The sequence below is a fragment of the Coptis chinensis genome, chromosome 9 (assembly GCF_015680905.1).
Source record: "Coptis chinensis isolate HL-2020 chromosome 9, ASM1568090v1, whole genome shotgun sequence".
NCBI classification, from domain to species: Eukaryota; Viridiplantae; Streptophyta; class Magnoliopsida; order Ranunculales; family Ranunculaceae; genus Coptis; species Coptis chinensis.
In genome coordinates this window covers 17,247,264-17,391,442 of record NC_141464.1, presented here as the reverse complement: position 1 = coordinate 17,391,442, position 144,179 = coordinate 17,247,264, and the positions used below count along the sequence as shown (strand labels likewise).

The window sequence follows — 144,179 nt, the reverse complement described above, 5'->3', positions numbered from 1 at the left end:
CAACAATGACTCCTTGGACGTAGATGAAATCAAGGAATATTTCCTTCAACTCTTTTGCAACTATTCTTTGCCACCTGACAAGTCCCCCCTATCAACATCCATTCATCCCTTAACGCCATGACAGAAGAAGAATTTTTCATCCGCTATCCCAGTGATTCTTCCAAACCACCTATTGAGGAATGTCTTGCATATCTCAAAACTTATGATGATCTAGCTGAGCACTATTTACCCACCTCACATCATCCTGTCACTCATTCACCTTCCATCAATGTTCCCCGCCCTCCACCTTTTCAAAGGAACCTTGAGTTTGCACTTGACCCTCTTGCTTCTCCTGTGCTTCACGATTTTCTAAACCCTCATAGTAAGAAAATACTACCCAAGGACAAGCCACCTGACCCTTTCATTTTCAGATATGTAATTATATCAACCCACGCCACCAATGAGTTTTGTGCTAAACCCATATTCTCATTTTTTCCATTCCTTCCTTCTAAAACTTATCTATATCCCACATATCTTCCACAACATCCATTTTTTCATGATCATTCACTTGGCCACCCTTTCGTTAGAGAAAAAAGAAGAAATTGCATGCTAGGTTAGGTTATAGATCTATCAGTATTCACTCTCATTCTGCTACGCCATGTCATAGGAAATCTTGGTGCCTAATTCTATTTGGGTTTGCAGTCTGTGTTAATTATTTATGGACAGACCCGCAACTCTTTAGATTGTTGATATATGGTAAACTACATATTCATACATGTTTTAAATAAAGTCTTGAGTATCTGACTATAAAAGACTCATTTTATTCTTCTGTGTACTCCATTCCAATCTTATATTTTGGGAGTGCACCATTAAGGTAATCGGGCCCTCCTTTTGGAGTGTGTGGCTGTAAGTACCGGATTCTAAGTCCACTTTTAATGTAATTCACACTTTCCACTCTTGCATATTTTCTCGTTTTTTGAGTTGTGTTTCTCTATAGAGTGAATTACGTCCTTATTGCTTTATTGTTTTCTATTATATTAAACCTTATTCATAAAAAGTAAAAAATAAATAAATAAATCTGATAAACATTAGTCTAGTAAGTCTTGGGAATCTAACTTTAAAAGACCCACGTTTTAAAACAAATTTTGTAAACCCTATTTTCAAAAATTTGTTTGGGGGTGGGGTGTTTGGTCTTTCCATTCTTGATCACTCAACTTCCTATTCTTATCCCTTCCTCATCTCGTGGCTAGTTCCTTTGTATTATTTTTAAGAATATTTCCCTGTTTTAGTAGAATTATTATTCCCAGTTGTTAGTTTAAGTAGTTAATATTGGATTATGTAAGTTGATTGTTATTTGAATTTCAAGTTGGTTTACTTTTCTACGCATGCTATCTATTATTCCGACTTGTTTGGGGGTGGTTTGCTTAGCACTGTATTTTACCATATCCACATGTTTTTGGAATTAATACTGCAATTAAGGAATATAGTTTATGTCACACCCCGAATTTCGACAGAATTCGGAAAAACAATATTTGTTCCCGACTCTTCGATCTTCGAGGTGTGACGCACTCTCAACTTCTAAAAAACCCATAAACAGTTTAAATATGCGGATAATTAAAAACCAATAAAAATTTTAGAATTAAACAAAAGTCCTCTTCATTACAAAAATTCACAAATAAGCTTAGGTTACAAATCTCTTTTCAATAACTCTTTATTTAAAATTACAAATGAAAATACAAATAACATTGTCTCAACTGAAAATCTATATCACCTCAAGGGAAAACAAAACCTATCTTGAAATGCGACTAACTTAACGCAGACCTGGCAAACAACCAGCTTTCTTCAACACTAAATCTGTCAAGACTTATCAACTATGTTCATTTAATGAACACACCCGATAAGCAAACATGCAAATCGGGTCAGCATTATAAACAATGCTGGTGTGAGTAGCCCTAAAATACAAATTATACTTATACAAATATATACACAATCCATAAGGCAGTTAGTTCCTCCACCGAGGCGCCTTAACTTTCAACGACTAATACAACATCCTTAAGTACAATAATTAAGGCAGGTAGTTCCTCCACTGAGGCGCCTTTACTTTCCACTAACCACACAACAAACTATACGCATAATAAATAAGGCATGTAGTTCCTCCATCGATGCGCCTTAAGTTCTAACTAAACAAATAACCAGCCAAGCATATTCTATACTTACCGCACTTCATGCTCAATTACAGAGTGGGTCATCTCTGCACAAGTAATTAGTTTGACCCACCCTTCTATAAAACTATATACAATCATCTATCTAAAGATATATCATTAACCAACATATTACCATAATTATATTAATTAAGGCTTTCTTTGCGTGTCCCTAAAATCACGTCATATATATGTCTTACCTAGTTTCCCTGGCTACCACAATCGCTTCCCAACGCCGAACATGTACATCCACATGCCTCCCTTCACATAATGAACCACTCCGTGCGTAGCTACCCTAAGCGGGATATCGCATACCAGGTAACCCTCACACGGAAGCCATTATGTGAGTATTGCCATTATACGACATAAAATATCGCGCATCTTGTTCTAATTTTGCGAATGAAATAATCAAGCCACTATTCGGCTACGCTAGAAGGGCCATTAAGATTCCCTGAAACGCCAGAAGGGCCAATCACATTACTTACGCTCGAAGGGCCATTCAAATTCACTGAAATGCCAAAAAGGCCAATCATATCACATACGCCCATCACTATGGCCAAATCACATGAGTTGTGGTAGCTAGGTTCTAGGATTTTCGTTACGTAATTTATTCAAGTGTCATACCTTAGTATCTCATAACCATTTTACTCTATCACGTGCCAAATAAATTATTGCACTAAGCCACCATATTTGGAAATATCTCAATAATAATTCTTGTTCTATCTCATGTCAGTATTCTTAATTGTACTGAAGCTCAACGTTTCTCGTTATAATACAATCCACAATATCACGTGCCAATACTATTCATTGCACGATATCCAAGCATCTCTATCTTAAAACTCAAATATATTTTTATTTCACGTGCCAATCATATATTGCACTACCCCATATGGAATATCTCCAGCATTCGTAAATACTACAATTCATTTAAGTAGCAGCTCATAATAGTAATCAATGCTGTAACGTATTCGTTCAATATATTTATGTGAACTCAATTCACCATCAAAGGAACGCATTATTTCCATTTGTGCACAATATAAATAGTATATAAATAATCAAAATATAAGTCCATTCCACCAAATATCAAAATGAAATGACTTTAAAAAGAAAGAACAACTCAAGTCCAAATATCACGCAAAATTATTCGAGTCCAAATTACAAGTCTTATAAGAATTCCCCTCTTGTTACGTGCCAATATTTATATTCTTTACATACTACTCACGTCAAATCTTAATTAGATAATGACAAACAAAGTTATACAATTTTCGACAATATTTTATTATTACGTTTGTCCATATTCTTAAATATGTGAAAATCTGGAAAAAGTCAACATTCCACAGTCAACGGTCAAAGTCAAACTGTCATTTCCATGTTCAACAGGTTCCGGGTCATAGCCATGGTTCACGGCTAAGGGCAAAGGTGCATGGCTCATGGGCTCATGACTAAGGTCATGGTTCGGACCTAACCAGCCAAGCCCATAACTCAACCAAATATCAAATAATGTTAGCCGGATCCAAATAACAATAATGAACTAGCCCACCAAAAATAAAAGAAAACCGGCCCATGTATACAAAAATTAGAACTGGCCCCAACAAAAACTAATAGAACTGAATCCGGCCCAACAACTAACATTAGAATACGACCCAACAACTTAGACTAGCTAAGGCCCAAGGCCCAAGCGAATTAGAGTTAGAATAGGTGAGACTGGGAGCACCGGATCTAAATCTCGGTCATCCCCTCCACCAGACCACCAAAATCGACCACCACAACCTCCACACACCACCCTACACAAACCCACCGATTTTAATCCTCATAGAAACCCCTACAACTTTAACAAAACCAAAAACTCTAATTCTTACATTCCAAATTCTTCAACCAAACTAGATCTGGAAGTTTCTCGCCGCCATTAACGGCTTCTACAAGCTTCGACAGCTCCCATTTACAGCCCTCACACACACTACACGAGCTACCCCATCACCAACAACCCATTCAAGTCAATTAAATCAACTACAGTCTAATTGGTATCGAACCTTTCCTCCACCGCGCTGCCATTAGCGCCTGTCGAAGCTTCAAGCTTCGATAGAACCCGTTCTCTAGCACCAAATCATCCCCAATACAAAATAACCGTTCAACCTACAACATCAACACCACCACAGTACAGTATCGCAGGGTCGTCCCTGGATCCGACCGCCATTGTCGCGTCCTTGAAGCTTTCAATCAACACCCAAACTCCCCACTACCACCGACAGTTCAACCACCCATTTCAATCTCGACAGCCCCAACCAACCTCAACAACCAAACCTCAAACTATAAACACAACTATATACAAGTTCAATCCATAATGTACAGGGGCTTTAGCCGCCATTAACAGGGCCCAAACAAGGTTCGACAGTTCAACGTCGATTTTCGAGTTTCGAGTTTAATCTAATAATACGACACGACGCCGAAAATAACCAGAGAATGAGCAGTAACAATGGACGAAAACATTTGACAGACAAAAATGTCTGTATACACGTAAAACTAAAATATAGGTTCGATGAAAAAAATAACAACATAACTACTCACCTTAATTAATAGCTCGACGAATCCCTCCTAATCCGAATCGTCGCGCTCCAACGCTCTAGCCAACGAGCTTTTATCTCCACCTCCATTTTTTTTTATCTCAAAACCCTATTCTCTAGAAAAACATGATTATATATTTGGGTTTGAAACCTAAGCCCAACACAGACTCGGGCCCAGAAATCAGGCCCACATATCCCAAATCCAATCCAGCAAATTTTAAATAAATAAATAAATTAATTAATACGTATTTTAAATACGGGCGTTACAGTTTATGTGAGCATCCTGCTAATATAATGTAGATAGAATTAGCTACTATTGTTTGGTGCAACCTCAAGGGTTAGAAACATTGAGATTGCTATTTTGATTCCATGTTTAAAACCATATAGATTTGGTGCTGGAGTTTGCTCTCGGCTGTTTCTATTTTGGTTTTAGAAGCCTTTTTTCTTATTCCATCTCTTTCCTTATCAATTTGGGAACCTTGGGAACCTTTGTTTAAGAAACTAGTGCTCTATAAATACATGGCATGCCATGTACTTCACTTTGCACCTCTCAAATTCATATCACATGTCTTGCTCAGAGCGCGCATGCCCTTATATTGCATTAACACAAAGCGCACCCGCGATGTAATTTCAGTATCGTAGAATTTTCTTTTGTCAGAGGAGAGCGTGCTTGCCCTCTGACATAGGCCATTCTGAGCGCGCCCGCGCCCTTACTTTAACATACATCCAGCACTATTTTTTTTTTGTTTTTATGCAGTAAATTCTAGGAGTTCAGTAGTGTTTTTGTTTGCTATGAAATCTCCTTAAATCATACTGGAGCAGTCCTTTGAAGAATTGCTCGAGAGTGACACCTATGGGTTCTGGTTTTGCAACATGATTGTGCAGTTAGGATGGCAGCCTCTAATGGTAAGTGCTGATGAATCTTATTCTCCTGCACTTACTGCTTATTTCTATAATAATTGTAGGTTCTTTTATCGATCAGATAGGGAACAAATGTTCTCTATCACCATTGATGATGAAACAATGGATTTAAGCAAGTTTTTCTTAGCCTATGCTATTGGACTTTCTATGCCTGCTGCCCAAAACTCATGGGGCTATATGGTTGATAATATATACATCTACAACTATGAGTATTTCCATGAGACCTATGGGGCGGGGATTTCTCGTGTAGAGGACCAAGGGCAATATAACGTAGCCCTTGGTAGCTTGTCCCTTAACTTAGGCACTATTATGCTGAATATTTTAGGGGAATGACATTTTTATTCTGTGAATAACGCCACTTGTGACGTCTTCCTTGCTCTAGCTGAGGGACGAATGCTGTGTGACCTTCCCTAGACCTTAGTGTCTAGTTTAGCACGAGCCCATAGTTTGAAGCATAAGTATCTTCTTATGCCTGTTTTGGTTTGCCGCATAATGTTATATTTCTTTCCTGAGTTATGTACCCATTTCACGGATTGGGTTGGGGTTGACATTATGCGACCCACCAATTGCATTGTACGCTCTTTTCGTGTTATGATTTGGCCGGGTGGCGGCTACAACCTAATTGGGTTGGGGCCTACACCCCATCCGACCAAGTGGCGCTTAACAGGTTAAAAAAGGTAGATGATAAATGGTGTGAGGCCTGGCAGATTATAAGTGGCGCTTAACAGGTTAAAAAAGGAACCTCACTTCTTTATAGGAGGGGAGGACAACGCTTAGTGCTGGATATAAGGTAAGGTTTACTTTCTGTTAGTGTCTGTTTATGTCCCAAGCAATTTAATTCTTGTTATTCCCATAACGGGTGGAACTCATATAGGAGTTACATCTGTTTTTCTTTACATATATTATTATGTTCTAAATTTGTTTTGCAGATGCTCTAAAAATTTCATGTGTTTCCATGGTATTTTCTATCCTTCTTATTTCTATACTTTTAGGACAAAACATGTTTTTGTTTAGGGGTGGCATAGAAACACGCATAATTTAAGGCACCTATATATATATATATGTGTGTGTGTGTGTGTGTGTGTGTGTGTGTGTGTGTGTGTGTGTGTGTGTGTGTGTGTGTGTGTGTGTGTGCGTGTGTGTGTATAATATGCACTTTGCTTTCTAGTAAAAAATTAAAAAGTTTATAAAAATATAAATAAAAAGTATTTATACTATGCACTTAGGAATATTGGTATTATTTCTTTTTATGTGACGATAGTAGTCTAGAAGTTTCACGTTAGCTCTTAAATTGGAATAGTTTTTAGAAACTTAGGTTAATATGTAGGTAATAGTCATTGCATCTTTCCATAAATATATTGCATGAGCATCTATGTTTGTATTAGCAGTAAGTTTCTGAAATCTAGGCTAGAATACTTATTCTACAAATCCTATGAGAATATAGCTTAAAAGCCTTATATGAGTGAAATATCTGAGTAATGACACAAGGGAGAAGTAAATTCCGAATAGAGAAATCACACGTCTACTTGCTTGATCACTATACCATATCCTAAGAGAGAATTTAGGCCCTTTTTGGATCGGTATAGCCAAAAATTCAAACCTATATGAAATTATTTTCCACTAGTCGCCCATTTGAGCCTTTCTTTAGCCTTTTCATAAATCACAAATCCTTTACCCTTTTATATAAAAACAAAAGGAAAAATTGGCATATTTCACCCTCGAACTTGTCAAGTTTTACCACTTACCCCCCTAAAGTTCATTTTAGGCAATTTTAACCCTGTACTTGTAAAACGTATCTAGCTCCATTTTTTCAGTTCATTTCTGGCACTGGAAGACTGACGTAGATTAATTTTTTTCTTATGTGGAATTTCTAATTTTGAGATGTATCAAATTCTTGCACACTCAGCATAGTCAGCACACTCTCGGTCAAGTCAAGTCAACAAAAACACGAGAAAACCACGTGACCTACCAACAAAACCACCTCACGCGTGCACAAAAAATCATTCCCTCTCGTATTTTCTATCCCCAAATACCTAATTTGAAACCCTAATTCGCAAATATTCAAATTTCTACAAGGAAAATCTAAATTGAAACCCTAGTTCACTGTTGTTGCTCAAACTCTTCATTTCTGATCAAACTCTTCATTGTTGCTACTCAAATTCTAGATGTCTATGTCTAATTCTACCACATCTATGAACTCTCGAGGCAACTCCCGATTCCGAACTGATTGCTATTGTGGACTTGAACCATAGTTATGGATTTCTCAGACGCCAACGAACACCAGAAGAAGATTTGTTGGGTGTAGAAAGTTTCCACACCCAGAAAGGTGTTTATTCTTTGTCTGGGTTGATCCACTAGTGGGGAATGATCCTAAAGTGATTATTGCAGAACTGAGAGCTAAAATTGCAGAACTGAAGAAGAAGAATGAGAAGAAGAAATGGATTATAGTGTTTGTTTTTGCTTACTTGTTGTTGTCCTGGTTGAAGTGAATTGTATCGACTTTAAAGACTTTAATGGAGTTTGAATATATTGACTGTAATTTTTTATTTTTGAGTTTAATGGAGTTTGATGTTTGAATGTATATGAAGTAAGCAATTTTTTATTTTTGAATGTATTGTCAGTATCCTGAAGTATGTTTTACGCAAACCTTACTCATTGAGTTTTTAGATGATATGTGAATGTGAACCATTGCAGAGTAGAATTCCTACTGACATAATTCCTACTGATAGTTGATGATATCTGAGCTTCAATTTGTTCTGAATGAAACAAACCAAATTTGAGCCTCCTGCTGACAGAATTCCATCCTTATGACCTCAACTGAGAAATCCCAAGATTACATACTGTCGGACTCATATGCATGGTGCAAAATGCGGCAGAATATTGAAATCTAAAAATTGAATGGTATAATATTTTCCAAAGCAACATAACTTAAAGGGCACCTAACTTAAAAGTACTGACAAAACATAGCTACATAGCAACATAGCTTAAACAGAGCAACAAAGCAACACAACACATAACCAAAATACTGACAATGCCTACTGACAATTGTTCCAACATAACTTAAAGTAAATGTCAAAATACATAACCAAAATACTGACAATGCCTACTGACAATTGTTCCAAGATTTTAACAAAAAAAGCTGGCACATTTCTGTCCACAAATTAAATAGAGGTGTTATATCCTCTAATTGGTCTTGGTCTTGGTCTTATAGCCCGTACCCTGAGGCTTAATACCCAAAGTCTTATTTGATCTTATATTATTGGATGGATGTGAATCAAGAATCACAGCTGGAGTTGATGCATCTTTTCTGGTAGGTGTTTTAGGTGCAGCTAATGCTTCTGTCCTTGTAAGTGTAGCTGATGTTTTTATGGCAGAGGCTTTAGGGGCTTTAGGTGCAGTCTTGGCTGGACTTGTATCCAAAATTACATCTTTGCCTTTAATAGCTCTAGGTACAGCTGATGCTTGTGTCTCAGTAGGTGCAACTCCAGTAGGTGCAGCTGATGACCTTGTATTCTTAGCTGGACTTGTAGTAAGAATCATAGCTTTGCCTTTAAGAACTTTAGGTGCAACTGATGCTTGTGTCTCAGTAAGAGTAGTTGATGACCTTGTATTCTTGGCAGGACTTGTAGCAAGAATCACAGCTTTGCCTTTAGGTTGTTTACCTCTGGGTGTAGATGATGCAGATTGTGAAGCAACAACTGGATTTGATGGTTCTGTCATAGTTGGGACCTACAGATATGACATGTGTGTATATGTATAAAGTATACAAATAAAAAACAAACCCAATAAAAAATTAAGGATTTAAACAGAACAATACCATACCATATTTACCAAGAAACATTGATAGTTATTCTTTCAGAGAGAAATAGTATAGTTTCTTTTCTGTAGTTTCTCAAATTGTTAAGTAAATGGTACCACATTCACTTATACTTTTAAGTCTCTTATAAATGTAGTGTTATCAGCTTTCATTTTTAAAAGCTCCAAGCCTCTTTTAAGTTTCTGCTTTCTCTTAAACAAGTTATGAATTTCTGATTTCTCATTACATCTTTAGTTCAGAAGCTATTCTATCAAACTTTAATTTTCTTCACATAGCAAGTTAGGCTATATATGACAGTACACAGTGAAGGGTTCAACTCAGGAATGGCAAGACATACTAAGAAGTTGTAAAGGAGATGAAGAAGCGTACTCAGAGACAAATAAAGGAAGTACATGATACTACTAGAAATAGAGCAATACCATATCATTTTTGGATCTACTTTTTGGCTTTGTTTTACTTCGAGGTGGAGCTATTGTACTTGGAGGTGCATTACTTGGAGGTGTTGTACTTGTAGGGGCACTTGGAGTTGCATTACTTGGAGATGCAGTACTTGGAGCTGCTGTACTCGTGGGGGCTCTTGGAGGTGGAGTTGTTGTACTTGGAGTTGATGTACTTGTGGGGGCACTTGGAGCTGCATTACTTGGAGATGCAGTACTTGGAGCTGCAGTACCTGGGGCCTACAAAAAAGGCATTATTGACCCAAAAGTAAACAAACATCATATGTTTAAAGATAAGAATGACATTATTGATACCTATTTCTTCTTTGATCTCTTTTGTGTTGGTGCACTTGTGTTCCCATCTTTGTTTTTTCTTTTCACCTTCGAGTAGATATAAATAATGTGAACAACCCAAACAACAATATAAGTCAATAATGTAAATATCCAAAATAAAAATAGAAATAGTAAAATGACCACTTACAGTCAATTTGGGTTGCCATTGAGTTGGTGCAATAGGTTCTATGCATCCTTTCTTGTTATGTCCCATCTCCTTACAGTTAGAGCACCTCATATGTTTCCCTCTCCTTGAAATTTGTGGTCCCTTCTTTGGTGACTCATGTGGGTCCTTCCTCCTATTTCTTTTGGGTCTACCAGGCATTCTCTTTGCCTTTGGAGGCAACAAATTTACACATTTGGTCTTCACCCATTGTACTTCTCCATTCAAAGGTTTTATATGTTCCTCATAAGAATGCTTAACTGTCTTAACCTTATACCATTACTGCACAAAATTGTCCACCCTCTTGGTAGCTTTAAAGATGGCAGAAATTGCATGACAACATGGAATCCCAGTAAGAATCCACTCTCTGCAGCTGCAAATCCTATTTCTTAGGTCAACTGAATATCCATCATTCTCATTATTAACTTGAAAATCTTCAGCCCCATGGTATATGCACAACCAGTCTCTACTTGCCATCTTGTTTTCTTCAATGGTTTTCCTAATTCTTGGAGCAAACACATTAGTCCACTTCTGCATTGTTTCCCTTTTTTTTTGCATCCTGTTTACTATATAAATCCTGATGTCCTCCAACATATGAATTAAGGGCTTGAACCTTGCTCTAATAATACAACTATTAAAACACTCGCTTATATTGTTCTCAACTACATCACAAAAAGATGTATCCAACTGAAAAGCTTTACACCACTGTTCTGGATTTTGTTTGGTCCTCAAGTACTTTGCTGCATCAGCTGACACTAATTCAATCCTTTTCATGTTCCTCTCATAAACTGGAGGGGTGGTACTTCTAGCGGTCATCCAAAAAAGTCCTTTCAACATAGAACCATTAAATCTCTTCCTAAAATTGGCATATACATGCCTTGCACAACACTTATGTTCTGCCAATGGCAAAAGTATGTGCACTGCATCAGTCAACCCCTTCTGTTTGTCTGATATAATAGTCCACCCAAACTCATCTGCCACACCAATGTCATGAACCAACAAATTCACAAACCAGAACCAAGAATCTTTGTTTTCACCCTCAACTACAGCCTATGCAATTGGATACATTTGATTATTCCTATCCCTACCCATAGCTGTCAACAATTCACCCTTTATATAACCCTTCAAAAAAACAACCATCCAACCCTATCACAGGTCTACAATGCATCCATCCCTTTTTCAGAGCATCTAGGCATACATAAAACCTTCTAAAATATTTTGGTGAATTAGGCTCATTTGTAACACTTTCACCCTGCACTCTAACAGTGCTACCTGGATTACTTGTCAACAACTCATGAGCATAATCATAAACCTTGGCATAGTGATCTATCATAACTGAATCCCTCTCCCCCAATGCAAACTTCTTAGCACTGGAACATTGATTCACTAAAACATTGATTGCATATGTATGCAAAACAAAAGCTACAAAGTCCTCTAGCTTCCACCTAGGGTTGGCAAGGATTTGAGTCTTATACTTCTTAGAAAGTCATCTAGCATTGCAAAATTTGGCATTGAAATCCCTATTACATTCATGCAAATCATTTAGTGATTTAATCTGCCAGCTACACTCAACTTGCATTTGACTGGCATGACATCTCCATTCACATCCTTCACCACAAATAGCAGTTACCCTATTTGATTCATTCTTTATAAATTTAATTGGGTAACCATTTGCCACTCCATAATCTCTTAGACAATCCTTGAACTCATCTTTAATTGTAAACCTCATACACAAAACAGGTTCAATTGCAAACATATTTGTCTTTATATTAAATGTGGGCCAACTCTTCTTTTTCTTTCTACAAACCTCTGGTTCTACTGCTTCATCTTCTTCATCACTCTCTACTGGGCTGTAATATCCATCTTCTCCATACTCATTGTCATACCTAGTGTGATATGTTTCTTCAGAAAATACCACATCAGGAGGAGCACTAGTCCCTTCACCATTTATATCATCTGCAGTAGTTTGACTAGCCCCTTCACCATTTTCATCTATGTTCTGCTTACACTTCTTCATTTCAACCCTTATATGCCTAACCTCAAGTAACTCTTCATCACTTACATTGTCTATACTACCAACTTCACTTTCAGCATCACTTTGAGAAGCATTATCATCACTAGTATCACTATCATGTTCATCAGATTGCTTGTGTACAACATAAACTTCTATGTTCCCAAATACATCAACCTCTTTCACCATTGAGCTTACATCACTATCAGCCCTAAGTGGCCTTAACCCATTTTCTAATTCCACCCCAGGAGTGTTAAATAAAATTTCAGCGATACTTCTAGGAGGATAACCAAAATCCTTTACCATATTTCTGAGATAAAGGTATGTCATTTTAGCATTCATATCTTTATAAGAACAATTCATTTCTCCCCCATCATACTGCAAATTGGGGCTACGCACAAAAGTCCCACCATGATGTATACTTAAGATAAAAAAAAAGAAGATATACTGCATTTAAATAATGAAATTAACATCAGAAAATGCACAATTAACATTTATATAACGCAAATTACTATGCACATATAATAGAATCGAATTCATAATGAACTTACTTACTTCAGGTCGTATTCAACAAATCAATCTAGAATTTGAGCAGCAACAATGAAGAGTTTGATCAGAAATGAAGAGTTTGAGCAACAACTTCAATTTAGATTTTCCTTGTAGAAATTTGAACATTTGTGAATTAGGGTTTCAAATTAGGTATTTGGGGATAGAAAATACGAGAGGGAATGATTTTTTGTGCGTGCGTGAAGTGGTTTTGTTGGTAGGTCACGTAGTTTTCTCGTGGTTTTGTTGACTTGACTTGACCGTGAGTGGACTATGTTGAGTGTGCAAGAATTTGATACATCTCAAAATTAGAAATTCCACGTAAGAAAAAAATTAATCCACGTCAGTCTTCCAGTGCCGGAAATGAACCAGAAAAATGGAGCTGGATACGTTTTACAAGTACATGGTTAAAATTGCCTAAACTGAACTTTAGTGGGGTAAGTGGTAAAACTTGACAAGTTCGAGGGTGAAATATGCCAATTTGCCATAAAAATAAAATTAGCCTACCCATTTTTGAATGAGTCCGAGAAGTAGGATGAAATGAAGAAAAGAAAAGAGAAAGACCTGTGGAAAACCAAGAATTTGTTAGTTGCTTCAAAAAAGAAAAGAAAGTTTCCATTCAAAGAAAAGAAAATAAATAAATAAATAAATAAAATAAAAAGTTAGAACTCCAAAAACAGAATCAAAGAAGTCAAAAGCCAAAAGATAAAGAAAAAAAAGGCTAAGGATGGAAACAAAGTGTAGAAGCAAAGTAAGAACAAGATTTTCTCTAGTTATATATTTTGAAGATCCTATTATCTCAGACTTGTCCTTTTTAATCTCAATTTCCTTCCTTCTTAAACCATCACCTAATCCCCACAACACCTAATAAAGACCTCTAGCTTAATTAGGAATAGATTGGTATGATAGTAAGTGGCCGATGTGTTTGATCGACCTCGGCTCTCTTGTACGTCATTGAGATTGTGAGGAAAAGTGTGCCCACTACACATTGGAGTGAACAAAAATTGAGTGGAAAAATCAGAATATTTTTGTCTTGACATATTTGTGAGGACCTACTTAAGGACGTTATTCCAAAGTTTCAGAAACGGATCTGTTATTGCATTTCATAGCATAGTTCATTATATATATATTCTGATTTATTGCATTTCATTTATGCACGCATTAGATTAGGTTTCGAATTGATTATTCTTTTTTCATTGCTAGTGAGATGTATAGATATCTGATAATAAATAAGGAAACATTAATTTTATTTCTTAGTCGTTGTAGTATAAATGAAGTTTTTGAGTATCTTCTCTGTAAAACTCTTACGAGGCTATAACTCGTCCACTAGAGAATTCCTAGTGGTTTAAGGCCTTATTGCATATGGTCAATGCAATCACACTTAGCAAAACGAGATTAGTTAGAACTTCATTTTTGGCCACTTATTTTAATTTCTCATATTTGCTTGAGGATAATCAAAATGCTGTTTGGGGGTGGTTTGATAAGAGCCCAAAACTGTAGTTTTAACTCATTAATAATATTACATTTAGACCAATTATGTTTATAATAAATAAAAGTCAGTACTGTTTACGTACTTTTGTGTATTTCAGGTCTTGGAGTCAACTATGTGAAGAAATATATCACTTTTGCAAGAGAAAGGAGCAAAGGTTTTTTTTTTTTTTTTTAAACAAATAAGCTCGGGTTAGGCAGACCCCCACCTGTATTAAACTCAATGTTTCCTTACATAGATTTTTCCATTTGCATCCTCATTTACAATGGTTTGTAATTCATAATCTAAGGGACTAGCAAAATGGATCCGAGACAACTCATGATTATGTACAAGTCATGCAATATAGTCAGCTACCTTATTCACTTCTTTAAAGACATGTGAAAAAGTAATATAGCTAAACCTCTCTTTCTTCCTCTCAATAGCTGCCACCACATCTCTACAGTACCATGGAGGTTTCTCTAACTTGTTAATGGCATTTGTGGCTCTCATGGAATCAGACTCTACCTCTACCTCAGTAAAACCTTCTAATATACATCTCTCCATACAGACCTCAATAGCCTTAAGTTCTTAGAAAATAACTGAATGATGTTCTCCGGTCCCACTAAACGCTGTAACAACTCTACCTTCCTTGTCCATCATCACGCCTCCGTGACTTGGACCATTCTTGTTTAGTGCTCCATCTGTGTTAGCTTTAATCATGTTGCCCATTGGATGATTCAATACACAATTAATATTCACCTGTTGCTTGAACTGGGTGGTGGTGTTTAACCTAAGGCAGAGATTTCGAGCCTTAACAGTATATTTGACATCAGGTCGCAAGACTTGTATATAATTCCTCAAATCTTGAACCAACTTGTTGAACAGTGTCTCTGGAGGCTTGGAGGTTTGCTGGAACTGTCTGTCATTCCTTTCTTTCCAGATACTATTCACCGATGCACAAATGAATATTTTGTACATCTCCCCTACTTCTGCGTCTCTACTCAATCTAAGAAGTAAAGGTTGGTTGCTAAGAAGTTCTATGGTTAAAGCCCAAGTTTCAAGGAGAAAAAACATTTTTAAAGCCCAGTCAAAGCTGAAAAATCAAAGTCAACGCGGGCATAAATAGAGCATAAAAGTTAACAGAACTTCTGCAGATCGCATTTTTGGACTCAGACTTCGGAATTGGGCCTATTATATGTCAAAACAACCGACTCGGAAAAGGCTTTTTAATGGTCTAGGCCTTGATCCAATCAGAGGAGCAAAAGTGGATGAAAAAGCTGTTGCAGTAATTTCCAGAAGAGAAACCCATTTTAGACTTAAGTAATTAGGTTTTGGGCTTGATTTAATGGCCCAAAACATAGCTCCAAAGCCCATGCACGAAATTGTAAACCTAGCCCTCTCCTATATAAAGAGGACTAAGGCAAAACTCTAACTCTCTCCCACTTAGTTTTAGTCTAATTAGGGTTTAATATTAGCTCTCTCCTACCTCTTCTCTTTAGTTTAAACCTAGTTTATGTTTTATTAGCCTAGCCACCATTAATACAATTCAAGTTATTTTCAATACAAGTATTCATTTAATTATGTCTTCTTCTTCTTATTATTTATTCCATGAAAGTCTAATGAACCATAGCTAAACCTCCATTATAGGGGTTTGATTGAAGCTTTGATGAAGACTTGATGTGTTAGTATAGAATAATTGTATTTAAGAGCTTCAAGACTAGTGGGTAGTTCATTCACTATGAGAATGGGTTTCAACTTCCTCTCATGCTAATTATTAGTTGGCTAGAGATACCATAAATAATTAGGGATAAAAAGACCTAACATTTATATTGAACCTTGTGTGAAAACATAAAGATTAGAGTTGCAACAAACTCTATACTAGCATGTTAGAGATTAATCAAGGTGGATTTCAAATCTCCCTAATTTCTTCTTCATATTCACATCTTATTATTTAATTGTCATAGTTTAATTTAGAATATATTCAATATTAGTTTTCACCATATTAGAATCATTACTCTCATGCTATTGATTGTTAATCATTAAGTGAATTAGTTATTTTCTAAGCAACTAGGAGTGGAACGAATTCTTACTATAGTTTTATTACATGATAATCGAGAGTAAAATTTTGATCAAAAGACATGCAAATTATAGTTTACTTCTTCCTAGTATAATTAGCTAAGTACGAATAAAAACGTAATTTTAATTCTATCATAATGCCAGATCATCAAAGCACCTCATACAAAGTCATTACCGAAAACACAAGTAAAATACATACATACGAGTCCCATAGCTATTGAAAGGTCTACACCCTTAACAAATGATATTTACAATGTATACATATACCATATTTCCTAAAGTTTCCATTGATTATAAATTCAGTGTTTGCTTTATTGTTGAGTTAGTAATGACTAATCTTATATCCATACTTAAATGAAATCCATTTCGACGCCTAGATCCAAATTCATAACGAGTTCATCTTGTACTATTCTCATTTCTCCTAATACCAAAAGATTGAACAATATACCTAACTATTGACAAAACTGAAGATTAACAACTAAATTGTTCTAACGTACACCTTAGCGGCTACTTGGACTCCTTAACAAGCTAGCTAGCTAGCTACCATGGCTAGCTCAAAAAATTAATTAGAAAACAATTCTAATTAATATAAACCAATAAAGCCCAGATAATACCTTTCACAAATAACCGTGATGATCTATTGGATAAATTGGCCAATATGAAAGGATAACTTGAATTTTAATTTTTTTATTCTAATGAACCATTATTAACAATCAAAATAAATTATACATCATACCTCTCTGACAGGATGCACCGTTAAATGAGTACATCCATTGGAAGAAAATAGGACCACAAAGCTCAACCTCTCAGACAAGATGCACCGTTAAATGAATCATAATGTCAAAGAATGATGGTGGAAAATACTTTTCCAACAAGCATAATGTGATCACTATATCATTTTGGATTTCAGGCAACCTTTCCACGTCTATTACTTTCGCACAAATAGCTTTGAAAAAGGAACACAACCTCAAAATGGCATATCTCACATGTTTTGGCAACACAGACCGTATTGCAACAAGAAGCAATTGTTGCATCAACAAGTGACAATCATGCAACTTGAGACCGTGCAATTTTAGGTCTTGCATTGAAACAAGTGGCTTAAAATTTGAAGAGTATCCTTCTGGGACTTTCAGCTCGTGTAATGTTTTGCATAATCTCACTTTCTCAGCTCTAGATAATGTGTAGCACGCTGGTGGTAAGAACTTCCTCTTCTCCCCAATCTTTGGAGCCAATTCCTTCCTTAAACCCATCTCCTCCATATCAAGACGACTATTAAGATTGTCTTTTGTTTTATTTGGTACGTTTAGCAAAGTGCTAATGATGCTATCACAAACATTTTTCTCGTTGTGCATGACATCTAAGTTATGGAATAAAAGCAAATATGGCCAATAATCAAGATAAAAAAATTTTGACTTTTTATTCCAACATTTGGCGACATTGCTTTCACCATCTTCTTCCAATGACTTCTTTAATGTTCCCACTAATTTTTTATGTTTTCCCCATGTGAAATTGATCCCTTCAACTTTGCTTTTGATTTCCTCACCAGATAATATTTTAGGTTCCATCTGAAGCTCTTTCTCACTGTTGAACGCCTTTTGTTGTCTATGATAAAGATGATACCGTGGAAGAAATCTTCTAGTGCCTTGGTATACATGTTTCCTTGAGTGTTTCAGCCTATAAGAAGATATGTCTTCGCCGCACCTTGGACATGCGTAATAGCCTTTAGTAATGCACCCTGAAAGATTGCCAAGTGCTGGAAAATCGCTAATTGTCCATAGCAATACAGCTTTCAACAAAAAGGGTTCTCGCTTGTAGGCATCATAAAGCATAACTCCTTCCCTCCACAAGGTAGCTAAGTCCTCAATCAAGGGTTCCAAGTATACATATATCTTTCCCAGGTTGTTTCAGACCAAGAATCAACATTGTCAACATCATAAACTTTCGCTTCATGCACAACCAAGGTGGGAGGTTGTATGTGACTAACATTACTGGCCACAAACTATATCTACTACTGAGAGAGTTGAATGAGTTGACCCCATCACCTGAAAGTGCTAGACGAAGGCTCCTTGACTCACTTGCAAACTCTGTCCACCTATTATCTACCTCCTTCCATGCTTTAGTCAGCTGGGTGACACAATTTACCATCGATTACTTTTTCATTGGCATGCCATGTTAGTGACTTTGTTGTCTCGTCGGACTTGAACATTCTTTCAAATCTTGCAATTGGTGGAAAGTACCACATAACTTTTGCCGGTACACCACTACATTGGTCTGTCTTACTTTAATTTTTTTTCCTTGTATCTTGACACTCTGTAAGTAGGGCACTCAATTAGGTTCTTGAAATCATCACCTCTGTAAAGTATACAATCGTTGGGACATGCATGTATTTTCTGGTATTTCATACCATAAACTGATAATGTCTTCCTAACTTCACGCATGTTTGAAGGAAACATATTATCTTTCAAAGGAAACATCTCCCATAACACTTTCAACAAATTCGTAAAACTTGTGTCGGACCAATCACACTTTGCTTTTAGATTAAACAATGTAATCACTGCTGATAGCTTTGTAAATTTTGGATTGTCTTCGTACAGAGGTGTCTCTGCGTCTTCAAGCACTCTTTAAACTTCTCAGGATTAGTCTCGAATTGTTCTTCTGCAGTACGTACCATTCGTTTCATGGGTACCGCATCATCTGGAGTCTCCATCTCATGATATTGGTTGTCATTGGCATATGTAGGAACACTGGGCTCAGCAAAATTAGAAGATCTTTCCCCGTGAAATCTCCATGTCGTATAAGTTGTGCCAATACCATGATGGACAAGATGAGATCTGACTTCTCTCTTTGTTAACTCATAGAGATTTCTACAACTTTTGCATGGGCAGCGTAAGAAACTATCCTCGTCCTTTGCAGTACGTACTGATCAAAGTTTCTACCCCATTATTGTATTCCCTAGTGAGCTTGTCCTTTAACATCCAAGAATTATCCATTTTGAAAGGCAATAAATAATTTTGCGAAACAATGGAAAAGTAATACTCTACTGCAACAATCTAAAACTCAACTTCCCAAAACAAAATAAGGCTACTTAACATGCCCAATCTAGAACTCAACTTCCCAAAACAAAATAAACCATCAATTGCAAGTTAAACAAAATGAGGTTATTCATAAAAAAAATTAAAAAAATAATAATAATTAACCTTTAACAACAAGGCTGAGAGTCTGGAAGATGAAAGCTTGATTTTTTAGCAAAGATGAGAGATGTCGAAGACGAGAAGACATAATGAAGGAGTAGCATGAAGAAATGAGAGGAGAGGAAGATGAAAGTTTGAGTTTTTTTTTTTTTTTTTTTAAGTGGAAATTTTATTTATAATGATAACGAATTTTACAAATAATTAGTTTGAGTATATATATATATATATATATATATATATATATATATATATATATATATATATAATGATAATGAATTTTATTGATAATGAAAACTTGAGTTTTTTTTTTTTTTTTGAAAGAAACGGCGGGGAGATGAGAGAGAGTCTGTTCTTTTTAAGTTTTTGGGCTTCTTTTTGGGGTTGAAAATTTTCACTAAAGTGCAAAATGTTGATGTGTCGGTCTGATGAAGTTAAGAAAACACTATACCCAAAGTTTTAACCCAAGCGACACAACAGCTTGCGCTATACTGTCGGTTTTAGTAGAACTGACACAATTGAAAAACTTGTTGTGTCTTTTTTCGATGAAGTGACACAACAAACCTGATCCTAAGGCAAACAAACCTCAAAACGACACAACAAGTTTTTTGTGTCGGTTTCCCACATCACTGACACACCAAAAACCGACACAACAAGCATTTTTTTTAGTAGTGGTTCATAGCTAAAGACTATGAGCAATCATTTTTCATAGTCCAATTGTGGTATGAATAAAATTTACCTGATGATCAATTTCTCTATCAAAGAGAAGATCTTCAACTAAAACACCTTGAACTTGTAAAATTCCATTTGACCAAGCGACAGCTCTTCAAAAACCATAAGAAAATAACCATTAGTCAACAAAGATATTTACTCAAAATATCATTTTTTGGTATCCTAAACTTACCCACTGTCCGCAATTTTGAAAAAAGTGTTAATGACTTCTCGATGGCTTTCTTCCAATCCCACATATATAGTATGGACACGTCTTAGGGTCAAGCAGAGGACGACTATTAGTGTCATCAAATCCCTTCTCTTCATCAAGAGTTTGTTTGCTAGTGTCACATTTCTTTCTTTTTTTCCTCCTATTATCGGTGAAATCCTCGCCAATCATCTTAGTTTTCCTTTCTTTATTTTCCTTCACTCGCTTTACTAGTGAACAAGGTTTCTCTGCTCCCTCAACATCCTTCTCCTCATCTTTATCTTCACCTCCAACATCCTCCTCCTCAGCTTTATCTTCACCTCCAACATCCTCCTCCTTAGCTTTATCTTTATCCCCCTCATTGTCTGGAGGTGACAAGGTAAGACGTAGATCAAATGATAGACCTTCAAAGGGTTCTGCGACATACTGCCTCTGTTGAACTTCATCCGCGACTTCAGTTGTGACTTCATCAGAATGCCACTGATGCACTTCAGCCGGGTGGACTGCATCCATGACTTCATTAGGATGCCCCTGCTGCACTTCTTTAGGTGGGTGGACTTCATCCGTTACTTCATCAGGTTGCAATTCAACTTCATCAAACATATCCCTCTCTTGCTGCTCCTTTAACTTTTCAATTTCATCTCTGGAATACATAATTTGCTTTTCAAGCTCGGTAACTCTCTCCTTCAGTTCTTTGTTCTCCAGTTTCAATGCATTAATGTCTTATGTAGTATACTAGACTGTTACTTCATTGTTTGTGACTAAATCACTATGCATGTCACGAAGTAAAGTCTTTTCAACCTCCATTACTGCTTCAGCATCAACAATAATCTAACTTGCAACTATTTCTGTTATTGGTGTCTTTCGAAACGCATCAAGCAAGGTCTTCGAATTCCTCCTTGCACACCTCGGGAATTTGGTTTCATGGTTCTCTACCTTCTTGATGACTACAGAACAAAACCAAAACTGTAGCGCACGTGACGAAATTCATATTAGTTCACACACTAATAAACTAAAACATTAAACCAATTAATGTTCATACCCTAATAATAGATATGAACATTAAGTGTTCATACCCACAATATAGGTGTGAACATTGATTATTCATACCCACCAATAGCTATGAACATTGGTTGTTCATATCCACCAATATGCATCCATGTATGAACATTGGTTGTTCATACCCACCAATAGCTATGAACATTGGTTGTTCATATCCACCAATAGGTATCCATGTATGAACATTGATTGTTCATACCCACCAATAGCTATGAACATTGGTTGTTCTTACCCACTAATAGGTATCCATGTATGAACATTGATTGTTCATACCCACCAATAGCTATGAACATTGATTGTTCATACCCACCAATTGGTATCCATATATGAACATTGATTGATCATACCCACAAATTGTTATAAAAACAGACAAACAACCATAAATTAAGGATATTGAGTTAAAGAAATATACCAAAAACATTATAGTGCATCCATTGATCGTATATTTTTTTTTGCTTTTTTGTATTCTATGGCAGCATCAATTAACTCCTTGTGTATGGCAGTTGGCTAAGACAAATTTCTAAGTGTATCCAAGCTGTCAACAGCCTTGATCAATGGCCATGATGCTCTGTAATTGGCATTGCTGAAGAAACATGTAACCAACATGAAAAGCGACATTAGCCTTGCAAAATCTCCAACTGCAGATTGCTCATCAGTGGTTGCCAAAGTCCTCATTATGCCATCTTCAACATGAGACTTGGAATACCTAGTGTTGACATCACCAAAGTACATTTTAATGAAGATGGTTTTGTTTTCATCATCTCCAACAGTCCTATTTAACTGCACCAAACTCTCTGTGATAGGCAGCCCAAACATGAGACTAATCTCCTCTACAGTTAACTTTACCATTCTTTTACCAATCTCAAATGCCTCCTCAGGTACTGATTTGAAATTGTCCAAGAGATAGAATATTTCTTTGTTTGGCTTGAATTTGTTTCCTTCAACAATCCCACTGTTGTATAGCGCATCAAACATAAACCAGAACGGTGTCTTCTTCATTTCATCGACATGTTTTTTTGGAATTCCCACTTCTTTGAGTTTTTATACCAAACTTATCATGTGTGAGAAGGTATTTCGCAGCTGCACAGGTGCTACTATGCTACCTTTAACATTCTCTTTCTCATCTTCCTCATCTTCTTTCTCTTCCACCACCTTTCCTTTCCTAGTATTCTTGACCACAACCTTCCCTTTCCTAGCTTCCATTTCCTAGTATTCTTTGTTTTAAGTTTTTTAGATTGGCCGGCAGCGCTGCTCGACTCCGATTTCCTTTTTTTGGATGCAGATCTCAAATATAATTTTTTGTTTGGTGTGTCAGAACTCAAACATAACCTTCTATTCACACTTCTACTCACAGGGGACTTATCGACATTCTTCTTCTTCCCCTTATTGTTTTTCTTCCTTCCTCGGATTAAGTCTTGCAAATAATTGAAGGTCAGACATGCAAAGTATAAACATAGTTTTGTTAATGTAAAGGTATGAAATTAATGTTCATACCCAGGGAGTATGAACAATAATTATTCATAGTAAACAACCAATGTTCATACCTACAGAACTATAAACAATTAATGTTCATACCCAGTGGACTATGAACAATTAATGTTCATACCCAGTGGACTATAAACAATTAATGCTCAAACCCAGTGGAGTAATGAACAATTATTGTTCATTCAGAGTTATGAGTAATCACTAATGTAAATGTACCTTTAATGGAACCTCCAAATCTTCTTCTTCCATCTTGTTGTTGTTGTGCCTCTTGATTTCCAACATTCAAATCCTAACATGCAAAACAAAGTTATGAAAAATCAGTATTCATACATATTTACTACCATGCTATACTACATTTTTTTTTTTTGCTAAGTTAAGAATTCTATTAAAGAAAAGGATTATACAAGTACATTAACAGGACATCACTCCCCCTAATCTACTTGGTTCAAGCAAATCGCGTAAAGGTTTGGTAAGGCACCTCCCATTTATGAATCCATGGGGGTTTCTCATTACAAACAATTAACTGATCTTTCTCTAGGTTTGAGGCTTTTTTGGCTATGGCATCCGCCACGGTATTCCCTTCCCTCCATATGTGAGAGAGGTAAAAGAAATGTAGTCTCTTCATGCAATTCTGCCATCTGTACTTCATCTGCCATGGCATTGAATTGGAAGTGTAAGCAGAAACCGCAGCAGCCGCATCTGATTCCACCAACACATTCAGCCATCCTTTCTCAATAGCGATTTCCACACTTTCCAAGATACCAATGCTCTCTGCCCAATAACTTGTAGCTTCGCCCAGCCCTTTTCCACGAATTAGTAGAAAATTCCCATCCTGATCCCTAAAGGCTGACCCATACCCCGCCTGACCTGGATTACCTTTAGCAGCACCATCGGTATTAATTTTGATCTGACCATAGGCGGCGCGGGCAGCCAAATGCCCCCTCTTTGGACCCTCGGGGCTCTGTGGGTCTCATGCTCAATCCCCAAATTCGAGTAATCTCCAGTTCTTGTAAAGAGTTTATGGGTGTGAGCTGTCGAGAGAGTAGCCATTAATATGAATCTCTTTTGAATCTGATTGAAACAATCTTGAAGTGTGGGAGTTCTTCCTTCAAAATGCGCCCTATTTCGACGACTTTCCAAATAGCAACCATGCCACCACTAAGCGCCACCGTCCACAACTGTTTCAGAAAGGGACTCACTTGTTGGGACCGATTCATTGCATCTCTGCTGTTTCTAAAGCTGCTCTGAATTTGAACTTTCCCTTGACCAATTCCAAGTCTTATCGGCAAAATCACATTGCCACAAGAGATGGTTCAGTCCTCTTTTTCTTTGTCCACATAGCTTACATTTTGACGCTTATTTGGATGCCCTTTTTCTTAAATTTGCTAAATCTGTCGCTGCTCTGCCACTATAAAGTTTCCAAGCGTTAGCCACTAGCTTGGGATGAGTAAAGCGATTCCAAATAGCTCCATGCCAATGAACCCTTACTCCTTTATTTCTAATAGCTTCAAAAGCCGAGGCTGTAGAGAAATCACCCTTTAACTCAAGTAGCCATATTAGTGTATCCTCCTCAGCCCTCTTCATGTCGTTAATGCTTAGACCAGCTTTTTGGATCAGCTCCAGGATAGCAGGTGGGCAATATATGTGACCGTTACCAATGATAGAGCTTACTCTAGAGGAGCAGCCTCTGAGTTCCCTGTCGGTAAGATGGAGTGCTTCCTGGATCGAGCGTGTGCCTGCCCATCTGTCCCTCCAAAAATCAATCCTACTACCTGACCCCACTACCCATTGGCTTCTTGAATCGATATCATTCAGGGCTCTCCTGATACCAGGCCATATGGAATAGTACTTGTGGTAACCAACAAATGTTCATAGTCTAATATGAGTATGAACAATGAATGTTCATGCATATTTCCTATTATATGCAGTCCTAACATATTCAAATCCTAACATGCAAAAATAGACGTATGAACACTCATTGTTCATACCACTTTCTTGCAAAAAATAAAATCAAGAATTTTTTTTAAAAAAAAAAAAAAAAAAAAACCTTTAAATCTTCTTCTTCTTCTGCATCTTCTTCCCCTTGTTCTTCTTCTTCTTCTTCCTCCTCCTCTTCTTCTTTTCCTTGTTGTTGTTGTTCTTCTTCTTCTTCTTCTGCATTTCCATCATCATCATCTGTATCTATTTTCTCGTCATCTTTATTCTCAACAACTCCTTCTTTTGTTCTATCCTCCTCCTCATCTCCTCCACCTTGTTCTTCAACAGTATCATTTACAATACTTTGTACGACATTTGATATTTCTTGTTTGTGTTCTTCACAATAAATGTCATTCTCATACCTAGGGTTCTTGCAATTTTCAGTATTGCACAAATTTTCATCCATTTGCAATGGAGAATTTGACATTTTGATATATTTTGATTTTGATTTTGGAGAAAATTTTGGTTTAAAAAGGAATCTAGGGTTTTACTGTTTTTGTGTTAGTTTTAGTTTTGCTTGTGATTTTTTGCTTCAACTTGAAATGTGTGCAAAATGAGAAGTTGGAACTGTATTTGAAGTGGACACGAAACCGTTTATTTAGGATGTGACACGTAATACCCTAAATTATTTGGTGGGTATGAACATCCATTGTTCATACACGAAATAGGTATGAACACTTATTGTTCATACCCAAACAATCACTGTGTTTCTCACTGTTTCATTCTGAAACAATAAATTGTTCATACCCTAAATAGGTATGAACATTGATTGTTCATACCCACCAATTGTTATATCCATGTATGAACATTGAACTTTAAATTGATATATCAATATTGATTGTTCATACCTATTTATTGTTCATACCTATCCATCTATGAGCATTGGTTGTTCATATACCTATCCATTTATGAACTCTGCAATAACTCTGCAAAATACAATAAAATTTAAATAAATGAATGAAATCATAAGAGACTTTAAAAATAGATTCCAAAACTGTATTAATATCTATCATTCAATCAAAAAATATTTCATACAAAAACATCAAATAGCCTCACTAGTGCTTCCCACATCAAAAAATTGCCAAGACCTTAATACCATATCACCACTACCACTAGGCAACTCATCCCTTACACAAGACAACTCATCCCTTGCTCTAGATTCCACATCAGCAGTGTCAGAAGTTTTCCCACTGCAAGTCTTTCAGTTGTGCCAGTCGGTTTTGTGGCATTTCTGCATTTGTGGGCAGTATAATGCATAGCATCCGTGCTCTCAATCCTCTTAACTCGTGGTCTACCTAGAGCCCTCTTCACATCTAGTTGAAGAATTTCTACTTCATTAGAAACATCCTAACAGATCTCATTACGGCTAATTGCAGTGATTCCATGAGAGTACGTGTTGTTGAACGAAGTGGCGAGAAATGCAACTTCAATGTATGAATACACTAAATCCCCTTTGCAATAAATACTCGCAATTGCATGGCGGCAAGGAAACCCGTCTATGCCCCAATTGTTACATACAAGTGCAATATCTACTAAGGAAGTCAACCCGATACTCATGCTTCTCCGTAACAACTTGAAACACGTGCTCATCTGACCTTGCCACAGTCACAGAACGAGCCTCCTCAATCCTCTCAGCCAATTTCACTTCTATTTTAGGAGAAAGAATAGTTTTCCAATTCTTGCACTCCATCCTCCGGTCTGATGCCATTTTCATCATCTTCATGCGAATTTCATCTAACATGGCTGTGATGGGCAGATGACGCTCTTTGTCTATCCAGCTATTGAAACACTCCGCCAAAGAAGAGTACATCTCACCATACCGGGCGCCACAAAAGTATGCATTAACCTAATTATCATAAGATACCCTAGATAGAAAATTAGATACTGCATCTCCACTTATATTCAACAATTCAGCCATGCGCTCCTGAAACTCCTCATGCGTGGAAGCATAAGCACATTTCTTGAATAAGCCCACCAACTCTTTCGAAACACCACATGTCTTTGACAAAGCTGTTCTAAGATTGTTCTCCATGTGCCACAAGCAGAAATTGTGATATGAACCAGGAAATACAAGAGGAATGTTCACAAGCAAACCATGATGTCTATCACTCAAAAAGGTATACCTTCTCTCACACCCAAAAGCTTCCTTAAACATATTGGGAAACCAAAACCAATTTGATTCATTTTCAATATCAACAACACCAACCGCAAGAGGGAATAATCCTACAAAACCACAGAAAATAACCAAATATGAGATAACTGAAAAGTTATGAACAATACATGTTCATACCCAAAACAGATATGAACAACGATTGTTCATATATATTGGAGTATGATTACTACTCATTGTTCATACCTTTAAATAGGTATGGTATGAACACTCATTGTTCATACCTTTAAACATATATGAACAATGAGTGTTCATACCCAAAACAGATATGAACAATGAGTGTTCATACCTATTGGAGTATGAACACTCATTGTTCATACCTTTAAGCAGATATGAACAATAATACATGTTCAACAATAAAACATGCAAGTAAAAATAAATGAACACCTTAATCTCCATTTTTGGCAGTAGCAGCCAACAAGCACCCTTTATACTCTGATCTCAAGAAGGTTTCATCTAAATACACCATTGCTCGACAGTATTTAAAACCATTAATACTTGATTAAAAAGCAACAAACACCCTCTCAAACTTCCCACTCTCTTCATTCACCTGAAGATCAACACAATTTCTAGGATCTCTTCGCTTTAACTCCTTCGTATACCACAAAAGTTTATTATAGGATAAAGCAACATCACCATACAACTCTATCAATGCCAACTTCTTACCCGCATAACTCATATATTTAGAAATCTTAAGCCCATACTCACGACTATAAAAAAGAAGTAATATCTCCCAATGACAAAGATGGTTTATCTCTAGCAAAATCCAAAATATGAGTCATTACAAGATAAGAAGTAAGAGGAGGATGGTTGTAGTCTTTAAATACAAAACCACAAGTGTGTGTGAGATTAATCTTCTTAATTTTAAAACTTCCATATGTATCGCAAAAGTGTATACACCATTCATAGTTTCCCTCCTTCTTATTCTCACAAACCGCGGTCACTCTAAACTCGTCATTCTTGATTAATTCATATTTGTAACCGCTGACAATCGAATACTCTATCAATTTACAGTGAAACTCGGGCGCACCTAAAGCAAATCGCTTCCCAACACCACTGATCAGCTCCCAAATGTGCGTTTTATTACCCATATATTGCTGCATTACAGTCCCTCTTACGCTTAACGAAAGACAACTCATAGCTTTTACTGCTTTTTTCAGGTTAAGGAGTATTTCAGACCACTTGTCATAAAAGCTGTGTTTTAGCACCAAAAGGAGCCTTAATCACGCTTATTATGAAGACTAGTAGCTGCTATGGAAAAGTGTTGAAAAAGTCAAGTTAACCGGTCAAAGTCCTCAATTCAAAAGACTAAAGATGGAGGCCCTTATTTCAAATTATGAAGACTTATCCCTAAACCTATCTTGGTCAAGAAGGCACCAAAAAGCAAAAGCAAAAGCAAAAGTGAAAGGGGTGAGGTGTCTAGTTTAGAATGGATGAGGAAAAATCTATAAATGGCAAAAGTAGGGGTATATAATCAAAAAGCAAAAAGAGAGAGAGAGCCCATCCATTGTCTTAGAATCCAAACTATTTGGTTTGTTTATTTTCTTGTCTTGTTTTTCAATTCATGTTTTTAATTTCTTGTTATTTTATTTTATTTCAATCAACTTGTTACTTGTTCTTTGTTTCAATCTTCATCTTGTTTGCTTGTTTCATTTCAATGTTTTAATCAATCTTCCTTTCATGTTTTCAAGTCATTTTAATCAACAATCAAAGCTTTCAAGTTCATTACCTTAGAACCATTCTAATATTTAAGAGTCTACCTTTCTTCTTCTATCTCCTTCACTCAAACTCTAAACAATTTAGGATGAACCTCAACTCTTCATCTAAACTCTTTTGAAGTATACTCACTACAGTATTAAAGCTTCAAATGGCGCCGCTGTCATGGATTGAAGAAGTGAGAGTGATTGGTTGAGAATCTAAGAAAGGAGCATCATTCTCACCTCTCCATTTCTATTTTTTTTTTAGTCATTTCATTTTTATTGTTTCTCTATACTGATCTACTTTCTTGCAAATTAGGTTGCGGAACAAACAACCTGGAGAGGAGCTGAAGACATAGAAAAAAAAAAACCAACGAACGTTGCGGCACTGGATGAGCGACCGCACCCTAGCCGGCGGGCAACCGCCCAGCCACGTTAACATAACAGTGCCTGATTTTTTCCAGTATCGATTATTTTGAAGTGTGTACTTATACTCTGAGCCCGGATTTTGTAATAGAGTAGGAGAAAATAGTGGAACTTTTTTTGTAATAGTTAGTGATAAAAAGATAAACAATAAAATAAAAAAATAAAAATAAAAATAAAAAATTGGTTTTTGATTGATTTCTTATGATGAACATGAGTTAAACTTGGTTTAAGTTTAATACTTACCAAGGGATTAGGGTTTTAATTGTCTTGGGAAGTTCAAGTGTGTGAGGCGAGTTGTGGATCATAGCTCACACACTTTGAATCAACTTGGTAATCAACACTCTAAGTCCAATTGACTCTAGTTAATCTAGGAGATTAATCTAAAACTAGTTAATTAGACTAGTATATAGTCTTAGTTTAGTTTTAAGTTTGATCCCTTGAAGGCAAAGTTGTATAAATTGTCAAAAAAATAACTTGTGAGCTTTTTTTTAAGTGGACCTTTATTTGTAAATTAAAACAGGGTAAAGCTCGAAAGGTTGGACCTGATTCTCAGATCAAGCGCCAACCAACGTCATCATCTCCTCAAGCAGCGTGTAAGCACGGTTTGAGAGGAAAATTCTAAACCTCCTCGAAGCCCAAGTAAGAGGATACTTGTGTGTTCGAGCATGCTTACGTGATTGTTTGAAATTTACTATCCGCACTACAATTTACATTCGCGCATAAAGCTGAACCCGAGCCATAACAACTATTGGGAAGTTATTACCCAATGTAGGTAAATTGGACGTTGCTTGATTCTTGAATGCCCTAGACCAAAAATAATAATAATTAAAATCAATCAACTAAAGCCCAAGTAGTCACGCTCCTCCAGAAAAGGATAAAAATATAGCCACGAGGATTTAGAGTAATCAGTTACTAGATTCCGGTGGACCAACAACCTTCCTCACTCCCCTCTCCCAGATTCATCGTGAGCTAGATTCTTGGTAGCACACCACTTGGTGAAGTGACTGCCTACTCTTCTGAGACGTGTAGTAGAGCCATCCTAGCTAGTCTCGCACCCAACTGTTCCTCTGAACAAGGCATAGTAAAATATAGACCAAACACAAAGTTTTCAAAACTCCATACTTGCAAAAATGAATTTCAATTTCTTGAGCATACATTGCACTGTTTGCGCATGTTAGGATAGTTTTGTGGTCTTGCTAAAATTATATGATACTGCGTTCAAGCACTTCTAGTATTAGCAAGAATAAAACTTACTCACGTTGGAGAGTTCATCGCCCTAGACAATCTCCTGTTTCTAGTCCTCCATCTCTTAAGATGGCTGACGAAGTAGTGCAAGTTAAAGAGCATCTCTCTAACTTCTATACACCATTGCAAGATGGACCTCCATCTTGTATACGACTCACACCACTTACGAGCAATTTTAGGATTCCACAGAACGTGTTCAATCTTCTACCCATCTTGCACAGGTTAGAACACAAGTTACCGTACGAGCATCTACGCCGGATACATGAAGTATGTAATACCTTTCATCATCCGGGCATCACCGACGATCAGGTTAAGCTACGAGTGTTTCCTTTCACTCTAGCTGGTAAGAGTCACGCTTGGCTTCTCTCACAAAAGGCCGACTCTTTCTATACATGGGAAAAGGTTGTGTTCTCCTTCATGAAGAAGTACTTTTCGCGAAGAAAGCGAAGAGATAAAAGCAAGATCTGATTCTTGGACAAAGTCCGAGTGAGACATTTTCCGAAGCATGGGATAGATTCTCTGACCTACTCCATTCATATCCTCACCATAAACTCGAAAAATCCACTCTTGTCCAATGTTTCTTCAAAGGCCTTCTCCCATAACACAAAGTAATCCTCGTCATCATGAGTAATTGTAATTTTTTGGATAGAGGTGCAACCGAAGCGTTAACCTTTCTTAAAAACCAAGCTGAAAAGATTACCCATTGGGGCGATATAAACAATTCCATAACAGCCCAACCCAGTACAACTAAGGCTAGTAGTATTTTTTAAGTGAAATCAGATCTATAAATCAAAACCCTAATAGAAATCCTCACAAGAAAGATAGATGCCCTCACAACCAAACAAAAAACCAAACCCCTCATTCTGTCATGAACGTAAATATCTTACCATGCAATTTCTGTCTAAGCTTAAATCATATAGATGCCACCTGTCCCTTGATCACAAACCTATCATCACTTTAGCCAGAAGAAGTATGTGCTTTCAATGTACCAAATGCACCATACAGATAACATCCAAACTTCGCATGGACAAGCATTCCACTAAACCAAACACCACCAGGTTTCAACAAGCCAACAAATACCTTCAAACAAGGACAAGGACAAGGTGCCTATAACAATCAGAACAGAATGTTGGTTCCATCCCAGTTTAACCAGAACTATCAAACCCACCTATCAATAACCAAAGTGACCTAGTCCCCGTTGCACCATCAACTAGTGTCCAAACATATAAGCCCACCAAAATAATGCTATCTGTCATGCAACTGACCTACTTCTTTTTGTGTTTATGAGATGGTATATGGATGATGTAGATAGATGATAGTCGTTGAACAAATAAAAGCGTATCAAAACCTAATTATCCCTCAATAAGTAAATGATGAGTAGGGTATCGTTCCACTTTTGAGTGTATGTTATGTGAAAGACAAGACTAGAAAGGGGGTTTAAGGGATTAAAAACTATGATTGTAGAGATTTTAGATTCTAATGCTAAACTAAACTAAACTAACTAAACTATTAAGAATTTATAGGAGAGGGAATTCAAGAGATTAGAATCCACCAATGCTTTTGATCTATGACCTTCTGCTTCATGGTTGTTCTTACAAGTAGACTACAATTAGGCAATCGAGCGAGTGCCGATGCCCTCTTGGACGAAACATCGTTAACAATTAACTCTACTTAAGGTTGTTCCTATGTTTATGCTATTAATATCTTCTTTCTTTTTATGTAAGCTCGGGCAGCCATTCAATGTATTACCGAGAGCAACATCAAGGAGTACTTCCTAATAGGGCGGCCATTCAATAAATCACCACTTAAGGCAAACACAAAGAATACTTCCCCTAGGCAGCCACTCCCTGAGCTACCCCTTCTAAGACAACACAAAGAATACTTCCCTAACTCTAAAGAACTATACTACTAGAAGAAAAGTAAAGAACACTAGCATGATATTAATATTGCAAAACATAAACCATATTCTATACTTCCATCCCCTGGTGTGGGCAATGGAACTAATAACTAAAAACATAAATAACTAACCTGATTGAAGAACACCATGAACCAGAAGAATCATTAAACCTTCAGCACCGGCTTCATTTCCTCCCTTGAAGGAGAAGATTAGCCTTCCATGAAGAAGGAAGAACACGAAGAGCGAGAAGAAGAAGAGTCGAAGAACATAAGACTAGAAAGACAAACTTATTAAGACTCGACTAGATGAAACAGAATCTTTTATTATTAATCTCTCTCTGCCTCAAGTTCTGGAGATAAGAATATAAGTGAATTGGTGAGTTACATGAGGCACTTAGGTCCTCTATTTATAGGGGTTACAATGAGTTCTAGAAGCATTCCAAACCGCCATTTGTTTCCTAATACAAATCAACTTCTTTCAGAGTCCAACTTCATCTCCAAAACTGAGAAGGAACTGGCTACAGTGTCAGTTCATGCATCTGGACGCATGATCCTTGCATCTCAGACGCGAGCATTGTGTCTGGACGCACGATCCTTGTGTCCCAGACGCGGAAGTCTATCCTTCTATCCTCTTTTTCACTTTGCTCTATCCTTCTATCCTCTTTTGCGGGCTTTGGTCCAAGCAACAAAGCATTTTGCCTTGGGCTTCCAAATAGGCTTTAAAATAGGTCCAAGTCTCATCCTTAATAGTTTCAATTCCTTGGCCTTCTCCATGATTGTCCACGGGCTTCCCATGTGATCCTTAATGCTCCGAATTGCTCCGTTTTACCCCTTTTTCTCTAATATTCCACAAAACTCTCTTTTTCACTTGCAGAATCATAAAACATAACTTACAAACACTATTAGTCCACTAAGATAGCTAAACAAGAGGCATAATCGAGGGTTAAATTGCACTTTTTGAGCACTTATCAACAACAACAAACCCAAATCCTAACATATGCAACAATCTCTGAACTTGTTAGCCCAAGATAAAACCTAGAAAGTTATGTTTCCAGGTCAAGCTATTCCTAATCCTAAACCAACAAACACAGCCTTTGAAGCAACAAGTGACGTGAACGAAGCTGGAGCGCTCAAAACTCTTTCTTAAAGATCCCATCTACGAGGATTGAATCTTCATTTTCGATGTATTCCTTTCCCATTCTATCTTTTGCTTTAAGGGGATACATTAATAAGGTAACCGGACCTCTCCACTTGGAGGGTGTGGTTGTAAGTGTCGGAGCCTTGAGTCCACAGTATATCTTGTGCATTCCACGTTTGAACTTTTACTCGTCATTTGAGTAGTGTCCCCCTATGGAGCAAGTATACAATTTTTCTTTTCTTTATTTTACACTTCTTTTTAGAATACCTTTTCTATTCCTATCATTTACAATTCCTGTCTTTATTTTCATTTCCCTATTTTCTATTTTTACATAAGCATTTTTCTTTCAATCTCACCTTTGACGCTAAGTAGTCTTTCCTCTATAAAGAATAGATATGAAACAAAGCAGAGGGCGATGGGGATTGAGTGAAGGTGTCTTACAGTTGTCTCTCATGGTTGTTTAACATGTCTCGTCTTCCATAGGTATACCATACCGTGGGATGGTTAGTAGCTGGAGCCCTTGATTTCAAAAACTTTTTCCTTTTATGGGTGATTTCTAATTGTTTTGAGCTTCGTCTTTCTCTCTGGTTGGAATGGTTTTAACTAGGGCTAACTAGAGAGTAGGAGAGGAGAGACTAGAGTATCTAGAAATAGAGCTAGTCCTCTTCACTAGATTTGCCTACTTGCAAAACAATAGATGGAAGATCTAAGGAGGCCAAACCATGGGATGGTTCACAATTAGAATCACTTAATTTCAAACACCTTCTATTGGGAGGATCACTTTTGTCATAGTAATTTTTCTTAGTAGTTTTATAGTTTATTTATTTTTTCTGTCATAGTAATTAGGAACATAAAAACCCAAAAGCCAAAAACAAATGTTTCTTTCTTTCTTTAATAAAATTGTTGTTTTCACCGAGCTTATAATAGATGATTCTCGATACATCAATAGTTAAGTGATTTTTCAAAACGATCAATTGATTCTACATAGACCAACCCTTAGAAGTACACAATCTCCATTCTTCTAAGGGCGGTTTAAGGATCAATTATGTGTTACTAAGGGTCACCTATATCACCGAGTTATTCGCCTGGGTCAGGACATTCCATGACTTGTGCAGTAAATCCCCTAACTCACATAATTGAAGCCACAGTCTAACTTGATTGGGTTCAATAAAGAGACAACACGAAAGTTGCCTAAGATCACCAGTTAATTATGGTTTGTTTTCAAAAACTAGCATTAAGAATCACAGCTTTTTGAATACGAGTATCTTAAAACATCTCTCCATAGTTTTCAAAACTAGAGGATATAAAAATGAAAATTATACGCTCTGGAGTAACCAAAAGGATACCGGATTCACGTATAATTTTATCTTCTTGTCAAAACCTCTATATGGTTAGAGATACCTTTAGATTTAGAAAAACAATTGCAAAAAAAATTAAAAAAAAAAAAAAAAAAAAAAAAAAACAAAAACAACAACAACAACAACACACACATTTCATGTGTCTGTATAGATAGTTGTTTACATACTTTACGTTTCACACTTTTTATTTCTTCAATCGTAGTCTAATCATAATCATACATGCATATTAGATTTTCTATATTTCATGCATGTTTTCAAAAATACAAAAATCTAAAAAGATTTTATAGTAGAATAAATAATCATAGTATAATAAACCATATATTTCTCGTTCTATATCAAACAACCCAAGCCCCAAACTTATTTGGGGGTGGCGTATTTCCATCATGAAGAACAAACTACAGGTGTATCGTCATTTTTGCTCATGTTTCTATGATAATCTCTTTAATTATCTCTTCATACTTTGAGGACAAGCATAGTTCTATCATAGAGTTGGCATAGTAACATTTTGCAAAAACTATGCATTTTCTATATAGTATATATAATAGTATATTTCTTCCTTTCTAAATTTTTTTAAAAAAAGACCAAAAATATTTTTCCGTTTAGTATTAAAAAGTCTTGTTTCTTTTTTTTTATGATGAATAAAAATTTTAGAAGTCTCATTATAGCAATAGAGTAAGGACTTGTTCTTCGTACTTAGACTAATATACGTACAATAGTTTCTCCATCTTTTCATGAATGGCATGCATCAGCATTTGTTTGTATATAGCAGTGAGTTTCAGAAGCTAAGGTTAGAACAATTAAGTTCCATATCCTGTGAGAATCTAGCCAAAAGCCTCATCTGAATGATTATTAAGTGATGACACAAAGGATGTCCGGATAGAAAGACCACATGTCCACTTGCTTAATCACCACGCCATATCCTGTGAGGGAATTTAGGCACTTTTTGGATCGATATAGCCAAATAAACGTTAAAAATCCAAAAATATAATTTTCCTCTAGTTACTCCTCTTGAGCCTTCACCCTTTCTAAAAGCCTTTTTATTCTTCACCAAATAATTCCTAACCCGTTACAACACATAATACAAAGCTTACCCAGCTGATGAGTTGAGAACTGGATGGTTATCAGAAAAAGAGAAGAGAAGACCTTGTACAAAAACAGAACAATTATTTGCTTCAAAAAGAAAAGAAAAGAAATACACATCCAAAACCAAAACTCTAAAAATCCAAAGGAGTCAAAAAAATCGAATCTCCCAAAAGTTCAAAATCAAAAGGAGACAATATCAAAAACAAAATAATCAAAATTAAAGCAAAGTTAGAACTCCCAAAATTCAAAATCATATGGAGTCACAAAGCCAAAGGGCTAAAAGAATGTATTACAATTCGAAAGCAAAAGAACAAAACGAGGTTCTTCTCTGGTTAAAAGTATCTTGAAGACCTAGTTTCTTATCTTATCAGATTTTGTTTTTCCCTTCCTTTTTCTTTCTAAACCATCACCCTAGCCCCGTAACTCCTAATAAAAGACATCTAGCTCGATTAGGAATATGATGGTGTGATAGTAAGTGGCAAGCGTGATCAATTGACCCCGGTTCCTTTGGACGTCATTTGAGTATGCGAGGAATATAAGTGTCTGGCGCACTTAAGAGAATGAACCTTGAGTGAATCTATCAGAGAGTTGTGATTGCAACACACCCCTGTAAGAACCTAACTTAAGGAAGCTCTCCAAAAGCCTCGGAAACAACTCTGCTTTTGCATTTTATTGCTCATGTTTTATACAATTATCTTTAGATGCTTAAATTACTGTACATTATTCTGAGTTCAAAGGAGCTTGTCCTTATTCACCGCTAATGAGATGTATGAACTTCTGAGAATAAAAAGGAAACAAGACCCTTTGTACTAAATAGAATAAGTTTGTGAGTACCTTTACTGGAAAACTCTCACGAGGCTTAAAACTCATCCACTAGGGAAGTCCTAGTGGTTTCAGACCTTGTTGCATATGGTCAATGCAATCACACTTTGCGAAACAAAATTAGTATAACTGATAATAAATCACTCATTTGTGATCTTAATTTTTTTTTCTCTCATCCTTGCTTGAGGACAAGCAAGATGTTATTTGGGGGTGGTGATCAGCTCCCAAATGTGCGTTTTATTACCCGTATATTGCTGCATTATAGTCCCTCTTACGCTTAACGAAAAGACAACTCATCATAGCTTTTACTGCCTTTTTCAGGTTAGTTAACAGTCAAAGTCAACAGTCAAAGTCCTTAATTCAGAAGACCAAATATGGAGGCCCTTATTTAAAATTATGAAGATTTATCCCTAAACCTATCTTGGTCAAGAAGGCACCAAAAAACAAAAGCAAAAGCAAAAGTGAAAGTGGTCGGTGTGTAGTTTAGAAATGGATGAGGGCAAATCTGTAAATGGCAAAAGTAGGGGTATATAATCAAAACACAAAGGAGAGAGAACTCATCTATTGTCTTAGGATTCAAACCATTTGGTTTGTTTATTTTTCTTGTCTTGTTTTTCAATTCATGTTTTTAATTTTTTGTTATTTTATTTTATTTCAATCAACTTGTTATTTCATTTCCTTTATTTCAATCAACTTGTTACTTGTTCTTTGTTTCAATCTTCATCTTGTTTGCTTATTTCATTTCAATGTTTTAATTAATATTCCTTTCATATTTTCAAGTCATTTTAATCAACAATTAAAGCTTTCAAGTTCATTAGCTTAGAATCATTCTAATATTCAAGAGTCTAGCTTTCTTTTTCTATCTCTCTCACTCAAACTCTAAACAATTTAGGATGAACCTCAACTCTTAATCTAAACTCTTTTGAAGTATACTCACTACAATATTAAAGCTTCAACCACCATCAAAGTTTTTTGCCCAAAAATCAGATTTGTAAGGTTTACGAACAACAACCACACCACCACCACCACCACCACCAACTGAAGAACTTGATGAACTTGAAGAACTTGCAGAAATAGAACCACTAAAGGTAATCAACGAAATCACACAAACAACCACCCTGATCTCAACAATTACAATATTCTTTGCAAAACAATAACAAGCCAAATAATGCAACTCCCCATCAAATTCAATCAAGTTATCGTTCTTGTCACGGTTGAAACACATATTATAGCATTTTAATCCCAAATCAAGCCATTTTCCATGTAACTCTTGTGCAACACCATCAATAGAAGAATCCAACCCAATACGAATGGAAAGACTACCGCCATTGTAGCAAAAAACTCCAATCACACTATGATCCATATAAACTGCAAAATCATAATAAAAAATGCATGATCAAATGTATTTACAACAACTATGAACATTGGTTGTTCATAGCTGTTTTGTGTATGAACAATGATTGTTCATACAACAAATACGTATGAACAATAATTGTTCATAGCAAAAAGCAAAATCAAAACCTAAAGTTCAATTAAGAAAAGTACATAAAATAGCGTTTTCAAAACAAACATGATATAAAAACTATATCATTGCTATACACAAATTATATCTCAAAATCACAGATCCGATCTAAAATATGAACAAACAAAACATGATGTAAAAACTAACGTTTTTAGACATCATTACAACACATAATATTATTGCTATAAACAATAGATGATTTCAAAACAAAATCAATAGAAGATTTCAAATTACTATAAACATATAGGTTATAAATACAAAGTTTGAATATACCTTTTTAGATGACAAGAAGAAGAAGCTATGAATTGAAACCTTTAGTTGAGGAAATCACTCGATTTTCAGTTGAGGAAGAAGATGTAATCGATTGAAACCAGAGCGCGTTGTTTATTTCTAATTTTGAAAACATCTTTTATTTATATATTAACACACAAAAGGGTAAAAGTGGTATTTAATAAAATTATAATGGACTGGACCAACTTAATTTGTCCATGAGGGTTATTAAAATAAAAAAAATTGGGTTCGTGAGTTGTTTCGACGAGGAAAATGGGTTTGAGAGTGATTATCACAAAACACTGTCCTCTAGAGTTGTTTTGAATCGAAATTCGGCCCAATTTCTTATAGAATTGAAGGCTAACTTTTCAATGTCTTTCAAGTTTGAATAATGAAATTTAATTGAAACTACAGTACATCACTTGGCTGAGTAACTGCATGGCAGACGCAGACCACCCATAATGCAAGCAAGAGTATCAAAGTTGTTCACTTTACTAACCTATTAGAGAACTTTTAGTCATATTTGCCTTTAATTAATCCAGACACTTCCTTGAAAATCAACAGAATATACACCATTACCATTATTTGTGAGACTGAGGCAACTATCAAAAATAGTGTGTAAGCAAAGCCACCTCAAGTTCATTGGGAGCAGGTCTGAACCCTCTATTAAGGCCCACAGCTTCCGCCCTTTGCGACTAACCTGCTGAGACTCTGAGAGCTTCCATAACCAATACTGAGAATGATGCTGAAGTTGTACAAGTGCTGATTCACTTGGTATATTTCTATCTGCATCCTATCTGTGGTAGTCGGATGTGATTCTCTAAAGATCTCACTAATGCTCTAGGAGATTAGACTACAATTTGAGATGAAATGAATCAAGTTTTATTGATTGATAGTATCGGTTACAAACTCTCTCTTTCTCTCTCTCGTTTTACAATTTTTTGGTGTGGAGAAGATAATGATCTTCTCTATCCGGGATTAGTCCTTTTATAGCCTTTCTAATTAGCTTTACTCCAATCACATGATGACGTGTGCCCATTCTTCTTCTTCTCCACTTTCTTCCCGCTAATATTCAACTTATAGAGATATCGACCCTTATGTCGATATCTCGATATATAATAAAAGATTTTGGGCTGGAAATATTGGTCTGGACGATATTTGCCTATGACACTATCCTCCTCATCAAGTCCTTGAGGAAGCCCCAGTTAACATTATCGTACGCCTTTGAAATCTCGCATATCGCTCCTTGACCTAGTAACTTGAAAAGCGATATTAACTCCTTCACATCAATAGTACAATCCCTATCCCTTGTTTTGTTTTGAGAGAACTTGTAACCTAACAAAATGTGAATAGGAAGTTAATTAAAACTGCAAGTTTTGGAACTTAGAAAAAATATTGGGCATACACTATAAGGCTGTCTATGGGCCGGGACAAGCCCGAAGCCCGATTGAATCCGAACCGATAAGATAAGGACTTAGACTTTAAATTTAGCCCGATAAGATTATTGGACCAGGTCTGGACATACCTATGTCCGATCCGATAATAGCCCGGCCCGAAATCTATAATAGTTTTATGTGTTTTATATTTAATATTATTAATATATCTATTATATTTATTGAAAGTTTATATAGAAAATTGGAAGCCATATTGGTTAGTATTGTGTCTGCCACACAGGAGATGTGGGTTTGATTTCTTACCACTTACAAATTTGATTAAATTTTAGAAAAAAAAATAACAGTTTCCATGTATTGCTAACGGACCTAGGCCTAGCCCGAATCTAAACTTGCCCAATAGGACCTAGGCCGGGCTTGGACTCAAAATATCAAATATGATTTGGGCCGGGCCTGGACCTAGGTGTGTCCTATTCATTTACTTATGTCAAATAATGGCATTTCAATCTCCCTCTTTGTCTATTTAGCGTCAAAAAATTCTTATGTGCATGATTTCAGACTCAACTAACTTACTTCCCAAGAAAGTTTAAACCTAAACACAAGTACAAAAGAATGCCAAACTTACATTAGTGGATTGTGGTACTCACCATGTAGTTCTAGCCTCTCCCATAAACTCCTCATAAAATCACAAGGCATCAAACTACATGGGAGTTTATGTTGGAATTCTCCTTCGTGTATTTCAAACTACTTGTATATACAAAGTAGAGAAGTAGAACAATGAGTGTTCCTTCCTACTTTATGTTTGTGTGATAGTCCCACATTGGTAAGCTACCACAAACTTTGTTGGGTTCGGGCTTGAGCTTGGGCTTCTCATGTGTGATATGCTAGTGGGCTCAGCCAATTCCCAAAACTAGTTTTGCTTCTTGAGCAAGTTTTGAATTCCTTATTACAGTAGGTTTCTAATATTGTATTAGAAACAAAACAAATTGTTGATCTCTATATAAAGAGGACTCATGTCCAAATCTATACACTCAATCAAAAAACCCAAAAACCTTTTCTTTATCTTCTTCCTCCAACCGCCAGATAAAGTTGTATTGTTGTTCTAGAGAGTAGATTATTGAAGTGTATCTTAGTCTACTTTAGTTATTGAATCATGTGAGTAGAGACGCTTGTGAAGCCTTTACACCATCTGAGGGGGCAAAATCTCTTCTTAAGGACAGTGTATTCACACGCCTAGACAGTCCGTTCTTCTCTGTCCTTTTGTTCTATTTGATTATCTAACCCCTTTTACAACAATTTACATAGAAAGCCAACACCAAAGCTTTTACTTCAAAATCTTCACATCTTAGAATGTCTTAAACGCCAAAACTTTAAAATGGTTTTTTTTTTCCATCTTCCTTGAATGCCTGCATATCACAAACATACCTTCCAAAGAACAAATGTAGCATGTATAAAAATAATGAAAAGAAATCATGACATATCTGATAAGGTTATATACTAAAAGCATTACTTTTGTAATAGCTCTAATTCTTTATATTTTGAATGAGAATCATATGGGCAAATATTATGCATATTATATATGTTATTAGTTATATGCATGTGTCTAATACTTTATGTTGTAGATGATATGGTATGTGGTGACACACATAAGATCATATCATCAGTACCTTATAAAGTATAAGTAATCGTTCACAACCTAGATGGATTTGGACAAACCATTGGTACGGTTGTAGTATAATCTTGTATTAGTCTATCTTGACTATATGATTACACTAGTACACTTTGTGTGTATTGAACAGGACCAAGTGAGGTTATTTCTCTTTATACTGACTATATAAGAGAACAAACGCCTCTATTATTATGGATGCTTGTCCTCTTAATCCGGATATAATAATGGGCACTTACGTGCATTGTACATTGTTTTAAATCATCAATGAGTGAGATTCATTTGTGAATCAACAAACTCGATGGATTAGGTAATAACATTGTATGTAAGGTGTGCTGTTGATTATAGAAAGAATCCGTGTCCCGCAAGAAGTCGGGTTAATGATGTCCCCTTGAGGGGCTCATAAGGATTGTCATGTAAACCCTGCAGATGGATTTGATCCGACATGTCAATGAAGTTGAGTGGTACTACTGAAGGACATAAGAAGTTGATTAATGTAGTTGTCAGTAACTTGACTTAATCAACGGGCATTCGATATCTTAAACACGGGGAGATCAACGAGCAATATGGAGCCCATAAAACGACCGTAACCGTAATTTGGGATTAGGGCGGTAGTGCAACAATGGCATTTAGTGGAATAAGCCATTTGTTGACGGACTTGGGCCGTGTATTCTGGGCGAACATGGGAATCCCAAGCCCGTCAAGAGGCCCAACCCTAATTTCTCCTCATGGTCCCTATTGCAACCTATAAAAAGAAACCTCTTTCTCTGGCCGCTTTTTACACTTAGCTCTCAAGGTTTTACTCAAGCAAAAACATATCCAAAATTAGGTTCTAAGGTTGTGAGAGAGAGAGAGAGGCCAAGAGAGAAAGAAGAGGTTGGAAGATCGTTACCCACACAACGTCCACTCTGTGCATAGGAATACAACAGAAGATCAAGAGGTTGTTGATTTCATAAAGCTTGGATTCTCAAAGATATCAAGAAGCTGATCTAAAAGGTAAATTTCTAACCAAACTGTGACACCCCTTAATTATTCCACTGCGCGTGGGTGTTTCGCGGTTCGTAGTAAATCATTCGGCGAAACCATAACAGTTCCTACAATATCTCCCCCATTTTTTACACAAAGAGAGAACCACCAATTAACAACTTGCACTTTTGAGATATAAGGCTCCCCCATAACAACAGAACCACCAATTAACAATGGCAAGAACAAACAAACAATCCATAACAAGAGCAACATACAAAACAGGTAGTGAATAAAGATATGGAGTGCTAAGAAGTGAATAAAAATCCAAGAGAGGGCAAGTAAGAGATTCAAGAAATTCAAACTACTCAAAACAGGCATGTCAGGATTAAGAAGCTAATTAGAAAAAACTAATTAAGCAATAGCAACAACAACAACAACAACTAAAACTTCTTAGACTATGAAGCATTCTTGATTATAACTTTGTGAGGACGCACACCATTAGCCTCAAGCAACTGATGCAGAGAAGGTTGAATGACTTCATTACTTGCAAGCATTTCACGGTTAGAAACAAGAATCTCTTGTTGTCCAGTATGCACAGAAGCAAGTGCCCTCCATAAATAGCACTCTGGAAGGGTTGAACGAGGCACCTTATCCATGAAAGTCGGATAAAAAACATCAAAAACATCAATTTCATCTATATCTCCTCCAAAAGGTGTAGAAGACGCGGGAAGTGGAGCAGGAGTAGTAGCAGGTAAAGCACCCAAATCCCAAAATTCTTCTCTACTAGAGCGCAGACCATCATTTGTGATGTAGAACATGAGTTCGTTTCTTTCAAGGTTCAGTGGTCAAGCCCATGGGTCGTGAGCCCAATAGTTTAGTTGCTACTTTATTGTTATTAGTATAAATAAGGGCTTATGGTTAGGGTTTCAGGGAGTTGTTTTAGTTAATGTTTAGTAGTGATTTTCTTTCTCAGAGTTAATAAAAGAGACTTCTTTATTTTAGGGTTCTTAATTGTTTTTCATATAATTTGTAGATTTTTTCTTCTTAATCACTTTCGCTCATAAATCTACATCATTTGGTATTAGAGCACGAATCGTTCTTGAATAAAATCCAAGTTTCTTTTTCCTTCTTATTCGTTTTAATTTTTCGTGTTACTGTTCATCGGAAACACTATTCGCAAAATACTGTTCATGGTGTTACTCTCTAATACACGGACGCGTGTCTTAAAGAGATGTGTCCGCGTTGGACACGCGTCAGACTCGGACACGGGGACGGAAGTGGCTCGGACGCGTGTCTGACGCGATCAACACAGTCAAAATGCAGTCAATCACATTGGACGCAAGTCAGGACGCATTTGGGATGTGGTCAAACCAAGTCAAGACGCAGGTCAAAAAAAAGACAGAAAAAAAAAAAAAAAAAAAACCACGACCTAGCTTCTCAATCTCCTGATCACTTCTCATTCTCACCTTGCTTTCTGGCAATCCTGATCTCCTCTCTTGCTTTCCAACCCTTTCAGCATTATAACCATTACTTGAGTGGGGCACCTTTTGGAAATTAGTTTCTACGTCACTATCATCTTGAGTATCAATTCTAATAATCTCACACATATGATCAATCAACCTTAACTCCCAAGTATTCTTCTGATTAATCTTATTCTCACTTGCTAATTTAATATAGTTTGTGAAAAGTTCAGTAATTTGCTCTTTAATGAAACATAAAGGATCGGATTGAGATTGAAGTGGAGGAGAGGAGGAGAAACGACAAGAATAGATATTCAAGGTATGGACGAAATCATTTGTTGTGTTACCAACACTCCAAATTTTTATCATAAAGTACATTCATGTTTGGTATGCTCGATCTGACCTAGTTAACTCAATTGGTTCTCTACTCAAAGTTAATTTTGAATTTATTTAACTTGTAGGCACTTTTAGCGCTACGACTTCTACTAAGAGCAGTTGTTTCCATTCCACTAAAATGAGTACACAAGAAAAACCTCCTCTTTGGAAATATGTTACTGTTTTAATTTTGTGGATGTTTATTTTGAGTAATCATGAATTTTATGATACATATGAATTAGTTTATAAATTATAATGTTCAATTATTAAAATAAAATAAATATTTTATTTAATTCCCGCGTCCAATTTGCGTCTGCGTCCTATTTTTTTGAGTTACAGCTGAGTCGCCGTGTATGCGTCCGCGTCAGTGTAGTCTGCGTCCATATCTATGCAACATTGGTGTTACTGTTCACCCGAAATTAAATTTCAATATTTTGCTTCTTTTCTCATTGGAGATTCAATTGTTCTTCTTTCAATGTCAAAAACCGATTATCTTTACTTCTAAATATTAAAGTTTCAATCTTTACAAAGCTATGGCGATAGATTTGACTGGCATGACAGAATTAGAATTAAATCAGTACGACTGGGATGTAAGATGGAGCACTGGCGCTTCAATTGACTGGGATAGATGCGCCTAATCCTAATTGTGGTGAGCCTTTGTGGGATGCACCATGGGCTGATAACACAACACCAACTACACCTATGCAAGAACAATCTTCTGTTATGAGTCCCAAACAGAAACACCCACAATCCCCAGTAATGTCAGCAACACACTTCTTCTTAGTTGCAACACCAGCAATTATCATTGGGAAGGGTGATAAGGAGATATGGAGGCACCATTCTATTTTCAGAACAAGATGTATTAGTTAATGTAAATTGTGTACTATTGTTATTGATGGTGATTCTATTAATAACCTAGTTTCCCAAGAGATGGTAGATAAACTAGGACTACAAACCACTAAACATCCTAAACCATTTTCTATCTAATGGTTTAAAAAGGGAGATCCAGTGGCAGTCAATCATCAATGTTTAGTTCCACTGACTATAGGACCTTACGAAGATACAGTAATGTGCAATGTTGTTCCAATGGGCGTTTGTCATCTCCTACTAGGGCGTCCCTGGCAGTTTGATCATAGGAGTATTCATGATGGTGCCAAGAACACTCACTCATTCTTGCATAGCGGTAGGAAATTAATCTTGGAACCGCTCAAACCACCAGATATAGAAACCACTATGTGTATGACATTCTTGGTTGAAGCACGGGAATCTGGTATGTTTTTCTCTCTTACATCACATGAGAAAAATAAGTATGATAAAAATAAAAAAAAAAAAAAAAAACTAAAAAATCGAGACAACAGGCCCTGTTCAAGCCACACCAAGCCCTACAGTGGACAACCATGATGCATCCACTTTTATGCCCGTTATGGCTTATTCTACTTCTTCTTCTACTGAGGATTTATTTGTTGGCGAGGGCTATAATATGGAGTTAAACTGTGTTGATTGGGATTCCCCTCCTATTTTTGATGCTTGTCTAGATGAGGAACATGATAGTTTTTTAGATACTCCACCAATATTTGATGAATACGGAGCAAATGAATCTGAATTTTGTGTCATTACTCCCTCTTTGTCTGAAAATCTTTTTGTTGAGTATGCCGATCCGGTTTGGGAGGATTTTGATATTAATTATACAAAGCTCTTTAGTTTTGTGTATCTAAAGTTACAATTGGCGAAATGTGTATTTTCTGTTTTGGGATGTGGTAGTATTCTTATAGAGCAGAGAAATTATGTTGGTGGCTTTACATCTTTCTTCTTGCATCGCTTTGCATATAGTGATTTTGCAAACTTGCAGACATTATGGTGCATTCTTCTTCTTGTGAGTAATTATCTGGGCAAAATTCGAGGTTGAATTTGTTTGAACAGCGGGAGAGTGATGGGCATCAACTACAGTGAATTTCATCAGTCAATTGTGTATACAAACTCGAGACAAGTTATTTCTTTTCAAACTGGGGAAAATGATGTAGAACATGAGTTCGTTTCTTTCAAGGTTCGGTGGTCAAGCCCATGGGCCGTGAGCCCACTAGTTTAGTTGCTGCTTTATTGTTATTAGTATAAATAAGGGCTTATGGTTAAGGTTTCAGGGAGTTGTTTTAGTTGATGTTTAGTAGTGATTTTCTTTCTCAGAATCAATAAAAGAGACTTCTTTATTTTAGGGTTCTTAATTGTTTTTCATATAATTTGTAGATTTAATTTCTTCTTCTTAATCGCTTTCGCTCATAAATCTACATCAATTTGATTCAGGGTAAATCCAATGTTTGTCCTTTTCCTGTGCTAGTGTGTAAGATCTTACAATATTATGGCGTTGATAATAATTATGACAATAAAGATTGGAAATTCATCATTGGACTTCCAAAGGCAATAGCAGATTCAATAACTATTCACTGTAACTCTCGGAGGATGAATGCTCATTAACAAACCCAACAAATAACATATATCATTGGACACCTCTATACTAGTACAACTGCTAGCAGTGGGGAGTGAGCGGAGAGTGAAGGAGGGAGAGGGAAGGTGAGTTTGGGGCGAAACCAACGAGACAACATTTTGGGCTACATACCCCCCTGGCACAGAATACATAAAAATGTGGAGGGGGGGAATACGTAAAAATGTGAGAAAAGAAAATTGAAAAACATACACACTCAATGACCATGTTATAATCAATAGTGTTCAGAGTTCTGACACTTTGATAGATACTAAGTTGATAGTCACAAGTCATAACCATATTTAACTATCAAACTTTGTGTACCCATCGTACTTTCCAGTCAAAGCCATAAAGCAACATCCCTTTTTGTTACTCTCCTTAACTTGCAAATTCTCTCTCTATTGCTAACTTTTCATTCAAAACATAACTTTGAGCAGCCGTATACAACTTTAAAACACCACCTAAAAAAAGATAAACGACACATTTGTATAATAGCAATAATTCTACACTGATACAGAGAATTTGACACAGTGACGTGGCACTACAACATCAATATTGCAATATGGAAAACCACAACTGCAACATCAATGTTGTATTGAGAAGTACCACTGCAACATCAATGTTACACCATGAAAACCACTACAACATCAATGTTGCACAGAGAAATATCACTGCAACATAAATGTTGCACCATGAAAACCACTGCAACGACAATGTTGCACCAAGAAATATCACTTCAACATCAATGTTGCACCATGAAAATCACTGCAACATCAATGTTGCACTATGAAAAATCAATGGAATGGATGGTTTGCTATGAAGAAAAGATGATAATGACAAAATAAGAATGAAAAGATAATAATGGAAAGAGAATAAGTGTTTTGAGTGAGAGAAAATATATTTTTAGCACTTATTTTCACCACTGCAACATTGATGTTGCAACATGCCATGTCACTGTGTCTTGAGTATGTCATTTTTCCTGTGTCAGTGTAGTATTGCTCGTATAACAGTAGTGTGGTGGCCAAATATCGTACACTAACGATATTTGTCCTTATTTCAATTATTGTCTAAATACAATATCGGCAAGAGAGTCAATATATTCATATAAATTAGCAATAGAAGATAATGGGACAAGAATGGACACATGTCATAAAATGATTGGAAGAAACCCATATGGAACAGGTATAAAATGAGAAAAGAGTACTCGAGTAGGAAAAAAGTCACAACCAGTCAATTCATTCCACAACATTCATCATACACACAACACTTTTAGGAGAGAGAATTACATTTATTATTGGGAACAAAGAGTGAAACTTGGAAAACAGCATTAATAAGCAATGAAAAACTTAGTTGATCGAAGAAATCTCTTCTTGTATCTCACATTGGCGTCTGTTAATCAAGAAACAACTTCAAGTTTTTAGGTGAACAACTTTGATCAAGATGAGATTTTCATTTTTTCAAATAAGTTTTGATTATTAAAAATCCTTAATCCAATCATTGAGAACACCCCTAATTGAACCGGACCTATTACTGTGTCTATGTAAATTAGGGTCAAGCTGTAAATGCATGGTCTACTAGTCGAGACAAGGAACTGTGTAGTGAGTTGGCGCATGCAAATCCTATCCATGAGATAATCGCTATACCACAGCATCTCAAACCAATATCAGTTTCTTTGTTCTTGCAACAGATCGACGGGGTAAATGACAGACATACTACGTGTCACATTCTTCTGATGTTTCCTGTATTTATTCATCAACTGATTTTATTACTCAGTGTGAATGAAGGTGTGGAATGTTGCTTATCAATAATGAGGAAAAAACCACCTAAGGAACAACACAGTCTTTGAGCAGTAAAAAAACACCCACGCACACATTCAGCAAGAAAGATTATTTGTGAAAAATCTTTAAATTATGCAAACAGGCAAACCCAACAACTTTCTTCTTATTGTAATTGATTTCCAACTAGTTTGCACATTTTTAAGAAAAAAATCAAGGTGAAATTTCTTAAGCCTATAACAACTCCCGCAAATAATTAGAATAATACATATAGACACCATAGGACTTGTTTGGAAAAATAGGAAGTGGAGTGCATTTGGTGTATTAATATCCCAGGTTGTTTGATGATGCTGGGTGGTTCCATCAACTACGTTTCTATGTTAGAGATGCAACACATTCAAAAATACTAAGGCAAGAGCAGCCACAGAACCACCACCACAACTTCAGTATAAAGGCATAAACTTTGCAAAACTTGCAGAGTGCCCAAGCACAGTGAGAAAGTATCAATTTCCCTCACAGGTTTATGTAAGACATTAGATGCTTCCAATCTTTAATACTGACCATCCTTGGGGTTTGCATTGTGGAGTATTCTTGCTCTGTTTAGTTGGCAACAATCACTTGCAAAGTGCACAGAAAACAATTATAAGCCCCATAAAGGCTATAATATGGTGAGTACCAAATAATATACAGAATAAATTATAATTGAAAATGCATAATATCATAAATGGCAAGAGTTTTGATAGATGACATGGTCAGCCACGTGGCATTCCAGATGAAATCGAGCAAAAAGTACTGGTAATCTTAAGAAATAAACTGACATGGACCTGGTAACCTACAAAATTACATTTAGACAACAGGCACATCACATTCCATCTTTTTTCCTTCTTGGGTGACATAACATTCCACATCATAAACTTTTCTTTCGATGAATCAATCTAGAGTTCAAATGTCATTTCCAAACACCAACAAAACATTGTCCAACTATGAAAGAACAAAATTAATGAAGACAAATTAGACATAAACCATGCAAGACAATCCGTCGTTAACTATTATTTCAAAATCTGGTTGATCCTCCATGCAAGCATTTTCACCCCTTGAGAGCATTCACCTGCAACAATGAGAAAATGGTTAGATTTGAACGAAATTATATTAGACCAAAAGGGTTAAAAAAAAAAAAAACTGCAGCATATAGCATTTTCTTTAGTTCCTTTCTTTTAATTGATAGTTACTATTTAATCATTTTCTAAACCCTTTGCATGGTACCCGAAAGATCACATAAATAAAAAAGTAATTTGAAGATACAAGGAATCTGTAACTTGATCCATTTGTTAAAGAAACAAACACATCAAAGGGCCTGATTAATTTGCAATAATCTAAATCAAGTATGTGTTGTATTGCAGCACCCCTTTTTTACTTTGGGAAGGGTACCAAAAAAAAAAAAAAAAAAAAAAAACAACAACAACAACAACAACATTGGATGATGGAAGAAGTTGATGCAAACCGATTAGATGCTAAATCTGAGATCAACGAGGATATTTCTAATAATTCAAAATCTCACAGCATATTGAAGTGGGATTCAAAGAAAGCTTGGATGGGTAATGTCGGTTCAAGTAGTGGCCTTGAAGCCGATTTCTCTAAGTCACCTAATAATTTCTCACAGGTGCGTTGGCACCAATTCAATCCCACACTCAGACTTGTAAGTCTTGAACACCAAGTAAAAAGAGTGACAAACGTTTAGAAGTAATGTCTTTGCTTCCTTGTGATGCACCAACAACAGCAACACCACTTTTCTTTTGCAACCCAAATTTATCTTTGTCACATAAATCCATCCCTAATTACCTACCCAATAGCAAGACTAGCTAGAGAAGCAAGAAGATAGGCAAATCTCTCTGAAGATATTCACTTTTTAACAAATAAAACTATAAAAGAAATCTACAACCTATCAATGTGCAGCCACAATCAAATTAGGTTTATCAAAAAAAAAACAATCAAATTAGGACCTCCATGCCATGCTGATGCCAGCATATGAGTGGCCACACTCTAAACCCATTAAAGCCTAATAGTTTAACAATATTTGCTTGGGATCATATACGTTTTCCCTGTTTTCCAATAAGCTTGCATATTAACAACAATATCACAAAATTATAGAGTGTGTAGGAAGAAGACAAAGTTGCATATGTTGGTATACGTGGACTCTAGAAGAGAAGAGCACAATAGTCAACGGACACATGTAAACCACAATCCACACTCTGCATTTTCCCCTTAAAATGGCCAACACCTCCAGAAGCACCAATTTTCACCTAATGTGAAGGACTATTTAGATCTTTAATTAAGGTCTAGAATGTTGGTAAAATATTAAACAACTACTTGTTGATGTTTGGATGCGTTTTGAAGAAGAATGCCTGGATTCTCGGTTTCACTCTGAAGTTGGATACTTCGACAATCAAGTCCTCTTGATTAAGAATCTGTAGCGAAAGAGTGCCTTAAAATCAAAGTTATTTACGCCACTATCTCTTCTAAGTGTCACATTAAACTTCTCTCCAACAGTTAATGTAATGGGATCAGTTTTAGAGCAACTGATTTTGATTGGCTTAGCAGTATTATGCACACCCTCAAGGATCAGTTCACACTCGGCTTTCAAAGGTTCTGAAAATTGGTTTTTCCCTCAAGCTCCAAAAGCATCCCTGATGTACACTCAAAGGCGGAAGCAAACTTCGACTAATAAAGACCAATGACTTAGAAGTTAAAACCGATAAACATCCAAAATTAGGGTTTCAAGGGAAAAACAAATTTCCATTGATTGAACTTTCAATTAAGCAATCAATAAACAAAAAACAACCATCTAACAGTGAAGGCTAAAATGCCTTTGTGTAGCAAACCTATTCCTAATTCTAATTGAAATCCAAAATAGAACTACTTATAACCTATTCCTAATCATAATTCAACTAGGATTCCTAATATAGAAGCTAGTAGTAAAACAAGATAACTACTACAAAAAAAGTTATGAAAGTTAATGAAGAAGGAAGTCTGGAGTGAAAAGAGAGGATACGACCTTAGTATGTATATATATGAGTAGGTTCTGTTTACCACACTTTTTATACTATGGTTTATACCACAACCCCCTACAAGATGAGTTAAGTGCTAATAATTTGTGGATATGATCTACTAACCATAGATAACATCTCCACAAAAATTCATCTCATTTGGAAATCTCTAACCTAGTTAAAAATCGTTGTTAACTTTGAATTTTTGTTAACGGCTTAAAATTTTCGATTTTGCAATCATCTTTTGACATAGTTAAACATTATCAAATGAGTTGAAATTTTTAGAGGTGATCTTCATGGTTAGTTGAATATGTCCACAAAAAACTAGGTTATAATTCACGTTCTAAGTAAAGTTGTAGGGCATGGTATAAACTATGGTATAACAGTTTTACATAATAGAAACTTCCTAAAAAATTCGGGGGGTCGTTAAATCCCTTCGGGAGATGTCCTCTTAAAACTCTAACATTACTAAAACAGCTTTTCGAGTCTAAATAGCTCCCACTTCGTACTTAAGTAAATCTAACAACGCCATATGGATGTTGGTGTTGTAGATGTTTTCTGCAAATTTGTTATGCATCATAACGTGATCCCTGCTGATTCTGAAATTTCTTACGGTGGATGGCAGCAAGAATTTGTTGTTCAAGTGGAAGATGACAAACTTGCTGGTCAGGGCAGTGATCATGCGCAAGACATGCTACAAGGGCTTCAACATCTCCTTCCTCTTCCACATCTTCTTTGACAAAAACTGGCTCTTTACATTGGGCTACAAAAGCTCCACTAAAGATAGGAGGTTTGGGCTGCAAAAGCTCCACCAATGCCTCCCTAAGTCAGATAGTCTCTTCTTCTAATCGATCCAACCTGCTGTGCAATAGCACATATTCCCATTGCTCTAGTTGAGCAAACCTTAACTCTAGGGGATAATCCGAATCCATGAGTTCTCTATAGATTCTTCACGACATTTCAACCAAGAACAAAGTAAGCTTTACGATACAACTAGAAAATTTCTAGAAACTGATACCAATTTGATGTATACTCGTAGGTGGACGCAAACTTCGATTGGTAAACACCAGTGACTTAAAACAGATAAACAAACCAAAACGAATTTCCATTAATTGAACTCTCAATTAAACGATCAATAAATAAAATCAACCAATTAAAGGTATAGTTATCCCAGTAATGAGCACTTCTGCAACTTGGCATATCGCTTCATTAATTAGTTATTTCTTTAAAAAGGGAAAAAATAGTTGACAAGATTAATGAAAGGCGTGGAGTCTAGTTTGGTGAGAACCACACCGCATAAGTCAAGGAAAAGATGAAAAGAAACTGCATAAGCTGAAAAAAAAAGAGACGGTCCAAACCTAAACCGGAGGGCGTCCACCTCGCAACTGAGACTAAGTATCTTTAGCCTCGGACAAGGACTTGGGCATCACATTATCTTCAGGGAGCATATCTCCCAACAAGTTCAATAGCACAGTGAAACTCTTATCTGACCACTTATGTTTGTCTTTCAAATTGAGTAACTCCGCAAGGGCTGTTGACTTTGTAACTTCGCAACCTTTGTACAGAGGTTTCTCTGCATCTTTAGGCAGTTTAGAAAGCTTTTCAGAATTCTCAGAATGTGCATCCTGAACCTTTCTTACTGTGTCCGCAAAATCGTCTGGGCTTTTCATCTCAAAATCTTGACTATGCACGAATTCTTCTGATAGTTTATCCTTTGACGTCAAAGACTTATCTATTCCCACTGCACATTCATAGGGGGAATAAAGGCAAACACTGTCCTAACTCATTGTTTGATATAAGTATATAACTATAGTTATTGCGTAGTGTAGTAGATAATCGAGGTACTTGACATTTAAGGAAATGCATTGAAGCAGTGGGCAGAGATTTGTTTTAAAGAAAGGTGTAAATGAAGAAAAAAATTTATGAAGCCCACCACAAATGGATGGTCGAGGCTTTCCAACAATTAATTACTTCCTACATAAAGTTGTACATAACTACATATATATCTTCAACAACACATTTTGGGCATTTTGAAGGTGTAATACATGCGACAACCACCAAGAGTCCAAGTAATGTAGTACTGTGCAGTAATATGAGTGTAACTAATCTAAACTAAACAGGTTCACCTATTATGGTGTTTTTGGAAACTTTTGTTTTTCTCCTGTTAACAAGTTTGAGCAAACGTGAACTAAATGGAATACCTTAATAAAAGGCACAACTGAACTACCTTAGAGCATTCCCAATGCAAGTGAAAATAATCCCCCTTGTCACCGCCACCTCAGCACTTATTCACCATTTTTTTACGGTTTTAGTGAAAAACAAGGTGAAGTTGTACAATGCAAAGGTGAATAAAATATCTTGGACGAGATGTTAGATTCCTTCTGGAGGCTTTTTGATCCAGACGGAATGTAACATCTCGTCCGGTATTTTGTCTGAAGTTAAAAAAAAAACCGAAAAGAAATCGAAAAAACACGCGAGACACGGAATCCAACATCCCGTCCGAAATTAACAAGTCAGTCACTATCTCGGTGAAAAGTTTCACCTTGAAATCAACTGGGGACTAAAGTCACCAGTTTTTCACCTCTACATTGCACAGCCATTTTCCAACAAAACTAGTGACTATAGTCACAAACCCCCCTTATTTACCTGCATTGCAAATGCTTTTAAAATGAGCAGGTCCACAGTGTCAAACAAGTGATGAAGAATGAAAAATGAGAAAACTAGTTTTGTTCTCATGGTTGCGGCAGTTATTCAGCTTGCTCAAGACTCAAGAGAATAGATAGAGACTTAAATAATAAAGACTAGTAGTTCGTGTGTGGAACTTTTCAACCCTAGTTCTAATCTTAGTCCATGACTGTTCCATGCAGATTTTTGGTTTAATCTCCCTCACCAAAAACTTGTTACACAAAACCCCCGAAGCGAACAAATGTATAAAACCTTTCTATTATTTAAAACATAACATCAAAAGCCAAAACAAACCAAAATACCCCTGTAAAAACCGAGCTGACGTAATCAATATTTACTTATAATTTTGGCTTAAGGACAAACCGAGCTGACGTCATCCTATGTAAATTTGTATTTACATATGACAATATAAAATTACATAGTCTTCTTAACCTATTTAAATTTAAATTTTCATATGAAATTTTTTTTTATAGAAAAATTTAAATTTACATGCATAGTATTTTTACATATTAAAATTAAAATTTACATATGACAATATAAAATTACACAATCTTCTTAACCTATTTAATAATAGGTAAGAGCATAAACTGAAACATTCTGGAGCTACAAAGATATTTAGAATTAGAATCCATTTTTTTTTTATTCCATTCCTTTTTTTTTACCAGAAGGATCAGACCGAAATAATTTGTGTCTCATTTGATCATTAGTCACCGAAAGATTATAAATATATTTTCCTCCATGGCTAAGGGGATTTTCAAACCCAAAAGTTACTATATAAATTTAAGTTTTTATAACTTCAATGGCTATGCAAATATAGTTTTACATATATTTACATATAGTCTGGAAAATTTCAATTCCAAAAGGGTAGAAAAAGAAATAAGATAAAATGGTAAATAAAAACGGACCAAATTTTATCTCTTTTTTGGAAAACAGAGAGGTTATTTAACAAGACGTAAATAATAAAAAAGTTATATGATATGGCCGATGGGAGAGAGCTTATACTCAATTGAGTTAGAACCAAGGGACTGAGCCTCATTTCTTGGTAGAAAATCTATTTGCTGAATCTACTTGCATGGCAATAGAAGCATAGTGGTTTACATTGAGTTTTAGCAAATTGCGACTTGGCCTCCTACGATTTTTACTTCCAAACTTCTAATATTGTCTTACTACATTTCATAAAACTTGTTTTACACTCGTATATAAATACTAAAATTCGAATGGCGACCTTTCAAACAATGCTTTTGGGTCCGGAGATTCCACATTGCTGAGAGGAGAAGGTGGATTATTGTAAAAGATAGAGATTTGCAAGGATTAAAAAAACGCGAAACAAGCTGACTTCGTACTGTAACAGCTATGGATGTTGGGGTAAGTGTGAGTGCGTCCGTGTGGACATTCACAGAGGAAGAATGGGGATATGGAGATCCTGCTGAGCGGATTGTGTTCTTACTGCACTGGTATCGTAAAAGAAGTAGTGTTTACTGCCACGAACTGAAGGCTAGTGGCTCTCAGCTCCTCCAGAGCTGTGAAGCACCTGTTTATTCAGCTTTGCTTTATACTTAAAAGGCTAAATCTATGGTGCGCAGGTCGTATGGTATGCTATCAAATCTGGGCCACTCATACCAAGGGGTGCGTGTGTATTGCATGGCAAAAGTACTAATCCAAAGGCCCACATTACCTGCGCACCATACATCTCGCGCACTGAAGACATGCTCTACTTAAAATGTAACTGATCCTTTCATTCCTTGGACAAACATAGTACAAAAATAGTTAAAACTAGTGAAAGCTCTTCGACCCTGCGTAGTTGCATCACGAATGAAAGGATTGCGTAGTGAACTTTTCTCGAGAGTTGACACAACCTTAGCAAAAGTAAAATACACAGCAGTTTCCCTTACTGAACCCAAAAATGGGAGCCAATACAAGGTTCGTCTCATTAGGCTACTGGGAATGTCAGGATAACCTCAACAGGACTATTACCACTTACAGTTCTATGGTTATACTCCACATGTATAACTCTTCTTCAGGAGTTCTCAAAACAAAGCTTACCAAACAAGACACTTCATTATATTCAAACTCCACTGCTTCTGTATCAATTGTTATCCTCTTTGGCATAGCTGAAGAATATGCTCCAAATACACCACATCCCCGAACTTCCATTTCAATAACTCCATTTCTCACATGTTCATATTGTAACTGCTTAATGGCTCCTCCCGAGTTAAACATCTTGATCAATCCTACGGGTGCAAAAGAAGCTCGGTTGGATAGCGTTTTGACAGGAACCACCGTGAAAACATCATAATCACGGGATTCCAGAGTAACCGGCAGAGATGCATTCTTTGGAAGACAAACTAGTTCCCCTGTGACACGTGCCACTTCAGTGTTAGCTAATAAGTAGTCATTTATTAATTCTAGAACTCGAGCTTTAGTGTCTCTTATCGACTTTATGAGAATGAAGACTAGTAAACTAACAATAACTACAACTTCCTGCATTAGGATTTGATAAAGAAAATAAGGTTCGGTAAGTTTGATGAGTGAGGCATACCGCGCACGTGAGAGTACACGACAGCATCACCATCCCATCCATCCTCAGCAACTCTAGGTAGAAAATCAACGTCGTTTGATCGGAGAACCCCAGTGGTTGTGCCAGGATGTTTGTCGTGGATCAGGTTTGTCTTACCATTCTTACACCATCCAGCACCCTGACAGTTAAATAGCCCCACTACTCCACAGAAATCATTCAGATTCCATATCTTCAGAAGACTGCAAAGATGATCCTAGTGTCAGCTAAGCAGAGATCAACACAACCTAAGGAATACAATCTGAACTACGAAAGGAGATATCAAACATTTGAGAAGGTTGTCTGCACCTCTTGCCATCCCTCGCGGGATCTGAAAATAGGCAGTCTCTTGTAGGTCTTCCAGGAAGTTTGGCTCTCAATATAGATCCATCAGGTAGCACAAGCTTCTTCAATAGATTGAAATCATGGTAGCCAGGCTTGTCGCTGCAGAATAATGATGTAAACCCCTATCATTCTTTTCATTTTTTCAACAGACTATAAAACTACATAAGCTTGTGAGTTGTGACAACTAACACCTGACATATATTGTACAGCCTCCAACAGCACGAGCTGCTCCATGGTATTCAGCCATTGGATGAAGACTCTGGTGTAAAACAAATTGATAAGTTACCAGCTAATATCTAATCAAGAATGTCCACTGACCAAAATCAATCAAGATATTGCACATTATGGCAGCTTACGTGAAACATATCCCAATCTGGCTGCATAAACTCCCCAAGGAAAACTGTGTTGTAAGCAACAGAAGCAATATGGATGGTATGAGATGCTGGATCTCTTGGCCAGAAATCATCTGAAGCTCTTATTACAGCTGCCCGCTTTGAGCTACAAGGTCACAGAACGGAACTATCAATATTCAGAGAAAAAAATGTTCTAGTTACAGACTAAATAGACACAAGCAGAACTCAAATGCTAAAGTAATTGAGAGAGATTGGTTACCTGTATAACCCATCTGTATTGTGACTCATACAAGATATAACTCCATTATCAGGAAAGTTTCTAGAAATCGAAGATTCTAAAGCCTGATGGTACTTCCTTGCGAGTTTCACTCTTCCGCCGTGACCTGCCCCAAGAGTCTCAAGGATGTTTTGGACATCAACTTTGACTCCATCAATACCAGCCGATGCAAGATAGGAATGAAGCTCATTGTAGAAGTACAAAACTTTATCAGGGTTCACAAGACCAAGACCATTGGTAGCAATGGTATCGAAAGCTACACAAGGTTCATTTGATTTGATCCCAGGAGATGAAGTTGGGTAAGTCATCTTAGGTTCATAGTGCACGGTTCCTTTAACACCAGGTCTAACACCACCCCAATACCCAGTAATTGCATGCCACACATAAACATACCTAGACAAAGTCGAACACAGAGAAGCAATTATTAATCGAACATCACTTTCGGTGACGCTAAGAGTAATCTGAAACTGAATAGCATGTTCTTAATTACTTTATGGAATGTTTTTCTTTGATCTCAGAAACAATATGAGCAAATCCTTTTGCTGGATCCTCCTCTCTCTGACCCTCTTTACCATCTTTCTGAAATTTGTGGTTTTCTTTGATATGTGTCAGCCTGTTCGCAAAGCTGAATGACAAAGGAAACAGAACATTGATTCTTTGTGAATGACGCATTTATAGGTCCGAGATCAAATAAGCAAGTAAATTTAAAGAAACAAATAGATTCAAAGTTAAGTGCACACTTTGCAGCATCTTGGGTCTTGGACGCAATCCCATTAACATCCATTTCAACTGATTGCCATCCATCATCAATAATGACAAATTTTGGAGGTATTCCTCCTTCCTCCAAACTGCAACAGTTTAAATGTTTGTTATTCCGATAATCTCATGTACTTTAAGAGCTAACAGAGACGATAGAGATAATGTACCTTTCTAGCCCTTGCCTCACTCCGTCTGCAGTAACGTCTGTATAGAATGCATCCCATGTGCACCAGCCAAACCAGTTCATCAAGTCAGGCATCTAGTCCGTTAAACAATGAAATCATGAATCATTCATATTAGTCAATAGCACCCAATGATCAAAATGAAGTATATCCAGAGAGCGTGTTTAGAGCAATACCTTCTTCTTATCACGATGCGAAAATGTATGTAAATGCTTCTCAACTGTCCTGAAACAGTTACAAAACACAGATTAAGAAAAGGACAACGTACTAGACTTTACGTTTTGATTAATCGCTGAGAAAACATTAATTTACAAATAAATAACACAGCTTAAAAACTCCCGGGGAGTCAAATAACATAGCAAATAACATAAGAGAGGCATTCAAATTCTTAGGGACCGTTCAGGAGCTTGAAACTTAATATTGGTTGAACATTATTGCTGTTATACAAGATCTAGTGTAAATTTTTTGCATGTCTATAGGATGTGATCAAAGTTCATATAATTATCAACCAAACTTGGTCTGACGAATAATATATCGACTTACTTTACTGCATTTGCAATGACTTCAAACGGGTTCGGTCCAGCTGCCACAAAAACTAAATGGCTCCCTTCAAATCCTTGGACAGCAGGATCTCCTGTAGTATACACAATGTACCGTTATTCTATTACAAGACATAAATCCAATGGAGTGGAGAAAAGACTAGTGATTTGAGTTTTTAGTACCACTTTCCAAACAGATCTCGATCTCATTATTGGCATTTCCCTGAAGAACAGCTCTGAAGTCCCCTTCAAGGATAGGTAAGAAAACGGCATAGAGGGAAGATTCACTAGACCCATCACCATCACCATCACGTCCTTCAACAATCAAAAACTGAGTCTCAAATGGAATATCTTTTCCTGAACAGCCCATTCTCTGTGTCATCCACCATAATTTGAAGCGAAAAACACACATGAACCGCAATCCCCTGAACACGCAAACTTCACAGCTTAGCTTATTCCACAAAAGTATACTAATGTACTTTAAACATAATAACAAGAAGAGAACTATTTCTTTTCGAACTTACTCTAGTTTTCCTACTGGGAAGACGCAGCGGCTTCCACGTTGATCAGATTTGACACCAATGAAAGCTCCATTAATCAAACCGTCACCACTCGCCGGTGATAGAAATATGTTGTCATGAACATCAGTCAGAATGCAAGTCCCCAACACATTCAAGTTTCCATCACTAACTGATATCCCGGCCCCAACTGTCATGTTTCCGTTCGGCCTTAATCAACCTTAACACCAATGACCAAAGCCAGACCACTAGCGCCAATACAAATAACTTGAACAAGAATCAAGAGTGAAGAAGAACCTAAAAGAAAGAGTCCAAAAAATATCACATGGACAAACAAAGAACCAAGAAACAAGAGGGAATTCAGCAAAGAGACAATGAGATGGTGTATATCGAGGTGTTACATAGGGAGTCAGAGTGTCAGAGAGAAAGCATGCACTGATGTATAGAGAGAAGTCTAGGGACTCCTCGACACTAGGAAAACCAATCACATGTGTTTGTGAAAACCAATCACAGGTCTTTGTGTTAGAATAAAACAAATTCGAGACAAAAAAGTGACAAATAAAAATATCTGGGCCAGGAGTGAGGATTGGTTCGCATACTTGATTTGCACAATTTCTAAAACGAAACTACCAGAAGTTGGACAGTATTCTGCGGAAGGGAGTACGGTTTAGTTTTTCCTGTAAAACACACGTGAAAACACACTAAACTCCCCGTGAACATTAAATAATTGTTCACTGACCAACAAACATGTGGAGCTTACTCAGTTCTAACGTGGAATGAGTGTATGTTTAATTATGTGGAGTCTACCAGCCCAATTGCGACCTGAGCCGACCTCCACCCTTCAACCTGGATAATTTCTTAAGAAAAAAAATATAGACAATTTAATATTTTTAAACATGGAATGTTCTTAAGAGTTAAGACTTTGATTCCATTTCATACTACTAGAGGATATCAGTTCAACTATTACGAATATTCATGCCATTTTTGCAGCTCGTCTACATTTAAGTTACAATAGAATAATAGATTTATAGTGAAAGTAACTTTGCAGCTGACCGCATTTAGGATTATGCCCAAGGACAAAACCCAATAATAATTTCACTATAAGTCTACTTTGATTTTTCATTTTGCCATAAGTCTCAAACCGGAATGATGTCATTATTTTTCACTTATAATTTCGGCTCAAAGACACATTTCCAATTTTAATTTCGCCATAAGTCATATGAAAAGTTAAATTTACATAGTTTTCTTTTCATATGAAAATATAAATTTACATATAGTATTTTACATTAATTTTTTTTTCATATGCAAATTTAAATTTACATAGCACTTGTGGCGAAATTAAAATTGAAGTGGACTTCGGGTGAAAATATCTAGAAAAATTGAGCTGCCAGCCTAATTACTTGGACCGCATTTTGGATGCCGTGGACAAATCCTATCTATGGTTGCTAGAGATGCTACTATATCTGCTGACTTTAATTATGTCAACTTCCTTTATATTATATTCCTTTGAGGCATTTAATTTCATTCAATTACTAAAGTAAAAACAATATACATGCATTTCAGACTAAATCTTGTGGTTCGTTCAAATAAAGTATGTGACATGTAAAGAATTATAAATTCCTAATAATTCGGGTATTTGTTGCATTGTTTCCTAATAATTCGGTTATCTAGATCACAAATAGGATTTGTTTCCTACTTAAACTCTAAAAATCGACTTTGTTAGAACACATATCTATCTTGATGCAGTATATTTTATCTCAGTCACAAATTATCTTATCTCATATTAAATCTGAACCACCACTTAACAATAGAATACCTCGAGATCAGTCTATTCTATTATGTTAGATTGATATATACTTCTCTGTGGAATTATGGCTTGTAGTAGCCAAGTTCATAGAAGGAGCATGTGTGTATTGGGTTAAGGGATAGAGCCATCACCATAGTAGGTATTGGGCCCATAAATTAAAATAGGCCCAAAACCATACTGTGCCCGATGAAATAAACCTAAGAGAGGGATATAAAAAGGAAGAGAGGGGAAGAGAAGAGGGGGGGAGCTCATAGGACAGGCAGAGAGGGGTGAGGAGTGAGGGGTGAACTACGGCGGCTTGATTCCGAAATGGGTACGTAGGTAACCTAATGGGTGCAACCGATCCAAAATGAGAGCCGGAATACGAGTAAAGTTAGAGGCCGCAATAATGGTCGTGACAAATGGCGCCGTCTGTGGGGATCTTGTTTCTGAGAACAAAATCGATGGTGTTCATCCTAATGAGGAAGCAAGTGATTTTTCACTACAGGAAGCAGTCTCACTTGATAGAGAGAGGTTGAGGGAATTAGTTGGTGTTGGAGAGGTTCTAGCAAGAGTAGAGCTTGATTTAGCATATTCTTCGGAGAAGCTGATAAACCTGGACATACTTTTGATGCAAGAGAGAACCCTCTTTTTCGACAAACTCTTTGCTTCAGTGTTACATATCCATCAATCCTTTCATTCAGAGACATTTCACACTGAATAATTTAGATTATGAGATCCAATATTCTTTCTAATGGAGTCACCTACCATGAGTTATGACAAGTTAAGTCTTCATTCTTCAATAACCATGTAACCTCATCTGTTGTTTTTAATAATCTTCTAGGCACATTGAAGCACAAGTACATTAATAGACTCACTGAATACGATTTTGAATATTGATTGCCTCACACAAAATCAAAATTTCCCTTGCAAGGATAAGATCGTAAGAGCTTGTAGATCGGCATATGTAATCAATTGGATGTGGCGTTAGTTCACCTTACTTTCTGCAGGCAATGAGAATGTTTTGTATGGATGAAGAAGTAGAGGATGTGTTGTGGAGGTTGTTTGAAGCCAAAAATGCTGCTAAAATTCTGATGGGAATCTCAGAAAAAAAGAGGAGGAGGGTGGTACTTCAGCTGGGATGAGGATTCTGTTTGTTGTTGGTGGTGGTGAATTGGTCAGATCTGGTGGATTGGTGGTGAGTGGAGAGATGGGTGGAGAAGATGGGGAAATGGGTCGGTTTGGACCTATTTCAAATCTTGGCAAAATGGGCTTATTTGGATGTTGTTGGGCCTCTTAGCTATTTGGGATGTGGAGTAGTGTGTGGGCTTATGGAGTGTGGGTGATGGCGTAGTGTGGGAACTGGGGGTAACGTGTGGGTAGTGGTGGACTAGTAGGGTGTGGATGGTGGTAGCAGGATAGGAGTACCACCTCGGGTTTGTGCGGGGATGTTAAAAGGCAATCACGCCGAGTGTTGCCAGAATGGTGACGGGTCTAACAAGGGGCAACACAGTCTCCTCCTTTGTGTTATTGGTGATTTTAGTTTTTGTAGAGTATTCAATGTAACAACATCGACGGCGAGGAAGTTGGAGACAGAGGAACAATGAGATCAATAGAGTGGGGTTGAGATCGACGGCTTGGAGCGTCTGAATACGGATGGTAAGATGATTACAAAAAACGTAGAGGGGCATACATTGCGGCAGGTAACTCGTTTCTTTTACCGTCATATACATAATGGACGGACGAGTAGTGACTCGGCCGTCAGCCATAGTTACACTGGTGGCAAGCAAACCTTGCCCCCGTCCTTGGCAGAGATATATGCGGGGACAGATTGGGATTGTCCCCAGACCTTGTGGTATTCCGCGAACCTATTCGCTTTGGGAGGTCGCAGACCATGAATGAGAAACGTGGTTGTACACCTCAGGGTAAGTGTACATTGTCTAGAGTATATGACCACCGTTATATTTGTATACAAATACTCATGCTGAATAATGTTCTGCATTATAACTCACATGCTATTTGTGCAACACTCAAGCATGATAGTTTCAGGTTACAAAGAAAGAGAAAGACCTGCGGTACCACAACAAAACTACAACAAATGTGATTGGATATGCTATTACACTTTCCGAAGGAGAGTGGAGGGGTTCGAGAAGACCCTTTGAGGATATGTCGTGGGGCTATCTGAATGAGTGCGAGGGTATGAGCCCTCCGCAGACCCTCGTGTCCGAATCAAACATGGGGCAGGCTGAGCTGTTCCCAGATGTGCATTTCGAAGGAGAGCGGAGGGGTTCGAGAAGACCCTTCGCAGATATGTCGTGGGGCTATCCGAATGAGTGCAGGGAGAATGAGCCATCCGCGGACCCTCCTGTCCGAATAAAACATGGGGCAGGCTGACCTGTTCCCAGATGTGCATTCCGAAGGAGAGCGGAGGGGTTCGAGAAGACCCTTCGCAGATATGTCGTGGGGCTATTCGAATGAGTGCGGGGATGAGCCCTCAACGGACCCTCGGTGTCGAATCAAACATGGGGTAAGGCTGACTGTTCCCGGATGTGCATTTCGAAGGAGAGAGCGGAGGGGTTCGAGAAGACCGTTCGTGGATATGTCGTGGGGCTATCCGAATGAGTGGGGGATGAACCCTCCGCGGACCCTCGTGTCCGAATCAAACATGGGGCAGGCTGAGTTGTTCCCGGATGTGCATTCCGTAGGAGAGCGGAGGGGTTTGAGAAGACCCTTCGCGGATATGTCACGGGGCTATCCGAATGAGCGGGGACAAGCCCTCCGCGGACCCTCGTGTCTTAATCAAACATGGGGGCAAGCTAAGTTGCCCCTCATCAGCCTCCACTCTAGAGCATAGACAACATGGGGGATGAGCCCTCCGCGGACATGAGATCTGAATCAAGCTTGGGGGTAAGCTGAGTTGCCCCTCACCAGACTCTACTCCCGGTAGAGGCGATTGGGGATGAGCCCTCGGTGAGCCGGAGTCCCAAATTGCAATTGGGAGCAAGCAACATATCTAGAAGGAAATGTCTCACTTGCTAAGAACCATCACGAAAAGAAAAGAGTCTTCTATTTAGCAAGCAAGTTGCAAATCAAAATAAGCTATAAAAAATGTTCTGCACTACTTTTCTTTTAGCAATGCATTCAATCAATTCTTATACTATTTAGTAAGCAAGATGGCTAAACTGCATGTACTTTTTATGGTGGTATTAGAATGCATTCTTGACATAACATAGACAGTTCAGTAAAGCACCAGACCTACAGCATCAAGTAACATGCTCTATATACCCACAAAAGGCATTTTCCGATAAACTTTCCTATCCGTTTACCCTTATTATTAGACAAGCATATATGTAGGTTAAGCAATTTACTCCTAAGAACATAGAAAACTAAGCTCAGACCAAACAGAAAAAATTGGAACATTTACAAAAAGTTTGATGTGCGAGTTCAAAACTACAGAACTATTATCAAAACTCAAATGTATTACTTGTGTTACATTAGGCCCTTTGTCAGGTTCAGCACCAAGTGACATAGCTTTCTCCTGCCGCCTTCTAGCTAGTGCAGTTTCTTTCTCAGCAGCTTCATGAGCAGCTCTTTCTTGGGCCTCTTCTTCCTACTTACGTTGCCTCTCAGCTTCAGCAACTTCCCTTTCCAAATGCCCTTGCTCTTCCTTCCTTTGGCGTTCCCTAGCCTGATATGTCAGACAACCAATGCTATATCAGTCTAATGTCAAGAATAGAAAATCAATTTCCATGAAAATGTTACCCAGGATCATAGGTTCGTAGTCGGTATCTCAGGCATAAAGTTCTAAACAAGGTCAAGCACCATAAATAACCAAAATGGAGTAGCATACTTGATCAGCTTCAAGGGCTACCCTGTAGGCAGCGTCCTGTTCCTCCCTCAATCTTGAGTTGTTCCTCCTTTCTTCTACATCAAGCCTAGTTGTGACCAGAACTAGATCACTCTCTTCTACTACCTTCTGAAGGATTGCAAGCATTTGTTCATGATACTTTGGTCCTTCAATTTGCAAGATACAACATTTGTTTACATGTGTATACAAATATTGAGGAGATGCTCACCCAACCCCTCGTTTTGAATATCAGCGACTTTCTGACCAATTTCACGCATTATCTGCTGCCTCCATTTATCAGCATCGAAAAGATCATGACACTTGGAAGCATGAAAAGGGCGGCGTTCTTTAGGTTTCTTATTCTCTTCGTTCTTTGTTGTTATGTATCTATTTAACATAGACTGTGCTCACGGAATTGGAGGAACCATCCTATCACATAAATACTGCAAATTATGAAAGGTGATCAACATATACAGCTTAAATTGAGCATAAACAACATCCCATGGAACTTAAATAACAAGATTAAATGAGTTGACGGTTAGATAAACGCTCAGCAGAAGATTTACCTTCATAAGCACTGCTCTGTGCCAACATACACCACACCGCAAAGTCCCAATAGGTACAATATTAGAATTCCGCGCTTTTTTGATAATACACAATGGTTTCTTACACAAATCGATGAAGTTGAAACTCTCAGCCATGCTCAAATTCTGCTTAGAGGATGACCCATTAACACCATTTCTAGTTCGGCAAGTACACACAAAAGGCTTACAATAATTTGAACCAGACCAAAATTTTCGTATCTTCATAGTAAGATTACTTCTTTCACTGCCTCCAAACCAATTTGAAACAAATAGGCCAAGCAAAGAGGCCCTCTGCAAGTCATCATTAGCCAACTCTTCCCCGTGTTTGTCTAGAAGACTTTGCTGGTACAAACGGGACACCAATGCTTTAGCAAAAGATGCAACCACATCTAACTCAGCATCCATTTTCCTGAAAAAAAATTAATCAAATTACCTATGTCCATATGGCACAAGCTCCTTAGCATATTTAATGGCCACTATAAAATGGCTACAACTGTTATAATGCAGACAATCATAACTCTTTATCTCTTATTTTAATGCTCACAAATACTTTAAAATGGAATACAATACTAACCTGTCTACAATGACAAAACATATGGAAAACATATAGGATTAAAGGACTACCCTGACAGAACATCCCCACTCTTTGCATACAAATTAAATCAAACAAAGGGTTACTGATTATTAGATAAGCTTCCAAACCATATTGTATAATCTTATCAACACCATCGCAACATATTCAATTTAATTTAGTTATTATTCAATCAAATTCGTGGCACTAACATGCAAAAGTAGCAATATTAAGACATGTACCTCCATCTGCTAGAACTCTCAAAAACAAACCAACACTTGACAATACAATTTCTTTGCGAGCAACGCAAATAGTACGTATACCATTCAAAGAATAAACATCAAATACAAAAATGAATAAAAGATTTACTACATACCTTCATATTTACCATTACGCAAATAAGCATCCATAAGCTGAGCACACAAACGACAATCTCCATCCAACCCAGAAATAAAAAAAAACCCTTGAAGACTCCTAGCGTCTCTAACTGACCCATGTACCAAAACAAACCTTCAATAGCCAAATATAAAAAACTGAAATACAAACTGGATATATCTCGAAAAGTTGAGCCAGTTGTAGCATAAATTACGCATATTATCACAAACGGATCGAAAAGAAAAGGTGTGCGTAAGAACTTCACATACAAGTTCTAAACATAAGCTAGAAATTGTGGAACACTACATATTTACTCAGCAGAAATATGATAGCTAGAAGAGAAAGAAGTTGCCAAAGAAAATCTAAGAAATACCTTCTTCCAACCTTCTCACTAACTCCTCATATGTTTCTCCTAATGAAGAAGTTTGTTGATCTTGAGTCGTCAGAGCTTAAGGGTACTCGGCCAGAACCTTAATGTAGAAAATTTGGAAACAAATCAACTATTAAAAATAGAAAAAAGCACAGGGCTATCAGCAACCGCCATGTACAACATACGGTATATCATATTCACTGTGTCCCTCACTTAGTAGCTTAAGATTAACTTGTAAGCATACCTCACCATACCTGCTTCAGTTGAAACTCGAAAGGATAACAAGCTCTTTAGTGTGTCCCAATCATTCCTGAAGACAAAGAAAACCATCAGCAAAGCAATCGGCTTGCTAGAGACATCGATTCCATATTTAATGTTATTGGTTTTTATAAAGAGAGAGATGAACACAGAATTATAAGATCAGAAACTTACTTTTGATAAGATCAAAATGTAGATAGGAGATAAAGAGAGGGGTCTTCCTCCATGGCACTTTCTTCTTCGAGCTTTTCTAATGGTTTTACACTCAACTTTTTGGTTACTTTTTTTGTTCCTTTCGTCTTACGGGGAAAAACCCAAAATTAAAAGAATGAGAGTAGTAGTTTTTGTAATGAGAAAAAAAATATATGAGAAACAGAAGAGATGGGAGAGAACGAAAAAGAATCGATTCGTATTCTCTCATTAGACTTTTCCTTTTCTTAACGTATTATTAAATAACCCAATTATTACTAATTAAATGCGATTTATAGTAAGGCATACAATTGAGAATGGCGTGGAATTGGATTTTTTAATATACTGCCACAGGAAAAGACTAATTGCTCCTATTCAAAGGTGTTAAGTAATATTTTTATATAAGGACAATATCGGTACTGAAAATTTATAAAGGCATAAAAAGACAAAGTAGTCATCATTAATAAATATCTAGGCATCTGATTTTATTATTCATCCAGGGGTATTATGCGTAAGAAAAACACCCGGATGAATTTAAAAGGTCACGATCATTATATGTTATACTACTAGTAGAGATTGAGCTTGTTTGATAATTTTTAACATTAGGAAAAGATGATTGCAAAAACTCGACATTTCTAAACAGTTAGATTTTTTTTAAAAAAGTGGACAATAATTTCTATCGTGGTTAGAGAATATCAAACGAGCTGAATTTTTGTAGAGATGATCTTTATAATTAGTATATCATATCCACAAAAAACTAATGTTGCCAAATAAGATAAGGAGAGCTCCACAAATCTTCGAATGTTACTGGTGAACTCCACCACCAGGAGTAATTAAAGCAAAACCGATGGTTGCTCTAATGGCAACTTAACCTTGGAAGTTCAAGCTGGGGCTATGTCTTAAGAGACCACCAAGGGGCTTTTCTCGGTGGGATTGGGGTCACAACAAATTATGTTGCTGAGACGCAAACTTCATACAAGCAATCAAGAAGTCAGTGGAGATGGGTTGGACCAAATTATGGGTAGAAACGGACTCTAGTGCAGTAGCAAAACCTTATAGGGGGACAAGGTTCATTAGAAGGCAAGGGCAACATGGAATTCACTCAAGTCTAAAATGGATTGGGCGGATAAATGTTGTCGCAGCTTGGAGAGAGACCACTATTGGGGTAGACAAATGCGCGAGACATGGGACAAAAATATGATTATGGGTGACAGTAGGGGTGTAATACAGGGCGGGGCGGGTCAACTGCGGGTCAAATAGTGATGGGTCGGGTCAGGGTGGGTCTTGGGGAGACAAATACAGTGGTCCCCGATGGGGCGGGGCGGATTGAAGTGTTATGTCTTAGTACCATCACCCGACCTGTTGGGTCAGTTTACGGGATGGGTTTTGGGCGGGTCATCCGAGTTGGGTGGAAATTAATATTTTAACCCAATTTCACCCAAAAAAAACTTTCTAATTCTGCAAGTAATATATTTCCAATTCACAACATGGAGAAAAAAAATAGAATCAATCAATAAAAAATAAACAAAAATAAAAAATACTTGAACTTGAATCCAAAACTATATCTGTAAATTTGAAACTTGTTTATTGTGATTTACTATTTGTAAATTGATTATTTTTCATAATATGATAAAATGAAGATGGGAGCGAGGATCTATGGTACAAAATAATAAAATATAAACTAAAAGAATTAGAAATTAATACAAGGATGAATAATTCATTTTCTCCAAAATTCGAAAGTTGAATTTGAACTTTTGATATATGCCCAATGTTCAAATTTAAATATTTGAAATTGATGTTGAACTCATAAGTTTGTGTTCATATCTCCCAAATTTCTACAAAAATTAAAAGAAAATATAAATATAATACAAAAATATTAGAGTTAGAGTATTAAAATTGTGCAGGTCAATGGGGTTGGGTCAACGGCTTTTAACATGGTGCGGGTCGGGCTACTTAACAGGTTGGGTTTAAGCATAGAACCTACACCCATAGCCCGACCGTATAAAAACGGTGGATGGGCGGGGCGGATCTATTTTCGGGTCGGTACGGGTTTGGGTGGCGGATGAAGACCGGATACCCTACCGGATGATGGATCAACGGTTTTTTTCACACTCCTACGTGACAGTGTGTGGTAGGACAGAAGACCACAATTCATGACGAACCTAGAGAACCACCACACCACCTACTTTCGATTTATTAACTTATGTATTTGGCTTGAAATTGCACTAGCTGCGGTCAGCAGTGATAGGCACTCTTTTTTAATTCACATCTTTATATATATATAATAGCAGTCCCTTTTCAAGCTTTCTGAGGCTGTCCACGTAAGCAAATCTTAAGTACCCTAGGGGGATTAAGTACCCAGGGTTGTTTCGACAAAATCGGAGTGAAAAGTTCAATTTTTCGAAAACCCACAAAATTAACCCTAAAAACCCACTTCGTCCTTATTGCGAAACCCATAACAATCCTTTCTTCACCCACAAATTGGAAAGTTTCTTTGTCAAATTCACCTCTTCCACGCCCAATCTTTGTCTCCAACTTAAAGCTTTCCAAGTCTCCCACTCAAAATAGAAAGCTAAACACAAAAAAAAACCCCACGATTTAAAAAACCAAAACTTTTCTTCTTTTCTCCAATGTTCTCCACTTTGCCGATCCTTTGGTGTTTCGAGGTACCCACTCTTTCTTTTTTTTGACCTTTTCTTTAACACTTTTTGTTATTATTAATAAGTTTTGATTTCTCTCTGCAGGTAATGTCAAATTTGCTATACTATTATGGTATGTGTGGTGTACTTATCTATGTTCTTGGAGGAAGTTCGTGTATGTCCCACTAATTCTAACTGATTTTTCTCTCGCTTAAATTTTCACTAATTTATGTTTATAACATTTTGAAGATTGAAGAAACCAAAATGCATGCAAACAGGCTTGATGATTTAAGGGAAAAGCTCACCACACACTTTAGACACTGTGCAAAGGTCGTTCCAGTCTGGGTTCGTGTTCTTTGATATCTATCTTTGGTTACAAAGTCTCTCTCTCTGATTTCAGTAATGTTAATATTTGTTTAAGTGTTTTAAAATAAAAAACTTATATTGTTGGGGTGCCGCCGGTTTTTCAGTTTCGTGTGAATTTTGTGAAAGACGCAAAGAAGCAAGAGCTTATGTGGGAAAGACAACATGAAATTGCTGCTGAAAAGATCTACTCAATGTGCTCTGAACTTGGTGGCTTCTTTCTCAAGGTATTCAACAATTTTTATTGTTATTTTAAACCTTACATGGTGTCTCTTAGTGCCGATGTATCTCTAATGGGTTCATGGTATGTGCTCTTCCCCAACTTCGGTTGGGCCCGGTGTCTTCGGTTCGATTCCCACTTCACAGTGGAAACTGTGTTTTAAGGGGTCAAGGAATAAAATTCCGAGGAAAAGAAACAGAAAAGAAAAAGAAAGCCTATTTTAAAACTATTGTGATTTCTATGTCTTCTCCAAATAATGATTTTGGATCTACATTTTTAGAATTTGAATTAGGTTGCTCAGATTATTGGGAATCCTGATTTGGCCCCACTTGCATGGGTGAGAAGGCTCATTACATTGTGTGATAGAGCCCCCCGCAACACCATTACATTGATGTTTTGCATTCTCATTTTCATTGTATATTCGTTTTATTTATGTTTTTTTTGTTAAATATTGTTTTTTGTTCCTTTCATTTTAATCTTATTGTAGTTTTAATTAATACCTTCGTCCACATTGAATGTCATGTTTCTTTGTCTGATTCAGATGATTTTTCTTTAATGTGCTTAACACTTTAGGCTGGTAGGATTTAAATACCAAGGAGAGAGCATCACTGCAACACAAGGCTTCATTACTGTAATAGTCACATGTTGCCATGTTGGTAACAACAAATCTGTATTTGTGTTTATTTGTGTTGTAGGCACTTCAAGTAACACAGTGCTTTAAAAGGCAACTAAAAATCGCTTTTCCCACTAAAAATAACCTGGGTAAGTAGTATTGAGTTACCATCTCAATGTTTTTCTTTTAAGAATGGGATACTAGATTAAGATGTTTTGAATAAACTGTGGGTTTGCCTTATAATACAATTTTTTTTGCATCTCTTTTAGATTTGCTTATCGTAGTGGAATGTCTTATTTATATTCTCTTTTACAAATAGTTTTGGAAGAAAATGATATCTTATTTTGGCGTTGGTTTCAGGTTGCTTGCTCTGTCCACTTAAAGTTAAAGTCAAGCCGTTCAGCACGCTCAAATGCGTTCAAGAAGAATGAAGCAATTTCTTGAGGAACTCACCGTCCACTTCTTTGATTTAGGTTTCTTTTGGCATAGGCAAACTAATCGAGTTCTTCTTCTGGAAGGTAAACATCTTTTATTTCTTGATTGTGTAGAAGATTAACCATTAGCACAAGGTATTGCTTAAACATAATGAAGTGGAATGTACGATGTTGAAAATTTTGATTCGTGAACGGTAAACCCATGATGCATGAGAAGCACAAAATGTAAAGGGTATATACACAGTAATTTATCTTTAGTTTCACTCACTAAGTGTAGATTACACAAAGCCTCTGGGTTGCTTATTGGTTTGTGTTAGAGTCTGTATAACACAATGTGTTTTCCCTTACTAAGCAAACTTAATGACGAGGGACTAAAAGCTGAATTTCTGACCAATAACACAAAGTTAAGCCAAAAAACCCACTTTGTCCTTATTTCTTTTGCGATAGATAAGGAAACTCTGACTTCTTCTCTCAATAAAACACTTCGTCTCCATGATTAGATTGTAAAACAAAACAGATGGAAGAGATTGAGAAAGAGGTTAGTAGATTATTGTTGAAGTTAGGATCACTTTGTCTTGAGAAGGACGCGATGGATGTGAAGCCGGTTGACTTCCAAGGTTTCTTTTATGCCGAGAAAGATTGAAGGAAGTCCAATAGTAAGAAATGTTGTGAGATCAAATCTAAGGGTGGTGAGTATCGGGCCGGACCTTTGGAGATCACAGCGGGTGGTGCTAGATTGTAAAGGAAACAAGAAATTACTCCAATTTCATTAGGAAAGAATAGAAGAGGCATTTGTCTTATGAAGTTTTTTTTTTTCTCATAGGAGAAACTCAAGATGTCCTTCTTGAAGGTGATCTTTTCTTGGATAGTTGGCGAGGTTAAAGCTTTTCATTATATGATTAATTACTGCTGACACAGGGAAACCTCTATTTTTTACAATAAATTAGGTATGGTTTTCTTGAAACCCATATATGTATCCTTTTGAGTTTTTCAAAGATAATTACAATAAAAAACATAGACATGAACTTGGATTAGGAAAATATTATTATACTTATATTGAGTTTCTGATTAGATATTGATTTTGATAACCTAACTTTATCAGATATGTGTCGGCATTGATTCAGTACTATACTAATCATTATTTAACTTAGTCTAAGCTTAAGATATTGCAGATTCGAGAAGCTATGATTTTTTTATAATATTTGTGAGACGATTTATCTCCAACTTATGTTAGTCTCTGAATAGGTCACAAACGTTTCTCCTGCTCCCACTTTAGATTACAATCCTTATTGATATGCATGTGAACCACCGACTTTATGAAGCATGATAATTGTGTACTAATAGGATATGTACTAAGAGATGCAAATGGTACTTTTATTGCAGCGAGGAACCCGACAAAGGCAAAAGACGGACAACAGAAGAAGCAAAATGCCAAGGAGTACTCAAAGGAATACAATGGTGCCGGAAATTCTGCTCAGTAGAAGTCGAAATTGATGCTCAACAAATAAACAGTTTTTTGGAAGGGAAGGAAGCTAGCATCTCATGGTTTTCAAGAAGCTGGTGGATGCCTTAGATTATATTCAAGCTTTTGATTACTTTTGTATTAACTATTAAGTGGATCCACAGATTTGCAAACACCCCAACGTTAAGTGGATGACCCTACCACCAAGTTGGTTCTTTGAGCGCTTTGGGATAAACCATCTTTACATCCTCTACTTTCTAATATCTAATATTTATAGTATGTTAACTACCTAAAAAAATAGGGAAACCTTATTGGAATGTATATTATAGGCGAGCATTGAAATGTTACTTGGTTGTAACTTCAATTATCGAGAGATTCCAAGATTTTTCTTCTAATGATTACAATGTTGTTAGTGCATATTAGGATACTTGATGCGGGTGCATTAGATATTGAGTAGTACTTAGAATAGAACTTCGCTGAATATTTTTTTTCTTTTAAGTGTCACTAAACATAGATGGTCTTTTCTCATGTATCGTTATTTATGATTTTTACTTGACAGCTTCTATTAGTTCATTTTGGACACACATCTATATATCTATATGCTTACAAGATTATTTTAGATTAAGCAAAATCGGGACTAAATTTGAAAATTCAGGGACCAAATTTTATGCCTTCTAAGTTACCTATCTTTTAGGAAATAAACTCTTTTTGGACACACATCTATATATCTATATGCTTTCCCCCCACAACTAAATAAGAAGTTCAAAAAATCGGGATAACTAAATAAGAACCTATCTTTTAGGAATTAAACTCTTTTTGGAAACGGAGAAATAAATACGTATCCTTTAGGAAATAAACTATTTTTGGAAATTGGGAAACCCACATAAATAGCTTACCCGGACAAAGAATCAGACTCCTGTAACTCTGTAAGGTATGTTCCTAATGCTTCAATATTCAAACTCTCAACTATTTGTAGTCTGAACCATTAGTATTAGTGTTGGTATTATTGATTTCTCTCTCGGACTACCACACCTTTAAAGCAGCAGCATCTCGAGCTCTTAATGGTCTGTGTTGATATATACTACTGTGGTCTGTGTTGATTACTGTGGTTTGTGTTAAACACTAAGAATTACTACCACACCTTAAATCAAGGCTCTGGAGTTTATCTGACCACTTAGAATTACTACCACACCTTGAAAGCAGAATCTCGAGCTCTGACTACTGAAAAGTGTAATGAAAGCACTATGTCTTGAAAATCAAGTCTTTGGAGTTAACAACATAGCAAAAATTTAGGCCACATCGTAACTGAATAATAGTGCAGCAATGACAACTACAAGTAGTAACTGTTGCAATAGAATTTCAGTGCTACAATATGACCCAGTTCACGCTCCAGAAATATCTGTATGGACACAACACGTACTCATGCAGTTGATAGTATCAACCTTAATCTAGAAAATCTGCATGGTTCCTCAGTAAAAACTGGCTCCAAAAATTTGAGCAAAGTCACTGAAAAGTTTAGTGAAAGCACTCCAATATGACCCAATTCACACTCCGTAGCATCGAGTACTCATACAGTTGATAGTATCAACCTTAATCTACAAAATCTGCATGGTTCCTCAGTAAAAACTGTCTCAAAAAATTTGAGCAAAGTCAATCATGTTTACAAAACAACCATACTCATCTCCTTCTGCTATATAAGTGTCCCACAGGGCATTTTACCCACACCAGTATTGTGCTGACTACAACTTTTTTCCCACCATTTTTTGTTTGAACTTTGATCTACTGTGGTCTGTCTTGATTATCTGTGCTGATTTCTTTGGTTTGTGTTGATTATAAGAAGTAGTGTTGACTTACCTATGGACATGTTGTCCCACTGAGCTGCCAGCATAGGTTTGATCACTCAAGAAGTATCAAACCTTCATCAAATATAGTAAACTTGATTGAGCCCAGGAGGGAGTTTTCTCTTCCGACTTTCTAGACTTTGCCGAACCTTCAGTCACAACAAATATAGTAAACTTTCGTGGTGCGCTTGATTTGTGAACACGTCGTGCTCTCTTTGAATATAACGACGGACTGGAATTCTTGGAGTTTAATTTTAGTGAAGCATGGGTTGGAAATAAAGTTCCTAGAGACAGTGTGGAAGCGACCATGAATCTTTGTGTTTTGTGTCTTCTATTCTCAACTTAGCCTTAAGACCAACACCTGAAGTAGAAACATGGTTAAATATATACCTAAAGTGTTCTTTTACGTCTACACCATTTTTCTTAAACATATTCAGTCATGTATGCCAACTTCACAAGTCTCAATAACAACTCACGAAAATCTTGCTTGAATGCCATATTACTCTAGACACCGGCGATAAGAAACTCCACAGAACTGGAATTGAATTAATCGGTTCAGATTAAGAACCGAATCAATAACAAGTCACTGACCATTAAGCGGTGATTCGATTCGGCCAATATCTCTGTTTTCTTTCCTTTGTAAATGTTACCTTTGTAGAGATAAGATTATAAGAAGTATAAGATGTAGTGTTGACTTACCTATGGACATGTTGTCCCACTGAGCTTCCAGCCTAAGTTTGGTCACTCAAGAAGTATCAAACCTTCATCAAAGTAGTACGTTTTTTGCTAGACATACAAACTTCACTAAAGTCACTAGCATGCATATAACCACTAAATAGAGTACATAAAATTTTGGTATTGAATGTTTTTGAGTACTGACACCAGACCTACCAAGCACGTATATATGATATATGATGTTTAATATCAAATTATTAATTTTCTTCTTACTAGGTAGCTATGTCTACAAGAAAGCGATGGTACCCAACAGCAATGCAGCTTCAAATACTTGAAAGTGCATTTAATCAGAAGAGCTTATATTATACTAAGGAAGAAATCAATCTTTTGACCACTCAACTGTCAGTACATGGCCAAATTTCAAAAGATAGCATAAAGAATTGGTTTATTTCCCGTCGTCGAGTGAAATCCAAAAAAGATCAACACGGTAAGTATTTTTTTTCATTAATTATTGATGTACAAGTGGAAAGTCTTCCATTATAATTTTGTCAACAGATGTTAAGACATTCTTCATTCTTCATTGTTACTTGGGTTTGTAAATTTTTTACTTAATATGTTTTAATCTTATACACAGTAGACGTGCCGCAGCCAAATAATGAAAACGATCCAAATGACCACATTGAAGTTGAAGCTTCATATGAGAAACGTTGGTCTGCAACAGCGATGCAGCTTCAGATACTTGAAGGTGCATTTAATCAAAAGAGATTATATTATACCAAGGAAGAAATGAAACTTTTGACAACTCAACTGTCAATATATGGTCAAATTTCGGAAGATAACATAAAGAATTGGTTCAAGAATCGTCGAGTCAAATACCAAAAAGATCAACATGGTTGAACCGTTTCCTAATGAACTGGTAAGACATTCTTCATTTTTCATTGTTACTTGACTTTAAGTTTTACTTAACATGTTTTATTCTTATACAGTGGATGTAACAGTCAAATAATGAAAAGACCAAAAATAGAGATATCCAACCAGCTGAAGCTCATGGTTATGTTAATTGTGATGATGAAACAAGCGATGACAACCATTATTCCCAAAAAATTCACTTATATCAACCAAACGGTGTTAGAGAAAGTGACGATAACTACGATTCTCAAATTAGTTGGCATGATTCAGAAGTAGAAGATGAGAACGATACAAATAACCATATTGAAGATGAAGTTTCACATGAGAAACCAAGTCAAGTTTTGCACAAACACGGTAAGTATTTTTTAAAGTAAATTTGATTAATTATTAATGGACAAGTGGAAGGTCTTCTATTATAATTTTGTCAACAGTTGTTAAGACATTCTTCATTGTTCAATGTTACTTGGGTTTTAAATTTTTTTACTTCATTGTTACTTGGGTTTGAATGTTTTTTACTTAATATGTTTTATTCTTATACAGTGGATGACCATATTGAAGTTGGAGTTTCATATGAGAAACGTTGGTCCGCAACAACGATGCACCTTCAGATACTTGAAAGAGCATTTAATCAAAAGAGTTCATATTATACTAAGGAAGAAATCAAACTCTTAACAACTCAACTATCAGTTCATGGCCAAATTTCAGAAAATAATATAAAAAATTGGTTTAGGAATCGTCGAGTCAAATACAAAAAATTTGAACACAGTTTACAACCATTTCCTAATGAACCTGGTAAGACATTCTTCATTGTTAATTGTTACTTGGCTTTGAATTTTACTTAATATGTTTTATTCTTATACAGTGGATGTACCGCTTTCAAATAATGAAAAGGCCAAAAATAGTCGATATAGAAGAAGACGTATATTGAGTAATAGAGAAATCCAACCAGTTGAAACTCATGGTTATGTTAATTGTGATGCTGAAGCAAGCGATGACAACCATTATGCCAGAAAAAATCACCTATATCAACCAGACGGTGTTGGAGAAAGTGACGATGACTACGATTCTCAAATCAGTGGGAATGATTCAGAAATAGAAGATGAAAACGATATAAATGACCATATGGAAGTTGAAGTTTCCCATGAGAAACCAAGTGAAGTTTTGCATGAAAGTTAGTATTATATTAGTTATAGTTTTTAATATATATATTTTTTTATATTATTACTTATAGTTTTTAATATTCATTTTAATTCAGGGCGTTGTTTCCAACCGTTGGATTTTGGAGAACCAACATCAGTGTGTCCTTACTGTGATGCCATTGTTTGGTATGAAGAAAGGAATGACCGAACGAAAAATCCTAAAAATCCAAAGTTCTCTATATGTTGCGGTGGAGGGAAAGTTCAACTACCTTTTTTGAAAAATACACCGATTTTTAAATGAGCTTATGGATCGCAATTCGGCCCGGATCCAAAAAGTTTATGAAAAATATCAGAGTATATAACAGCATGTTTGCTTTCACATCAACAGGAGGTGATGTTCAAGAATCAATAAACAATGGTCATGGTCCTTACGTCTACAAGATAAAAGGCCAAAACCACCACAAAATTGGCACCTTGCTTCCACCTGAAGGTTTACGCCCTAAGTTTTCCCAACTTTACATATATGATACTGATAATGAAGTTGTGAACAGAATGAACTCTCTTAGTAAGAAAATTTTATCAAACGGGTCTGAAGAAGAGTTGGATCCAGATATTGTGAAGGGACTGATAGATATGTTGAACAGTACAAACAAACTTACTGAGACTTATAGAATGGCAAGGGACAGGTTTAAAGAGTCTGAAGTAGGTGATTTCAGTATAAAGCTTATTAGTACAAGACAAAAGGATGGGAGACTTTATAACATGCCTACATCATCTGAAGTTGCTGCACTTATTGTTGAGGAAGATAGTGAATTTAGTAATTACCGTGATATTGTGGTGGACAAAAAAGGATATGGCTTGAAAAGAATAAATGAATTGCATCCAAGTTTCATGGCCATGCAATATCCTCTTTTGTTTCCTCATCTTTGAAGATGGGTAGTGCGAGGATTGATATCCCTTATCGAAATAATGTCAAAGTTGGGAAAAGGACAAACATAAGCATGAGGGAGTTCTATGCTTTCAGATTGCAAATGAGACTAAAAGAAGGAAAAACAATTGTTCTTGGTGGACGCTTGAAACAACAACTTATTGTTGATTCTTACTGTGCTGTAGAACAGATTAGAGTTGATTGGGTTAAAAATAACCAACAGACTATTCGTGCTGAGCTTTATCACGGATTAGTTGATGCAGTACTTTCTGGAGATTCAAAACCAGGTTTTGTTGGAAGGCGAATAGTTCTACCATCTTCTTTCACCGGAGGTCCACGTTATATGCTGCAAAACTATCAAGACGCTATTGCGATTTGTCGATGGGCTGGATCTCCTGATCTATTCATAACTTTTACTTGCAATCCTAAATGGCCTGAAGTTCAAAAATGTATTGACAAGATTGCTCCTGGATATACACACGTCGATTTCCCTGAAATTGTCGCTAGAGTTTTTGAGATCAAGCTGCATGAACTTATGACGGATTTGCAAAAACGTAAAAGGTTCGGAAAAGCTTGGGCGGGTAAGTAATTTACTAATTCAGTTGTTTTTATAACTTATTCTTTCGTAATTTTTAACTTTTTAGTTCATTTGTAGACTTTATGACTATCATATTGCTAAGAAAAAAATATCTCCCCCTTCAAATATATAATTAATCTATAAATAAATGCTGAATATAGAAAAAAAAAATGCCTAAATGATCCAAACAAGAAAGCAGTCTATGATAACACGCTGTAATATAGACAGGCACATACCTATCTTTGAGATCTTGAAATATACATGAATGATACGAGTTTTGTCGGCTCCGTAGTATACCATATCTTTGCATAGAAATTTTAGGTAGTAAGCCTTCAATAGCATCATAGACTAAGCCGGGACCTACAACCTTTACTGGGATCAATATTTCCACCACCATAACCCAATTCAAAGATCTGGGTTAGTTGTTGGATTTAGGGGAAACCTACAAACAATAAGAAACATAAGTTACCTCGATGTGTGCTTCAAATGTAAAAGTTGGGACCAAACCCAAAATTTAATCAATTTATCTCCATTCCCTACTATACACTTATTAGCCGAGGTACATTGACATGTGTATGCGTGTCGATCCAACACAAATAAATACTAAAAATTGAGGTATATCACATACAATATATCCGTGTGTCATGTCCCATCTAATTTTATTTTCAAAATATGGTGTGTCCATGTTACTTAGCTAATTAGTGTGACTAAAATCTCAAAATTGCAAGTGTAATAACATGCATTAGGATCGCCATGTCAAAATTACTCCAACAAGTCCCTCGAACTATGCTTGACACATATGTAGCTCCATCTACTTTGGAAGCTTTGATGCACCAAAATCAGACACCTTTGCTCTCATGTGATTGTCAAGAAGGATGTTGCCGCTTTTCAGATCCCTATGGATAATGGTTGGAACACACCCCGTATGCAAGTACTCAATCCCCTGAAACAATTTTGAGGGTTGCAAAGAGTTACATAGACCTCTCTATATGGTTATACTGCAGAGTTGATGCAAACCAATTAGACTTTTACTTGCTCCTTTGACCGAAAAAGAAAAATGGTATAGTAAAGTATTATTATGATCTGAACCTTTTGCTTTGCATCTTGACAATCGAAGACGCTTTGATCCAACCGATACTTCTCTCCGTGCCAAGGGTCCTTTCAATACAAATAATCATTAGACCATAGAAATAAGATGGCGGTTTTTGAGAGATAGGACACACTCACCATATAGATGCTCCTTGAGAGTTCCATTGTGCATATAGTCATAAACAAGGATACTTTTTCCTTCTTCTTGGCAGTAGCCAAGGAATTGGACCAGATTTCTATGATGTATTCTTGAGAGTAGAGACACCTAAATATATTATAGCAATGATCAAGATACAGGCATACAGCACAAATTTTCGTTTCCATATAAAGAAAATAAACATCCTTTTTCACTATAGTTTTAATAACATAAGTAATTGAACTATTGGTAAACTGTCCAGATAACAGTACAGTTAGAAAAACATTTTAAACAGTTTTCTATCAAAAGTATATATCCAATATACTCGATAAAAGGATCATGATTTGAACACGACATACTAGCCTTCATAGATTATGACATACCAAAAGTAGTGTACAAACTTAACAAATGCCAATTTACATGTCTTCTAGCTCTATCTTCATGTTGTACCTTGCTCCCTTCACTCCCTGGAAAAGATTAATAGTTTATCAAATTTGACGTACAAATACCGCAGTCAAAGCACTTGAAATTTTTTAATACACCTTAGCGATAATAACTTAGCTCTATCATTGCCTTAGTGTAATAACTATAAAGTTTATTAACAATGAAGTACCCAAGGACACCACCATCTTTACAAAGTCCACACTCCCAGCCAAGGAACCGTACCTATATAAAAATCAAATAAAATAGTCAATAGATTGAACACTAGAATAACAAAAAAACAACTCTTGGATACAAAATCAATCTTCAGAATAAAAAAACTGAGCTGCTTCTTTCGTCAAGGTTGAATATTCTCTGATTTACAGAGCACAAAAGAATATACAGAGACAGCAAGTGACCATGATCCATTCTATTCAGATTGATGCTGGCTTTTGTTTATATAGCAAATAAAGAGTAAGAGGGTTAGCACACTACTACCAGCATCCAGCTGAAATCCAACATGACTTCCGACACAAATGTTTTAGGGTTTAGACTACACCACCATTCTGCACTAACCAGAGCTTTACCTCACTCTGACCTCTCATACATAGAACCAACACTGTACTGAAGTTGCGTAACACCAGCCATGTACCCCTGTTATTTCTTAGATTCCTTTCGACATACTTCAAATAATTGTCAAAACTCATAAGTGCAACAGAAAAGCTACCCCTTCAATAGGGAATGAATAGAAAATTCTAAAATGCTGAGAATCAATCGAAAACATAAGAAATTAAAATGAATAATTAATCATTTTGAAACTAATATACCAAAAGGAACATTCAATCAAAGAGTGGTGAAGTGGTCTACTTCTTAGTTTATTTCCATTGCTATAGTTGGTTTGCAAATTTTTTTACATAACATCGTAAACAATTTGTTGCAAAGTCTTTATATTTACTATTAACTTTTAGTAAATATTATATTATTAAAGTATGAAAAAATCGATACTAACTTCCAATTAATTGCAGCTCTCTACACAATAGAGTTCCAAAAGAGAGGATTGCCCCATGCTCATATCTTTTTGTTTTGGAAAATTCAGCAAAGCCTTCCACCCCTTCACAAGTCAACGAGTTATATATGCTGAATTGACGACCCTGCCGACAAAGTTGCAGTATAATGCGGTTGTGGAATTCATGATTCACGGTCCATGTGGCGGTCTAAACCAGATTCTCCTTGCATGGTAAAAACTGGTGATGGGAATCAAAAATGTTCTAGGCACTATCCGAAACCATTCTGTAGCGAGACAACGATTGACGAAAATGACTTCACAGTCTATATGAGGAGAGACAATGGTCGAACTGCAAAAAAAGACGGAATAACTCTTGATAACAAATGGGTCATTCCACACAATGTGGACTTGATTGTGAAGTTCCAAGCCCACATAAATGTTGAACACTGCAACAAAGCAAGGTCAATCAAGTACCTATTCAAGTATATTAACAAGGGAAAGGATAGAGCATCTGCAATGATTGTTGAGAATGTAGTGACTGACAATAACAGTAAGGAACAAATTGTCAGGGATGTTGATGAAATATCAAACTTCTTAGACTGTCGATTTCTTTCTTCTTCTGAAGGAGTTTGGAGGCTTTTAAATTTTGATATACAGTACAGAAATCCGAGTGTCGAGCGTTTGCCATTCCATCTTGAAGGTCAGAATATTGTATACTACAGTGAGAAAGATGATCCAAAAGTAGTAGTGCGTCGTGAAAAAGCGTCCAAAACAAAGTTTACAGAATGGTTCAAGGCAAATGAAGAGTATGAATTAGCTAGGACACTTACGTATGTTGATTTCCCAACTAAATTTGTTTGGAAAAAAAAGTATAATAAGTGGACTCTAAGAAAACGAGGAATATCAGTTGGACGAGTTTACTACGCACATCCTACATCAGGGGAAAGGTTCTACTTAAGAATGTTGCTTAATGTTGTTAAAGGACCTAGGAGTTATGAAGATATTCGTACAGTTAATGGAACCCCACATCCAACTTTTAAAGCAGCGTGTCAGGTAATCTTTCAACTACTTCAATTGTCCACCTACTACTAACAACTGTTTTGTGACATAGTATATATCTCATTTGACACCAGAATATATATTCTGTCATACTTAATGATATTTCCTCCCACCCCCCTTAGGTTTGGAACATGAATCCCATTTCAGTGCTACTTTATTTGTCAACACCGCAGACCAAATACCTTAGAATCATCTCACATTTTTTTATCAAGCTATTTGGCAATTCATATATGTACACATTTTGTAAATGGTTATTTAGAAAAAACAGATTTAGCAAACACAACTCTCTCTTGAAAAAAAAAAGTACATTACCTTCTCACCCTGTAGCTATCTTCCTTATTTTGTCAACTAGGTCAGCGAGATGAGCAGTCTTAACCCTATCATGCACCAAGGGTACCCCCAAATACGTTTTAGGAAAGCACCGGGCAGTTTTCATCATGAAATATTACTTGCTTTCTCTCCACCGAGATGTGCCATTCCTAAAGAGTCTACTTTAAGTCCTGCTAATGGCCTGGCTAGAAATATTTTGATATCTCAACTTGAACTTGGTCCTGTTACATTTATCCTTAAAAGATTAACTAGATAATATACTAAATAGAAGCATGGCCTTAATTTATTTGCTTTACTGGCCAAGATCTCATCAGTGACACTGTATTACTAAACATAAGGATAATGTAATGTTGACGATAATTAAAATGTGATTATCAAGTTTTTCATTTTATATTATGTAATCCTTCATTTTGGATTTGGGTGCATACGGTTTGCTAGAGGACGACGGTGAATGGAATGATGCTATGAAGCAAGCCGGAGTGGGCAAATCCGGCTTCTTTAAGAGAACTTTTGTCACTTTAATCTTCTTTGTGTGAGGTTACATCTCCGAAATACTTTTTGAAAATCATCGAGAAAAGCCTTGGTGAAGATATTTTGTTTAGATTACAGAAAAACCAACCACAACCGAGTCTCGGCTAAGTGATGACGGATAAAAGAATGATACTTTTGCGAGATTGAAAATATCATGGTTCGTAGGGGAAAACACTTACAGGATATTGAAGGTTTTCCTAAATTCAATATTTCTTCACAAGCATCCTATGGTAACAAATTGATTCTTTGAAGAATTGGATTACAACCGCTTAGAGTTGCCAACGAACATATCAACCTCTATAACGGTCTCAACAATGAACAGAAAAATGTTTACAACTGTGTAATCGATGCGGTTGAGGCCTTAACTGGAGGTGTTTTTTTGTCTACGGAAGTGGGGAACTGGGAAAACATACCTCTACAAGACTATCATTTCAAAACTCCGTTCGAAAAGTAAAATTGTTCTTGCAGATTTGCTTCTTCGGGGAATAGCATCACTTCTTTTACCAGTGGGACAAAAAACAAGCATTCGAGGTTTAAAATTATGATACCTACAGATGAGACCACAAGTTGTGACATTTCTCATGGTTCAAAACTACACAAGCTTATTTCAAAAGCTGACCTTATTGTGTGGGGACTAAGCTCCAATGACTCATAGGCACGGCTTTGAGGCCGTTGACCGTACTCTGAAAAGACTTATTGAAACCGGATACTAGAGATTTTGGTGGAAAGACATTTCTCATGGGTGGCGATTTCGCATGATTTTGCCAATAATACCAAGAGGTAAAAGAATTGATGTTGTTAAAGCTTCCATTAACAAATCAAAACTTTGGAAAAACGCCAAGTTTTTCACTTGAGTGAAAACATGAGACTCAAGAGTGGCGTGATGGACTATGACACCGTTAGTTACGTAGATGAATTTAGCGGATGGGTTCTAGATCTAGGAGATGGGAACCTTCCCAGCAAAGGCAATGAACGAAGAAATAGAGCCGACTTGGATCAAAAAATACCGATGACTTACTAATTTCAGAAAGTGACAACTCGGTTGAAGATATCATCAAAGACTATTTATCCAGATTTGGTGAATAAGTATACGAAGTTAAGTACTTGAAAGAGAGGAGTATTCTAGCACCAAAGAGCGACCATGAGATGAGCGAAATAAATTCTGCAATTGTTTCAAAAATTCCTGGAGATTTAAAAAGCTACTTAAGTGCGGACTCTCTATGCCCAATCCCGGAAAGTCGCGTGAGAACAAGATGTTTTGTATCCAACGAATTTTTAAACGACTTGGAATTTTCGAGTACCCAACCACAATACGAAGCTTAAAGCGTGGAGTCCCTATTATGCCGATGCGAAACATGAATCAAAGTGAAGGACGTGTAATGGTACTAGACTCACGGTGACAAATATTGCTCCAAAAGTCATAGAAGCAACAATTATTCTTTGGAACAAAGATAGGAGAACCAGTTTTATTCCCGAATGATTATGTCTCCAAGTGACACAAAATGGCCTTTCGTCTTCGGGGAGGAAACAGTTTTCTGTCAAAGTTTGTTTTATTTATGACTATAAACAAAAGTCAAGGTCAAACTTTTGATAAGGTTGGTGTTTATTTACCAAGACCAATTTTCACACATGGCCAGTTATATGTTGCTGTCTCACGAACCACCTCAAGAAAGGGATTGAAATTCCTAATAAAAAAGGACGGAAATGAACCCGAAGGATGCACAAAGAACATCGTGTATAAAGAAGTTTTCAATTCAATATGAAGATATCAACTCAAGGTATGTCCTAATTTAGCTATTTTACATTCAAGATAAATCACATACAAGATAAAAATAAAAACAAGTTAAATAAATATATATTAATTTCTTGCATAATACAATGGCATAGCAGCAGATCTCCTGGGAATTAGATTGATCGTCTCTTATGACAACTGAGCGTGTTTTACTACATGTTTGTTGTTTGTCTGTCTGTCATTGCTTACATTTAGGCATCAAGTTCATGGCCCGTAGTGACATTGTCTGATCACAAATAAAAGTATGGGAAGAATTTACTAGATTTTTCCCCTTTTCTACTTTGGATAACTCACTCCAAAGTTTGTGTGTGCCTATTTAAAAGTTTGTGTATTCTATCATATTGGATACAGGAATAATGTTCCTATTTCATAATCTGCACTTAACGATTTAGAACGAAATTTTTTTAAAATGAACAGTAAAAAAATACCTTAAGTAGAAAATATTCTTGAAAAAAATACTCTTGGTTACCTTAGTATACCAAGTTATCGCCGTTAGATAATACTTTTTCAGGAAAGCTTCTTCTCCTTTTTGTTTTGCCTACTCAAGGCCCTGCTCTGCTTTGAGCCTTCTCTGCAAAAAGTTAGATGTTTCATCAGATTAAATTAATGTTTCAAGTATAATAATTACAAAGTCCAACCCATAAAACCTGTCAATTTGGACCAACTGTACCAACAAATCCATAAAGCTTCTAAGCATATAACTAAATGTTTATTAAGCATCAAACGATGCTTAATTACTTATATATCTGTGGTAAGCCAGACACCCGTCGCCAAAACCTTAATAGATATAGTAAGAGTTACATAAATATGGTTCCAAATCTTAATAACAATGTAAAAAAAAATAGTAAAACAATTAATAATGTGCATATCCATGTAATTAAGCAAACAGAGAAAACTAATAAACAATGCCAATGCCTGTAAACGCATACGAAACGAAATGATTATATATCATGTTTGAACCTATTGCTTTAGCTGACGCTTTACAACTGGACAATCACTTTACCCACATAACAAACAACTGTATACAACAACTGAAGCGGTGAAGCACAGTCAACGGAAGAGCCAAGAAACAGCAGGAACATCATTGACCCATAGTTTCCACATGGGGAATCTTATTCCTCTTCTATGTAAAGTATGAAAATGTGATCCATGGTCCATTTGTCATGTACTGTCTGGGCTCTAGACTTTATGAGTGGTAAAAATGAGTGTATGCTTAAAAGTCACCATGAGACATTTAGTCAGGAGGCACTTTATATCAGGTATTTTTGCTGTACATGTTTATGTAGGATCCAGATAAAGAAATCATAATTCCTTGAAAACATTATGTTGCTAGGATTAAGCTCAATATCTGTTCCAAATTTATTTTTATCACCTTGAGAAATGGGAACCAGGTACCCGACACCACCAATTATGGGACTGGAAGTATTCTTTTTCGGTAAAAAGATATAAGTTGTATGTAATTGAGGAAAAAGTGAAAAACTATACTACAAGGCTTCTTGAAGTTCAATGACGATATTCCTTAAGGTATGACCCACTTCAATTGCACACTATCAATTATATTAGTTCTCTTAGGGGTTTAAGAAACCCAATCTCAAAACAATAACCGACCTTTCTATAAGCCTTCACAAACTCCAAGACGACACAAAATCTCTTCATACAATTCGACAAGTTTGGTGATGTAAAACCCGTTATTTTATAATTACGTTCTAAAAGAGCTCATTAATTGCTTGACCACATCTGCATTTCAATGATAAACATGGTTTAAGGACTGCAACATGAAAAGTTACTTTATTTGACTGTTCATTAAATAATACTAAGGAACACTATTATTAGCTATGAAGCAAGGATTGCTCGAGAGATAACTCATCTTGAAATTTCTGCGAATGACTAATGAACCATCAAATGTAGTGATGGTGGGCTTAATCAAAAGGGAGGGCGTCCACCCGGTGCAAAGTGTGTGGCAAGTCATTTGATACAGGACAAGCTCTTGGAGGTCATAAAAGAAGTCACCGCCTTCACCAACGGTGTTTGAAAGTTACACCACTACTACTTGGGCAATGACAACACAGGTAGGTGATCCGAGTCAGACAGCAGTGTCCGAGACTCCAATCCCTACTAGCTTGGTTGTGACATCAATTGAACCAAAACAGACAGACCGTGTGGTGCTGAACTTTGATCTCAATGAGCTTCCTGATAATAATGAAACTATAATATATACTTGAATAGGTACTTGATTGTGAAGTATATTGATTAAGAAGTTTTTCAGCAGCTAAGATCATCATGTCAAGGTCTTTTGTGAGTTTGTCAGAAAATGTTGATGCCCGTCACATTTAAAACTAAACTATTAAGTTTGCAGTCCTTCAATACATATGCTAATCCTCTTCTAACGCACCTTTGGACATCAACATTTAAAGGTCTTTGCTATCTTCTATAGTTATCACAAAAATATTGGTTTGGGCAACTTGGAAGTGCTTTAACACCAAACACATTAACATAATTCATTTAATAATTAATAAGTGAATCTGTTTATACCTATGCATAACACTATACATTTATGAATATATATTTTGGAGACGATTTACACGATGAGTAGAAATGTTTACACCACACACCTCATCATCTTTCTTTGGAATGTATTGGTTCATTGTCAATAATTTAGTTCGAGTATTTTACTTAGCCACATTGTTGTTGTTGTTGTTGTTGTTGTTGTTAACAAGTTGAGCACTAAAGTTGAGCAAGTAAAATGAACTTCTATTACAATCTCGATTTGCTATGCTCTTTGTAATCCTTAATTCCTTATAAAGTAAGAAGTCACGGTTGATAGAATCGAATTGCGGGACTAACATGGCGACCGCCAGCAGACATAGCGAGGGGATGGTAAAAGCAGAGAAGAGGAGGATTAGTAGGCGACCCGGCGATTCAGCCCGATAACAAACGATTGAATGGGCCTGCTCCTTAACCTTAAGGAACGGAATGGATATAGCTCCGGCTACTTGACTTAGCCCTTGAAGCGGATAACCGACTTCTTACTTGTCGGCTAGCTCTTCGCCCGGTAGAAACCGAATCGGTAAGGGCAGGAGTGGGTGGTTAGGCTCTTCAAGACCCTATGTAAAGGCAGTCACCGGGGTTAAACTTCCTTGGACTAGGGATGGTGAAGGAAAGACGGGCGTATTCAGAGAAAAGCTCTCGACCTTCACCGCTTCACCGTAAACCAATTCGTTTCTTATCGGCTTGATAGCTCTTCGACCTTTAGCGGACCGGAGAAGGAAGGAAGGGAAAGACCTTACAAAGCGGGTAAGGAATGGCCCTTTTATAAAGCCTTCCGGAAGCTACAAACTTCGAACCGATTGACTTATAAGGACTTCCGCTTGGGTCCCATCGGCTATAGCCATTCAAAAGAACAACAAACTAAGAGCTACCTGGGGGGCTCCTGAAATCAATCTATCCGGACCTTAGAGCTTACTCAGGGGTTGGGAAGGTAGAGCAAGGAGGGATGTTATGAGTACTTACAATAGAGTTCATAGAGAAGTTATTATATCATAGGTTTATTAGATGTAATTGTTAGTGAGCCTGCAGAGCTTCATGTAGTTCCTAATGTTGTAATTTAACCTATCAATGCAACATGCATATGAACTGCATATGATGTAAACTTTTCTTTTTCGATGTTTATCTTGGTGGATTCACTTTATATTTTCTTGTCATGTTTTGCGCATCACCAATAAAACTGCTACATGTGGGAGTTCCATAGGCACTCTAAAGTTGACTTCATCCCTACTAGCTTGGTTATGACATCAATTGAACCAAAAGCATGCACCGTGTGGTCTTTGAACTTTGATCTCAATGAGCTTCGATAATAATGAAACTATAATATATACTTGAATAGGTACTTGATTGTGAAGTATATTGACTAAGAAGTTTTTCAGCAGCTAAGATCATCATGTCAAGGTCTTTTGTGAGTTTGTCAGAAAATGTTGATGCCCGTCTGTTTATATTTTGTCATAACAAGCTCGAGGAAAAGCCAGTCTTGACCACATATCTTTTTTATTTCATTTTCTTTTACTCATCTCACATTATGTATGTGTGTGCTCAAGTATCCCCATACTATCTCGAGTACCTGTAGGAGAACAAGTTCTTGAAATTCCTTGGTTTTATGTAGAATCCTTTGTCATGGCGTTAGCCCTTCTGGGATTCGATGTGTTTCGACTTGAGAGTGCACTTGATTTTTTAATGTTTGTTTATTTTCTTAGTTACTCTAACCAATAACCTAGCTCTCTAATCGTAATAAATTTGTTCATCTTATTCGTGGCTGAAATTTTTCATTAGTTTGATATGTGTAATTGCAAAGGATACATTGCTCTTCTCAGTTGGGTCATTAGGTTATAATTTCTTCTAAACTTTGTAAAGTTGTAAAGTTGAGCTTCCTTTTGTTCAGTAACCCTAAAAAATCCCAACGCCTAGAGCAGCAAACCATTCTAAAGCCCTTATTCATCCCAATGCGGACCATTCCCTCACGGTGAGTAAAAACTGCCTATACTCTATAAGAAAAAACGGGGCATTCTTATTTCACATTTGTCCATCTCTAGCTTTTGAAAGCTGTCATATTCCTCTTATCTTACTCAAATACTTTCCTAAAAAAAATAATGCATTAAATGCTTTGAAAGCTGTCCTAAAATTTTATCATCGTAATTGAAGAGAGTACGTTAGCCTCCTCGGTTAGATTGTTGGCTTATAATTTCCAAGGAAACATTTAAGAAGTCTAATACATTTAAAAGTCTAAAGCTAACTCAGTTCTTAGACAATTAGAATTCTTATACAATTAAAAGTCTAAAACTAACACAACCATACATAATAATGATGTTTATCCAGCAAAACAACTATAAATCACAACCAAAAACTATACTCCACTAATCTACAAAGCTTCTCTCCTCAAATTAACAAAGGTTCTTCTATTGTATATTGCAGGCTATTCTATAATTCAAGTCAAGCAATCATACAGGTACAACATATTCCTCTTATTTACAAAATTTATAAAGTAACATATTCCTCTTTTGTTTCTTCAACTTTTGTTTATGTAACTTCTATGTAACTTTTTTTATTTAGGATAGGATATGTAACTTATTTTAAATTTCTAATAGATCTGAATATTTTTTAATATATTATTATTAACGCTTTGTATCATTCCTAGATTTAATTACACGCGACAGCCACCATTGCAAGTGTAGATTGTAGTCAAAATAATATCTCATAACAAGAAAATCACAAGGAAATTTTTTACATACCCCTTCAAAGCATCGGATTCGTAATCCTTTGGGAGAGACACCCTTGCGACCTCCCCACAGGACGCAGAGTGCTCCTGCAATCCTGCAATGTGCTCTCAAACTGCCACCAAAGGATAGGTGAGAATAGTATACAATTATATGAAAAACTCGAACATCTTTCTGCATTGGCACAATGAGAATTAGCAGTGAGAAGACCAAATAAAACAATTAAAAACACATGTAATATCAGCAGTACACAGATTGCAGTTTCAAGAAAGGATTAATGAACGATTGTAAGAAAGGATCTGAAGTTCAGAGTCAAGGTCTCAAAGGGAGCAAAGCATGCAAGAACTTGATGTTCCCTTACAGTATTTCTCCAAACACTTACCCCCGTTATATGATAGGGGGACCGGAAGGATCGGCATCGGAGGAGCAATACTCAAAGAGTATCTTTGCCATTTCGATATTTCGATATATCTTATGCCTAATCACCTAGACCCTAGACCCGTCGAATCGGTCCCACCAATTTTTAAATGATTTGGGCATGTGTGGGCGAAGTCGGTTGGACACCGCTTTGAAGGCCAAGAGACCACCTAGACCGATTTTAAGAACAAGATAACCTTAGTAGTTTGCGTCACTCTTACAAACCGTGTGTGGGCTGGGCTTAAAAAGAAATATCAAATTAAGGCCCAATCGTAAAGCGTGTCGGCTTTTTCAATAATCGAGCGCGGGCACATCGGATGCAGTCTGAAGGTACATCAAAGCGTAAAAGGAGTCACATCAATCCCGGAAACACTGCAGTTCGAAGGCGGTGAGTTTTATCACATCAAGATCGTGGCAAGCAAGACACGGTCGGTTCGATTGTTGGGTAAACTCCTACTCCTTCCTTCCCCATACCCTCGCCAATCGATGATGATTCAACTATAATTAGCTCAATCTCTTACGGTGATGCGACCACGCATCTCAATCCGGTTTGACTACTTTCCCTATGGTCAAGCTGTTTAACTCCTTAGCACAAGCACTAAACAATAATAATACCTTTTGAACTGGGCGTGAATCTTATGCGATCATCAAACTTCAAGATGGCGGTGCCCAAGTGTCTATTTGTGATTTATTACTTAATAATTTCTCAATCAATATATATTGATATTTTTTTGTTAAGGAACTAATTCACAATGTTATAATATTGTTTAGCAGGCATTACACTATGGAAAATAAATACACAGGACTTGCCGAAGCTCAACCAAAAACAGACAAGTGTATAGTGAAAGCGTGTCGGCCAGATTGTGGTTCCCTTTTAATCCGTTGAGCGAGAAGAAAACAAACTTTTGGAATAGACATGCTTCTCATTGATGAAAAGGTCAGAAATATACATTTAATTAATAATCACTTTTTTTACTTAATAATTTAATTTTGAAATCATAGGGAGATCAAATCCATGCCAAGGTACAGGGATGACCTAAAAGACAAATTTAGAGAAAACTGGAAGAGGGAAAAATTTATACTTTTGAGAAATTTGAAGTGGACAAAGAAGACAAGAGTTACCGTCCTGTACGATTTAATTGCAAAATTTTGTTTACAAAAGCAACTATAGTAACTCCTACCAATGAAGATGACAAGAGTATTGAAAATTACAAGTTCACTTTTGTTGAATTCGAAAAATTCCTTGCAACAGAAGATGCCTCAGCATGTGACTTGAAAGGTATTTTATAAACTTATTATCTGTTGTATATTTTAATAATGCATATTCGAATGATCTAACAATATTTGTAATACAGATATCATAACAATTTTGAAAAAAATTGGTAATAAAAAACCACAAGGTTTTAGAGAAATTACTTTGGTAGGCGAAAGGTAAACATTAATTCATAAGTACACAATTTTTTCTTCTATTATTAAATTGTATTTGACAATTTGAGATAATCTCTGGGGTTATGAGAAGACCGTGGCTTTATGGGGAGAAATGTCCGATACAATTGCTAATATAAGCAATAAGGAAGAAAATGTTATTGTCATTCTGACATCCCTATTTCTCAAAAAGATTAGAAGTAAGTTTAAGCTTTAACATCATCTTTGTATTAGTTTCCAAAATAATTCTTATCATACTAAACTATTTCCAATTTAATAGTGCAATTCCAAGTATGTGTCTCATCAGCAACAAAGCTTTACATAAATTTGGATTTAAAATATGTTCATGAAATGAGAAAAAGGTAATTTATGATCAGTTTTATTTACAAAATTTTCAATTATTCATATTTTCTATAATGATTCTCTTTTTCAATTGTGAAGATTTGAAGACCACGATAAAAAAAAAAAATTGGAATAGAAGAAAGCGGACAACGAAGAACCAATTTCATTAGAGGAAAAAATGAGCAAGGACGAGGATAACAATAGAAGAACTCATAAGATATGGGATGGAACCAACAAATCAGGTTAGCCATTTACTATTACATTATTTGTCATATATTTTCAATATCATATGATTTATATAGTTAGTTTTGTAATCTATGACTTTTTACAGGGAAAGGTCTTCACATGCAGAGGAAAATTTGTTAAGTTGTTAGGGACCAACTGGTACTATGAAACTTGCGTTAAATGTACTATAAAACACGTTGATAGTGGTTCAGAACATACATGCACAGATTGTGGAGCCAAATATTTAAGACCAAAAAAAAGGTAAGTCTTCCAACAAATGTCTAATAAAAAGGATATTGAGTACAAATATTCTAAATGTTTTAATTTACAGATACCTTTTAAAACTACGGGTTGAGGATGAAACTGAAATGACTGCTTTCGTAGCTTTTGGTAACAAAGCAGAAGATATTGTGAAAGTACCAATTGCAAAAGTTCTTGATTTAGAGAAAAAGGCAAGTAAAGCATAAACACGTTTAATTTTATTTCAATATTAAATTATTATTAACTATTTATTATATAATTTGTGGGGTCAAGATTTCGATGACATTAAAAAAAAGAACTTGAAAAAAATCTTGGTAGTCATTGGATATTTCAAGTCAAACTCAATAAATATAGTATGCATGAAAAGTTTCCATCGTTTACCATAACAAATATGGTAACGAAGATAATAAAGATGTTGAATCAATGACGAGAAAATGCTAAGGTATGTTCAAATTTTATTACAATTCCTCTTGAATATTTTATTTACTATTTTTAAGAAAATAAATAACCAATATATTGTTATGTTAAAATGAAGCAGCAGATTTCCAAAGAAATTACTGAAGAAATTCGACCATCAAAGAAAGCTAAAAAAATGAAGAGTAAAGTGATGAGGACAGCAGAGTATCAAGCAAATGAAGAATCTTTTGGAGAGGAATAAATAATTCTGAGTAGTTGAATAATTGTTTTTCTTTTATTAGGATTTTATCTTAATCATTAAGATATTATAATACATTCATTACTTTTTTGATAATAATGTCAGAGTCCAGATCATTATATAAAATAAATATAATGCCGTTCAGACTCGGATCCTATTATGATAAGTAGCATACATCTTTGACAATAACGATGTGTTATCTATCACACATAAACCTTGGAAAATTATGATATAAATATTCAATATCAAATCATCCAAAAAATAACCCAAACAATGCTCAAACAATATTTGCCTAAAGTTAATTACTACCTTCTACAGTTGCATTAATTGCTACCAATTGGTAAAATATCAAACTTCTAATATACAAAGATGCTATTTTAATTAGTTGGTTTAGGCATTTAGGTGAAAAGGAAAGAAGGTAAATTAGGTGAAAAAGAAAAAAGGTCAATAAGTAGCTTTTTTATTGTTAAATCTATCTTTTACCAATTGATAACCTCTAATTTTGATATCTATCTAATTTAGATAAGTATTAATTAATAAAACTTCTAATCAAAGTGAAATATCTAATTTTGATATCTATCTAATTTAGATAAGTTTTAATTAATAAAACTTCTAATCAAAGTGAAATATCTAATTTTGATATCTATCTAATTTAGATAAGTTTTAATTAATAAAACTTCTAATCAAAGTACAAGTCCAACACAAGTATTGCACTAAGTTTCTAATCATAAGTACAGAATCCTCCATCACAAAACTCAGAGCTACAAAGCAAAGGTACCAAGAAATTTTTTTTTTTCTGTAAATTAATAATTATTATTGTACTAAGTTTATACTATTATAAGATTATAATTTTCTATCAATAGCTACTAAGATTATTTAAAATACTGCAGGTAAACCACATGGATACCATAGATGTGGACGCAACTAATTGCGGATCAATAAATGCTGGAATGATGATTAGTGAAACATTAACTGATGCGTGGAATACAATTGAGCAAAATAGACTCTGTTACTACAAGACAAACCAGAATACTATTTCTTATGAAGACTACAAAGGATTGACAGATGAGGTAAGTTGACGTGTGGTATAAGGATTTCAAATAAATAATTAAGTTAGTCTATAAATTATGATTAAAATGGCCAAAATAATGCAGGTCAATACACCACTACGACATTTGGAACAAGAAGACAAAGGTTAGTCAAATGTTTTTTTAAACAATTTTTTTTTATATAGTTTAATTTTTATGTAAGAGATAAGTTAATTCTAAGGATGGTTTCTTCATCGGAGATAACTCATAAGTGAGTCCCCTATTGGGGTACAGGTCAGCTATGAAAGATAAGAAAATCATTCCTCTCATAGATGTAGTTGCCTCTTATAAACATGCATGTACAGTAAAAGTCTTATTCAGTTCCAAGAGTAAAACATAATGGCGTAACAAAATTATTACCAAGATTAGCATTATGTTTGTCAATCCCAGGTATGGAAGTGACCACTCTGAGAAATGCATCCATCCTCTCCACTGATTGCTCCCTCTTTTGAAACAACATATCACATTTTTCAGATACCCATTGAGAGAGCATCCTGCCGCTTACAAACTGCAATACAAGTTTTCATTTGGGAATTTTTAGGTGAATAATTAGTAATAAAGATTCATTTACAATAAAAACATCAAGGGACACCATCTTACATGTATATAATAACTGGAATGAGATAATAATTGAAAGCTAGCAACTTAGAATTGGATGCAGAGCAACTAATGCAAAAACAAACACAAAAATCAGAGTCATTGAGATAAAGAAGATGTTAAGTATCAAGCCCTACTATACAAGTTTCCTAATAAATTATTTATCAAGCGGAATAAAGTCTCTAATTCCAACATGTTTACATGCTTGGGATTTTGGAAACTACAAACCATGTCCACAGATCTGCACCATTCCTGTTATATGGCTTCAGAAATGACAAATCCTATAGTTTGTCTAAACTCATTTGATCGCATTGTAAGTTTTGATCAGAAACTAGCATTTTTCCTATATTTCCTAATGAATGCATCCTTTTCAGGTTTGATGCTTCCTTAACAAATGAGTAGGGGCAGCAGTTAGGACGTTAGGAGTTACAAATGCTGAAGAAGTAGAAACGTAAGCAGCCAGAAGTGGTAGTAAAGCTAGCTGGACAGTTAAGAGGAACAAAATTTGCTTTTGAGGGAGTGCGTGGAGGTCATTACGGCTTTTAATGAACCAAGATGTAAATTGGCACTGGAAGCCCTTAAAAACTCCATTCAGTATTTAGTTTCAATAATTTTAGTCTTTTTAGATGCGTGAGTAGAGACTTTAATAGGGACGCTACTCTGGCTGGCTAGGCGAACCATCAGCTAGGATCTTTCAAAGTGTATGCTTTAAGTGAGTATAATTTATAGGATTAACTATTATTACACCTTGACTAGATGATTGGGTTCACATTAAGCAGTCAGTATTCGAATTCCTGCGACTTGGACTTGAGAAAATCCTCTATAGTGACATCTGATGCAAAAGCAATATCTCGAACTAATCAGACTTTGTTGTACGTTTATGTAATATTTAGAATAAATACTTAAATCACGTTGCAAACATGAAATAGAAGTAAAAACTTGGAATCTGTCCATTTCACTATGTAAATATTAAAGCATAATAACTTAAGAATCAAGCAGAATTAAAACGTTTTATTGTTTACAGACATATCAACAGTATAAAGAAACTCCACTAACCAGAATTGCTGATCTTTTTTAAACCATGCGTCGTTCCATCCGTGAACGAAATCAAACAAGAGAACAACTTGAACAAGCAGAAACATTCCTGAGCCAAATTTCAATGCCGATTCTGCATTTATAGAAACTAACAAGAAGCCACAATCCAAGCAATATAACATACTTGAATACATACTCTAACTAAAAGTGGTAATGAGAAAAGTCAATTTGTAACCAACTGAACTTATCTAAAAGTAAAACAAAAATCTGCACCTGGTAATGTATTTCAAAAAAATAATAACTCTCTGGCTAACTAGGATTTGACAAAGTTTCGCTTTACACAGGCTCTAGATAACAAACCAGTGTCAGAAAAACTGACAATTTTTTCATCAACTAGGTGTTCTATCAAACCAACTAATGGTAAAGCACCCACACAGGTGTTGAAGAATTTTAACGAGATTCGTAGTCTTTGAATTGGGAATTGGGGATAAGTGATGCTGTTTTATTGAAATGGCGAGTGGATTTTGGTTCATCCACTGTTTCATTTTAGGCGCGTCGTCAGTTATCCGCAATTGCTGAGCATCAGACGCTTAACAGTTTGGTTTTCGTGTACATGGTGGTTCAACCAAGTAAGGTCGTATCATCTTTTTCTCTCTTTTATCACCAGGTAAAAGGATCCATGAGAGGGACACAGATGTATACTCAGGACTTGACCATACGCGTGACCCACCCAAGAACAATATTTTCTTTTCCAAGTTCATTGATTTTTTTTTCGGTGAATTGAGTGTGGAAGCTAGGGTCTTCTGGATAGTAGCAGTTCTTTTGTTTTTATTGTTCCACCGACATGGATGAGTTCTTGGCGAATCCGCTTTCTAAGTTCTCACTTACGAGAGAGGAGAACTCCCGTATAGAGATCACTGAAGACGACACTCAAGAAGGAGTTCGTTGGTAATAGTCTACTGGGCAAAGTTTTCTCCGACAAAGTGACTAACATTGGCAGATTCAGAAAGATTATGGGGAAGCTTACAACCCATTACTAAAGACACCTTGAGCTTCCTAACAACATTTTTCTATTTCTAATATGCATTCACAAAATAATAAGTACTATACTAAATGAACAGGTCAACTAAGAAGCAGATTTCTAAGACGACCTTGGTCTCAAAATTCAACACTATTTACGTTGTCTTTGACAACAGCATAAAAATAAACAGTACGCATAGAAGAAAAGATAGGGTACCTAGCCAAAGTAGAATGCAAGGCATACGAGAGCAATTTTGATAAAATTTTATCTGAATCTGTAACCAAATCAATACCATACTTTAGCAGTTCAGCAGTTTCCTGTTTAAGGGGTTAATAAAAAAGGATTAACACTTTGAATAGCAAGTAATAATGAAAATTCAGTTTTAAGGTAAAAAAAAATGAATCCATAATCCAACCTGTACAAATGTACCTTCTGATTCTACAAGGATACGGCAAAGAACCTTCCATTGTTCACTAAAAGCTTGACTAACTGTTATGAAGGTAGAGCTCTTAAATGCTGACCATTCATCCACCTAATATTCCATGGAATATATGCAGGTTACACATAATGTCTATATACGGAAATTGAATATTCAAAAGACCTATCCAACAGTTTTTTGTTTTTGCATGCAATACAAAGGCTGAAATGTCCCAATCCAGTTAGTAAAGATAACCAAAACTGAGACCTTGGAGTCAATACGCTCAGAAGTAAGATCATTTTATTATTATATCAAAAACTAAAGATTCAACACATGTCCAATATTTTCTTGGAGTACATGCTGAACTATTAGGACCCAATTAATTAGATACACAAGGGTATGAGTTTATACATGAACTCTCTTCAAATAGACAACTCATGCCATCACATTGAAAATAAATCAGGATTGTATTTAAGGTGAGGGTCAATATGGTTCTTGCCAGTAGGACACTAACAGTTGGTACGAAGTAGCTTGCTTCGAAGTATCACTCAAGCATATTATTCTATAACTACCTCGCATAAATAAATCTATGGTAAAACGCAGACAAATAGAAACACCAACATAGCTGAATGACAGCTATATCTCTACCTGAGACGGTCCAATGTAATAGTCGATTGCCCGCGTCGATGTCTTCTTCAAAAGCAACCGATAGTGTAATGCGAACTAACTTCCCATCTCGTCCAATGTAATAGAAGGCCTTATCGGTGAGCAAACCCGGAATCGCTAACCTTTCCGAGCTTCTTTACAGTTCATTACAATAGCACCAAAGCCCATATCCATGGGTTCACCTATCGATGGTCCGGTAGGTGTAAGCCCCATTATACAAAGGCGGAACACCACAAGATCCGGATAGTTCTTTGACATGGCCACAACAGCTGCATTGGTCATTTTATTGCAAAAATGTAGAATTGAGCGCTTAACTTTACTGACCTTCGAAGAAATGGCAACAAGGCCCCCTTCAAACCGGGGAATCATTGTCCTCCGGGCAAAAGCTGGAAAGACCGAAGTTCACGTGAGGTCATCGCATGTTGCGACCCACGCCTGAAGCCCTTCGTTACATATCATGTTGTATTTCACCCTTAGTCTGTCTTTCTTTATTTGCATTTTTTCGTCTCTTTTGGTTCTGATTTGGTACCTTGCGAGTTGGAACTGGGATACTTGGTCTTAGGTTGTTAGCTTCTAGCTAACTTCCCAAGAATTGTTATAATATTTGTGTGACAATATCAATTTAGTAACTATTAACGATCAAAAAAAGAAACAAAAACACAATATTGACTCTAAGTAGCATCAATGAATAAACTACTGCACCATTTCATAAGCAATCATTCAAGTCGTGTCAACCTACTTTACCTAATCATTGTTTAAACACCAGTCTTTTTTATTCAATTGCCTTTTTCACATATTGTATTCTCAAGTTTTAGATTTTTGTTCCCTTTTTTACAATGGCACAATCAGAACTCATTGCTAATAGAGAAAATAAGGTCGCCTTCACATTGTTCTAAAAAAAACAAATACAAAAGAAAAGGAAAAATAAAACAAACTATAATGTCTGAAGTCAACAAACGCCAAAACTTACATCAAAGTCACCTAGCAAGCAATTAAAGTTAATAAGCCTTGCATTTACTTTATATATTATCCTCATAAAAAGACTTCAGGTAACTAGAGGATACTGAGTATCATCCCATAGAACTTCATGTTAAATGCCTCAAGCATGTGGGTCGTGCTCAAGAGGAATGGAAAAATGCAACATGATGTACATTAGAACACTAGAGAGCATTTTATTGCATGGAAACCTTTAAAGTTTAAAGTTTGTGTATTGGACAGAATACTAAAAATCAAAACCTTCTCATACTTTGCAATAACACAACTTGCAACGGATATGTTAAGGTAGACTTAAACCTTCTATTCTCAACCCCGGGATATCATAGTAGGTAAGTATAATTTATGGCCATGAACATGATAATCTTCAATATAAGAACTATTTAGAATTGTTGATTTCATCAGTCAAAATTCCCGGTAATCCAACTTACACGTTTCTACAAACCAACGGTCATATAAGAGTATCCAAATAAAGCAATGGAATAACATTAGTTGGCAATGAGTTAATTTTGCCTTACGGAAATAATGGTCGAACTAAAAAGGCTCATATTACTACATGTAATAAGATACATTTCCATAAGCGGAAGATTTTGTCTTTAATGATCCACTGATAAATAGTCGCCTTCACATTGTTCTAAACACCAATTTATTTCAGTTTTCAACTAAAAGCAAGGTCTTGCTCAACTATTCAATGGAGGCACAAAGCACATATGCTTCTCACTGACCACCAGCTGGTCCTTGGAGTGTCACACGTACTGTAGTTTTGGCTTTGCCACCCTAAGCCCAGCAGGGGTTACCTAGAACTCACTCCTGCAGATTCTGTCTTAACAGATTCTCCAGTTCACTGAAAATGGGGAACTACAGAGACCAAGGATTTCTGACGCGGTGATGCATTATTATTGGTACAATCCCTTTGATGTGTCGTCTTCCAGTGTGTCTAGATCTGATCCTAGATATCTACTATCTATATACTAAAGCAGAGACCTTTAAAGAAGGATTTTCTCTCTCCTATGTGGCACTCTAATATGAGAGTTAGTTTTTTTTTCTATCTTATGTGGCACTCTAATATGAAAGATAATATTTTCTAATAGTCTCCCACGTACATGGAACTCTTTGGAGAGTTTGAGTGTATTTCTAATTCTTATATTTTGAGAGTTTAAGGGGCCATTTGTTTTTGCTTCTTATAAGACCTTGAAGTCTTATAACCTCTTATAAGATGTGGCCCAGTGATTTTGGACATTTTTTTGGTTTGTTTTTTGCCTCTTATAAGAGGCATTCTACTAGAAATGTCTTATAAGAGGTTCCAATTCTATAAGTACCAAAATTAGATCTACTTCAATTCTATAAGTCTTATAACTTGAAAAATGACTCAAACACCCCCGTCCATATACCCCTAGTCTCATTTATCTCTTCTTCCATTTTCATTATCTTATTTTCCAAATAACTCCATTACCCTAACCACCACCGACTACCACCACCGCCACTGCCACCACCACTACCACCACCATCATTACCTCCACCACCACTACCATCGAACTATTAAGACTATCACCACTACTACTGTGCTATTAAAACCACCACCACCACCACTACCACCGTACTATTAAGACCAATATCATCACCTCCACTACCACCACCACCGTACTATTAAAACTATCACCACCACCACCACCGTGCTATTAAGACATCCACCACTTCTACTACCACCACCATCACCATGCTATTAAAACCAATATCATCACCTCCACTACCACCACCACCGTGCTATTAAGACCACTACCACTACCACCGCCAATTAAAGTAGTTTCTTAAAATTGATATTCTAATTATCAAAATTGATTTGAAACCGAAAATCAAACTATACATTTATTTCAAATTAATATATTCAAGTTAAATGTGATGTAAAGTAGGGTTATATTTGTCAAATAACCATCTATAAGATGTCATATATTTGTTTTTTCTATTTTTACAAGTGCTTATAAGAGGAACTTAAAATTAAAAACAAACTACTTTATAAGACCATCTTATAAGACCCTCTTATAACACATGGTCTTATAAGACCCTCTTATAACTTAACCCAAAAAAACAAATAGCCCCTAAGTGTATTTTCAATTCTTATATATTTGATCAAATAAAAAAAAAAAATTACTAAAAAAAATAGGTGATTTGTAGAAATACGAATAAAACACTTTTAGTGCTCCAATTCTTATATATTTGATCAAATAAAAAAAAATGCTAAAAAATAGGTGATTTGTATAAACTAATTTCCTATTACAAATCATACAATTTTAGTATTTATGATAAAACACCGACTTATTTCGAATATATCCTTAACATGGCTTCAAAACATAGTTAAAAACAATTATACAAAATATATAATAGAAAATGAAAAAAAAAATACCAGCAAAGCAATAATGATAAATATTTTAAAATATATATAATATTGAATGAAGCTAACGACAAAAAACAATTAATGGGGAACGGAAAATTGGATGCAAATGCATCGAACTAACCTCAAATAATATTTAACGGGAAATCGAAAACTGGATGCAAATGCAAGCATTAAACTAATCTTAAAAAGTAATTAATAGAAAATCAAAATATGGATACAACTGCATTAAACTAATCTCAAAGAATAATTAACAGAAAATCAAAACTTGGATACAAATACATCAAATTAACATAAAAAAATAATTGTCGGAAAATCAGAAACTGGATGCAAATGCATTGAGCTAACCCTCAAAGATTAAATTAACGGAAATTGAAATTGGCGGATGCAACTGTATTGAACTAACCTCAAAGAAAAAATTAATTATAAATTGGGAACATAATGCAAATGCGTGGAACTAATCTTAAAAAATAATTAACGGAAAATCGAAAACGGGATGCAACTACATTGAACTAATCTCAAAAAATATATTGGATGCAAAACCTCAAGAAATAATTAACGGGAAATCGGAAACTGGATGCAAACTCATTGAACTAACCTCAAACAATAATTAACGGGAAATCGGAAACTAAATGCAAATGCAACTTTATCAAATAATAAACACGAAATCGAAAACTTGATGCAAATACATTAAACTAATCTCACGAGAATAATTAACGGAAATCAAACCTGGATGCAAATGCATTGAAGCCCGACCTCAAAGAACAATTAATAGAAAATTGGGAATTTGATGCAAATGTATTGAACTAACCGAAAATAATAATTAACGATCAATCAAACGGATGTAACCGCAATGAATTGATCTCAAAAATAAATAATGGGAATTGAAAATTAGATGCAACCGCATTGAACTAACCTCAAAATATAAATAACTAAAAATCGGAAACTAGATGCAAATGCATTAAACTAACCTCAAAACATAGTTGGGTTATATGTTATGGGAATGTCTCGATAAGTATAGTTTTGCATTTAAAATGATGTTTATCTTATCTCTTTCCGTATGATTAGGAACTCCTTGCTATTCAAGTAGCTTCAATATATATGAACTTAGCCTTATTAGGCAATCTCACAAAAATTCAATTAAACTTCTATTATTAAACAAAACAAATAAAGTTAAAGAATTTTATCAAAGGTGAGTTTTTTTTTTAATGGAGAGTGAGGTTTTCACGTTATAAGAAATTTGGTCGAAAGTGATCAATATAATATTAATATATAATAGTTATGCATATTTGCAAATATTTTTAGAATAATTAATATAACAACACCCATTAAGTAGATAATCTTTGAAGATTCCACATAGTGAGTCATGCATAATTTAAAGAATAATTAACGAGAAATCGAAACTAGATAATCTTCGATGATCCCACATAGTAAATTAAGCATAATTTACTTTTTATGTCATGTTTTCAAGGACACTCTGAGATGGATCAAGATTAAGTTGGTATTACACACCACATTGGATAATTATAAGGAAATTGGAAATTTGATTCAAATACATAACTGAGCTCAAGGAGTAATTGATGGGAAATCATAAAGTTTATGCAAATTACATTAAACTAATGACAGAGAGTAACTAACGGATAATTAGAAATTGAATGCAAATCCTTGAAAAATATTTATTGGAAAATCGGAAACGGTATGCAAATACATCAAACAAACCTCAAATAATAATTAATGAGAAACCGGAAACTGAATGCGAATGCATTGAACTTTACTCAAAAAATAATTAACATAAAATCAAAAACCGAATACAACTGCATTGAACTAACCTCATAAAATAATTGGTGGGAAATCGAAAACTAAATGCAAATGCATTGAAATAACCTTAAATAATAGTTAACGGAAAATAAAAAACTGGATATAATTATATCGAACTAACCTCAAAGCATAAATAATCAGAAACTAGATGCAGATGTATTAAACTAACCTTTAAAGAGTTATTAACGGAAATCGAAACTGGATCCAAATGCAATGAACTAATCTCAAAGACTAATTAATGAAACATTAAAAATGGATGAAACTGATCGAACTAACCTAAATGAATAATTAACGGAAATTATAAATTTGATGTAACCGCATTGAACTAACCTCAAAAAATAATTAACCGGAAATCAGAAACTTGATGCAAATGCATTGAACTAACCTCAAATAACAATTAACATAAAATCTAAAATTATATGCAACTGCATTGAACTAATCTAAAAGAATAATTAACGGAAAACTAAAACTGGATGCAACTGCATTAAACTAAAATCAGAGATTAACTAACGGGAAATCAAAAATTGGATGCAAATGCATTGAAATAACATAAAAAAATGGTTAACTAGAAATCAGAAGTCGGATGTAACTGCATCGCACTGACCTCAAGGCATAAATATCCACCTTTTTAGCCTTCTCATATGAATAATTACAAGTAATTATGAACCCAAAATAAAAGTGAGTTTATAAAAAGGACTCTTACATGTATGCAAACTGTATAGAAATTGTAAACTATCGAACTAACCTAGAAAAACAATTAATGTGAAATCGTAAACTGGATGCAAATATATTGAACTAACCTCAAAAGAGTAATTAACGGAGATTGAAACACGGATGCAAATGCAATGAACTAATCTCAAAGACTAATTAACGAAACATCAAAAAGCTGGATGCAATCAGATGCATTACTAAATTAACTTTAATGAATAACTAATGGGAAATCATAAAGTTGATATAATTGCCTTGTACTAACCTCAAATAATAATTGCTTGAAATCGAAAACTTGATGCAACCTGCATTGTACTAACTTCAAAGAATAATTAATGAGAAATTAGAAACGGGATGCAACATACTATATTAAACTAACCTCAAAGAATAATTAATGGAAAATCATAAACTTGGTGCAAATGCATTGAATTAATAACCCTAAAACATATTTGTATTTTATGTAGGGGAATAAATGTCTCGACAAATATAGTTTTGCATTTTAAGCAAGTGTTTATTATAATTATTTTTATTGTGATTGGGAATACCTTGCTATTTAAGTATCTTCAATATTATCTTAAGCATTGGGCATTCTCACAAAACTTTAATTATTAAACCTAACAATAAAAAAAAAAAAAAAAAAAAAAAAAAAAAAAATCGATTAGTTTTATCAAGATTTGGTGCTTCCTTTTTATAGAGAGTGGTGCAAGCAATTTAAATGAGTAATTAATATAATTTTCATATCTCATAACTATGCATAGTTGCTAATATTTTTTAGAATAATTTAATATAACGGCACCCATTCGTAGGACACGTTCATATGATAAATATTTTCAAGTGGGAGTAGTGTATTATTTGAGGATATGGAAATAATCAATCTGTTTTAGTGATTTGTACACATTAGTACGTAAGCCGAACAGTGATGATTTACCGCTAAATCACCATAAATCTAATAAAACTATTATACAAGCTAGATCGAGTTTAAAATAATTTTATTTGAAAATTACAGATTAATATTATAAACCACAAAGTGAATAGACTATCTCAATTTGATCCCTTAGTTTCCAAGTACTTATGCACCATAATCATTTGTTCATTAACGATTTGGTTTATTTTCAATAAAAATATATTTCGATTCAAAAATTTGCCGCTAAATCACCATAAATCTAAGAAAACTATTATACAAGCTAGATCGAGTTTAATATAATTCTATTTGAAAATTATAGATTAATATTCTAAACCACAAAGTGAATAGGCTATCTCAATTTGATCCCTTAGTTTCCAAGTACTTATGCATCATAATCGGCTGCTCATTAACGTATTTTCGGTTTATTTTTAATAAAAATATATTATGATTCAAAAATTTGCCGCTAAATCACCATAAATATAATAAAACTATTATACAAGATAGATCGAGTTTAAGATAATTCTATTTGAAAATTACGGATTAATATCCTAAACCACAAAGTGATGAGGCTATCTCAATTTGATCTCTTAATTAATTTCCAAGTACTTATGTACCATAATCGTTGGTCATTAATGTATTTCGGTTTATTTTCAATAAAAATATATTCTGGTTCGAAAATGTGCGTGAGACATTTTGTAAAGCATTTTCAGCCCACAAAATATTTAATAGATCCCGGGCGTATGTCCGGGTCCAAAATCTAGTGAATTCTCTAATGGACTGTCCGGCACTGGTATGCAGTTGTTTGAAAGTTGTCCTATTCCTCTTATCTTACTTAAATACTTTGCTAAAAATAATGCATTAAATGCTTTGAAAGCTGTCCTAGAATGCTTTAAATGCCGAGGTAAACAACGTCGTAGGCTTATAATTTCGCAACATTATCCAAGAAAAAATTTAAGAAGTCTTATACAATTAAAAGACTAAAGCTAACTCAGTTCTTAGATAATAAGAAGTCTTATACAATTAAAAGTCTAAAACTAACACAACACTTGAAAGTCTTAGAACTCTTAGAACTCTATTACTACTATAAAAACAAATATAAATCACAAACAAAAACCGTACTCCACTAATCTACAAAGCTTCTCTCCTCAAATTAACAAAGGTATTATTAGAAAAAACAAGTACTATAAATATAAATCCTACGATCAAAATATTTTGACAGTTTCTAACTTATTCTTTTGTATATTGCAGGCTATTCTATAATTCAAGTCAAGCAATCATACAGGTACAACATATTCCTCTTATTTACAAAATTTATAAAGTAACATATTCCTCTTTTGTTTCTTCAACTTCAACAATGAGAAAAGCTTATTATATACGTCAATACTCCTCCATTGACATTTGATTTATAAAATCTTCTGTTTCTTTTATTGCAGAGAAATGGATTACACCAGAGTTATTCAAGCTTCAAGAAGAACCATACTAAATACCGTACTACTATCACTTGGTATTTATGAAGAACCTATATACAACACCATTTTAGATGGAGACAAATTTACTTCAAATGTGACTATACAAGTACAAGTTTTAGGCACAAAACGAAGAAATATTTGAAACTTTCACGGGAACTCCAAGTAACACGGTTGAAATCGAAAATGAAAATCAGCTGAAGAAGCACTTGATTATTTACATCATATCAATGAATTCAAATCGAGACTTCAATTTCAAAGAATTATTAATGAGGCGTAGTCAAGTTGAAGAAGCAACAATCCGGATAAACAATCTTGAAGAGAAAAATCATTATCTAAGTGTACTACTACAATCTCTTCAAGTTCACCACATTAGCGTCAAAGAACAATTAATTGATTTGGAGAAAACGAACTTCGATTTGAAGAAAAGCTGGTACAAAATATGCGGAAATAGTCAACATTATAAAAGACTCCAATGATAGCAGCAGCTAATGATATTGCACAGACTCTCACCTAGAAAAAGACTCAATCGAGTAGAACTGCAATCCGATTGAAAACTTATTATTTTGAATATTAGTTAATTTGTTTTAAATATGAAGAAATTATCTTTTCTTAGTTGAATTCTCATATGCATTTAGCCGTTTAAATACATGTATATGTCAGAACGTTGTATCTTACATAGTTGTTTGCTTTGCAAGTTCTTGAAAAACTAAGTATCATATCTTAAATGACTGCTCTCTAATGGATTTGTCATTGACAAAAAACTCTTTCTCTCTCAACCTCTTAACAGTGCTCTCTGCTTCTTGGACCCTTTTGTCCTTGCAAAAAGCATCGATCAAAGTGGTAAATGTGGAGGCATTGGGGAAATGACCAGCCTACAACATCTCAACTAAAAAATCAGCAAATTTCTGCCTCTACAGAGCTCCTGAATCAAGACGGAATAACCTAAGGCATTGGAAGGGATGTCATTAGTCATCCTGCTCAACAGAGAGCATGCTATATTACAACCCTTTTCTCCCTTCTAACTATGGGTTCATAGAGAACTGAATAGATGACAGAATATGCTATATAAGCCATTGATTCCCATTAGATGACAGAAAAAAAAAACTTAGATAGACTCCTAATGTGCTCAACTAGGCATTCAGTTTATCTTTCCTCTCTTCTTTTCATGACGTACTGAATCAGAGTCTGTGGCATCACCACTCACAGACTTTATGAACAACATGGTTTTACATGATAACAAATCATAACCATTAGTAAAGTACATAAAAATGAAAAATACATGACTAGCCAAACAGAACCTGAGAGCTAGCAGGTGACCATCCACATAAAGTCTTTGGTGCATTCAATAATTTCTATTAAAACCTATAAATCAAAAAAACGAATAGGAGTGATCTACAAATAGGAGTTCGCGGGAACTAACTGAGGTTGGAACTGCAATGACATCTTATTTACTGAAGGCGCTTGATTTATATTACTGGTTGGACAGTGTACAACAAAGGCTGATTAGTTCGAGATATTGCTTCGTGATCGGATGTCACTATATAGAGGATTTTATCAAGTCCAAGTCGCAGGAATTGAATCTTGATTTGCTTATGCGAATCCAATACTACTTAAATGAAATCATGACCAATGTATATTCTCCTGACAGACAAATTTCGGGTGCGTCGATGAATCCGGCGAGAAGCTTGGGGCCGGCATTGGTGTATGTCACTATAGAGGATTTTCTCAAGTACAAGTCGCAGGAATTCAAATACTAACTGCTTATGCGAATCCAATACTACTTAAATGAAATCATGACCAATGTATATTCTCCTGACAGACCAATTTCAAGTGCGTCGATGAATCCAGCGAGGAGCTTGGGGCAGGCATTGTTATATGGACGTTATAAAGGGTTATGGGTGTATTTCCTGGGCCCAATTTGTGGAGCTGGATCCTACTTCAAGAAGCATCTTGAGTTTGGATTCATTATTGTACTCGAACTTCACTGCCTGAGTAAGATATCCTGAACTAGCAAGGAAATATACAGTCTAATTCCTAGGCCTACATAACGACTTCTTCTACCAAAAGAATCCTATTTATACTTAACTTCCTAAACAAACATATCTAATAAGAATCCTATTAATACTAAACTTCTAATAACATAATAAAACCTAAACAAACCTATATATAAAAACAACCCACGATCCTCTTTAACACAAAACAAAAACAAAGGTAAAGTTTGAGTTTTTCTTTTTAGTCGATTTACATTAGTTTTACATATATATAAGTTTTTTTTTTTTCTTTTTTTCATTGCATGCAATAGAAAATATTCAATCAAGGCTTCAGAAAGAGTTAACAAAATGGATAAGGTAAACAATTTCTTTTCCAGTATTTCTCTTTTATGATTCAACTGATGATAATATTAAAGTTTAAACACACGAGATATTAGCGTCTTTTAATTCAAAATTATATTGAACTATATTGAACTTAAAACCTGTATTAGTGTAACAATCACTCACTATTAACTGTTTGCGTGGGGACGGATCTCCGGAGATTGATCTTTCACTCATGGACGGCTTCGATACTCAAAGAAAGATGTTCGGTATGTCACATGAGCTCCCTCTTAAGGAAGTAAAGTTCCCAACGCCTATGAATATAAGCCAGGGAGGACCGCATTTGATTGGCTTAGTACTCTTAGCTAGACTAGACTTCTGTACTTCTTTCTCGCATCCATCAGATGGCTTCTTAGTCATCTCTAGATTTCATGTTACCATGGGCGGGGACCGATCACTACGCTTAGAGTATAGAAGCAAAGGCTGAAATAGTAATCACTTTCTTTTTTCAGCTATCCTTACCTAAAGGCACCGGCCGATAGGGTAAATCAGACTTATACTAGGAGTTTCAGAACCAAAGAGATTTAGATGCATAACTGGGCGGGCCGCCGATTCTATTATCCGGGATTCAATCCAGAAGAAGGAGATACTATGAAGCTCATTAATTAGAGTTTTGATTTAAAAGTAAGCTTCTCAATATTGTGAAATCAGTGGGGATGGGATAGACAAGTCTCGAGTTGAAGCTATTGAGTTAATCAATCCAACACGACAATTATTGATGAAATTATATGAAATATAAGAGCACACCAAAGGAGAACATATCAACTTCCAAATCATCCATATGCTTAAAAATTTATTTCAAGGGTGAAAGACGATGCTTACAGTTCTCATGAAGATAAGCAATTCCACGAGCTGAACAGCAGCAACTTTAGACGTGGTTCCCCATTCAATAACAGGACTCCCCTAGCCTGAAAAATGTAAATGACAAAATTAAGATAAAAGCTAAAGATACAATTATTGAGAACACATCAAAAAGGGGAAGGAAGGAATACATTGAGAGGAAGTGAGCGAGTGAACCAATGTGTTTTCACTGTAGAAATAGAACAACGTTCTTGAAGATTAGCCTTCGGCTTTAGCTACAACATCCACTTTCCGTACTTGAAATGAGTAATGGTAATTTTTTTGGAAAATCAAACTGTATTATGAACCAAAACAAGCAACCGGTGTTAAACCCGAAATACCATGTCCTCATACGTTTCAAAGAAAATCTCTAAAGACTAACAAGGTCTCTCAGAAATCAAACTCCAATTAATAGCTCTTATTTATCTCACTTTCTTCCAGGGATCCTAACATTTTGCCTGTTCCTCTTCTTCGCACCAGATTTGCGACCTTGAGGGCTCGTAGAAGGCGCTCGACCTAGCAAGTCAAACATTCTTCAAATCGGGCTGTAATGGTTTTCTCCAACCCTGATTAGAAACAGCCTTAGCCATGCGATAAAACTCCTTATTCATAACGGACTTATGCTTCAACTTCCCGGTGATTCTCGTTTCTTAGTCTTAGTCGTAGCTAGCTCCACAGTCAGATCTTTCCCTCCTCCTTGAATCGCAACCGTCTTCTTATTAGCCAACCCAGAGTGTTTGAAGCTGTTGAGGTTGTAAAGATTGTTAGGTTCTTTACTGAACTGAACCATCTGACTTCCGTTTCCAAACTCCTTGACCAGAAATGAGTTGTTCTTTTTCACTATCTCCCATATCAATGCTCCTGGTACTGTTGCCATCTCAGACGATTTTGATGTTTTTTTTTTTTTTGGAGTCGTCTGATTTAGTTCAAAGGAAGCTGCGGGGGAAAAAACATGTAGCAATTCAAATTTGTTAAGTTGACTATTCAAATTTTTCAAAGGAACCGTAATAGTATACTTATGGGTTTCTAAACCCAAAAGCTTTTACCTAATTAAAAAATAAAAAATCTAATTTAAAATAAGGTGATTTAGATTTTTTATTTTTTAAATTAGAAAAATAATTTAAAAAATCTAATTTAAAGAGAAGCTCGTTGTTCCAAAATATCAAAATTTAACACATACAAAACTAGAACCCTACGAAAACTGAAATTTCAATCACTTAGTAAAACATAATCTATTAACCTAAAAAAAACAATTGAACTACACATATCGAAAAACCAAGTAACCTATTTTTTTTTCCTTTTCTCCATTATTTTCAATTATTTATTGACTTCATTTTATTATGTATATTGCAGATAATGGCGTATGAAAATTACAGCTTATGTAAAAAAAAAATGCTAAAGGAAATTCTAGAAACAGGACTTAACATTCAACAAGATCCAGTCTACAACACAGAATTAGAGAGCGGACGATTCAAAAGCACTGTAACATTAAAGGTACCAAAAGACTTATTCTTTAACAGTGAAGACGTTATAGTTAAAGAAATTGATGGAAGCCCAACATATTCTGTTGCAAAAGCAGAAGATTCAGCAGCTTTTCACGCAATACAGTTTATAAAGGATGAACGTGATATGGAAATTGAAGACTTCAATTTCAAAGAACTTATGAAGAAAAGAATAGAAGTTGAAGAGAAACAGAATCAACTCGATATCCTCAAAAATATTATGCTAGATTGTTTAGTTGATGATAAATACAACAAAGATAAAATATATTATCTCGAAGAAAAAATTAAAGGAATGAAGGGCATGTAAAGTTCCATAATAAAGAAAAGAAAACCATGAGGATTAGTACTTTAATACCAAAACTTTCTTATGTTGGTCACATAGTATTTTTTTAATGGCCAAGGTTTAACGCTTCTTATTTATGAAAGTTTGTAACTATTGAGTCCGTAATTTTTTAATTTAAATTTATAATCTAGGCACACTCGCTTTTCAAATTCGACTACTTCAAGTTAAATTGTGTTCGATATCGAAAAAACTATAAGTCATTTGTCACCTTTGGAGTAGGTATTCGTATCATAGCATTGTTTCGTTTGCTGACCTTCTAAAAGAAGTGAGTAATTGTAAATAAGTGGATGCACTGAACATTCAACAATGTAAATACTGGACAGTGTCGTCCAAATATTAATGAGATAGAGAGTTCCCCCTTCAGTATTCTAATGCCAAATACCAGATGATCTTTAAAAAAAAATAAACACCATTGGTAGTGCGAAAGAATTAGGCAGTCAGGAACATTCTTAAATGTCTAGATTTTTTTAGTATTATATGGGCAGTTTTGCAACTCTATTATATAAACTCTCCTAAATCACCACAAATTACCACAAGAGCACAATCGATTATGAGTTTCTTTACAATCCTAATGGGGATTCCAGCAGTCGTACTACATAGTCCAAATGATGTCTATAAAAGATCCTCCAGTGCTTCCTTGATCTCTTTTGACTTTGGGTGCGTAATGTCACCAGCAAATAACTCATGTATAATCCCATCCTCTGCTTCCATCAAGCTGCAGTCGGGTTTCTTTCTAACTCATTTTTCTCTAATCAGGATTTCCATGGATCCGACAAGCACCAAACAGTGCTCCACACATGCCTAAATAGCCATCGTCGCTCCAAGGTTTAAGAGCACAAATATGATTATTCCTTTGCCCAGACATTAGACTATAAGAAACTCTACAAGAGAAATATCTGAAACAGTATGATTATAGTGGCGTGAGCCAACCAATTTCGTTCAAACAACCATAAGCCACATCAATTTTTTATTTAACAAACTTTTGGAAGGCCAAATGGTAAAACATGTAGCATTCTCAACATGGTTAAGCCTAATGCCATTCAAAAGCCCAACCCAAAAAAATACAAGGATATTATATCTGCAAGAACCACCATCCCATGTGGATTTTAAAAATACCCATCGTTCAAATCCCTCCGAATTTGCTCTCGAAATGTGATATAAACAAACAAGCAATTATATAGGATGAAGATAATGCATTTCGGACTCGGACTCCATTATGAGAAGTAGCATACATCTTTGACAATAAAGATGTGTTATCTATCACACATAAACCTTGGAAAATTATGATATAAACATGATATAAATATTCAATATCAAATAATCCAAAAATAAACCAAACAATGCTCAAACAATATTTGCACGAACTTAATTACTACGGAAGCACAAAAACATTCTCAAATAGAAAGCAAACTTTCATGTGTTCATATTGCTTAGCCTCGAATATTGATAAATCTATCTTTTACCAATTGATAACCTCTAATTTTAATATCTATCTAATTTAGATAAGTATTAATTAATAAAACTTCTAATCAAAGTGAAATCTCTAATTTTGATATCTATCTCATTTAGATAAGTATTAATTTTAGTTTGAATTATATTGTTCTATCAAGTAGCTCTTGAGATTATTTAAAATACTACAAGGTAAAACCAAATGGATACCATAGATGTGGACTAAACTAATTTGCGGATCGATAAATCTTTGGAATAATGATTAGTGAAACATTAAGCGATATATTATTTCTTATGAAGACTACAAGGGATTGACAGGATGAGGTAAGTTTGACGTGTGGTATAAGAATTTCAAATAAAGAATTAAGTTAGTCTATAAATTATGATTAAAATTGGCAAGAAATAATGCAGGTCAATACACCACTACAACATTAAATCATTATATTTGGAACAAGAAAACAAAGGTATGTGCATGTTTTTAAACAATTTTTTATATAGTTTAATTTTAAATTTTAATTTTAAATTTTATTTATGTATTAGGAATGGACTCGAAAAGAAACAGAGAAGATCGATTAAGTGTTGATTATTTTTTCAACTATCTTAACAAGGCATAGAAAAGAAAAATTTTTGTCAATCGAGATAAAGTAGATAAAGTATATAATCAAGACATGAATGAAGATATATATTGACATTGTTTTGGTCACATACAATTCTCGCATATTTGGATTTAATATATTTTATTTCTTTTGAAAAAACAATCTTGCCTTAACTAACTTGATGTGTATAAATAATGTTCGCAAACTTACATGTGAAATATTATTCACAAAACTTTAAATACATTCGAATTTGTAAAAGAATTACTAATAGCAAACATACACACAAAAAAACACAGATAGATATGCTCACTATATAACCAAGTTTAGTGGTATATATACCTGCACTTATTCACTATAGCCCACTTTGACACACATTTGGTATCCTCCCACAAAGCCTACAGAACAGTAAAAGATCCATCAATAAAATTCAATTACAATTCTTGCACAAGTAATATTCCTAGGTTGAAGTATTTTGCTCAAAACAAACCCATGTTCTGGAAGGGTGGTAAGGAGAAAAAAAGCTGTGGTAGTTCATCTACTAAAACCAACCTTAGCTTCATTGATTTGCCAAAGCTCTTAACCCATTTCTGCAAACCGGTGTGACCTTCTTCAATCAAGCAATGATGAGCTTTCCATTATCATTATCGATAACGGATGAGTAGCGACTTAAAAGCTTATCTTCTAAAGCAGGTTTACCTTCGGGCGCAAATGACAGTTCAACAACCCATTACTAAAGACACCTTGAGCTTCCTAACAACATTTCTCTATTTCTAATATGCATTCACAAAATAATAAGTATTATACTAAATGAACAGTCAACTAAGAAGCAGATTTCTAAGGCGACCTTGGCCTCAAAATTCAACACTATTTACGTTGTCTTTGACAACAAAGATAAAAATAAATAAACAAAGACGCATAGAAGAAAAGATAGGGTACCTAGCCAAAGTAGAATGCAAGGCATACGAGAGCAATTTTGATAAAATTTTATCTCGAATCAGATCCTACCCTCTTTGTTCTCGATTGATTATAGTGGTTCTTTAATCATAGATAATTAGACAATAACTCAACCACATTGTGGTGAAAGAGAGCAAGTAATTTTGAAGCAATGGGTGAATAGCAATAGTTTTCTAACTTCTCTTTGCTACATCTCTTTAATAAATTGAGGTACGATTACCGATTATTTTTTAAGTTAAAGGTATAATCATCATGGAACAACAAACGTAAGAAGAAGTTCATAGAGCAAGACTTGAGGGAGCAATTAGCCCTCAAAATCTTGCCGAGAATATTGAGGTATATTTTTTACTCATAGCAGCACTTCTCGGTTCTTACGTACTTTTGTTAGCATCTCTGATCTAAAAGTAACAAACTTATTATGAGTTGTTATTTTTTTATATTATTTATCTTATTCCTTATATTGTTTGTTTAAATCAATTTTTGTCGCTTTTTTTTGGACTTAATGTATTATTATTAGCATTCAGAAAAGAAAAGAAATAACAACAAAACGATTACAATCTTTCTCATAATTCAACTTCTTGACTCTTTCTCAACATTCCATCTCATAAGGATTAGTACATCAAACGGAAGTAGAAATTCATTGAGCAAGACTTCAGGAGCAATTCAAGATTCAAAATCTTTGAGAATATTGAGGTATCTTTTTTTAATCATACCACTTCTCCACTTCTTACGTACTTTTGTTAGCCTCTACAAATGAAAAAAAAAAAAAAATGATATCTTGGTAAACTAAGCTATAAAATACTGTTTCTTTCTACCGTAGTATGAATAATTTTTCATCTAATTCATGGAATATTAACCATCATGTATTAATAATTGAGAGGTAATTGCTCTTTGGACATGTCATGCTATCAATTTTTAATATTACTAAGATACATCTTGAATTCTTATTCTATATATTGTGAAGCAAAGATTTGATATAATATGTTTGTTTTGTAGTTATCTCATTTGTAAGTTGTTGGTTAAACCATTAATAATGTTTAAAGCAGTTTTTGACAATTTTCAAATACAATTATTAATATTTTATACTTCTTCAACTCTTTCTCAACATACTATCTCACGAGGGTTAGTACCTACTCAACAACAATTGGCTCAAGCGTGCTTCGCCAAAAAAAGGGCGTGGTCCAATTTAATTTCTTAGACACGGAGGACTCTACCATAGAGTCGGATCATACATGTCGAAATAGCAAATGAGATGCATTGATAACATTTCTTTCAATGCGGTAAATTGCTCGTTGTTCTTACTTTCGACCATTACAAAATTTTATAAATTTACACCATTTACATTAAAAACGGAAAAATAACATCATAATATTAAAGCAATATTACATTGACAGTGAGATATACTAATTAATGATATTCATAGGAATTACATCAAAAATATTGTGAAAGCCAATATAATATTGATATCTCATAGCTCTACATATAACATGTGGATAATAGTTACACAACCTAACTTGAGAAGATAAAGAACCGCCCACATAAAAAATTAAGTAAAAGAAAATATAATATGCATATCTCATAGCTCTACATAGAATATGTGGATAACAGATTACACAACCTAACCTGGAAAAGACAAAGAACAACACACATAAAAAATAAAGTAAAAGCAATATAATATTTATACCTCAAAGCTCCACATAGGTATTATAATTTTCATAATAATTTAATATAACGGCACCCGTTCATAGAACGGGTTCGAAAACTAGTTTTTTAATATAATCAATTACCAAGCAAAAAACGGTGATTAGTATCTTAGGCAAGCCACTTCAACAAATGGCACGCACCGGTGTGTAGTACGGGTTGCACCCTAGTACTTCAATTGGTCAGTGGGTTTAAATAATATTTTAGTGTCGACACATCCGTTTCTCGTAAAACTAAAACCCTCTTCGCTTCATCACGACGATACAGTAGTAGTAGGTCTTTGCCTTTTTCTTATTCTGCGCCATCACCGGCGCACGTTAAAAATCTCTCTATCTCTCTATTTGAAAAAAACAAAAAAATATATGGCTTCCACTGGAAATCCAAATCCGAATCCCCAACCCGGACCCTTCGATGTCCACAATCTTTTCAGAGCAAACCCAAACCCAAACTCACCACCTCCGTCAACTTACCCACCTCCAATTCACCCCCAGTACATAAACCCTTACCCACCTCCCTCTTCCCCACAACAACAACCTAACCACGGAGCCAGATTAATGGCCCTACTTGGCTCGGCCCCAACCACAAATCTCGAACCACCTGCCAACGTGTCAAAGCTACCAAAAGGACGTCGTTTGAGTGGGGACCATGTAGTGTATGACGTGGATATTAAAAACCAGGGTGAAGTGAAGCCTCAACTTGAAGTGACACCTATAACGAAGTATAGTTCGGATCCGGGTCTAGTTCTTGGACGTCAGATTGCGGTTAACAAGACTTACATTTGTTATGGTTTAAAGATGGGGAATATTCGGGTTCTTAATATTAATACTGCACTTAGACATCTACTTAAAGGTCACACTCAGGTCAGTTTTAAATTGTTTGTAGACTTGACCTTAGATTGAATGTGCTAATGCAATTGGGAACTATCGAGTGTTGATATTTATAGTCTATACTCTATACAATAGTGTGTAATGAGAGTTGTACAATCCTAATGGCACCTATTTTACGCCCTCCATTGGAGATGCCCTTATAGGTCAATAAAATGTCCTACTACGAGCAAGAAAAGTTTCTACCATGCCCAAACATGGGTACTCTAGAAGTAACTCTTCCACATTCTTGGAGAAAGGAAATGTCATCCTATTTTGTTTTGGTTGTCCACCTTTAAAGCAGTTCAAAATAGAAAAGTAACATTCTCCAAGACTTTATGACTTTGCAACACCCTAGTAGCATGCTTATTGTAAAGGGAGTCACAAATAACATCATACCAAACTTGCCATTCTTATCACAACACTTGTCAGATACTTTGAATAGACTAAGATGCTCTTTTAGGATTCTGACTTCTTTGCTCTCTACTTGTTGTTTGCAAAGTAGTAGGCTTATAAGAATTTTTTTTACATCTCTTGACCTGCATTATACAATGATTAATCATCTACCAAGTATTACATTTATTCTTTATTTCTTTCGCATTTCTATAGTTATGTAGAGTTGTTTTTTTTTAATCAGAGGGTCACGGACATGATTTTGTTTGCCGAGGAGGTTCATCTTTTCGCCAGGTATCTTTTATATATTTTAATTTATTCTGTCCTTTTTAATCTGCTTAGCCTTACTTCTGTTGGGAAGATCCTAATTTGCTTTTGTACAGTGCTGGCATAGATGGGCGGGTTTTTGTATGGAGGATTAATGAAGGTCCTGATATGGAGGGGAAACCACAGATTATGGCAAAAGTTGTTACTGCTATTCAGATGGTGGGAGAGGGGGAGCCTGTACACCCACGACTCTGTTGGCATTCTCACAAACAAGTAATATTGAGTAGTAGTTCAGTTTAGTTTTTCTTTGGATGACTTATTGTGTTTGTTCGTATTTAGTACTATTAGTATTGGTAGGTGCTATTGAAGCTGCACTTAATTTTGTGGGAATCTCTTACTAAATTATTTGCAAACAAATGTTTACAGGAATTTTTGGTTGTTGGAATTGGAAAGCGTGTGTTAAAAATTGATACAACAAAAGTGGGAAAGGGTGAAGTGTTTTCGGCAGAGGAGCCTCTCAAATGTTCTTTAGATAAGCTAATTGACGGGGTCCAGTTGGTTGGTAAGCACGATGGAGAAGTGACTGACTTGTCAATGTGTCAGTGGATGACCACTCGTCTAGTTTCAGCATCATCCGATGGCATGGTAATTGTCAAACTGTTTTTGCTTTTCACCTTTTAGGATGTAACTTTTTTTTTTCCAATTTCTTATTTCTATTGTTGTTGTAAAGGATACATGGAATCTTTCATGTAGTTGTGTGCAATACCTGTCCTTACAGTAAATTTATTTATATTTATTTGTTTATTTCATATACCGAGAGACCAATTTGTATTGTTGAGAATACGTTTCAAGTATAACATAAGTGACACTAAAATACCAAACTTACCTTTAAATAACCTTTTGTACCCTCAAGAAAGTGGAGAATGAGTTGCTATGATGAAGATATTGGACAGGGAGAAGAAGGTGATGGTATAAACACTGAAGTGGTAGATATTGGCAAGGAGGTGGGTAAAGAGATGCCTGACGTCGTAGTGAAGTAAGGAAGGGTGAGAAACCCGTGGGGAGCGAAGACAATGAGGTCCATACCCTAAATTTTGGTGAGATGTTAGTAATTGTGGCAGCTAATGGGGACAGGGGTACTTCTGTGTTTGACTATATGGAAGCTAGGAAGATTGAAAATTGTAATATGGGGGTCTACTCAGAAGAGAGTCGTGAGTTTGAAGACTGGGACAAAGAAGACGAGGAGTTGGTAGGCTATTATTATGGATTACACTGGTAAGGAGTGGGACGAGGAGGCAGATTCTAGGTTTCAGATTGGTAGGGACTCAAGTAGTAGGATACTTAACTGGTATCAGGAGTTGTTTTCATGTCTATATGTAGGTTTCTTAGATCTCAGAGGTGGGGTGTATCTTGGGTTTATGGGGTTGTTGGTTTTCTGACATTATTCTCTTGTTAACAAATTTGGGGTTGGTGTAGACTGTCTTCATTCAATACAAATACCTTTGATTGGACCAAAAAGCAATGCCCAACTTATTGTACGAGCATTAGTTAGAATTTGGCACACAAATTGTTGAGTAAAATCATCTTACAAGAAATCCATGTGATTCTCGTAGTAGACCAGCTGCTACTCCTGCTCTTGTGCTGCCTTAGGCACCAGTATTCACATCATCACACCTCATAGGCTATCATTCTAAAGACATCCTTGAAGTTTGTGGTAATTGTTCTCTTTACTATCATGAATAACATGACCTGTTCATTTCGTAATTGTTATAGGGACTAACTGGTTAAATTTTGTTTATGGAACTCCTTAAATAGATTTTATAAACATTTGAAAACCCTATATAACAATGGAATCTTGCTCCCCGAGTAGAAGCTAATTAAGAAACCGGACTAACTTGTCCTATGTACTTGTTACTAAGCCTATACTCATTAAGGACTTTGCAAATCGTGTGAACAATTAAGTCTGAACTTACTTAGTAAGCATGAATTAAAAAAATTAACAACAACAGAACACAATTCTATTCTTCGTACGCGTAGAAGTCTTCTTTAGCTTTTGTGCCTATCATGATATATTTGTACTTCCGTTTTTGCATGATCAAAACTTTTATTAATGTAAAGGGGGTTATACAACCGAACTAGTGGTGAGAGAGGGATATGTTTGTATTTTATACTTCTAAGTTCTTCAATCAAGAGTGTACAGGTTGAGCGTCTTAGAAATGCAAGTGGTGGTCAATATTTAAGTACTTCAGTTTTTTGAGGATAGATTGGAGGAATGAAGTATGTGAGACGAGGTTTTTGTTGTTGCTATTGATCTTTTAGTACGACTTTCAAAAACATGGGACTCTTTGTCTAATGCAGAGTTATGAATTTAACATGTTAAAATTTACGTTGGGTATATGAAGTGTGAATGTGAAAGCATGGGCCTTATAGTGCTCTTTTGTTTTTAATTTTAAAATTTACTTCTCTTCTGGTGAGCCATGAGAAATTGTTATTGAATTTCTGTTTTGTCTTCTCCAATTTATTAATCAGGTTAAAATATGGGAAGACCGGAAAGCATTGCCCCTTGCAGTATTGAGGCCACATGATGGTCTACCTGTTAACTCTGCTACATTCTTGACTGCCCCTCACAGCCCTGAGCATATCATTCTTGTCACTGCGGTATGTACCTCATCTCCTTTCTCGTTCCTTAATAACGATTGCTGATCATGCTCTATTTCTCTCTTATTCTTTTTAATGTTTTTATATATATTGGTAACGATAATATTCTATTCGAATAATTGTTTGTATCTTCCAAAAATAGAACAAAGGATAAAATATTTCGAAAAATCAGTGTGGTACTGACATATCTGATCTTGAAGAATAACCAATATATTTCTTTGAGTATTGAACTGTATATTCTGATGCATAAATGTCATTTCAGGGTCCGCTTAACCGGGAGGTGAAGCTGTGGGCCTCGGCTAGCGAAGAAGGATGGCTGCTACATAGTGATGCTGAATCATGGAAGTGTACTCAAACTTTGGACTTGGAGAGTTCTGCTGAATCTCGAGCTGAGGATGCTTTCTTTAATCAAGTTGTGGCTTTGCCTGGTGCAGGACTTATTCTACTTGCTAATGCAAAGAAAAATGCCATATATGCCGTGCACATTGAGTATGGTCCATATCCAGCTGCAACCCGCATGGATTACATAGCAGGATTTACTGTCACAATGCCTATTTTGAGTCTTACTGGAACCAGTAACAGCTTACCTGATGGGAATAACATTGTTCAGGTTTATTGTATCCAGACCCAGGCTATTCAACAATATGCTTTGGACTTGTCTCAGTGCTTGCCACTACCACTGGATAACATGGGATTTGAAAAAGGTGACTCCAGTGCTCATCACACTTTTGAGAAATCTAGCTCAAATGATTCTACTATTTTGGAGGCTTCACAGGGAAGTGCATCTACTGAGATGCCTGTAGGAAGCGTATCATTTAAACAACATGCAGTAAATAGCTTGCACGACTTGAGTAGAACAGAAATCAGACAGAACATTTTACCGTTAGCAGTTTCTGATTCTGATTGTACCCGTACGGCATCACCTTCATTTCCTTTGAGTCCGAAGTTGTCTGGAATGTCATCTGACTATATAACTTCTTCCAATAGCTTTGAATCAAGTTCCCCACAAGGAATTTTTGTTGTCGACCAAGCAGTTGTTGATGGAAGAGAGGAAGCTAATTCCACAAATTTCTCTAAGGGTCCTTCATTTGATGACAACTCCAGAATGGTACCAAATGCCTCGATCCTTTTCAAACAACCAACCCATCTGATAACTCCATCAGAGATATTATCCATGGCTGCTCCATCTTCTGAGAATACTCGGGATTTAAAAGGGGGAGAGGCAAAGAGTCAAGATTTGGCCGTCAACAATGATGTGGAGAGTGTTGAGGTGGAGGTGAAAGTTGTTGGTGAGACCAGAACATGTCAACATGATGAATTGGAGTCTCAGAGAGAATCTGATATTCCTGTTCCAGGCAAAGAAAAATTATTTTACTCCCAAGCTTCAGATCTTAACATGGAGATGGTTCGAGAGTGTTGTGCGTTGTCAGATGAAACTCATCCCATGGAGGTTAGCAAAACAGATAATTCAGGTGTTACTGAGGTGTTTGCCAGGCCCTCAAACGCCGGGGAGGAAGAGGTCCCAGATTCTTCCAAAGATGTACCTGCAAAGATTTCTGAATCGGTTTTAATGGTTGTGGCGGCACAGGTCCCTCTGCCTGGTGCAAAAGCGAAAAAGCAGAAGGGAAAATGCTCTCAAGTATTTGGTTCATCTTCCAACACTTCAAGCCCTTTCAACTCTGTAGATTCATCCAATGAGCCTGGTAACAGTACGTCTACCCCTTCTGCAGAGGTTATCATTTCTCATATTCTGGTTGTGCAGGAGATGCAGAACCAGGTGATTTATTTATACATTGTTACTCTCTCTCTCTCTCTCTCTCTCTCTCTCTCTCTCTCTCTCTTGTATATATATATATATATATATATATATATATATATATATATATATATAGTCTTTCTCTAAAAAGTAGCTATTTAAGTTAACTTAAAGTAAGTACGTAAGTAAAACTTCATCTATAAAATGAATTGAAAGCTAATTTTTTGTGGTTGTGAAGCACTTACCATAAAGATCATTCCCACAAAATTTCGGAAACCTTTAACATAGATAAAAATTGTTGTTATCTTTAAAAAGAAATCTAACAGTCTAGAAATGTTAAGTTTTTGTAATAATTTTTTGCTAATGTTGGAGGTTTCCAAATGAGCTGAAATTTTATGGAGATGGTATTTACAGTGAGTATATCATATCCACAAAACATTGGGGTTGAATTCATTTTATAAGTGAAGTTTTACCTACGTACTTATTTTAAGTTAACTTAAGTAGCTACTTACTTTTTAGAGAATGACTATATATATATATATATATATATGCTGGCTACGTCGACATACAGAAATGACATACCGAATTGACATACGCAATCCTACCTACCTACATAATGAACTAAAAGCTGATTTTATAGGGATGTGATCTCCACAAAAAATCAGCTCCTTTGAACATGTCTAACCCTACTAAAAATTGAGTTCAAATTAGAAATTTATCTGACGGTCCAGAATTTTAACACTCTTTTGACAAGACTAGACACATCCGATTGAGCTGATTTTTTGTGGAGATACTATCCATGGTAGGGAGATAATATCTACCAAAAATCAGCTCTTAGAGCAATGTGCAAATCCGCTTTTGGATTGCGTATGTCAATTCCGTATGTCATTTATGTATGTCGACGTAGCCAGCCCGATATATATATATTGGTTTGGTGTGGGTGGCTTGGGTTGGTGTCTATCCGTACAATTGAAACCAACTGAAACCATTCGTTGATATGATTTCGATAAATCACAACTCTTTAGATATGAATAGCTGGTATAGATCAAGTTGTACTTATTGTCTTAATCACACAATTAGTTGGTCATTTCTATTTGTACAACTGGTTCAATCCGAATCTGGTCGCACGAAACAAGCCTTGAAATAGGCGAGACAAAATTGATCATTTCGGAATAAATTTTGCATTTGAAAAAAAGAGAATAACAAAAGACTTGCAAAGAATAAAGACAAGGAAACGGAGACTTGATTTCACATGGCTTGTAGGTTGAAGGAATAAAGTGGAAGATTGAAGAGAGACAGAGGAGAAGACTCACAAACTTCTATCTTTGTGGTTAGTTGAGATATCTTTGGAGGAGAGAGACGAAGGAGGTAAGATTAGAAATTGCTTCTACAGATCAGAGCAAGTACACCTCTCCAAATCAAATCATGGAGAGAAGAGTTGGTTCTTCATTGACAAAAGTATGATCGTTACAGAAGATATCATTCTTAAAATAGAGTTGGATAAAAATCCCATCATTTCGGTTGTTGCCGTGCATGGAGTTGTTCAAGTTGATATTCAATGTCGATCAATTGGGACCAGACGGGAAAAACCAGAGTGTGCAGGACTCAATGGTGGGGAAGCTCATAAACATTTTCTATAGCTCCTAAACAAAGGTTGTTTGGAGCTCTAAGATCTTCAAAACATCATTTCAGTTTTCATAATATTTAGTCATATTTTTGTTTTCCCCAAAAATCATTGAGTCAAAGATTACGATACAGTTTGATGATTTGCTACTAGGTGTAAAGAAATAAAAATCCCTCCCAACCCCGATGTAAGTGGGCATTGAACCCAAGACCTTCTGTTTCAACCACCAGGGCCGACCAACTAAGCTGCTGGACACTTATTGTATCCCTACATAATTTGACAGTCAATATGTTCCAAATTATTGTCGAAGATTAATGTGTTTTAGACTTTTAAGTGTGTAACTGTTGTGTTTAGCAAGCTAACTCGTGAATTGTTGTCTACAATCGTAGAAACTGTTGTTTGTGTTTACATGATTGTTTTGAAATTAGCTGAAAGACATCTGTATTTAATATCTTTTAGTGGGTTCGGTTTTAATTTACCAAGCAAATATACATTGTTGAGGATTATCTTGTGTGTTTGCAAATTGTGTTGTAGCCTTTTGTTGGTAGGCAAACATGATGGATTCTAGTAAGTCTTGATGGGATATTGATATAAAGTGCTAACCTTTATTCTCTTTCCATTTTTTTTGTATGTCCGAATTATAGGAAGAGGATGTTGGAAGTGGCTCTAGACTGGGTCACATTTTTTGCTTTTGATTCTTTCTTTGTGTTTGTGCTTGTGTTTGTGTTGTAAAAAGTCCCTCATACTCTGTTGACAGCTTAGAGTGTTCAATTGCACTCGATAAAATGGACATCACATGCTAACTTGGATACGTTCTAGTTTTACACTTTTATCAGTTTTATGTTGTTTTTCAATGGAAATTTGGTTACTCGGGTGAGCGTTAGAGCAGCTGGTTGACTGTCCCCTTTGTTTCTTGAGACAATTGGATTTCATCCTAATGCTAGTTGGAAATGAATCTTGTCTTAATCGAAAATAATTGAACACGAATTTTTGTATGCACAAGTTCTACTCTGCCTTGCTTTGTAAAATTCTATAGATTTAGCATGTATCATGTTTGGGCTTTTAATTGCTCTTCCTGAGTTGGATACTCTTCTGCATTGTGCAGCTAATGACTTTGCAAAAAGAAATGCCAAAGCAAATGTCAGCAATAGTGGCTACTTCTGTTACTAAAGAAGGTAAAAGAGTAGAGGCAGCTTTAGGTCGGAACATGGAGAAAGCTATGAAAGCCCATAGTGATGCTTTGTGGGCACGTCTCCAAGAAGATAATACAAAGCATGAGAAGTTGGAACGGGAACGCACACCACAAATAACGAGCTCAATCACAAACTGTATGAACAAGGAGTTGCCTGCCATTCTTGAGAGGACATTGAAGAAGGAGCTAGCTACAGTAGGACAAGCTGTAGCTCGTCTAGTTAATCCGGTTGTTGAAAAATCTATTTCATCAGTTATCACAGAGTCATTCCAGGTTCAAATCAAAAGGATCATTTCTTCTTCCTCTTTGGCCTAGAAGTTTTTTGCTGTTGGATTGGTGCTGCTGTTCTTGTAGTATATCTTTCTCGACTCATCTGTGTTTGTCATGCAGAAAGGAGTTGGAGACAAGGCAGTGAATAACCTAGAGAAGTCGGTCAATTCAAAGCTTGAAGCTACAGTGGCTCGGCAAATTCAAGTACAGTTTCAAACTTCTGGGAAACAAGCTCTCCAGGTACATACGGATTCTTCATTGATGAATCATCTTGTTTGGTAATTGCAGTTGTAAATTACGTTTGCGTGTACTTCATGAATATTATCATTAGATGCTTGATTAGTGAGGGAGTTGCATTGTTTGTTATATCTTTTAGAATGCTTTACCGGAGCTTTTTTGGTTTCTATGATCACTTTATAATTTGCTCCATGCAATGTTGCTGAAGTATGTAATCATATCCTAATATAGTGCAGAAATCGACTCAAATGGAAGTGGTAGTTATTATGTCTTTGCCCAACTCTCATTGTGGATACTCTTTTCGTAATACCCTATTTGCCAGTGCCATTATTCATTACTCTGAATGACGACCAATAGCTTTTTATGTCTATCTGGGTGCTATGCGTAACTCTTTCCAATGATGAAATTTATGCCTGCAGGATGCGCTGAAGTCTAGCTTGGAAGCTTCTGTAATTCCTGCATTTGAGACGTCTTGCAAAACCATGTTTGAGCAAGTTGATTCTGCATTTAAAAATGGGATGGTTGAACATACTATTACTGCTCATCAACAATTGGATTCTGCACAATCTTCCCTGGCACTTACTTTGCGGGTATGCTTGTATTTTCAAATGTTGGTCATCATTACGTTTCATTTTTCTTCTATATTAGGTAATTAAAAAGACATTGAGATGTTTGTCAATCATCCTATCCTCATGTTGGTTGCACAAGATTTTCCCATGTGACACTTCTTTTCTTTCTGAAATAGTGATGGTATGAAAAATGGAAGTTGAGTTGCAGATTGACATTTTACAGTACCAGACATTATGATGCACATTGCAGCTGATTGCATATATGACACGGTTTGTTTTATCATATAAGTGAGTGTGCACATATTGGACATATTCTTTAGATTGGTCATGGTGCACAGATGATCCGAGTGAAAGGATGATTTTGGTGAAGTTTTTTTCCATCATGCAAATCACCCACGTATTGGTTCTTGAAACACACTCTTACAGGGAGTCTTGCAATGCCTAATTTGAGTTGATTTATGTGTGAATTATCTCCATAATGGGGTGGTTATCTCCACAACTATCATTTCTTATCTCATCTGCACCTTAGTATAGGAATGCATGTCATTTGGTGTTTCATTCAAACCTGACCATTTTCTGGATTATTTAAGAGCATGTAGTTTGCACTTTGCAGAGAATGGTGTAGAGCATAGACATAATAACTACAACTTGCGTTTGAGCATCTCTCTCTCTCTTCTCCTCTCTCTCCTCAAGATTATTTGATATAGTCCAGACGGATGCAACATCTCCACCCCCTCTTCCCCCTCGCCCCTTGAAAGACATTAGCTTTCTACCTCAGTAACCAGGACGCAACTTTCACAGTTGAATTTTAATATGGAAATCAACTCATACCCAAAAGGATTCCTTTTTACACTTTTTGTTTTTCTTTTATCTGTAAAAGTTAATGTGTTGATAGAATGTGAACTATTATATCAATACGTAGGAAATTGGCTAGAAGCTAATAGCCTACAACCAGACACCCTAGCAGGGCTGGTCACCTATCGAGTCGAGTCAAGTCGATTTTTAGGGTGCCCAAGCTCAGCTTGTGTCTCTTGAGTCAAGCTCAAATTTTTTTCGAGTTTTTTGTCATGGTCAAGCTCGTCTCATTGTGTATTGGGTAAGCTCAACAAGCATGGATTCCTATTGTTCTGGACTATAAGTTCAAACTGGATCATAGGTTTAGAGTTTGATTCGACTGCGTTTTTGTATAAGCTCGACTTCGAGCACTAGCTAGAGATAAGTGAGCTCATATAAACATAGAATTTTGCCTAACATGCAAAACGAATCTAACAAAATACTAAAAGTGCATTACAATTTACTGATACCACAATTAACCCCTATCTAACAACTATTACAAGGTGTACACATTATGATTACAACAAATATGTGTTGAATAACTATAATCCAACTCACTAATATAAACAATTATCCTAAGTTTTAAACATAACTATGTAAATGCAAGCTGCGAATAGCTCACGAGTTCTCAAGTTTGAGCTCGAGCTTTAGAATGTGCTCAGACTTGGCTTATATTATTAGACAACCGAGTTCGAGTTGGCCCCAAACAAGCCAAGCACAAGTTACTTGTGAACTACTCGGGTTGATGACCATCCCTACACCCCAGCCCCACATACAGCAGAGAATTCCAAAATAAAATCATGCAAACAAAAATAAACAACGCACAACAATGCAAATGAAAGTAAAAGAGAAAAGAAAAAAGGACGCATCCCAAAAACTTCCATCAAGAAGCCAGCAAAGTCTTCCAGAGCACCACCTTCCAGCCCACACTATCCTTGCATCCAGCGTTCAACTATGTCCTTTTCTCCATCAACTGTCATAACATCCTCTTCCTTTGTTTCTCTTTCAATTTCCTCAGTACATTTGAAACCAAGTTTACCCTTTTTATCCTCTTCCACCAAATCATCAAAGTCATGTGTATCCTCAAGTCATTAATCAACCTGCCTCCTCCTTGTGCACCTCCATCTCGTCCACCAGTTTCAGGATTTTGCCTTTCCTTCTATCCACGTCCACCCCCATCCTTTTTCCGAATCAAATGTTTTTAATCAGGTTCAGTTTTCCTTGCTTAACTATGTCCGCCACACCTTTGCTACCAGGCTCTTTGTCGATTTCCTTTCTCTTCTCAATTTTGAGCTCCTCGTCAATACCTACCCAGTCATTACACTTAAAAGATATCGAAGCCCTGTTTCCTCAAGCTTCTATCCTCATTCTCCTTTCTGAAGCGTCTCTTATACCCTTTCAGCCTTCTTTCTTTGTGCTTCTTGACCATGTCATTTTCGCTTCCTCCAGAATCACACTCAACTAAGGTCCTGTTTTCTTTGGTGGGGAGGGAGGGCTTTGCCTTGTAAATTCTGTTACTTGAGACGTAACCTCCCCACCCAGTTTCTCTTTCTTCAATGATAACCATATTTGGAGGAAGGCATTTAAGATTAGGTTTCTCTTTCTTCAATGAGTATGTAACCTCGTAAATTTGAAGAATTACCTTGCTTGACTAGGTTACTTCATTTGGCAAGTGCCCTATTTGTCTTCTCTGCAGCTTGGATTCCCTCTAAGCATGCTCTTTAGGTATTCTAGCTGAGGTCAAAGAAAGAAATTTTAGATCTGAAATCTCTACTCCTTTACTTATACTTTTTATTTTTCGGGTGGGGGGTGGGGTGTTGGTGTTGGGGGCTGATTCCCTACAGTGGTACTCATGTTCTTTGTCTGGTCTAGTCTCACTTCTCCGTTTCTATGGGAGCACTTTCAAAATGTTTCTTGCACTCTACCAGGTGACCTTTGTCGGAATTATACAAATTCTATATTGTAGGACTCTGAGCTACCCATATTACTTTATATATTCTCTTTTGATGTGTATATATATCATCATTTATGTCCACACAAAACTTGTTAAATCATCATATACTGCTAGTCTTCATGCCACAAGTCAATTTAATGTGTTGCTTACTTAATTGGCATCTACTTTCAGGAAGCAATTAATTCAGCATCATCGATAACACGATCCCTAAGTGGAGAATTAGCTGATGGTCAGCGGAAGCTCTTGGCTCTTGCAACTGTTGGAGCAAACTCAAAATCTGTGAATCCCTTGGCTACCCAATTGAGCAATGGACCACTGGGTAGCCTCCATGAGATGGTATGCTGGAGTTTTCTTGATCAATTTATTTTATGTTAGCATGGTCCGACAATCAATAACGCAGTACAAACGGTCCACTAAAAAGATATATACATCGTGGTATATCAGATAAAGATGTCAGCGTATATTGGTACATCAAGTTATTGAAAAGCAGATGAATTTTGAGATTCTTTTGTTTTCTGGACCATGTATGAGAATTTAGTTATCCGTTATATTGTGGAAAAGCAGATATGCAGAACTTTGCTTTTCACCTTTCGTATGGTTGATGGAATGGGAATTCTTGATCTGAACAAGTCATCTTTATGCAACAGGTGGAAGTGCCATTAGATCCAACTAAAGAGCTATCTAGGATGATATCGGAACGCAAGTTTGAGGAAGCATTTACTGGCGCCCTGCAGAGAAGTGATGTCTCTATTGTCTCATGGTTGTGTTCTCAGGTGATCTTCACTATTCACATGCATATACATAGTGACCTTTGAACTGCAAATGTTATACCTGTGTTCTAATGATTTCCCATTCCACTGTAATCCACGCTCCTAATATCTTGTTCTTCGGAAAATTTGCCCCATATCCTTTTGTTGGCTTTCACAGTCGAGGCTGTAGATCAAAGTTGTACATATCTGTCTCCAGCAGTTTGCGGGTAACCTCAGATTTTAATTATTGTTGAGAAATCATGGTTAGAGAGAATTTCGAGGTCCCGTGGATTTTAAGTTTCTTATCTACAACTTAGAAAGAGTCCAAATTACCTAAATTTGTTGTCTTTTATGGGAGGGTAGGCTTTAAAATTAAGACATGATGGGAATTATAGTATGATCTGATCGGTGTGCCTCTCTCTGGAAGTGCCTCATCAGTCGAAAGGTTGACTTTGGTCAATGTGGTGTTTGCATTGATTTTAGACAAGCGAAGTAATGGATAGCTGGCCGAACACAACACCTTTACCATGGATAAGGGTGAATTATATTTTGAACCTTGTACGCCCCCCAGTTGGAAGAGGTTGCAACTACTTCATTGTCTTAATATATGCCAGTTCCTCTTGCTTCAAACTTCCAAGAAAAATATTGCAGGGAATCTGAATGATGTTGATGTGAAGTAAAATGGTTTAGGCTCATATCCAGTATAGATCTCATCAAAACTTGTATAATGGATGCAAAAATTGATTTAGGTTTTCTTAGTTCTAGAGCGGCAGCCAAGGTTAAACTGAATTTGCGTAATAATTGATAAATATAAAAGCCGTCTTGCACGTAAACATTTATACCTAGTATTGTAGTATGCAGTTATGCACTTTACTGTGACTTATTTTACTTTCTGTAGTCCATTTTTTGTCTAGTGGTATATCTTTCATTTATATTCCTGTTTTGCATCCTTCCATTGCCAGGTGGATTTACAAGGAATATTGTCGATGGTGCCTCTCCCTCTAAGCCAAGGTGTTCTTTTGGCTCTTCTCCAGCAGTTGGCATGCGATATCAGTAAGGAGACAAACGTAAAGGTGAAATGGATGACAGAGGTGGCTGTTGCCATAAACCCTGCAGATCCAATGATTGCTATGCACATTCGACCTATCTTTGACCAGGTCTATCAGATACTGGGCCATCACCGCTCTTTACCCACCACTGCAGCTTCTGGCCAAGCTTCTAATATCCGTCTTCTCATGCATGTTATCAACTCTGTGTTGATGAGCTGTAAATGAATCTGTCTAATGTGTACCAAATCTCTATTAGTTGGGTAGGTTTGTATAGAGAAATAGGAGTTTCGAGCTTTTACTAGGTTGTTTTTCCTTATTATTTTCTTTTTTTTTTGTAGGGGAGAACAACCCTAAAAGTAGCATATTCACATATTTAGAAAGCCTGGAACACGTTCTTTTTAATGGGAACTAGTTTACTTTTTTTTTTTGGGTGCGCAGGAGAGAGAAAGTGAGGATGAATCTGGGCCACTCACACACAGAGGTGAGGGTGTATTTCAACAAAGAAGTACTGATTCAAAAGCCCATACACGCACTGAAAACATTTTTTTTTTTTTTTGTATGGGTTTTTGTGTTCTCTATTATTTATGTAAGGTGGACTAATTATATGCAGACTTGGTACCTAGATAAAGTGAGCCTTCGGTCGCCAACATCAGCAAATAGGTTTCAAATTTCAGTGGAAGGAACAAAAAGGACAAACCTAATATTAAAATTTGTACTCTATAATATCTTTAGCAAACGTTAACAAGCAAAGAACGGATTTATTAATTTATGTTACTTGGTCTTTGTAGTTTCTCTAGTCATTTGGTTGACTAGTAGAAAATCCAGAATTTGGGTTTAATCTCCCTTGGCAAACAATCAAGCAATGTTTGTAAAAAAATTGACTAAAGGCAGAGACAATCCATATCCTACGTAAAACTAAACAAATAGAGGTTCAAATGCTATCATCAATTGGAATGAGTTTTTTCGCTTACATAGTTTAAGGAAAGACAACCCTAAACTCAAAAAGAACAAGTGACTGAAAGCTTGTTAGCCTCAGCGCCCATATGCGGCATCGTCTTTGTGAAGAGATCCAGACAACCTAGTCGACAAAATTTAATGATCAAATGAAATAATTGATATCATTATGTATAATCAACTCAAACAGTGAAGTCACCATTCTTACTCATTAAAATTCATTAAAATTGATACATCCTTACTCACCATTCCAAAAAATGACACGACCATCAGCTATTCCAGTATATGGTCCATGACCAAAAAGACAATAATGTCAAAAAGACCCAATAGATAAGCCAACATGATGCCAAGCGTGACAGAGAGCTACAAAAAACAAAAAGATCTAATCAACCTAATTGATCCTTAACTTACTAATTAATGACAAACAACACTATCACGATTGAGAGTAAAAACATAAAAGGCAAACTTACTTGGTTAATAGATCCTAGACTTCCTTTCTTTTCTTGTTCGATGTTCTGCCATGTAAAATTTATACATACATAAGAATCAAAACTGTGAAGACTCTAATAAAGTATTAAAGAGTACAAGTTCTTATATTCAAATGAGGAATTAAGCATGTTGGATCAGACAGGGATTCGGCTATCAAGATAATATATCATCTATAAATTACAAAAAAAATGAGCCAAAGAAAAAGCACTATATCTTTTGTTGCATGCTTAATGCTAGGCAGAAAAACCACATGTGTCGCCACATTTAAGGGACACAACAAAGTTTGAATGGGAAATTTAACAAGAGAACAGCATATAAGGTCCATTTGAAGTGGCATGTAACTCCTTTTTAAGTTATATCATATGTTCTGGAATCTAGTGGGAATGTGATTCATGTTAATAAATAAATATCTGTTTTACTTGCAAAGTGTTTTTAGGAATTTAGAATTGACCTCTGTTGCTTACAAGTTCTGCCTATATCCCACCAGCTCTCGCATGATTGATCTCCTACATGAAGCATATCATGAACCAAAGTGTGTAAGGTAGGAATGAGTCAGGGTTAAGAATTTATCAATAAGCCATGAAATAGAGTCTACACTACACCTTTACACCCTTTATGGCACGTTGAATTAAATCAAACTCAAGAAACCCTCGGAGAGATAAAAAATTTCACTCTGCCACAAGTACTCAGCAGATGAAAAATCAGTTCACAACACCATTGTGAGAAAACAAATAAAATTTAATGCAATAAAATAAGGCTGAAAAAAAAAGTAAATCCCCCCACCCCCAACTGTTTAGAACTATCCATGTTAAGTTCAAGGAATCCTCACTATAAAGCAACTCCTACTAGAAACGAAAGGCCTTTCAACCAACCTGACCGTCGTCTTGTACCCTTTCTAGAGCCTTCCCATAAACCTTGTACCTAAAAGGAGTGATGAGGTTGCAGTTAAGTTTTAATCCATAATCAACTCCTTGACGCCCAAAATTTAGACAAAAGATATTTCAAGGGAAAGGAATACAATACACTCACTCTTTCGGTTGGAAGATAAGCTCTTTAAAAACAGCATATCCTGCGATAGCAGCAACACCAAGCCCATCAAGTATGATAAGACTGCACGAGGCTCATTCAGAAATGTCAGCGGCTTACCGGGAATATTGTCCATCGAGCATCAAAGGGATTATCAAGCTGTAGAGATGTCTTTTCTTTGCTTCTACGGGATAAACAAGAGAAGAAAATACGTTTATTAGTTCTAACTATGCAAACACCGTGTCAAATGGAATAGAAAAGAATAAAATACAATTTTCATAGAATCATCGATCGGACTTCGTTGCAATAGACTTCGAGGAGGACAAAGATTAGAGAACCCAAGTCACATATTACGAACTTCGGAACTTCGATTATTACTTGTATCATTAGGCGGTAATACTTTGCAAATATAATTACAAAAAAATGTATAACGAGAGGCAGCAGGCATTCTAGCTAAATGATTTAAACTGAGTAGTACAAGTACAATTGTGAAAAAAATCAGACACTATCCATGCGTTAAGTTGAGTTTCATGCCTGTTGTTTGGTTCACCTGGATGATTGGGAATCTGAACTGGATGCGAGAGATTTGGTGAGACAAGGATGTCTGGGGATGCCTCCATAACATTTATTTAATTGATTTGGAGTCAGCAAACTAAGTACACTCACCTTCATGTGCCTTCCTCTAACAACAATATGGGTTCCTGCTGAGCAATCACTATCAATATGAGATAAACAAGATGAGATGATTCCCTTGCTAATTTTGAGCTCTAAAATAGAAAGGTGGAACTCACTCTCTAGCCCTTTGGAACTGCTCATCTAACCCCATAATGTATAGTGTATCAAGAGAGTCTATCAAAGTTGCTCCAAGCCTGCCAAAGCTGTTAACACCATTATTCGTCTGTGGTTGCAAGCAAGAAGATTGAACGTGATGAAGAAGTAGTAGTCTAAGTAACTGGAAATAAAGAAAAACAAACCTGAAGTTCATCCTGTCCCCAAGCATAGTTTTCATAACAAGTCCATGCATGAAGCATAGCTTCTTTGACTTTCCCTCTCCGTTGAACGTCAACCGGATCATCCTTAAGAACATTCGTAATCATAGTTTCACCTGAAGCAGATTTAAATTCTTGCAGTTGATTCTGCAATCGAAGCAAGTCTTGAGATAATTTGGTCATCTCTGCCTGCCAATCAATAATCATGTTAATTAGTTAAAAGTATAATAATAATAAGGAAGAAGAAGAATAAAGTGTTACCTCGTGTTCTCTAATGAGATACTGTCGATCCCAAACGAAGAAAGTGAGGAAAACAAATGAAATGAAAAGGAAAACTAATCGTTTAGTATGTTTCAGATAATAAGATGAGAGAATATATCTCCAACGATTATTGGATGATGAGGAAGAGGTTGATGATTTTCTAGCCATTGATTGATTTATTATTATTAGCTTCGAGCTCTGTCAAGATTTTTTTTTTTTTTTTTTTTTTTTTTTTTTTTTTTTTTTTTAAGAAGACGGGATGGATTGGTTTCAACACAATCCATTTGTTGGGAATTAGAAAAAGAAGAAGAAGGTAGGAAGTGATTGTTCCGGGGAAGAGGAGGAGGGGTTGAAGGAGAGAAAGATAAGAAAACCCTAACCTAGCGGCTGTGAGAGAGAAAGAGAGGTTTTCTACTTTTACATACCGAGCGCGATTTCTTTTTTTGAAATTTCGATGTTGTTTTGGTTTTTTGAATTTGTAACACTTCCCAAACGATTTTCAAGCGTTAGCAATTAATTCCAGAAATTCAAAAAAAATAAAGTAACGCTTTACAATATTGCTAACGCTTATATAGCGTTGGTAACTTACTAACGGTAAATAACCGTTGCAAAGCAAAAAATGTGCGTGTTGCAAATATCCTATTATGGTGTAGTGGTTGGGCGGTTTAGCGATGAATACGTGGGGTTTTATTTTATAGATATATAGAACCTTGATGGAATTTGGTGTTAAGTTCTGATTGAGAAGTTTTTATCTTTATTAGCTAGGTTAATTTCATCTTGATGATTTTTCTTAATGGTTCATTGTAAACTCTATTATGTATGCACTTTCTTTGTGGACACAATAATACATACAATAAGACCACTTGATTTACTGCGAATTCCATGCACATTGGTAAGTTGGTACTCACCTAGCTAGGTCGACAACTACTTACTTGATAATCTTATTTATTTTGTGTGTGTTTTGAAATTAAATCTTTTGTGTTGAAGCTTTCTATATTGTATTTAACCTATCAGTGAATCATATTTATACTTTGAATCTACAAACTTGCTGAAAAGTTTTCCTAAAAAAATAGTTCTCTTTATTGGCTTAGCATGTAGTTATGTTATTCAAATTGGGACTCACCAACTTGATTGGAGTGAATGATTCCACATTCATTTAGCAGGTTTGCATTATGCGTAATTGAAATGTAAAAAGTTGGTATATGCTTTTGGGTTTTGTTACATGCATGGTTGAAGAAATTGCTTAAACTTGGTGTAGATTATAGTAATAAATTGGTACTCATTGTAAGTATAAATCTTTGGTTTATGCCTCCACCCAGAGATGTACGTAATTGTTATACTCGAGTTTCAAGTACATAGACGTATAGTACAATATAAGTCAATTAATATTTAATCAACCTTATATTTCTTAATAAAGGGCACAATTGGCATCTAAGCCGGGTACCTAATTATATTAGTTTTCCATAATTCTATATAGTTGGATCTTAAAAGAGACTCTTGTGTAAAAAGTTGAAGTCTGTGTTGACTCATGCTTTCTGGAATGCACACAAGCATTGCCTTTTCTACTAGGAACGCGAACAATGGGTATTTTTTATTGGTGATAAATTGGGTTTTTGATTGAGTTTATTGTTTTTGGATTTAGTGTTTTTTTTTGTAATGGCATTCAATTTGGTGCAGGAAATCAATAGCCAAAATATTGGTTTTGGGTCTTTGGCACTTGAGGAAGAGCCTACTAGCTCCATTGCCCCAAGGTATGAATTAGAGTTGAATTAATAAATTTGTGATATTGGTAGGAAGTATGGACTCACCTTTTTACTATCTTTGACTTGAGGACTAAAATCTGCGTATGGCATGAGAAAATCGTGTGTTCTGTCTTCCCTATGGAATGTTGGATAGTATGGAAAATTTTCTTTAGGGTGGATGAGGGGTTTCTCATCTCTCATTAGCTCATGACACAATTTTGAGTCGAGGGGAAAGTTTTCGCAGGGAATTGTTGCCAAAAAATATGTGTTTTCGTAGAAAATTCAAAGACACTTTTAGAAACCATGGCTTACGTCATATCAAACATAATGTATTATTATTAAGTCATTAGTACCACAATATTCATATATTGATAAATTGAAATGTTCTCTGTGTTGTCCAGTTTTGTTTTACTTCTTCAAGCTAGGCATCTTCTCGGGTATGGTTCCACTAGATTTCTTTCATTAAGGCATTAGTTAGAATCCTTGCAAATATCACATTGTGGTTAAAGTTTATAGTAAGAGCTATTATATACACATATGAAGTTTGGTAGCCTGAGTTTAAGTAACAACTTTTTTAGCATGCAATTAGTGAATGCCAAGAAAGGGTAGGATTAAACAATCACCCCCACGTAGTTGGTATCCATAATCTAAGTTCTTAATTACCTTAACTTAATTTGTCTGATTTTGGTCAGACTTTTTGAAGCAATTGTTCTTTTGATTTTAGTTTTTATCTTTTGGTCTTCATTGCGAGTTATCATATCATTATCTATTCTACTTATATAAGAGGTTTGATGAGCCGCCGTTGAAGTTGTTCGTGCCCTTCGTCCCCAATTTTGTCATTTTTTGTTTTCTGAAATTTCTGGTGTAGTTTTTCTACAACTTGTTCACGTTATTTCTCTCCAGCATAAAATAAAATAAAATAATAAATAATGAATAAAATTCCATTGCCTCCTCCTTCACCTAAAAAAAAGAAAAACACTCTTCACCCATCAAAGAAATAAATTGCCATCATCCATTTTACAGATACTATTTATTAGAAATTGAAGGTTGCCTCTTGACCCATTCAAAGAAACGAATTGCCTTCAAGGTTAGTAATAAACTTTGAAGAAAAAATGGGCATTTTGAAGTAATTAAGTTTAGCTTTGGGTGTAATGCATAATGGATTGATTCAGTGTACAATGACTGATGCGTAGGCAACATAGTAGACTTTGAATGACTGAATTTGTTACACGTTTTGTCTCAGGTGCCAGCAAAAGAGGGAAAAGCCAATACTTTCGCCCTGATGAGATCGACAAAGCTCTTACAGCGAGGCAGAGAGGAATTACAATTTTGTGTGTTATTGTACTGCATATATGTTTTGTAGAAGCATTAATTTTCCTCAGCGGTGCTAATACATTGTTTTGGAAATTTATCTCACTTTCTAAAATTTTATGGTGCTTTTGCAGTCCCATGTGGAGTATGAGACTGTTAACCGACACTATGCGCATGTTGATTGTGCAGGACACGCAGACTATGTTAAAATGAACCTGATTCTTTCTCTTTTTCTTCTTCTGATTTGTATCTACCTTCTTATTTAAACACAGCATGCATCCCCAAAAACATGCAGAGCATGTTATGTTCACCAATTAATGTTCATTATGTTTTCCAATTCATTCATATACATACAACCATAGCAAGGATGTTGGTACGCAACATAGGTTTGCTTTCTTATGTACATGAATATGCAGAAAAACTTTCTAATCTACTTTACCGTGCTGCAGGAATCCCAATAACAACTTATTATATGGAAGAGTCCCAGTTGTGCTTGGAGGAAGACTTCTTCATACAGCTAGCTTCAAGTATGCTACATTGACTCTTTAAAAGCCTATAATTAACTCTAAATTAAATGATTTGCAGATAAGAATACTTATTGTGGACATATATATCTTTACTACTAATGCAGGTCTTTGTGGTGTACCTGGACTACCTACATGTGGTCCACATCTTTCCACTGTTGCTAAGATAGGCATCACATTCGGAGTGTTTTTTCCACTTTTGCTAATTGTTGTTGGCTCTGTATGTTGGTGGAAGCGGAGGTAGAATATTCTAAGTTCACAAAGGATAGCAAGAGCAAGCATGCATAATTCAGAGGCTAATTGAGATGTACATGTACGGGGTACGGGACCATACATTTGTTTTGTTTTTTTTCCCATTCAAGCGAACTCATAGATTGTCTGTTTTTCTTTTTGCAGCAAGAGATACTCCATATGCCAAAGCCAGGACACACATTTTGTTCGTCATGTCAAGAACACACTCGACTTGCTATTGAGAATGGACCTACCTTCCTATCTTGATTGGAGAGCTTTGTTCCAAGAACATCAATTCAATTTTTGTATCTAATGCCAAGTTAGATCATAAAACGTGGAGTTGATACAAATGTTAAATGTTTGTTGTAAAGTCAGTTATGACTCCAGTTATGTATCGATATTCCTATTTTTTGCATCAGTTGGTTTTGTTTGGTTTAATTTTCAATCTATATGTCAGATAAAAACACTGCTATAATTTTGGACTTTGCCTCTTCAAGGAGCTCTTTGTATCGGATACATACGTTAATGCATCGTGCAATCCTCCATTTCAAATACTCTTCAATGAGCTATTTGTATTAATTGTGAATAATTTGATGTGTATACCTCAACATCGAGTTTTCCCGGAAGACATCATAAATGCGAGAACTATCTACAAATGGAACTTCTACAATTATCTCTAATGTAATCATTCATACAAATCTCTTCTTGCTTTGACAACTGTGACATTTTGTGACTATCTACAACTAAATACTTCAACAAAAAACTTGCTCGATAGAAAGAACTTCTGTGGCTCTAACTTTACCTGCTCTGTATGTGTAAATGATATTTGTCTTTTCTTAGGCGTTCTTTTGTGACTTCTGTCTCTATACTCTATCTCAATAGCTTTGTACATGATTTTTTTTTTTAGCTTTACTGTTTACTCTATAATGAACACAGACGAACCTGTACATTGTTCACTAAGATTTCCATGTGCAAAGCACGTGCATATTTGCTAGTTTTTTTTTTTTTTTTTTTTATAGAGATGGTCTTTATTCTTAGTAGATCATACCCACAAAAAACTAGGCCTTAATTCATTTTGTAAGGTAAGAAAAAGTTTTAATGTGGAAGGGAGGTTCGATTTTTAAGAGTAGCTACTTAAGTTAACTTTAAAATAAGTACGTAAGTAAGACTTCACCTACAAAATGAATTTAAACCTATTTTTTTGTGGATATGATATACTCAATATTAAGATCATCTCTACAAAATTTCAGCTCATTTGGAAACCTCTAACATTGGCAAAACACAAATACAAAAATTCAACATTTCTGGTCCGTTAGATTTCTTTTTAAAGATGATAACAATTTTTATCTATGTTAGAGATTTCCAAATGAGTTGAAATTTTGGGAAGATAATAATTATGGTGAGTGCTTCATAACCACAAAAAATTAGGTTTGAATTCATTTTGTAGGTGAAGTTTTACATACGTACTTATTTTAAGTTAACTTAAGTAGCTACTTTTTAAAGAATTACTTCACTTACAAAATGAATTCAAACCTAATTTTTTGTGGTTATGAAGCACTCACCATAATTATTATATTTCCAAAATTACACACACACACACACACACACACACACATATATATATGGGGAGGGATCAATATACCATGGTTTTCATACCATACCCCACAACTTCACCCACAAGACAAAATAGAACCTAATTTTTTGTGGATATGTCCAACAAACTATGAAGATCATCTCCACAAAATTTCAGCTCATTTGATGGTGTTTAACAATGTCAAAAGATGATTGCAAAATCAAAAAATCTGGGCAATTAAAAAAAAATCGAAGTTGTCAACAATTTTTGAATAGGTTAGAGATTTTCAAATGAGCCAAATTTTTGTAGAGTATCTATCCATAGTTAGTAGATCATATCTACAAAATATTAGCTTTTAACTCATCTTGTAAAGGGGCGTGGTATAAACCATGGTAAACGGATTTCTCCCCTATATATATATGGGGTGGGATAGAGGCACATGCACTGTAGCCACATTCTAGGCACAGTCAATCCAATCCATCAATCTGTTTCCAATCCTACGGATATAGTCTATTCTCAATTAGCAAAACGAAATAAACGAAATTTCGGCCGTTGGATATTTTTAGAGTTCTGAAAATCAAAACAACTCAATATCAAAATCGATAATCTTATGAAGGGTTTTCTCTCTCCTTCTCTCTCCTGTTACTCTCCCCAATTTCCTCCAAAAGCAAACCAACACCTCTAACACAAAATCAAACAACGAATCTGGCATGTGTGCTTCTCTATCTCGCATCCTCCAACAAACTTGTAGAAGAGGTACTTACATTATATGCTTTCTCACATGTATCTTATCATCATTCAGAAGATAATTTCTAGCTGAATTTTGCCCATCAATAGAAAAAAAAAAAGACAATTGAATTCTCCATAGACATGGAGTGGCGCTAATATATATATATATATATGTGTGTGTGTGTGTGTGTGTGTGTGTGTGTGTGTGTGTGTGTGTGTGTGTGTGTGTGTGTGTGTGTGTGTGTGTGTGTGTGTGTGTGTGTAAAGTATCTGGATATACTTTGAACATATACATGGAATTATGATAAATAATTAGATGATGTTAGATTTCAATACAGTTTTCCAATAAGAATTTGGTAATCACGTCTTAGAATTTTCTGTCCCATCCTTTGCATATTTATGGAACTAATTTTTGGTTTTTCTGGGTCCAACTCAGCAATGAACTGAGAAAATGGGATGACAAACTTAGAGCTGATGAAATTCTCCTTGAAAATAAGGTGCTATATTGTCTTAGTATATATCGTCACTCTAGATCTTTGTCACTATGCTTGGTGTTGATATACTCAGTTTGGTGGATCATGTTAAATTGATTACAGAATCTTGAAATCAAGAAACTAAAAAATGAGAAGAAAGAGGCATTGGCGGCACAATTTGCAGCTAAAGCAACTCTCCGAAGGGTGCATGCTAATCAAAAGGATGAGGGTTTTGTTCCTGTCGATGCTCTTATAGCACCTCTTGAGGCGGAGATCAAAATCTATAAAAATGAGGTAATAGTGATTATTATTGACCCTTGCAGAACCAACCTAAACATGGCTAGTAATTATTTTTGGTTCCAAATGTTATTCATAGGGTTTGTTTGAAATGGCAATTCCCAACTTCCAGTAGTTGTCTGCGATTCTTGCATAAAATCTGAATAACCAGGAGTTCTACTAGAAACCTTTAACATCACATCATCTTCAACTACTAGATATTCAATTTTTGTGATTTGTAAACATGTTTAGTTTGACCTCATAAAGTTGAGATTTAGAATTGGAGGACTCCAACTTCTGGAAGTAAAATTCAGCATAAACCTCCCTGTACTAATTGTTGAAGTCTTTGCTGGATGAAGACAATTTTTAGTGTCATATGTAAGATTAAAGTTACTGGCTTGCATTAACCACACAATGCCTTTTTGAGGGCAGGAGGGATATATTTACGATGTGGTTTGCTTCGTATATTTCTCGCATGTTAAATGAGGAAGCTCGTGGCACAAATACTTCCTAATTCAAAATAGAATTCATTCAGCGATACAATTTTAGATACTCATGGTCTTGCATATTCCAGATTTTGTCATAGCCTAAGGCTTCATTTTCGGTCTTGTTTTGTAGGAGATGCATTTGTTGGAGGATTTTTGTCTCAGATGGTCCAGGAGAAGCCCATGGAGGACTGTGTCAAAGCTGGGTGTTACGCAGCAAATGTTATCATCCAAAGTTGTTATGCATGTAATCAGATTGTACTAAGTTTTTATCCAAAGTTTTGGATTGTACTACGTAATCCAAGCCCAAAGTTTTGGATTAGGCTTGCACCTGAGATTCTTGAAGATCTGTACCATTTGATTAAGAAGGCAATTGCTATCCGTAAGCATTTGGAGAGGAATAGGAAGGATAATGATTGCAAGTTTAGGCTGATTTTGGTTGAGAGCAGGATTCATAGGCTCTTCTATTTAGTTTTGTGAGGAAAATGGAAGTCCATTTTGTTATATGAAGTTCATTTTAACCTGTCAGAAATTTTGTTCATTTTGTTCATTTTAACTTGTTAGAAATTCTGTCAAAAATTTTGATATGTGATTCAGAAATTCTGTCAGAATGCCATCTACTCCCAAGTCCAAAGCATGAATGGGAAAGCAACCTCCCAACCTCTAATATTCCAAAATAAGTTGTATCCCATTTTAATTTTCATACAAACAAGAGTACTGATAAGAGTCCAAAACTGTAGTTTTAACCTCTTAACAATAATACTTTTAGACCAATTATACGAGTAATAAATAAGAGTTAATGCTGATTACGTGCTTTTATGTATTTCCGGCATTGAAGTCAATTATGTGCAGAAATGTGTCACTTTGGCAAGATAAATAAGCAAGGGTTGGTTGCTAAGAAGTTCTGTGATCAAAGGCCAAGATTCAAGGAGAAAAAGCCTTTGTAAAGCCCAGTTAAAGTTGAAAAATCAAA

General features: G+C 35.8%; 2 protein-coding genes, 5 long non-coding RNA genes and 1 pseudogene across 9 annotated transcripts; 2 read left to right on the top strand and 6 right to left on the bottom strand.

The window, feature by feature from the left end:
• Positions 1-49,573: 49,573 nt before the first annotated feature.
• Positions 49,574-53,802, bottom strand: LOC147475059 (uncharacterized). Its single transcript, XR_015208983.1, has 2 exons — positions 53,280-53,802; positions 49,574-49,985 (listed from the first exon to the last, which is right to left on the bottom strand). It is a non-coding gene; the product is annotated as an uncharacterized LOC147475059 (long non-coding RNA).
• A 2,519-nt stretch (positions 53,803-56,321) lies between these two features.
• On the bottom strand, positions 56,322-60,629 carry SIP1 (seed imbibition 1). The gene is made up of 14 exons (XM_086583725.1): positions 60,535-60,629; positions 60,140-60,430; positions 59,799-60,040; positions 59,620-59,710; positions 59,253-59,301; positions 59,062-59,153; positions 58,876-58,983; positions 58,626-58,760; positions 58,118-58,528; positions 57,862-58,003; positions 57,697-57,764; positions 57,470-57,604; positions 57,146-57,363; positions 56,322-56,960 (listed from the first exon to the last, which is right to left on the bottom strand). The coding sequence occupies exons 2-14, from the start codon at positions 60,328-60,330 to the stop codon at positions 56,584-56,586; spliced, it is 2,259 nt and encodes a 752-aa protein (XP_086439851.1). The 5' UTR covers positions 60,331-60,430; positions 60,535-60,629; the 3' UTR covers positions 56,322-56,583.
• Positions 60,630-65,384: 4,755 nt separating this feature from the next.
• LOC147475057 (uncharacterized) lies at positions 65,385-68,359 on the bottom strand. 2 transcript variants are annotated; one of them, XR_015208555.1, is made up of 7 exons: positions 68,099-68,359; positions 67,911-67,976; positions 67,298-67,766; positions 66,333-66,759; positions 65,996-66,209; positions 65,770-65,895; positions 65,385-65,607 (listed from the first exon to the last, which is right to left on the bottom strand). It is a non-coding gene; the product is annotated as an uncharacterized LOC147475057 (long non-coding RNA). The 2 variants fall into 2 exon arrangements; XR_015208556.1 differs by having other exon boundaries at positions 67,670-67,766; positions 68,099-68,353.
• Positions 68,360-81,002: 12,643 nt separating this feature from the next.
• Positions 81,003-86,847, bottom strand: LOC147475056 (uncharacterized). The gene is made up of 5 exons (XR_015208612.1): positions 86,746-86,847; positions 81,752-81,804; positions 81,522-81,605; positions 81,141-81,267; positions 81,003-81,071 (listed from the first exon to the last, which is right to left on the bottom strand). It is a non-coding gene; the product is annotated as an uncharacterized LOC147475056 (long non-coding RNA).
• Positions 86,848-94,874: 8,027 nt separating this feature from the next.
• LOC147475055 (uncharacterized) lies at positions 94,875-97,204 on the top strand. The gene is made up of 3 exons (XR_015209553.1): positions 94,875-95,935; positions 96,020-96,059; positions 96,925-97,204. It is a non-coding gene; the product is annotated as an uncharacterized LOC147475055 (long non-coding RNA).
• LOC147475054 (uncharacterized) lies at positions 96,341-98,925 on the bottom strand. Its single transcript, XR_015209554.1, has 3 exons — positions 98,823-98,925; positions 97,607-97,718; positions 96,341-96,461 (listed from the first exon to the last, which is right to left on the bottom strand). It is a non-coding gene; the product is annotated as an uncharacterized LOC147475054 (long non-coding RNA).
• A 12,554-nt stretch (positions 98,926-111,479) lies between these two features.
• Positions 111,480-112,100, bottom strand: LOC147475053 (large ribosomal subunit protein eL28z pseudogene; annotated as a pseudogene).
• A 5,848-nt stretch (positions 112,101-117,948) lies between these two features.
• On the top strand, positions 117,949-132,567 carry LOC147475052 (enhancer of mRNA-decapping protein 4-like). 2 transcript variants are annotated; one of them, XM_086582246.1, is made up of 12 exons: positions 117,949-118,588; positions 119,229-119,278; positions 119,368-119,524; positions 119,678-119,896; positions 121,781-121,909; positions 122,172-123,686; positions 126,395-126,754; positions 126,872-126,991; positions 127,408-127,578; positions 130,517-130,681; positions 130,993-131,118; positions 132,057-132,567. In XM_086582246.1, the coding sequence occupies exons 1-12, from the start codon at positions 118,091-118,093 to the stop codon at positions 132,366-132,368; spliced, it is 3,822 nt and encodes a 1,273-aa protein (XP_086438372.1). In that variant the 5' UTR covers positions 117,949-118,090; the 3' UTR covers positions 132,369-132,567. The 2 variants fall into 2 exon arrangements, 1 of the variants encoding a protein (XP_086438372.1); XR_015207502.1 differs by having other exon boundaries at positions 117,959-118,588; positions 130,910-131,118.
• Positions 132,568-144,179: the final 11,612 nt, after the last annotated feature.

Excerpts from the sequence above, each read along its gene's own strand:
- SIP1 (XM_086583725.1), bottom strand. The coding sequence starts at position 60,330 with ATGACAGTTGGGGCCGGGATATCAGTTAGTGATGGAAACTTGAATGTG. Across the intron at positions 58,761-58,875 it reads AAGACCCAAGATGCTGCAAA|CTTTGCGAACAGGCTGACAC; the intron begins GTGTGCACTTAA and ends TTTGTCATTCAG. Across the intron at positions 57,364-57,469 it reads CCCGCGAGGGATGGCAAGAG|TCTTCTGAAGATATGGAATC; the intron begins GTGCAGACAACC and ends TCATCTTTGCAG.
- LOC147475052 (XM_086582246.1), top strand. The coding sequence starts at position 118,091 with ATGGCTTCCACTGGAAATCCAAATCCGAATCCCCAACCCGGACCCTTC. Across the intron at positions 119,525-119,677 it reads GTTGGCATTCTCACAAACAA|GAATTTTTGGTTGTTGGAAT; the intron begins GTAATATTGAGT and ends AAATGTTTACAG. Across the intron at positions 127,579-130,516 it reads CCCTGGCACTTACTTTGCGG|GAAGCAATTAATTCAGCATC; the intron begins GTATGCTTGTAT and ends ATCTACTTTCAG.